The sequence below is a fragment of the Salmo trutta genome, chromosome 7 (genome assembly GCF_901001165.1).
Source record: "Salmo trutta chromosome 7, fSalTru1.1, whole genome shotgun sequence".
Taxonomy (NCBI): domain Eukaryota; kingdom Metazoa; phylum Chordata; class Actinopteri; order Salmoniformes; family Salmonidae; genus Salmo; species Salmo trutta.
The window spans coordinates 29,260,668-29,391,287 of NC_042963.1; the positions used below are offsets into that span (position 1 = coordinate 29,260,668).

General features: G+C 42.1%; 3 protein-coding genes and 1 non-coding gene across 6 annotated transcripts; 1 reads left to right on the forward strand and 3 right to left on the reverse strand.

The window, feature by feature from the left end:
- Window positions 1-34,510: 34,510 nt before the first annotated feature.
- ifitm5 (interferon induced transmembrane protein 5) lies at window positions 34,511-37,311 on the reverse strand. 2 transcript variants are annotated; one of them, XM_029758523.1, is made up of 3 exons: window positions 36,966-37,309; window positions 35,164-35,381; window positions 34,511-34,884 (listed from the first exon to the last, which is right to left on the reverse strand). In XM_029758523.1, exons 1-3 carry the CDS (start codon window positions 37,170-37,172, stop codon window positions 34,875-34,877), a joined length of 435 nt encoding a protein of 144 aa, XP_029614383.1. In that variant the 5' UTR covers window positions 37,173-37,309; the 3' UTR covers window positions 34,511-34,874. The 2 variants fall into 2 exon arrangements, with proteins under 2 accessions (XP_029614383.1, XP_029614384.1); XM_029758524.1 differs by lacking the exon at window positions 34,511-34,884 and having other exon boundaries at window positions 35,160-35,381; window positions 36,966-37,311.
- A 20,468-nt stretch (window positions 37,312-57,779) lies between these two features.
- Window positions 57,780-78,873, reverse strand: cat (catalase). 2 transcript variants are annotated; one of them, XM_029758525.1, is made up of 11 exons: window positions 78,697-78,873; window positions 70,357-70,528; window positions 65,908-66,018; window positions 64,960-65,090; window positions 63,497-63,601; window positions 63,066-63,191; window positions 62,686-62,877; window positions 61,499-61,921; window positions 60,329-60,436; window positions 60,042-60,119; window positions 57,780-59,627 (listed from the first exon to the last, which is right to left on the reverse strand). In XM_029758525.1, the coding sequence occupies exons 1-11, from the start codon at window positions 78,760-78,762 to the stop codon at window positions 59,565-59,567; spliced, it is 1,575 nt and encodes a 524-aa protein (XP_029614385.1). In that variant the 5' UTR covers window positions 78,763-78,873; the 3' UTR covers window positions 57,780-59,564. The 2 variants fall into 2 exon arrangements, with proteins under 2 accessions (XP_029614385.1, XP_029614386.1); XM_029758526.1 differs by lacking the exon at window positions 70,357-70,528 and having other exon boundaries at window positions 78,697-78,853.
- Window positions 78,874-79,140: 267 nt separating this feature from the next.
- Window positions 79,141-121,085, reverse strand: syt12 (synaptotagmin XII). The gene is made up of 8 exons (XM_029758528.1): window positions 120,784-121,085; window positions 109,805-109,865; window positions 109,117-109,310; window positions 91,014-91,424; window positions 83,329-83,544; window positions 81,802-81,922; window positions 81,262-81,395; window positions 79,141-80,937 (listed from the first exon to the last, which is right to left on the reverse strand). The coding sequence occupies exons 2-8, from the start codon at window positions 109,848-109,850 to the stop codon at window positions 80,764-80,766; spliced, it is 1,296 nt and encodes a 431-aa protein (XP_029614388.1). The 5' UTR covers window positions 109,851-109,865; window positions 120,784-121,085; the 3' UTR covers window positions 79,141-80,763.
- Window positions 82,924-82,996, forward strand: trnat-ugu (transfer RNA threonine (anticodon UGU)). The gene has a single exon. It is a non-coding gene; the product is annotated as a tRNA-Thr (tRNA).
- Window positions 121,086-130,620: the final 9,535 nt, after the last annotated feature.

Here is a 130,620-nt window from a genome sequence, read left to right on the forward strand (position 1 = left end):
AGGCCTCACAAGATTTGTCTGAATGTTCTCTGTTACCAGTTAAAAACATTTCTACAAGTACATATGGAGACTGTTTTAGTGCCTAAAATAAGGGTTTAAATACATGTAACAATAAATATTTTGTTTCCTGATCTTTCTTATATCTCTCAGATATAGGACAGACACTTCAGAACAAACTTCCTTTAGATTTTTTTTTGGGGGGGGACTATCTGTTGTTCCATGAGTGAATTTAATGTGTTTGTAGGGGCTAATAGCAGTAAAGTCAAATAAATGTTTCATCAAATAATTGTTTTATACACAGTACCAGTCAAAAGTTTGGACACACCTACTCATTCAAGGGTTTTTATTTATTTTTACTATTTTCTACAATTTAGAAAAGTATGAAATAACACATGGATTTATGTAGTAACCAAAAAAGTGTTAAACAAATCTAAATATATTTTAGATTTTTGATTCTTCAAAGTAGCCACCCTTTGCCTTGATGACAGCTTTGCACACTCTAGGCATTCTCTCAACCAGCTTCACCTGGACTGCTTTTCCAACAGTCTTGGAGTTCCCACATATTCTGATCACTTGTTGGCTGCTTTTCCTTCACTCTGCGGTCCAACTCATCCCAAACCATCTCAATTGGGTTGAGGTCAGTTGATTGTGGAGGCCAGGTTATCTGATGCAGCACTCCATCACTTTCCTTCTTGGTCAAATAGCCCTTACACAAATTATAGACCCACTAAGCGCAAACCAGATGGGATGGTGTATCGCTGCAGAATGCTGTGGTAGCCATGCTGGTTAAGTGTGCCTTGAATTCTAAATAAATCACTGTGTCACCAGGAAAGCACCCCCACATCATCACACCTCCTCTTCCATGCTTCACGGTGGGAACCACACATGCAGAGATCATCCGTTCACCTACTCTGTGTCTCATAAAGACATGGCGGTTGGAACCAAAAATCTCAAATTTGGACTCATCAGACCAAAGGACAGATTTCCACCGGTCTAATTTTATTTTATTTTATTTAACCTTTATTTAACCAGGAAGGGCTCATTGAGATTTAAAATGTCCTGGACAAGATAGGCAGCGCCAAGTCATTACAAAAATTACAGACAAACAACATGAAAAACTACAAGTAATCTAGTAAAAACCATAGAATTAACAAAGAATATAACAAAATCAAAAACAGCAAATTAAAAACATTGACATGTCAGGGAATCAGTCTCAAGATCATTCATCAGTGATTTAAAAATACCAATCGGGACAAGTTCTTCCAGTTTAAAAGTATTTTGTAAGGCATTCCAAGACGATGGCGCAGAGTACATAAAAGCCCTTTTACCAAATTCAGTTTGGACATTTGGAACAGTTAGCAAGATAAAGTTCCGCGAACGAAGAGAGTACCCACCACATTTCTGAACAATAAAATGTGGTGGGTACTCTCTTCGTTCGCGGGACTTTAATGTCAATTGCTCGTGTTTCTTGGCCCAAGCAAGTCTCTTTTTCTTATTGGTGTCTTTTAGTTGTTGTTTCTTTGCAGAAATTCGACCATGAAGGCCTGATTCACATACCATGGCAAACAGCAATGCAGCATGGCCTGTCTGACCTTGCTACGAAAGTCTACCCTTTCATGCCACCTTCCACTTTGGAAACAAATCACATGACAACTTCCAATGGCAAATAAGTGAAAAACAAGGAACTTATTCTGGCATCTGATGATCTTGTCATCACGCACGGCCTGTAGGTGTATTGGAAGAAGGTCAAAGGACACTCCAAATCACCATGCCCAGACAAAATTGCCAATGACCATGCTGGCAGGTGCCCTGCAGGTGCCCTGCAAGGCACGCCTTGGGTCTTCAACACCTACGGTGTGCATGGTTACTCGTAGCCGTGCAATACCACTGGCTGGTTCTTCCCATGGCCACGGTGCCCTGCTCACACACTCGTTCCAAAATACTGACTTAGTCGCCAAGCAACACTAGGTTCCTTCTCTTGCTGCCCGGATTCAGTTCTTGTCCAACCCAGTCAAATGCCCAGTGACAGAGCAGGCCTTGGCAAGCTCACACAATCTATGCTCGCCGTACGACAGCAAACAAAACCTCAAACTTGTGAATGATCTATTGGTTTATGTCCCGGACACCAACACCACTCACAGGTGTGTGATCCCCAAGACACAACGGGGGATGATGATAGCAGTGGCAGTCAGTGCCATTTCAGATGAGGGAGGACACATTATTTTTTCATGAGCATGGCCTTATCTCTATTACAGCATTTTGGATGACTGTCATTAATATTTCATTCACCCAGTTAAATGTAACAGCGATAGGTTTAGGCTACTACATGATACTCAAATTTTTCCTATACCCATCATGAGGTTGCTACAACCTAGCCTATGAATATAAGTTTACAGCGTAGGTGCACACAGGTCGAGAGACAAATTTGATGTGACACATGGACAGACATGGACATTCAATACCGCCTTGCACACTCTTGCCTGCATCTAGGTATTATTGGGTGTAATCATTAGTCCAACAGTTGCAAACAAGAGTTTCTATTGGACAAATTCAGGTATGTTTATCCCCGTTGTGTTCCATTTGCAGAACAAAATCGGCGGAATGAATACACCCCTGATCACGCTTAAACACAGTTTCATAGCAGCCATGTTGTATTCCTTCTTGGATCTACGTTATGCACGCTGATCCTTCCACCTCTTCCCTTCGCTTGTGGCCTTCAATGCACAACACATCACTTGTATGTGACCAGGCAAAAAAACCTTTCCAAGCCAAACCACTACATCGTTGTCTCTTGCCACTCTTGTCTGCATCTAGCTGATATAGGGTGTTATCATTAGTCCAAAAGTTGAAAACGAGAATTTCTATTGGACAAATTCAGGTGTGTTTATCCCCGTTTTGTTCCGCCACACACAGCCTACATCGTTATCCCCATATTAGCTAAAGTAACGTCATAGTCAGCATAGCTAATAGAACTAACGCGTTAGTAAACCCGCTAAATCATGCAGTAACGTTACAGTGTTCAGACAGTAAGCAGTTACATCAGCGGGCCCCCGTGGCAATAAACTTGTAAAACCAAAAGCTGACCTTGATTTGGAAGAGTTGCAGTGTTGTGTTGGATAGTCATAGCCAGCCAGCTAACATGGCATCCTGCTGTTTGAGCAGGGTGTTTCAGTGGGCTAAACTAGCTAGCTGCATTTGCTATCTAAATGAAACTGAAGGTGAAGAAAAACGACAATCTCTCTCCATTTCTCTCTTGCTTCTCCTTCATTTGGGAAGAAATGAATTTGTTCAAAACGTTCAACTATTTTCTTTCTCTCTCTGAGTCAACTACTCACCACAGTTTATGTACTGCAGTGCTAGTTAGCTGTAGTTTATGCTTTCAGTACTAGATTAATTATCTGATCCTTTGATTGGGTGGATAACATGTCAGTTCATGCTGCAAGAGCTCTGATAGGTTGGAGGACGTCCTCTGGAAGTTGACATAATTACTGTGTAGGTCTATGGAAGGGGTGGAGCAGGATGTGGCACAGTACATAAGGAGATGGTTAACCTGTTGCCAACTCCAACCTTCCAAACCACTTCACAGAGCACCTTTACAATGCAAGAGTGAATTTTATCCCTGGAGTTCAATCCAGATTAGGATGGGATTCCTCTGGCTGATCCTGGCACTCTGCGTCCTTTTTGACTCCAACCAACCAGATGCACTAAAGAGCGGAGCCCCCAGCGGGTATCGATCATCCTATGCGACGATCCAGGACTGCTAATCACCAACTGTAAGGTACACACAGAGAGAGTGTACAGTGGCAAGAAAAAGTATGTGGACCCTTTGGAATTACCTGGATTTCTGCATAAATTGGTCATAAAATGTGATCTGATCTTCATCTAAGTCACAACAATAGACAAACACAGTGTGCTTAAACTAATAACACACAAATTATTGTATTTTTCTTGTCTATATTGAAAAAAATATTTTAAACATACAACGTGTAGGTTGGAAAAGGTATGTGAACAAAAGAGATCTCAGAAGACCTAAGATTAAGAATTGTTGACTTGCATTAAGCTGGAAAGGGTTACAAAAGTATCTCTAAAAGCCTTGATGTTCATCAGTCCACGATAAGACAAATTGTCAATAGCACTGTTGCTACTCTCCCTAGGAGTGGCCGGAAGGCAAAGATGACTGCAGGAGCACAGTGCAGAATGCTCAATGAGGTTAAGAAGAATCCTAGAGTGTCAGCTAAAGACACAGAAATCTCTGGAACATGCTAACATCTCTGTTGACGAGTCTACAATATGTAAAACACTAAACAAGAATGGTGTTCATGGGAGAACACCACAGACGAATCCACTGCTGTCCAAAAAAACATTGCTGCATGTCTGAAGTTCGCGAAAGAGCACCTGGATGTTCCGTAGTGCTACTGGCAAAATATTCTGTGGACAGATGAAACTTAAAGTTGAGTTGTTTGCAAGGAACACAAAACACTATGTGTGAAGAAAAAAAGGCCCTGCACACCAACATCAAAACCTCATCCCAACAGTAAAGTATGATGGAGGGAGCATCATGGTTTGGAGCTGCTTTGCTGCCTCAGGGCCTGGACAGCTTTCTGTCATCGTCGGAAAAATGTATTCCCAAGTTTATCAAGACATTTTGCAGGAGAATGTAAGGCTATCTGTGTGCCAATTGAAGCTCAACAGAAGTTGGGGGATGCAACAGGACAATGACCCAAAACACAGAAGTAAATCAACAACAGAATGGCTTCAACAGAAGAAAATACACCTTCTGGAGTGGCCCAGTCAGAGTCCTGACCTAAACCCGATTGAGATGCAGTGGCATGACCTCAAGAGAGCGGTTCACACCAGACATCCCAAGAATATTGCTGAACTGAAACAGTTTTGTAAAGAGGAATGGCCCAAAATTCCTCCTGATCGTTGTGCAGGTCTGATCCGCAACTACAGAAAACGTTTGGTGTTTGTCTATTGTTGTGACTTAGATGAAGATCAGATCAAATTTTATGACCAATTTATGCAGAAATCCAGGTAATTCCAAAGGGTTCACATACTTTGTCTTGCCACTGTACATCTGCTTGGACGCTGAGAATGTGTACCACAAACACGTTCCCCCCAGCGCACACCTGAGTTGGGCCAGGTCTGATAGGACCAGCCAGGCAATCAGGTTGAGGTCAGGACTCTGACTGGGCCACTCCAGAAGGTGTATTTTCTTCTGTTGAAGCCATTCTGTTGTTGATTTACTTCTGTGTTTTGGGTCATTGTCCTGTTGCATCCCCCAACTTCTGTTGAGCTTCAATTGGCGGAGAGATAGCCTTACATTCTCCTGCAAAATGTCTTGATAAACTTGGAAATACATTTTTCCGATGATGACAGAAAACTGTCCAGGCCCTGAGGCAGCAAAGCAGCTTGCAACATGTGGGAAAGACTCTCAAAGATAATATTCCGGTGGTTAACACGCATGCTACTCTCATTAACAGAACCCTCCATTCAGTAGGAAAGTTGGTAGAGGGTATGAATCATGATTATGCCCATGTACAACTGGTAAGGATGTTAATGGAGGACTTCCTTTGTGAGGTCAGATCATACATCGATGATAACTTAGCCATGAACAGAGTTCCCTCGTCCCAAGTTCCCATTACGATGGTGCATAACATATTGACCGCAGCTAGAACAGCTACTGTAGAACCACTACAGGTACATTTAGCCTACGGCCTAGGAAGTGCAATTTCTTTCCATGTAGACACTCGGAACAACAAGGTGGGATTCTTGCTCACACTCACTCTCATTAATGTAGAGAATATCTACAGGTTACAAACCGTACCCAACGTCAGGTTCTGGCAGGACAACACCCATGTGAAAATAAACACAAATCATGATTTTGCGTAAGTAGCATGAGTCCATGGACCCAGTCAGCCTGGTGTGAACAGTACAGGCTGATGCAATCTTGTACTGCCATCCTATCTGCAGCAACTGCGTGATGCCAACGCGTCAGCATTGACCAACATCCCTATGGAACGATTCCGACTTGTAAATCCATGCCACAAAGAATTCAAGCTACTGTGGAGGCAAAGGGGGGTCCGACCTGGTAGTAAATGGGTGTACTTTATAAACTGGCCTGTGAGTGTATACTCAAATCTCTAGTGCCAGGTCTGGGTCGATACCAATCTTTGGAAAGCTGGCATGTGATACAGAGACTCCTATAAATGTTACAGCCACTGCTTCCCCAAAGGAATCCAGGTAGGTCCTCTCTAAACTGATGCTCTTAGGGCCTTATAACCTTATAAGTAATCTACAACTTACTGTATACTACTGCCTTAAGCAACACATAATTGAAATAGGATCGCTCTAGGTAAGACATTAGACTAGTGTCCGAACAGTCATTTAGCAAAATGTATGTACAGTATAAAAATGTGCGCTAGATTGTTAAGGTGTGGTAACCAGAATGAATGTGTTTATTTACCCATCTATATAATCTTTATTCTAAAGTGTTATGAATAGTCTTCCATACAACCACGAATTAAGTGCTATAGCGTCATGCACCCTTAGTTGTGGGTAGTGGAAAACCGATATTCACTAAGTACCACGTTCCAGGCCAAGATGTACAGTTATGGGACAGGAGACAGAAAACAGATACCTTCGGGAAATCAGCAGACCGTCTAATGATTTGCATGTGTTGCTTTCGAGCAGCCAGGGATGTGTATTCTAGAGAAGGAGAGTCAAACTTTTTTTACTATTTGGTGCCAATACAGCCCAATGAACAATGTATTAAAACTGGAGAGCTAATGACATGTTGGTATAACTTGAAGCATAATGTTTCAATTTTCTCCTGGTTGACCTATGCCATCAAAAGGGATTGAGGATTTACTGTAACATAGAATGTGCGTAAATCATCCAAGGCATATTTGCCACCCTGTTCAGCCTATCAGAGTCCATCGTCTGTGAGTTTTCTCATAAATTACAGGAATGGCAAACAGGCGTCGGATCAAGTTTTTTCAAGGTGTGGCCACACCATGTGAACGAAAGTTTGGTATGATTGAAAGGCCCGAAGCCACCCTTTCGGTTTTGTTGCCTGTTCTCGACTCACTGTTGCAAGCTCGCTTTTCAGGACATTACAACATAGAGAAAAAAGTTGGTTATCTGGATTACCTTATTGCCACACCGGAGCGCAGGAAGAAAGCCAGGCTGTGTCATGTCAACATGTTGAAACCATACTTCTCCCTCTGTGATCGGGCTGAGAAGTCGGTGGGAACCAGTAGTGATCCTCTACCTGTGGCCACTGTCGTAACCATTTTACATTTTACATTTACGTCATTTAGCAGACGCTCTTATCCAGAGCGATTTACAAATTGGTGCATTCACCTTAAGATATCCAGTGGAACAACCACTTTACAATAGTACATCTATATCCTTTTTTGGGGGGGGGGTTAGAAGGATTACTTTATCCTATCCCAGGTATTCCTTAAAGAGGTGGGGTTTCAGGTGTCTACGGAAGGTGGTGATTGACTCCGCTGTCCTGGCGTCGTGAGGGAGCTTGTTCCACCATTGGGGTGCCAGGGCAGCGAACAGTTTTGACTGGGCTGAGCGGGAACTGTGCTTCCGCAGAGGTAGGGGGGCCAGCAGGCCAGAGGTGGATGAACGCAGTGCCCTTCTTTGGGTGTAGGGCCTGATCAGAGCCTGAAGGTACGGAGGTGCCGTTCCCCTCACAGCTCCGTAGGCAAGCACCATGGTCTTGTAGCAGATGCGAGCTTCAACTGGAAGCCAGTGGAGTGTGCGGAAGAGCGGGGTGACGTGAGAGAACTTGGGAAGGTTGAACACCAGACGGGCTGCGGCGTTCTGGATGAGTTGTAGGGGTTTAATGGCACAGGCAGGGAGCCCCGCCAACAGGGAGTTGCAGTAATCCAGACGGGAGATGACAAGTGCCTGGATTAGGACCTGCGCCGCTTCCTGTGTAAGGCAGGGTCGTACTCTGCGAATGTTGTATAGCATGAACCGACAGGATCGGGTCACCGCCTTGATGTTTGCGGAGAACGACAGGGTGTTGTCCAGGGTCACGCCGAGGCTCTTAGCACTCTGGGAGGAGGACACAATGGAGTTGTCCACCGTGATGGCGAGATCATGGAAAGGGCAGTCCTTCCCCGGGAGGAAGAGCAGCTCCGTCTTGCCGAGGTTCAGCTTGAGGTGGTGATCCGTCATCCACACTGATATGTCTGCCAGGCATGCAGAGATGTGATTCGCCACCAGGTTATCAGAAGGGGGAAAGGAGAAGATTAATTGTGTCGTCTGCGTAGCAATGATAGGAGAGACCATGTGAGGATATGACAGAGCCAAGTGACTTGGTGTATAGCGAGAATAGGACTATAGTATAGGACTATAGGACTATAGAATATTGACTATAGTATTCCTCAAGAGTACGAGGAAAGCCCAGCACTTCTTCGAGAGCACGAGGAAAGCCTAATACACCCTCTGCCTGTGGGACGGTTGAATAACTGAGAGATTCTGGGGAACCTTTATGGCTTTTTGACACACTTGTCTCCGGTGGACCATGTTTATTCTCAGATGTGCCAACTCAGTCAAATGTACTAGAGCAGGGTTTCCCAAACTCGGTCCTGCCCTCCAGATGCATGTTTAGTTTTTAGCCCTAGCACTACACAGCTGATTCAAATAATCAAAGCTTGATGAGTTGGTTATTTGAGTCAGCTGTGTAGTGTAGGAAACATTGCAAAACTCTGCCCCAATCAAACAGCATGCCTATTGAGTTCATCCTGAAAATAGTGAGAAACACTGCAGTGAGGTGGAGTTTATGCTGGCGCATGACATTGCAATACATGGTAACAGTCCGTGGAGTTCGTCCTGAGTATTAGTATGGATGGGTCTCCGTGCTTTTGTTCCAATTTTCGCAAACTCAAATGCATTACTAAGTCAGACTTGTGTGACACAGGAGAAGATGTGGGGTATGAAACGGGGTATGATTCTCGCTTTGGGTGCGGGAGATCCCAGGTTAAGATCCCGGACGAGCCCCCATTTTGTTACATTCCCCAACAAGAAACCAAAAATGTTCACTCAAACAGAAGGGGGAACTAGCAAAGAGTCACTACCAACAACCAAAACAAAACAAGAAAGGTTTTTGAAGGGGTTCTCAAAGACACCTATGGGGGTGTTCAATGAAAGTTGCAAAGCAACAAGAAATATGGGTCCTAAAAGTCACCCACCAGAAGCACCCACTAAGTCTGCCCAAGAAAAGGCCATCTAAAATAAAAACCTTGGCCCCAGTGATGTACTGGGCCGTACGCACTACCCTCTGTAGTGCCTTGCGGTCAGAGGCCGAGCAGTTGTCATACCAGGCAGTGATGCAACCAGTCAGGATGCTCTCGATGGTGCAGCATAAGAACGTTTTGAGGATCTGAGGACCCATGCCAAATCTTTTCAGTCTCCTGAGGGGGATTACGCATTGTCGTGCCCTCTTCACAACTGTCTTGGTGTGTTTGGACCATGATACTTTGTTTGTGATGAGAATGGGGACGTGCTCGGTCCTCCTTTTCCTGTAGCCGACAATCATCTCCTTTGTCTTGATCACGTTGAGGGAGAGGTTGTTATCCTGGCACCACACTGCCAGGTCTTTCCTCCTCAAAGCTGCCATGTCCCTTAATGTTGATGATGTGGTTGTTACTGACAACAAGCATATGGCTGAGCTCTTTAATCACCACTTCATTAAGTCAGGATTCCTATTTGAGTCAGCCACGCCTCCTTGCCCGTCCAACACTTCCTCATCTCCCAGCCCTTCTAATGCCCAGCCCTGATGCTCCTCCCTATTTCCCCTCCACTACACAGCTTCTCCATGCAGGCAGTTACTGAGTTTGAGGTGCTAAAGGAGCTCCTTAAACTTGACCCCAAAAAAACATTTGAGTCAGATGGTTTAGACCCTTTCTTCTTTAAGGTTGCAGCCCCTATCATCGCCAAACCTATCTCTGACCATTTTAACCTGTCTCTCCTCTCTGGGGAGGTTCCCAGTGCTTGGAAGGCAGCCATGGTGTGACCATTATTTAAAAGTGGAGATCAAGCTTATCCTAACTGTTATAGGCCCTGTTTATCAAAGTGTTGGAAAACTTAATCAATTGACTGGCTTTCTTGATGTCTATAGTATTCTCTCTGGTACGCAATCTGGATGTTTAACTGCAACCTTTAAGGTCCTAAATGATGTCCCCATTGCCCTTGAATCTAAACAATGTTGTGCTGCTATTTTCATTGACTTGGCCAAAGCTTTTGATATGGTAGACCATTCCATTCTTGTGGATCGGCTACGTAGTATTGGTGTCTCAGAAGGGTCTTTGGCCTGCTTTGCTACAGTAACTACCTCTCTCAAAGAGTGCAGAGTATAAAGTCTGAACATCTGCAGTCCCAGCCACTGCCTGTCACCAAGGGAGTATCCCAAAGCTCAATCTTAGGCCCCACACTCTTCTCAATTTACATCAACAACATAGCTCAGGCAGTAGGAAGCTCTCTCATTATGCAGATGATACAGTCTCTTACTCAGCTGGCCTCTCCCCAGATTTTGTGATAAATGCTCTACAACAAAGCTTTCTTAGTGTCCAACAAGCTTTCGCTCACCTTAACCTTATTCTGAACACCTCCAAAACAAACTGCCCATCTCTGTATACCCGACGCAAGAGCCATTAGTTGATGCTTATTCATAAAACCCTGTTAGGCCTCACTCCCCCCTATCTGAGATACCTACTGCAACCCTCATCCTCCACATACAACACCCGTTCTGCCAGTAACATTCTGTTAAAGGTCCCTAAAGCACACACATCTCTTGGTCGCTCCTCTTTTCAGTTCGCTGCAGCTAGCAACTAGAACGTGTAATAAAAAAACACACAAACTGGACAGTTTTATCTCCATCTCTACATTTAAATACTCAATCATGGACACTTACTTGTGGCTGCTTCGTGTGATGTATTGTTGTCTCTACATTTATGCCCTTCTTGCTGTTGTCTGTGCTGGAGACAGCAGACCTAGTACAGCTGGAGACTGAGGGACTGGGTACCGACTAGGGCTGAGGACTGAATACCTAGCTCATGTGGCCAACAGGGCATGTGGTTCTAAGCACATGTGAGAAATAACATTTGATTTGATTTTATAGATGAAGCGGAGGAGACAGGTTAAAGAAAGATTTTTAAGCATTGAGACAATTGAGACGTGGATTGTGTATGTGTGCCATTCAGAGGGTGAATGGGCAAGACAAAACTTTTTGGGCGACCCGTCCAAATTCACATTGAAATGTGTGTTATAGATCTGTCCTTCTCATTGAAAGAAAGTCTAAGAAGTAGTAGATCTGTTCTATGGACACAATTTTATGCTTCCCGTTCTTAAAGGAAACCTCCACCGCAAAAATATATTTTGGTATTTGTTTCATTATTCCATTGTTGACATGTTTTGCTTGTCAGCACTTAAGTTTTCAAAATACAGAATTCCAAGTTTCGTTTTTGCGTATTTTACTTTCGGTTTTGTACAATGATTCTCTATACTATACTTGCTTGTTTTGTCACATACGTGAGGCTTATTTGATCGAATAGAAGTTCCATAATGGTAAGGTTGTTATGAATGCACTGACATAAGTAGACGCATGTGGCATTTTGGCAACTTTGAAAAAATAATGTTTTCATTATTATTTGTTTATTTGTATCCCCATTAGCTTTTTCAGAAGCAACTCTTCATGGGGTCCAAAAAAACACAAAACATGACAAGTAGCAAAACACTGATACATAAGGACAGTCACACAAATTTTAAATACAATGATATAGAAACAATACAACAACAAAAAGAATACAAACAAATATCGGAGTTGTGCCTGTTGTCATAGAGATAGATAGAGGACTCATCAAGGATATAACCCGTTTTAGCATGGACATTGCCATTGAGGGCTTTCACCATTTTAAAGTAGTCAACTGGGTGGGGATTGCTTTGAGTTGGAAGCAATCAACCAATAAAGAAGAAGAAAATGTACTGCTTTAAAATGGAGATGCGTTGGCTATCTGTCAGAATATAGTTCTGCAGGAGGGGTGAAGTCAGGCGCAGGAGACTCAGGTACGTGAAACACGTACTTATTTTAATGAAGGAAAAAAACTGTCAAAAAATAACAAGCCGAAAAGGCAGGGAAAAATATTCCAAAAAAGGAAGACTAACACAGTCTTCTGAAATATATCGGGACGCAGCCCAGCAACCCTAACGCCCAAACTATAAATGGACAGAAAATAAAAATCCCCCAACCTACAATAGCAGACACGAAACAATCCCGCACAACCCCAAACACAAAACAGACAGACTAAATACCCCACTAATTACTAAACACAAAACAGGTGCTACCCTAACCAGACATTACCAAACGAAAACAGAAATGGAAATCAGTGGCAGCTAGTAAGCTGGCGACGACGACCGCCGAGCGCCGCCCGAACGGGGAGAGGCGCCACCTGTGGACGTTGTGACACTATCAAAGACGCTATAATGGTACAGATACAAAGATGTGTCCTCTATTTATCTCTATGGCCTGTTGTTCAATCACGTATCTGCCCTCTCATTGGCTAGAATGGTCCCACCTGATCTCGCCTCCTTCCACCTGCCTTCCATCTTTGAGGATATGTATTTCCATTGTTAGAGCAGTCACTTAACTATCTTGTTAATATAATAGGCAATCTTTGCCATTATATCAATGGCTATCTCTGACTTCCATTCAGGCTAAACAGATTATCAGTGACACATGATGAATGTGAACGGCCAGTCAGTCTCGTCCAGTTTACCTTGCCCAGTGTCACTGCAGACATGGTCATGTCCAACACATAACTGTCCCCGTTGTTGGCTGGCGCTGCCACACGAATGTGATTGGTATCCAGCTTACACTGAAAACACAACAGTGGTGTCACGTCCTGACCAGTAAAGGGGTTATTTGTTATTATAGTTTGGTCAGGACGTGGCAGGGGGTATTTGTTTTATATGGTTTTGAGTGTGTGTTTATGTAGAGGGGCGTTTTATTTATGTTTACGGGGTTTTAGGTTTAGTTCTATGTTGTACAGTTCTATGTCTGTTTCTAGGGTGTTTATTTCTATGTTTAGTATTTGAGATTGGGGCCTTCAGTTGGAGGCAGCTGGTTATCGTTGCCTCTGATTGAAGGTCCTATAATTAGGAGTTTGTTTGTTTTGGGGATGGTGGGAGATTGTTCTTTGTATTGCTGTGTGAGCAGACAAGACTGTTTGTCGGCCGTTCATCGTTTTCTTTTTTCGTGTTAAATAAAATGAGCATTCACATACCCGCTGCGCCTTGGTCCATCCATTATGACGACCATGACAAGTGGATGTTAGGCACGGGCATGCAAATGACCTGAACACTGGTACACTGTACGTGGTACAGCAGTCAACCCTGAAACATGTTTGCAATGCCTCACCTCTTTAGCAAGTGTGGGGAAAACCAGTGGAGAGGTGTTGGTGTATGACATGCCCTACAAGGAAGAAGATTATTATTGGACTAGTTTGTATAATTTAATCAAATAATTACAATAATTCACTGTTAATTGAATGTGTATGATGCATGTCTAGCCTGTTCTCTTTCCCCCGATTATTTCATGGGAAGGGTTGTCAAGGGTTGGATGGAGGGAGATGTGGGGCTGATATTTTGTGACTGTGTCCGATTTGTGCCATCATTTGTACAATAAAAACATTGCCACAAAAACATGAATAATCATACTAATGCAATACATACAGCCACCACTTGGGGGAGACAAAACAAAGCTCAAGCAAGAAACAAGGGGACTTCCAGCGCCTCCAGCAGTTGGTTGGAGCCTGAACACAAAAACTAAACTGACATGTTATCAGTGTACACCTGTAGCAGGTGAGAAATGGATGCTTGTGTGTGCAGGTTTTGCAAGGTAGTGCAGAGACGTATAAGGCCTTAAAACATTTTACTGCAGTGGGCTAAATAAGGGTCACACAGAGTGTTTCTTGGTAGTCTCTTGTGGCTCAGTTGGTAGAGCATGACACTTTCAACGCCAGGGTTGTGGGTTTGTATTCCCATGGGGGACCAGTAAGGGGGAAGAAAGTATGAAAAATGCATGCACTCAATATTGTAAGTCATTCTGGATGAGAGCGTCTGCTAAATGACCAAAATGTAAATGTAGTCTTAAACAAATCTACTTTGAAACAAAAGCATACACCTCACACACATGGTTAATAAAGGGTTTATTAATTATGAAATTATAAAAATATGAATAAGGTTCCACTCATGAGGCTACTACAGGGCGATTTAGTCATTTGACTGCAGGAAAGGGATACGGCTATTCCTAGGTGTTTTAAGTGTTTTTCAATACATTTCTGGCAGGCGTAACCCTGGGAGTACAAATCTTCTCTCTAGCCCAGCACTAACGCGAATTATGAAGAGGGAGGGTTAGACTACTCTAGGTTGTAGAGTTCCCAGTAATTTAGGTTCTATGAGAAGGCATGGCTGTATGTCTCCATGTATGACTCTTCAAAGAAATATCCTCCAGAATGCATACTTACATCTGCTACTGTGAGTAATTCATATTTTTAATGATTTTTAAAGAAGAAGGCCTGTACAGAATACAAATATTCTAAAACATGCAAAAAATGTGGCAAATAAATGTACTTTATGTCCTCAATACAAAGCGTTCTGTTTGGTACAAATCAGGGGAGAGGGGTGGGCCTGGAAACAAAGGGCTGTGAGACAGAGGATTAATTCGAGATACATGGAAAGTGGGATGTATACGGAGGGTGCGGGGCATCAGAAGACGAACAGCAGAGGGGCTAAGAATTTTAGAGATGGGGAAAGGGCCGATTAAACGGGAGGAAAGTTTGTGGGACTCCACCCGGAGGGGTAGATCCCAAGTGGACAGCCATACCCTCTGCCTGAGACGATAACGGGGAGCCGGGATCCGGTGGCGGTCCGCCTGTTGTCGATACCCGGAGGTGGTCTTGAGAACAGCAGACCGGGCTCTCTTCCAGGTACGATGACAGCGGCGGATGAACATCTGGGCCGAGGGTATGCTGACCTCTTCCTCTTGCTCAGGGAAGAGCGGGGGCTGATAACCCATTAAACACTCGAAAGGCGAGAGACCATTGGCTATGCAGGGGAGGGTGTTGCGGGCATATTCCACCCACACAAGTTGCTGGCTCAAGGTTGTGGGGTTGGTGGAGACGAGGCAACGAAGAGTTGTCTCCAGGTCCTGATTGGCTCACTCCGACTGGCCGTTAGACTGGGGGTAAATCCTGGATGACCTACTGGCAGACGACCCAATGAGTGTGCAGAATGACTTCCAGAACCGGGACGAGAACTGAGGACCACAGTTGGAGACCATGTGCACCGGAAGTCCATGGATTGGAAGATGTGCTGTACCATGAGCTGGGCCGTCTCCTTGGCTGAGGGTAGCTTGGGGAGGGGAATGAAATGGGCGGCTTTGCAACCTGTCCACCACAATAAGGATAGTGGTGTTGCCATCAGACAGAGGGAGACCAGTGAGAAATTCCAGCAATATATTTGACCAGGGCCAGTGAGGTGTTGTAAGTGGTTGAAGGAGGCCAGCAAGAGCTTGCTGAGGAGTCTTATTCTGAGCACAGACAGTGCAGGCGGCGACGAACGCGGAGACGTCAGGGACCATGGTGGGCCACCAAAAGCATTGTCAAACAAAAGCCAGGGTCTGACGAGAGCCAGATGGATGTCCGGATGGATCAATATGGGAGCTGTGCTGAAGCGGTGCTTAAGGTCCAGGAACGCCCAGTCAGCAGCTAGGGATCACATGAGCGGGACCTTGGGAGAGTTGAGTGCTGAAAGGGGGGAAGCCAGGGTGCTGTAACCCCAGATAAATTGGCGATAGAAATTGGCAAATCCCAGGAAGCGTTGCAGCTGCACTTTGGACGTTCGTTGGGGCCAATCCACCACTGCTCTCACCTTTCCAGGATCCATCTGCACATTACCAGCAGCGATGATGTATCCAAGGAAAGAAATGGTGGAGAAATGGAATTCACATTTTTCTGCTTTCACAAAAAGCTGGTTCTCCAGGAGACGCTGGAGAACTTGTTGGACGTAGAGAACGTGTTCTTGAGCTGAGCGGGAAAAGACGAGAATGTCATCAAGATAGACGAACACGAACCTGCAAAACACCAGTCTCAACGTCAACGTCCGGGATGCTGGCCTTCTACATCCCAGAGTATTATCTTTTCCCAGATCTAATGTGTTATATTCTCCTACATTCATTTCACATTTCCACGATCTTCAAAGTGTTTCCTTTCAAATGGTATCAATAATATGCATATCCTTGCTTCAGATCCTGAGCTACAGGCAGTTAGATTTGGGTATGTCATTTTAGGCAAAAACTGACTTTCCTAGTTAAATAAAGGTCACGTTGTACAGCTCCAACGAAATCATCTCCAAAATAACGTTGTTGTTTTTTAAACAAGCCATAGAAAGTTGGTTGCAATTTCAGTTTAATCCACCAGAAAAGACAGACCAAATAATACAACAAATATTGTGGTTAAACCTAAATATACTAATTGATAAAACTTTATCAATTGGAAGCTTTAACATGTGAAAGGGGGGAAAAGTATTATTATTATTAACCCTGTTTTTCACAAGCGTAGCAGGCTGTGAATTCTGCAAACAACGTTTCTAGGATGGGCTATTAGCAGGACAATATATATCGTCATATTGGTCATGGCTCCCGAGTGGTGCAGTGGTCTAAGGCACTGCATCTCAGTGCAAAAGGCATTACTACAATCCCTGGTTCGAATCCAGGCTGTATCACATGCGACCGTGATTGGGAGTCGCATAGGACGGCACACAATTGGGCCAGTGTCGTCTGGGTTAGGGGAGGGTTTGGCCGGCCGAGATGTCCTTGTCCAAAAAATAGGCACGGAGGGCTTTTGGTTTCTCTCCCTCTAAAAACAGAAATAAATATTTTGGCCTTTAGAAATATTATTTTGGCCTTTATTCAGATTACAATTAGGTTATTTGAAAACAAAATCATCTCCAAAATATAGTTATTTTTTAAACAAAGTGATTATTATTATTAATTAATTTAGAATTATATAAAAGCCCCTTAGAAATGATCACAGATCAGATTTGCCCTAACGAAAAATGCCCCTTAGATATTAATTTAGAATCCTCCAATCCTTTAAATGTAATTATTGGCGGAGAGTCACGTCATTTCCTTTTTTTATATATATATCCTGTAGGCCTACTGTAGGCGACATGAGTATCACTAGTGTTGAGTAATGTGCTGTTAAAAGTGGTGCGCGATGTTATTCAATTATTGCACCCACACTGCTCACGCAAGCCAACAAGTGTCTGCGTTGCCAAGGGCTAAAATAGAAATCAGTTCTATTCCTGACGCAGATCGCGCTGCAAGTCCTGCCTCTCTCATCTCCTCATTGGTTTATAGAAGCAGGTACCCACGTGCCATCTCCTCATTGGTTATACCCACGTGGGTGACTGAAAGACGGACGAGGTCAGTGGCGGTAATGCACCTAATTTATGAAATTTGCCAATCGCAATAAAAGTCAATAGAAGAAAAAGCCTGGAAGGAAGAGAGATGACTAGAAACGATTCGGTTGACCGTTTTATGTGTGGATTAATTGGCGGAGTAGAGGACCTTGTGCATTTCAGGTAAAATAACAACTCAATGTTTATATCCCAGGACAAATTAACGAGCAACAGCAAGCTAGCTAAGTAGGACAAATTAGCTAGCAAGTGCAAGATAACTAGCCACAAATGTTTAATGCTTTTGGATCTGTCCCCAAATTAATATAATTGGTTTAGAGTTTTGATATTTTAACCTGCGTGTTGTGATCGTGTTTGGTGTGGGGGGACAAAATAAATATGCACGATGGCGCACGCACGCAGACGGTTTGGGTTCCGTGTGAGTGTTTAGTTTTTTGTTTTTCTTGGAATAGAAACACCATAATATTAAGCAAATTAATTAAGCAAAATTTCTTAAAATCAATCCCATATACTATGCTCATACAAAAAAAGTTTTAAATTCTCTAGTACAGCTAATATTGAAGACTATCAAATGCTTCTCAAATATGCCCTCTGGTGGTTAAACTAGCACTAACTAGCATTAATGGCAACAATAGCTGACAATTAAATAACGTGCCAAAGAATTCTGCGGCAGCCCACATGGTGTGCTGCAGTACAACGCAACTTTTACAGGAAGAACCACTGTATATTGTGTGTAGATGTCTGAGAAAAAAATCAATTCAATCAATTTTGTATTCAGGTTGTAACACAACAAATTGTGTAATATGTCAAGGGGTAGGAATACTTTCTGAAGCACACACTTTATTTCACACACACATTCGTAGGCATGCATGCACACACGCACGAGGATGCACATATACTGTATACCAATATACTTCCAGAAAATCACTAGAACGACAAGTATAACCAATCTTGTTTACCTCATGACTTACCTGGTTAAATAAAGGGTCCTGTCCAATCAGGAGCAAGGTAAAATCATGTGATTCACTGTGCACATGATCAGTTTAGTCCTCAACGTCATGTGAAGAATTCAGATATATGGTATTTGATGTAAGTTAGCGTCAAATGACGAACTGCGGCGAAGGGGAGTTTTTCCTAGGGAGTTTTTCCCAGCCACCGTGCTTCTTTCACATGCATACGAAGGGCTATATAAATAAATTTGATTTGATTTGATTTTGCATGGCTTGCTTCTGGTATCCTAACCTCCACCTCCATATCTCAGAAGAGGAAGGGAAGGACCATCCTCCTCAGTGAATTTCATAAAAATAAAAAGAATGAAACATTAAAAAAACTATAATTTTTAGATGAAACTATACTAAATATAGTCACGTCACCAAATAATTGATTAAAGCACACTGTCTTGCAAAGAAGGTCTACAATAGTCTGAACAGCTTTCTGTGGGGTAGCACCATGGTGTAGCCGGAGGTCAGCTAGCTTCTGTCCTCCTCTGGGTACACTGACTTCAATACAAAACCATTGGAGACTCGTGGTTCTCAACCCCTTCCATAGACTTACAGAGTAATTATGACAACTTCCGGAGGACGTCCTCCAATCTATGAGAGCTTTTGCAGCATGAACTGACATTTTGTCCACCCAATCAAAGGATCAGAGAATGAATCTACTACTGAAAGCATAAGCTACAGCTAGCTAACACTGCAGTGCATACAATTTGGTGAGTAGTTCACTCAAAGAGCGAGAAAGACAAAAGTTGAACAGTTTTGAACACATACATTTCTTTAAAAAATGAAGGAGCTAGTTAGCTAATTTAGCCTACTCAAACCCCCGGCTCAAACAGAAAGGGATGCTATGTTAGCTAGCTGGCTATGGCTATCCAACACTGGAACTCTTCCAAGTCAGTAAGCTTTTGGCTTTACTAATTTATTACCATCGGTGTAACTGCTGAAGTGCTTGCTGACTATACACTTTACTGCGTGATTTTAGCAGTTTTACTAATGCATTAGGTCTATTAGCTATGTTGACTATGATGTTAGATAATATGATGACAATGATGTAGGGTGTGTAGCTGTTAGCAGTTATGATATGAAGGTTTTCTTGTTAAGGTTTTTTCACCTGGTCACAGACAGCTGATGTGTTGTGCACTGAAGCACGTAGATGCGAGAAGGAATTACAATGAGCAAAGTGATCATGTTGTTTGTATGTGACTTCTATGAAGGTGAACTGTGATTCCACTATTGTTGATCACGCTAATAATGTTCCCAACACACACATCGCTGTAGCATACTCTACACGCCATCTGTATTTTCCAGAATAGCAAGGTCATGAGACCAGAGTATTAGGTCAACTTAGTTTTGTTGCACCAACATTTGACATACATAACTATAACATCGCTACCTTTGGTCATTAACGGTTTGTGCCTCATAGATCTAGGCTCTAGCTGGCCCACTCAAGGACATTCAGAGACTTGTCCTGAAGCCAGTCCTGCATTGTCTTGGCTGTGTAATTAGGGTTGTTGTTCTGTTGGAAGGTAAACCTTTGCCCCAGTCTGAGATCCTGAGCGCTGTGGAAAAGGTTTTCATCAAGGATCTCTCTGTACTTTGCTCCGTTCATCTTTCCCTCGATCCTGGCTAGTCTCCCAGTTCCTGCCGCTTAAAAACATCCCCACAGCATGATGCTGCCACCACCATGATTCCCTGTAGCGATGGTGCCAGGTTTCCTCCAGACATGACGCTTGGCATTCAGGCCAAATAGTTATTGGTTTCATCAGACCAGAGAATCTTGTTTCTCAGACCAGAGAATCTTGTTTCTCATGGTCTGAGAGTCCTTTAGGTGGCAAACTCCAAGCGAGCTGTCATGTGCCTTTTACTGAGGAGTGGCTTCCGTCTGACCACTCTACCATAAAGGCCTGATTGGTGGAGTGCTGCAGAGATGGTTGTCCTTCTGGAAGGCAGGGGGAGGCAGGGGGTGGTGGTGGTACAGGGAGGAGGTGGTACAGGGAGGTATACACCCTGTGTATATGATGGAGTGAGAGGACAGATGTGAGTTGGGATTACAACTGTTGTTAGTTGTTATATTTATTTTTATATTAATAGTGTTGATTTATACAGTAATTTACTAACGTTAAGTCATTCATACAAGTATTTATCTTGTGCTATTGGAAATTATAATATTATTTTATTTATTTTTATTTAACCTTTATTTAATATTAACCCTAATCTAATCAAAGTTTATTTGTCACGTGCGCCAAATACAACAGGTGTAGACCTTACAGTGAAATGCTTACTTACAGGCTCTAACCAATAGCGCAAAAAAGGTATTAGGTGAACAATAGGTAAGTAAAGAAATAAAACAACAGTAAAAAGACAGGTTATATACAGTAGCGAGGCTATAAAAGTAGTGAGGCTACATATAGACACCGGTTAGTCAGGCTGATTGAGGTAGTATGTACATGTAGATATGGTTAAAGTGACTATGCATATATGATGAACAGAGAGTAACAGTAGCGTAAAAGAGGGGTTGGCGGGTGGTGGGTGGCGGCACACAATGCAGATAGCCCGGTTAGCTAATGTGCGGGCGCACTGGTTGGTCGGCCCAATTGAGGTAGTATGTACAGGAATGTATAGTTAAAGTGACCATGCATATATGATTAACAGAGAGCAGCAGCAGCGTAGAAGAGGGGTTGGGGGGAACACAATGCAAATAGTCTGGGTAACCATTTGATTACCTGTTCAGGAGTCTTATGGCTTGGGGGTAAAAACTGTTGAGAAGCATTTTTGTACTAGACTTGGCACTCGAGAGTAGAGAGAACAGTCTATGACTGGGGTCTTTGACAATTTTTAGGGCCTTCCTCTGACACCGCCTGGTGTAGAGGTCCTGGATGGCAGGCAGCTTAGCCCCAGTGATGTACTGGGCTGTACGCAGTACCCTCTGTAGTGCCTTGCGGTCAGAGGCCGAGCAATTGCCGTACCAGGCAGTGATGCAAACAGTCAGGATGTTCTCGATGTTTGAGCTGTAGAACCTTTTGAGGATCTCAGGACCCATGCCAAATCTTTTTAGTTTCCTGAGGGGGAATAGGCTTTGTCGTGCCCTCTTCGCGACTGTCTTGGTGTGTTTGGACCATACTAGTTTGTTGTTGATGTGGACACCAAGGAACTTGAAGCTCTCAACCTGCTCCACTACAGCCCCGTCGATGAGAATGGGGGCGTGCTCGGTCCTCCTTGATCAGGCCTACCACTGTTGTGTCGTCTGCAAACTTAATGATGGTGTTGGAGTCGTGCCTGGCCATGCAGTCGTGGGTGAACAGGGAGTACAAGAGGCGACTGAGCACGCACCCTTGGGGAGCTCCAGTGTTGAGGATCAGCGTGGCAGATGTGTTGCTACCTACCCTCACCACTTGGGGCGGCCCATCAGGAAATCCAGGATCCAGTTGCGGAGGGAGGTGTTTAGTCCCAGGATCCTTAGCTTAGTGATGAGCTTTGAGGGTACTATAGTGTTGAACTCTGAGCTGTAGTCAATGAATAGCATTCTCACATAAGTGTTCCTTTTGTACAGGTGGGAAAGGGCAGTGTGGAGTGCAATAGAGGTTGCATCATCTGTGGATCTGTTTGCGCGGTATGCAAATTGGAATGGGTCTGGGGTTTCTGGGATAATGGTGTTGATGTGAGCCATTACCAACCTTTCAAAGCACTTCATGGCTACGGACGTGAGTGCTACGGGTCTGTAGTCATTTAGGCAGGTTGCCTTTGTGTTCTTGGGCACAGGGACTATGGTGGTCTGCTTGAAACATGTTGGTATTACAGACTCAATCAGGGACATGTTGAAAATGTCAGTGAAGACACCTGCCAGTTGGTCAGCACATGCCCGGAGCACACGCCCTGGTAATCCGTCTGGCCTCACAGCCTTGTGTATGTTGACCTGTTTAAAGGTCTTACTCACGTCGGCTACGGAGAGCGTGATCACACAGTCGTCCGGAACAGCTGATGCTCTCATGCATGCCTCAGTGTTGCTTGCCTCGAACCGAGCATAGAAGTGATTTAGCTCGTCTGGTAGGCTCGTTTTACTGGGCAGCTCGCGGCTGTGCTTCCCTTTGTAGTCTGTAATAATTTGCAAGCCCTGCCACATAAGACGAGCGTCGGAGCCGGTGTAGTATGATTCAATCTTAGCCCTGTATTGATGCTTTGCCTGTTTGATGGTCAGTCGCAGGGCATAGCAGGATTTCTTGTAAGCTTCCAGGTTAGAGTCCCGCACCTTGAAAGCGGCAGCTCTACCCTTTAGTTCAGTGCGAATGTTGCCTGTAATCCATGGCCCCTGGTTGGGGTACGTACGTACAGTCACTGTGGGGATGACGTCCTCGATGCACTTATTGATAAAGCCAGTGACTGATGTGGTGTACTCCTCAATGCCATCGGAAGAATCCCGGAACATGTTCCAGTTCCAGTCCTGTAGTTTAGTATCTGCTTCATCTGACCACTTTTTTATAGACCGAGTCACTGGTGCTTCCTGCTTTAATTTTCGCTTATAAGCAGAAATCAGGAGGATAGAGTTGTGGTCGGATTTACCAAATGGGGGCGAGGGAGAGCTTTGTACGTGTCTCCGCGTGTGGAGTACAGGTGGTTGCACATTTAACATGTTGATAGAAATTTGGTAGAACTGACTTAAGTTTCCCTGCATTAAAGTCTCATGCCACTAGGAGCGCCGCCTCTGGGTGAGTGGTTTCCTGTTTGCTTATTTTCTTATACAGCTGACTGAGTGCGGTCTTAGTGCCAGCATCTGTCTGTGGTGGTAAATAAACAGCCACGAAAAGTATAGCTGAGAACTCTCTAGGCAAGTAGTGTGGCCTGCAATTTATCACAATATACTCTATTTCAGGTTAGCAACATCTACAGACTTCCTTACATTTTGTGCACCAGCTGTTGTTTACAAATATGCACAGACCGCTCCCTCTCGTCTTACCAGAGTGTGCTGTTCCATCTTGCCGGTGCAGCGTATATCCCGCTAGCTGAATATCCATGTCGTCATTCAGCCACGATTCCGTGAAACATAGGATATTACAGTTTTTGATGTCCCGTTGGTAGGATATTCGTGATCGTACCTCGTCTAATTTTTTGTCCAGCTTTCTCACTCGCCTTCTCCGGGTCCTGACGAGGCATCCGGCTCTTTGTCCTCTGTACCTGCGTCGCTTCCTCTTGCAAATAACGGGGAATCGGGTGTTTGGTGAATGTCCTGTGCGTCCTCCTTGTTGTAGAAAAAATCTTTGTCTAATCCGAGGTGAGTGATCGCTGTCCTGATATCCAGAAGCTATTTTTTGCCATAAGATACGGTTGCAGAAACATTATGTACAAAATAAGTTACAAATAATGTGAAAAAAACACATAATAGCACAATTGGTTGGGCGCCCGTAAAACTGCTGCCATTTCTTCCGCCGCCATTTTAATCATTCTCATGCTTTGTTCATAAACACTATCTAAAGTAATATTATATTCCTTCATCTTGTCATGAATCCCGCTTCCTGAGTCTGTTTTCTGCCTGAGTTGCCTGTTTTCTGTCTTGGAGTCTGTTTCCTGAGGTTCCTGAACGCACCCTGTCTGGTTGCCGGGCGACGAAGCTAGGCGGGAGATCTCTCGATTACCCGCACCTGCATCTCATCTGTATACCTGGTCCTGATCATCACCTCTCCACTTCATAAGCCCTGACCTGACATCCATTCCCTGACGGATCGTTAGCAATGAACAGTATGTTGTGTCAACGTATCAGCCTCAAGTTTACTAGAGTTAGTTTTGTTTTTCTGTGCTTTTTGCTTGCCGTGTACTCACCTCCGTTTACTCTGTCTACAGTCATTCTCCCGGAACATTCACCCCACCCCTGCCTGGTCGTCGGTGGCTTCTGTGACATCATTGGATCTGCCTATTCACTCTCACCAACTCACCTCCGCTGCCCGCTCCGTCTCCTGGATTATTCTGCTTTCACATTTGAGTCTGTAAATAAATACTCACCTTCGTTCAACTCACCTTGTCCTGGTCTGCTTCTGGGTTCTGCTTTAGAGAATCGTGACACATCTCTCTCCTTGAATAGGATCACATCCATCCCCTCTTAAAATAAAGTTCCCTACTTTGTGTAACTTATATATTTAACTGTATTTATTCAAGACATTATCAATGGGGAGTCTAAAGTTAATTACACGTGAGTTCATTAATAGTTCATTCAATCAATAGTACATTTTTTGCATCATCACTGCGAGTCATCATGACCCTCAAAAGCCATGACAGCCGCAGTTTACCTGTGAAGATAACTTTAGCACCGCCCTAAAACCCCTATCCAAATTCGACACAAACCTTCAAGTAGGTATGTAATGAGACATTATATAAACTCTTTATAGTGTTTTACTTACATTTTAGAGGTGATAAGTTGGACAAATCGGTTGAAAAAAGCAGTTTCCCCACACAACACATCTTCATCTTTTTGCTGCTAAAATAAGCTCAAGTGTATGGAACACTGTGATGTACGGAACACCGCTAGCTAGCAGAATCCATCTGTAAAAGTGAAGTTTTACTTTGATGTCAAATCAACTCATATTGTTGCTACCTTCACTGTTGTGCTAGCTAACATGCTACTGAACGGTGACACTAGTATATTGACATGCATATTGGTATTAAAAGACAGCAACGTATTCACATAAAAATATAGGTGTTTAGGCAAATCAGTAGTTAGCTAGCTATCAGATGAATTGTGCAAAAATATGATAGCTAACGTTATCTAGCTAAGCACTAGCCAGTCAGTCAGTGGCGCTACAGATTGAAACTGGTATCAACAAAATGTGTTTCACTCTATCCTATAATACATGACATTGCTAACTAGGCATCATTTAGCTAATAAAATGTTTATTAGGAAGTTTAATTAATAAGTTAGACACTCACAGAACAACATTGGTAGGTAGCTAGCTAAATAGCTTAGTTTCCATTTAACCAACAGATGTTTCTAATCCCCCTGATTGGTCATCAACTGTTACTGGTCTTGGAAATTGTTGCCACAGGTTTGTTGAATCCTGAGAGAATAGTCTGCCAGAAAAAAACCTCTTGCTAACTGTTTGCCTCTAGTGTCAATAAATATTATTGTTGCCAAAGGTTTGCCGCAGATTCACCACTTGTGGCAAACGTTTGCAAACATTTGGCAACATTTTGTGGCACACTATTTTGTTTGCAGGAAGTTGCAGCATTCAAATTCATTTTTGGAAGGGATACTGTTCCTTTGAAATGTTGTATACTGTATTTTCAAATGAATGGGATGCTCTTAGAAATTCAGCTTCATTTTCAGTTTGTGTTGATTTCAAAGTTCCAAAGTGTTTACTATTTACCCAATTTCTACTTCAGACACTGTAAAAGGAACTGCTACAGATGTTACAGTTGTTGCCCTCAGACACAGCTTGCTGCTGTGCGCCTTGCCCAAGCGGTGGGATACACCCTACTCATGTGACTTGTGGTCTGTGTGTGTATGTTTTTTGCCTCTGCTCTCCAGGCACCAACTAAAGTACTGCTAGCCTACTCCTCTGACCAGAACACCAGCACACAGATCCCAGAAGGGAAGGGCCACTCCCTTACTGTTTTCAAATCGTGGAGCCCGGCCTAGCCTTTAATTCTCTGGGAGACTCACATCTGCAACTACTTTGACCCTGGGAAAAAATAGAAAGTTGGCAGCGTGGCCTGTGATTTGGATGCATATACATATCGAAGCCGGTACTGGAGAGGCCACTAATATGACAGAACTGCTAAAGGGTGGGAGGTCGGGAGGGGCTGCTGGAGGGATGGATGGAGGATCTAAAAGGAAAGAGCTAGGCTTGAGTGTTTACTGTACTTCGGTTTTACCTCTGTAACATGTTGGATGGACAGAGACATGTCTACAGACCTTCAACAGAGTGAGATTTGGAGAAAGAAAATCATGACATATTGGGAGTCGTGATCCTACATGTAATTCTATGGTCAAATCGGCACATGAATGAATGTGACAACAGAAATAGAATTAGAATTCTATGAATATGACCGACAAGGCTACTAAACTTACGTTTTGAACAGAAACAGCAACTGCATGTGGACTTTGCATTATAAACTCAAAGCATTGCCCTGGACTTGACTTTGAGATGCGGCTGTTCCATTGATCAAACTATTGTGTAAATTAGGTGGAGTTTTCAGTTAAGTTTAAAAATATAACTTAATTGAAGGAAAAAGTAAGTTCTTTTGACATGGACTTCTGAAGGTTCCTTTAGAAGCTCCTATCATTAATTCAATAGGCAGAGTGATCATTGAGGGGGCATGCTCGGTCCATGTAATGGTACTGTAGGCCTCTTGATAGCAGACTGCTCCTCCCTCTGTAGTGGTCTGCTTGGGCAGCCCTCTGTAGTCAAGGGTGTATTTACACAGCCAGCATGTTCCAAATGACATGATCCACATATAGACAGCAGCACTGAAGGAGGCTTAGAGGCGGGATAACTTCGGAAAAGTCTAATAAAATACACCAGTTTATTGTTTTAGCAGTACCTTCAATGACCCGCCTCAAAATCATCCTTAGCCTTTGAAGCCTAAATCAAATGGAGTTGATCCACTCTGGAATGGTTTGAGGGTCCATATTACATACAGTTCCTGGCCTTCTCAGATACAGTAGGTGACCACAAGGACCAGCCTTGGCCCAGTTTACCGATAGAATTTTGGCTTAAGAGTATTTTAACGATGCATCATTCCAACAATGGCCGAATGTAGCATGCGTTTCCCAAAACACCATGCAGAGAGAATGTTCGCTAAAGCCGGTGTACACTACATGATTTTGGCCCCGCTTTAGCTGTCCCAGACAAGTTTTTGGGACCGGAGACAAAATCCCCATGTTGTTGCCTATTTGAGGGACACACGGCCATCACGATGCTCGTTTAATGTGAGCAGGTCCGAGACGCAATCTGAGGGCTACCAACCCGTCTTTGACAGCACAAAATCTGCAATGCTCTTGTACTGTGAGATGTGTAACGACAAGTTTTGAGAATGGGGAAAAGCAATATCCAATGAGAGCTTGCCAGAGAAGAAGCCAAAGATTATGACGTATCGCATCACACAGAATGTGTAGATACAATCATTGGTGTAGACTCTTTAGCAGGAGCGATGACTACTACTAATATGCGTTTGTACTTGCCTTTAACCAAAGCCAAAGTAACAAATCGTTAGAGCTCTCAGATCGGATCAAATCAAATTATATTTGTCACATGCGCCAAATACAAAAGGTATAGACCTTACTGTGAAATGCGTACTTTTGAGCCCTTAACCAACAAAGCAATTTTTTTTTAAAGGAAAATTTGCTAACTAGACTAAAGAAAAAACTAGTAACACAATTAAATAACAATAACGAGTGTCACATCCTGACCAGTAAAGGGGTTATTTGTTATTGTAGTTTGGTCAGGACGTGGCAGGGGGTGTTTGTTTAGAGTGTTTCGGGGTTTGTTGGGCTATGTTATGTAAGAGGGGTGTTTGTTTTATGTGTTTCGGGGTTTGTGGTTAATGTTCTATGTTAGTATATTTCTATGTTCGTTCTAGTCTTTCGATTTCTATGTTTAGTTAATGGGGTTGACCTTCAATTGGAAGCAGCTGCTCCTCGTTGCGTCTAATTGAAGGTCCTATTTAAGAGGGGTGTTTTTCTATGGGATTTGTGGGTAGTTGTTCCTTGTTTAGTGGTTTTTGCACCTGACAGGACTGTTTCGGTTTGTTCTTTTTTTGGGGGGGTAACCGTATTTAGTTGTTTCTCCTTCTTCAAAATAAAAAGAAGATGAGTATACATATTCCCGCTGTGTTTTGGTCCAATCAATATGACAAACGTGACAACGAGGCTATGTACAAGGGGTACCGGTACTGAGTAAATGTGCAAGGTTATGGGTTAGTTGAGGTAATATGTACATGTAGGTAGGGGTAGAGTGACTATGCATACAGTGAGGGAAAAAAGTATTTGATCCCCTGCAGATTTTGTACGTTTGCCCACTGACAAAGAAATGATCAGTCTATAATTTTAATTGTAGGTTTATTTGAACAGTGAGAGACAGAATAACAACAACAAAAAATCCAGAAAAATGCATGTCAAAAATGTTAGAAAATGATTTGCATTTTAATGAGGGAAATAAGTATTTGACCCCTCTGCAAAACATGACTTAGTACTTGGTGGCAAAACCCTTGTTGGCAATCACAGAGGTCAGACGTTTCTTGTTGTTGGCCACCAGGTTTGCACACATCTCAGGAGGGATTTTGTCCCACTCCTCTTTGCAGATCGTCTCCAAGTCATTATGGTTTCGAGGCTGACGTTTGGCAACTCGAACCTTCAGCTCCCTCCACAGATTTTCTATGGGATTAAGGTCTGGAGACTGGCTAGGCCACTCCAGGACCTTAATGTGCTTCTTCTTGAGGCACTCCTTTGTTGCCTTGGCTGTGTGTTTTGGGTCATTGTCATGCTGGAATACCCATCCACGACCCATTTTCAATGCTCTGGCTGAGGGAATGAGGTTCCCACCCAAGATTTAACGATACATGGCCCCGTCCATCGTCCCTTTGATGCGGTGAAGTTGTCCTGTCCCCTTAGCAGAAAAACACCCCCAAAGCATAATGTTTCCACCTCCATGTTTGACGGTGGGGATGATGTTCTTGGGGTCATAGGCAGCATTCCTCCTCCTCCAAACACGGCGAGTTGAGTTGATGCCAAAGAGCTCCATTTTGGTCTCATCTGACCACAACACTTTCACCCCGTTGTCCTCTGATTCATTCAGATGTTCATTGGCAAACTTCAGACTTGCATGTACATGTGCTTTCTTGAGCAGGGGGACCTTGCGGGCGCTGCAGGACTTCAGTCCTTCACGGCGTAGTGTGTTACCAATTGTTTTCTTGGTGACTATGGTCCCAGCTGCCTTGAGATCATTGACAAGATCCTCCCGTGTAGTTCTGGGCTGATTCCTAACCGTTCTCATGATCATTGAAACTCCACGAGGTGAGATCTTGCATGGAGCCCCAGGCTGAGGGAGATTGACAGTTCTTTTGTGTTTCTTCCATTTGCGAATAATCGCACCGACTGTTGTCACCTTCTCACCAAGCTGCTTGGCGATGGTCTTGTAGCCCATTCCAGCCTTGTGTAGGTCTACAATCTTGTCCCTGACATCCTTGGAGAGCTCTTTGGTCTTGGCCATGGTGGAGAGTTTGGAACCTGATTGATTGATTGCTTCTGTGGATAGGTGTCTTTTATACAGGTAACAAGCTGAGATTAGGAGCACTCCCTTTAAGAGTGTGCTCCTAATCTCAGCTCGTTACCTGTATAAAAGACACCTGGGAGCCATAAATCTTTCTGATTGAGAGGGGGTCAAATACTTATTTCCCTCATTAAAATACAAATCAATTTATAACATTTTTGACATGCGTTTTTCTGGATTGTTTTGTTATTATTCTGTCTCTCATTGTTCAAATAAACCTACCATTTAAATTATAGACTGATCATTTCTTTGTCAGTGGGCAAACATACAAAATCAGCAGGGGGTCAAATACTTTTTTCTCTCACTGTAGATAATAAACAGAGTAGCAGCAGCATATGTGACGAGTGTGAAGTGAAGGAATGTGTGTGGCATCCATGTGCATGTGTGTGTTTTGTGTGTGTCAGTGTGTGTGTGTGTGTTGGAATGTCAGTGTAGAATGTGTGAATGTGTGGTTAGAGTCCAGTGAGTATACATCGATCCTGAGCAAGAGAGTCAGTGCCAAAAATAATAATAAATATAAACAAAATAAGGGGGTTAAGGAAAATAGCCTGGGTAGCCATTTGATTAACTGTTCAACAGTCTTCAGCATGGCTTGGGGATAGAAGCTGTTAAGGAGCCTTTTTGCCTTTTAGCTCTGAAGTTCACAAGCAATGTTATTCAATTCAAAATGTATTGGCTAGATATTTCAACTCTGTAGGCCTATGTCAAGCGTGAATGTCTGACTGAAAATGTTTATGAGGCTACTTTGAGCCACTGCTCGTTCTAGCTACGTTAACAATCTAATCACATCATCACATAATTGTTTTCACGAGACAGCGTGGTATAGAGAAACCTCACAACCAGCTGAAGAATCTTGTAGTGTGTGACCCCTGTCTGTGAAACATAATTTAGTGTGTGCACCACTACATTGGCTAAACAAAAAAACTACAGGAAAGATGGTAGTTTAAGGTGAGAGGCTCAGCGATGTTATGATTTTGAAAGTCGTTTAGTGTATCCACACGGCATACGTGCGTCGTCGAGGAACGTGGCGATACTGATAGGATCGAAAGAAAAGCAGCCCTACTCTCGAATCAACCTACTCCATTCAAATCTTTCCTTAACATTATAATTATTCAACAATACTGATAGGATCGAAAGAAAAGCAGCCCTACTCTCGAATCAACCTACTCCATTCAAATCTTTCCTTAACATTATAATTGTTCTGCAATACTGAGGACGGATCAGCTTCTAGAGAGATATTATCACATATGGCTGCAAATACTGAGGTGGTTTATTCTAATGCTTATGCATTAGGCCTACCCTATAATTACCTTGTAAAAATGCCCTAAATTAAGATTTGTCACATCATCTGATTCTAATGCTTATTCATTAGGCCTACCCTATAATTACCCTATAAAAATGCACAAAATTAAGATTTGTCACATCATTGCGCACACTTTGTTACATATCATGAAATATATTGAGGCAAAAATTACACACAGTAGCCTACAATTAGCAAAATTGAACTCGATATAGGCATGTAGCCAATACTGTATTTATCTTATAATGCAGTCATCTCAGTCTTCATTTGAAGCATATTTTGTATCCTCGGTTTGTAACAATTTCAAAAACAGTGGCAGCTTTGTATTTATAGTCAACTTCATTTAGAAATTTTGGAGGTCACAGAGAGACAGATAAACATCTTGATTCTGTGTTTAGCAGAGATCTCCCATGTATAAAGTGACGCGGAAGGGCAAAATAGCATCTAATGACGCACTTAGCTGTTTTACAAGTGGTCTGAGGCAGCCGGTAAATACAGACGTTTTCAAGTGCAACTTTAGCAAAGATGGTTTTGGGAAACAGCTCAGAGATTTAACGATGCTCCTACAAATATTCTAACGATGAACTTAGCTTTAAGATGCTTTTGGGAAACCGGCCCTGCTCTTTGCAGGAGAACTTCTGAAAAAGGAGCATACAGTGCCTTCGGAAATGATTCAGACCCCTTCAAGTTACAGCCTTATTTTAAAATGGATAAAACAATCTACAAACAATACCCCATAATGACAAAGCGAAAACATTTTTTTTTAAATGTTTGCACATTTATAATAAAAAAAACATCAGAAATACCTTATTTACATGAGTATTCAGACCCTTTGTTATGACACTCGAAATGGAAACAGTTGCATCCTGTTTCCATTGATCATCCTTGAGATATTTCTACAACTTGATTGGAGTCCACCTGTGGTAAATTCAATTGATTGGACATGATCTGGATAGGTAGACACCTGTCTATATAAGGTCCCACGGTTGTCAGAGCAAAAACCAAGCCATGAGGTCGAAGGAAGTGTCCATAGAGCTCCGAGACAGGATTGTGTCAAGGCACAGATCTGGGTAAAGGTACCAAAACATTTCTGCAGCATTGAAGGTCCCCAAGAACACAGTGGCCTCCATCATTCTTAAATGGAAGAAGTTTGGAACCACCAAGACTCTTCCTAGCGCTGGCTGCCCGGCCAAACTGAGCAATTGGGGGAGTAGGGCCTTGGTCAGGGAGGTGACCAAGAACCCAATGGTCACACTGACAGAGCTCTAGAGTTCCTTTGTGGAGATGGGAGAACCTACAACCATCTCTGCAGCACTCCACCAATCAGGCCTTTATGGTAGAGTGGCCAGACGGAAGCCACTCCTCAGTACAAGGCACATGACAGGAGTTTGGCAAAAGGCTAGTCAGGATCGAGGGAAAGATGAACGGCGCAAAGTACAGAGAGATCCTTGATGAAAACATGCTCCAGAGCGCTCAGGACCTCAGACTGGGGCGAAGGTTCACCTTCCAGCAGGACAACGACCCTAAGCACACAGCCAAGACAATGCAGGATTGGCTTCAGGACAAGTCTCTGAATGTCCTTGAGTGGGCCAGCTAGAGCCCGGACTTGAACCCAATCGAACATCTCTGGAGAGACCTGAAAATCAAATCAAATAAAATTGTATTGGTCACATACACATACTTAGCAGATGTTATTGTAGGTGTAGCGAATAGCTTGTGTGCTTAGCTCCAATAGGAACACAAGCATTTCACTACACCCGCAATAGCTGTGCAGCAACGCTCCCCATCCAACCTGACAGAGCTTGAGAAGATCTGCAGAGAAGAATAGGAGAAATTCCTCATATACAGGTGTGCCAAGCTTGTAGCGTCATACCCAAGAAGACTCACTGCTGTAATTGCTGCCAAGGTGCTTCAACAAAGTACTGAGAAAAGGGTCTGAATACTTATGTAAATGTGATATTTAAAAAAAATCTAAAAACCTGTTTTTGCTTTGTCATTATGGGATATGGTGTGTAGATTGATGAGGGAAAAAATGATTTAATCGATTTTAGAATAAGGTTGTAAAGTAACAAAATGTGGAAAAAGTCAAGGGGTCTGAATACTTTCCGAAGACACTGTATGTTCATCCACCAAAACAAGTATGATCCTTGGTCGAGAGTTGTCTGCCATATAGGGTCAAACCTGTGGAAAGATTGAAGAGTTTGACAAGAGAGGAAAATAATAATCGTTATACAACAGGTGTGTCTAATCCTGAATGCTGATTGGTTAAAACCACATTCCAGCTGTGTCTATTCCACAATTTACCACTGGCTAAATCTATGTTAAAATGCCTATTTACTCTGTTCCATCTGACTGCACAATCCACTGTCTCTTTAGCCCAGGCAGGGAAGTTATAAACCTGATCTCCACTAGAAAAAGCATCTAGACATTATCTCACATTTCTTTTAGACTAACATTTAGTTTTCAACAGTGGAGATTTGTATAAACCTGCTGTCTGCCTCTCCGACATGTGCAAGATTGTTTCAATATTCAAATTCGATCTCCAACTGTCCCATAGTAAGTTAATAAATGTGTAGGGGTTAGAGAGAGAGAGAGAGAGAGAGAGAGAGAGAGAGAGAGAGAGAGAGAGATCATTTTTATATATGAAGAAATGTTAATTGGAAAAATGTAAAACGAAATGAAGTGCAGGTAGTTTGCAGTCTTTCCAGCTTCAGTTTGAAGTTATTGTGTTAGCTGTGTTGTCGGCTATGTGCTCTCTCATTAGGACACTGTTGGTCAGAGGAGTCTGAACAACAGTGTCCTAATGAGAGAGCACATTTTCTATGCCAGGTGAAATCACGCCTCATTAGCTCATTGTTATGGATGTATCCAAATAAATGTTACTAGAAAACAGCTTAAACAAATGTTATTCTGTCTGCACTGTTTGATGTGACCGTAAGTTAGCTGTAGTTGGCTAGCTAGCAAGCAAGGGATAAGACCGTTGCCAGCCAGTATGGCTATGGAACATTTAGAAGGAATGACTGGGTCGCATCCATAGATACAGAACAAAAGACTGAACAACTGGGTCGCGTCTCTGGCAACCAAACCAATAAAACGAACGACCAGCCAGCTTTGGTAGCAACCCTAGATTTATTTTTCTGTACTAAAAGGATGAAATAGTATAAACACATTTAGCAAAATAACGTTTTTAATGAAAATATGTCAATCATTATTTGAATATTTTAGTAACCCGTTGTAACAAACACCGGCTTCTCGGGCATTATCACTTATATGTCCCACCCACACATTCAAGATTACTTCGAGGCCGGAATTCAACCATTTCATGTTGAACAATTTGCAACAATTTAATTTAGACACTGTTTTTCTTTTGTTACTGACCTCAAAATTCTGCCTTTAATGTTGCAAATAAACCCATTGATGGGAAAGAAAAATAATGCTGAAACAATTCAGTAGTACAAACCTTCTGTAGTTGTGACATTTTTTATTTTACTTTCTCACATTTGTTTTTCACAAAGGGGTCTAGAAATGGTCAAGATCCAATGCAGTGACAATGATACTAGCCTTTAGCGAACAATACATCTACCAATAAAAATAACAGCAATAATAATACAATAGTACATTAGAACAACAATTAGTTAATGTCTTGCTAATATTTATAAAGGAAAAAAAGTGACCCATGATGTAAAAGAGGTCATTAGTCCGTTGTCAGATGGCTGTTGGGTGGCTTTTAGGGAAGCATCCACCAGTCTCCATCCACCATCTTCTCCTTTAATTCTCTACATCTATCATTCTGTTCTTCCATATCTTCTGTCCACTAACCAGCCTTCAATGTACGCTAAATCGCCCCAAAAACATAAAATATTTAATTGACAGGTTTGCGCATAATCCCCGTTCCAAAAAAGGTTTACAATAGCCTACTACAGCTCACGATTGACTGTCATGCAACACATTTTAAAAGTGCGTTGTTTAAATCTGCATAAATAATCCTCAAGTTTTCAGATAAACCCTGCTCTAAGTTTTATGAGTAATAGAGCCTTTTTTGTGTATTTCAACACTGTTTAACAGGCAGAGTATATAACCCTCTATGTATGTTTCTCTACATCTGTCTCTCTACCTGCTGAAGAGTTTCATGAAGCTCTGGAAGCCGTCCTCTCCGAAGAAGTCGAAGGAGCCCTGTGAGGTGCCCAGGTGAACCAGCAACAGCACCAGCAGCACCACCACCAACAGGGGCACCAGCAGGTTCCAGCCTGCCGCCAGGATGTTGTACCACTTGGCCTTGTCCGAGCACTCCTGGGCCAGCTGCAAGTTCCCCTGAGTCTTCTGGTCCCTGGCCTGGACGGGAGAGAGAAGCAAATGTTAAAAGCAGTGTAAGCGCTTTAATGTAAGTGCTACCCTAAGCTTATTTAATTGAATTGAGAGAGAGCGTGAGATGGAGAGCGAGAAAGTTGATTTATTGATGGGGCTTAGGTTAGGAGAGGCCTCTGATGTAGGTTCTCTAATGTTATCATCATAAAAGGTCTTAGGGTTTTTTTTCAGTCTCTGGATATGGTTCAAATGAAAAGTATGTACTAATAACACAGGTAATATATTCATGTAAAATATGTCTTTTTTTCTTAATATTTAGATCTGTGTCCATATTGTCCATGTGTTTCTAGTGGATAGACTATATGGTTAAAAAAGTGGATAGACTATATGGTTCAAGAGAAAATAGCGTAAATTAATGAAAAAAGCATTAATTAACAATGTCATTTTTTTTTCTGCAACACTTCCAGCTATTGACTTTTTTCACAACTGCCACCAGTTTGCCGACAAAGCATATACAACAAAGACATATTGACATAGTAAAATAAATAAAAGTGTGTAAAAATATAAATAATATTTAATACTGAAACCCTCATATTAAACACCAACGGTATTCACTAAGTTTATGGGTTACATTTAGGATAATGTTTTACAACTTTGTCATTCTATTTTTATAATCCTATTTTACATTACATTTCATGAAATCCTTGAAAGTTTCCAAAATTCCAGTAGTTTACTGGTAAACTTTGAAAGTTACCAGTAATATACCCTTCCTTTTTAACCTACACAGGCCCACCATGTAGGTCTTATGACCAGGTTTATACACCTGTATTTCTTGACGAATACACTGGTTGAAGTCTGCCCTGCTTAAGTTAGTAATTGTACTGGTAAAACATTGGTCTAAGACATTTGGCATATTTCTGGCCACTAATAACATATCTGGTTTATTTGGATAAAAATTAAGTTGGCTTTAGACACTGATTTTAGGTCAGTTTTTCTCCCCCAAATAGTTAGGTTTAGAATTGGAATTGGATGGCAAACTGATCCTAGATCTGTCTACATTCACATTCTCTCTGGTATGGTACCCCTGCTTCCCCCATGCTAGTCTTTAATCTCCCATCAGCACTTGCCTATTAGTAAGATGCCAATTATGCCAGTTTTAAACTCTTCAGTCAGGCTGCCGGTATTCGGTGCCAATCTCTAATTTAGGCTCTGTTTCATTACAGGGGAAGTGATTTTGGGGCACTGTGCCATTCCCAGTCCACATCCCCCATTCCTGTGGTGCAGGACACACAGACTCCCTCATCTAGTTTGGCTTATGGAGAAGCCTTAGACAGCACATGTATCTTACAGGAGTCTCAATATTACTACAGTTACATAGTACTGTATGGCAGCTGTAATCATGGACTTTAAATGGATGCAATTTAACACTAATTATTTGTGTTCAACTTATGCTGGCTGTTCAACCTATCTCTGTGTTGCCTCTATTTTAGCTAACAATATAACAGCTACAACATAATCATTGGTGAGACGGGTTTAAATAGAGACTTGGGGAAAGAGAGAGAGAGAGACATGGGGAAAGTGAGAGAGATATAGACCTCGTAAAGAACTCACCTTAATTGAGTAGATAAGAGCCATGAATCCCAGACAGCAGAAGTTGACATACAGGGTGTTGCACAGGGACCAGACTAGGTAGTCACTGGGTGGCTTCTTGCCTGCGGTGCCCATATTCACCACAGTGGAACCCGCCGGCTTGCGGGTCGACTTGCAGCTGGTGAGAGGGGTGCAGTCGGACGGGTAGTTGTATGTGTGGTTGTCCATTCTTTTGGCTTCTTCAATTCTTGTTGTCTGGTCCTGAATGTCCTTGATTTGTTGAAAAGAAGCTGGCTAATTCTGTGACCTGCCTTGCTCTGCTTAGATGGCGTCTCCTAGTGTGTCATGGCTCCTGTGTGGGGCTTTTATGCCCCTGTGGAGGGTGGTGACAGGGAGAGGGCGCGTTGGGCAGGGACCTGTAGGCCTGTCATTATGTGGTTGGGCCTCTGGGACAGACCAAGGGATAAGAGAGAGCGAACAGAGAGAGAAGGAAAGACTGAGAGACTGGTTGGGCCTCTGAGACAGACAGACAGACAGACAGACAGACAGACAGACAGACAGACAGACAGACAGACAGACAGACAGACAGAGAACGAGAGAGAGAACGAGAGAGAGAACGAGAGAGAGAACGAGGGAGAAAGGGAGAAAGGGAGAAAGGGAGAAAGGGAGAGAGAGAGACCAGTTTGTTGAATTCAGATCAGGGGTCTCTAATTGGATAGATAGGTGTGCAGGTTTTTGTTCCAGCCCAGTACTAACACACCTGATTCAACTACTGTAATCATTGTCCAGATTGAAGACAGTGAATAGTTGATTATTTGACAGGTTTGTTAGGGCTGGGCTCGCTCGCTCAAACTGTCACAAAGAGCTGCCTGGGATTGAGTTGGCGATCCCGTGTTTAGAGAGCCTAGTTACTATAGAGTTGGATCCCTAGCTAGCTGAAGTCATTACAGTGAATAATACACACGTTCTGCTGTCCTCAGTGTGAGCATTGTTTAACCTTATTCAGGATGGAACTTGCAAATGCAACACTTAAATGATAATTTCAACTAGAGCTGGATTATGTAAAGCATTTGTAGCCAAACATGTATATACAGTGCATTTGGAAAGTATTCAGACTACCTGACTTTTTCCACATTTTGTTACATTACAGCCTTATTCTAAAATGGATTAAATAAAACATTTTCCTCATCAATCAACACACAATACCCCATAATAACAAAGTGAAAAAGTTTTTTAGAATTTTTAGCAAATGCATTAAAAATAAAAAACAGAAATACCTTACTTACATAAGTATTCAGACCTTTTGCTATGTGACTCAACATTCAGCTCAGGTGCATCCTGTTTCCATTGATCATCCTTGAGATGTTTCTACAACTTGATTGGAGTCCACCTGTGGTAAATTCAACTGATTAAACATAATTTGGAATGGCACACACCTGTCTATATAAGGTCCCACAGTTGGCAGTGCATGTCAGAACAAAAAACAAGCCATGAGGTCAAAAGTATTGTCCTTAGAACTCCGAGACAGGATTGTGTCGAGGGACAGATCTGGGGAAGAGTACCAATAAATGTCTGCAACATTGAAGGTCCACAAGAACACAGTGGCCTCCACCATCATTCTTAAATAGAAGAAGTTTGGAACCACCAACACCCACCTAGAGCTGGCCGCCCGGCCAAACTGAGTAATTGGGGGAGAAGGGCCTTGGTCAGGGAGGTGACCATGAACCCGATGGTCACTCTGACAGAGCTCTAGAGTTCCTCTGTGGAGATGGGGGAACCTTCCAGAAGGACAACCATCTCTGCAGCACTCCACGAATCAGCCTTTATGGTAGAGTGGCCAGACGGAAGCCACTCCTCAGTGAAAGGCACATGACAGCCCAATTGGAGTTTGCCAAATAAAATTCTCTGGTCTGATAAAATCAAGATTGAACTCTTTGGCCTGAATGCCAAAGGGTAACGTCTGGAGGAAACCTGGCAGCATCCCTACGGTGAAGCATGGTGGTGGCAGCATCATGCTGTTGGGATGTTTTTCAGCAGCAGGGACTGGGAGACAAGTCAGGATCGAGGGAAAGATGAATGGAGCAAAGTACAGAGAGATCCTTGATGAAAACCTTCTCCAGAGCACTCAGGACTTCAGTCTTGGGCGAAGGTTCAACAGGACAACAACCCTAAGCACACAGCCAAAACAACACAGGAGTGGCTTTGGGACAAGTTTCAGAATGTCCTTGAGTGGACCAACCAGAACCCGGACTTGAACCCAATCGAAACATCTCTGGAGAGACCAGAAAATAGCTGTGCAGCAACGCTCACCATCCAACCTATCATAGCTTGAGAGGATCTGCAGAGAAGAATGGGAGAAACTCCCCAAATACAGGTGTGCAAGCTTGTAGTGTCATACTCAAGAAGACTCGAGGCTGTAATCGCTGCCAAAGGTGCTTCAACAAAGTACTTAGTAAAGGGTCTGAATACATTTGTAAATGTTATATTTCCGTATTTTTTTTATTTGCTCAAAATTCGAAAAAACAATTTTTGCTTTGTCGTTATGGGGTATTGTGTGTAGATTGATGAGGGAAAAATCTATTTAATCCATTTTAGAATAAGGTTGTAACATAACAAAATGTGGAAAAAGTCAAGGGGTCTGAATACTTGCACTGTATATATCATTTTTGCACTTTTAAAATGTGGTTGTGTTGGTTCTATACTAGCTCTTGTAATTCAAGACAGACCAGAAATATACAAATACATTTTTTATAGAGAATGTTACTGCTCTCTACTGGTGAACCATGGTAGTGTCAAACTGAGGTTGAATATCAGTCATCTGAACTGTGAGACAAGATGTAACCTTCATTTAACTAGGCAAGTCAGTTAAGAACAAATTCTTATTTACAATGATTGCCTGCCCCCACCAAACCTGGACGACGCTGGGCCAATTACGCGCCGCCCTATGGGATTCCAATCACAGCCGGATGTGATACAGCCTGGATTTTAACCAGGGACTGTAGCGATGCCTCTTGCACTGAGATGCAGTGCCTTAGACTGCTGCGCCACTCGGGAGCCCTACTATGACCTATTGTCTACTCTACCCTATGAATATCAAATGAATATGAGTCTGCATATCCTGACCTACAGATTTTGTCATCTTAAAAAGGTAAGCCCTGGGTGACGGAGTGTTAAAGTGTAGTGAGCTGTCTAGACTACCTAACCTATTCCATAACAGATGGTCCTGGTCTCCACCTTGTATTGCTCCTCAAGCTGCCTGGCCACATCATCCAGCTTGTCCTGGGAGCGACTGATGAGCATCATGGCGAACCGTCGACAAGCGAGCTCTTCCACATAGGATTTCCCAATTTTATCCGTGGCTTCTGTCACAACTTCCCATTTTCAGAGAGAGCAACTTTCCATTTCCCAAGACCCAAATTTGAAAACCTTGGAGGTGTTGGTGTAGCACCCACAAAGAGGCAATGATGAATACCCCAACCCAGAAGAGCGGCGTCTCCACCCGACGAAGCACATACTCCGCTTTCAACAAATGCATGACAGCGGTTTTTCAGTGACTGTGTGGAGAGCAAAAATGTAGGCAATGTGCTCTATTTTCGGGCACAATGCAAGATTCCCTTTATTAGGAGGTTATAGCATCACACTTCCACAACACTAGTCTATCCTATGTAAGGACACACCCACTCTATAGTCTGCTGGCATTAGTGAATACCAAATGGCATTAGTTAATACCAAATTCACTGTTAAGTGTTCGGTTCACAGAATATTTGCTAATTGTTTTCATCAGAAGAGAAATGCGAAAAGGCCTCCCAAGTGGCGCAGCTGTCTAAGGCATTGCATCGCAGTGCTAGAGGCATCACTACAGATCCGGGTTCGATCCTGGGCTGTGTTGAAGCAGGCTGCAACTGGGAGGCCCATGAGACGGCGCACAATTGGCCCAACATCATCCGGGTTAGGGGAGTGTTTGGCCATCTGGGATGTCCTTGTCCCATCGTGCTCTAGCAACTCCTTGTGGCAGTCGGGTGCATGCACGCTGACTTCAGGTCGCCAGCTGTACGGTGTTTCCTCCGACACATTGGTGTGGCTGGCTTCCGGGTTAAGCGAGCAGTGTGTCAAGAAGCAGTGTGGCTTGGCAGGTCGTGTTTCGAAGGACGCATGACTCTCGACCTTCGCCTCTCCCAAATCCGTACGGGAGTTGGGACAAGACCGCAACTACCAATTTGGGAGAAAAAAGGGGTAAAAAGTACAACAATGTATATATATATATATATATAAGAAGAAGAAGAGAAATGCGTGCTCACAATTGTGTTCACTGTTTCCGGCATTCAGTAAATTCTACTGCACGAAAGGTTCAATCACCGCATCAGTGTCGTACCATGTACAACATAGGGAAAGATCTAGGCAACAGGGCTGTCTAATTTGTCAGATGTTTTTTACAACATGCAGAGAATGAAGTTGGGTTAGTTCTAAGTAACTTTGGGTCATCATAAATCATCATCACCAACATTATGACCCTCCATTATAGAGCTTTGCTTTGGTGTGGATTGAGGCCTGTACATTCCTATCAGTTGTGTTTCTCCATTGTATTCACCTTTCCTTATTTCTATTGTGTTTCTTTGCTCCGATGGAAAGTCTGCAAAACAATGAGCGAACCAGCCTAAGTACTGAATACATGGAATTGGATTGTGATGATACCGATGATTGAATACTGCACACAATGTGCTTATTTTGTTTTTTATCAGGAATAATATTTGATTTGATGTGTGTGAAATTGTTTGGTCAAATATGCATTAAAAGTAGAGTCATGGCCCATAATTCTGCATAATTGTAGTTCCAATTTTGATCATCATGATTTAGTTCCTACAAAGAAAATGTATTGATTACTGGGATTTCTAAAAGACAGACTAACTTTCTGTTTTGTCTGCTTGAACTCAAGAGATAAGTACGGTTGCATATATCTTTTTTCAGGCAGTCGTGTTTTTTTGATGATTGTATTTGCAATTTTGACTGTATAATATAGTTTTGATGAATGTATAATGTTTTGAGAAGGCAACTTCATTTTGAAAACATATTTACTGTTTTGCAATTGCAAATGGCCAAAAAGTTCTGTGTCTTGCGGAATCTGTTTTGAAAATCAACAACATTGTTCCAAAAAATGCTTATACACGATTGAGAAGAACTGTAACTTAGGGCTCTATTCAATCCGCATCGCTAAAGTTCAGCGTTACAACGGGATTGAAGTCGAAAGGGAATTTTCCCTTTAAGGAGCCTGCATATGTTGGCCCAATCGGAAATTACCTTTATATTTCTATCACGCAGCGTTATATTGTCACGTCCTGACCATAGTGAGTGGTTATTTTCTATGGTAGAGTGGTCAGGGCGTGACAGGGGGTGTTTGTCTGTTTTTGTATGTCTATGTTCAGTTTCTAGTTTTTCATTTCTATGTTGGTGTTGTTTGACATGACCTCTAATTAGAGACAGCAGGTAGTTGTTGTCTCTAATTGGAGGTCCTATTTAAGTTGATTTTTGTCCCACATGTGTTTGTGGGTGATTATTCGTTGTGAGTGTATTTGATCCTCCTGCTTCACAGTTTGTTGTTTTGTGTATATTTTGAAGTGTTTAATTGTTGCATTCGGTTTCACTGGTTAAATAAATATGTGGAACTACGAAAACGCTGCATCTTGGTCCGCTCCTTCTAACAGCTGTGAAATATATATTGAATAGAGCCCTAAATAAAGTTATTTTCTAACCTTTACTCTTCCATTCTGTTGGAATTGCTGCCGATAATTAATTAGAAGTATGATTTGTACATACACTGACTATACCAAGCATTAGGAAGACTCCCAAAATTGAGTTGCACCCCCCTGTTTGCCCTTAGTACAGCCTCAATTCATCTGGGCTTGGACTCTACAAGGTGTCGAAAGCATTCCACAGGGTTGCTGGCCCATGTTGACTCAAATGCTTCCCACAGTTGTGTCAAGTTGGCTGGACGTCCTTTGGGTGGTGGACCATTCTTGATACACATGAAAAACCCAGCAGGGTTGCAGTTCTTGACTCAAACCGGTGCGCCTGGCACCTACTACCATACCCCGTTCAAATCGTTAGCCTTGCCCATTCAACCTCTGAATGGCACACATACACAATAAAATCTATCAATAAAGTGCTTGATTTTGTGATGCATTTGTTAACAAACATTAAACTTAGTGCTGCTCCCTACCGGGGAACCTTGTCCAAATATGGACTAATTAGAGACGTATACAAATAAATAGTTTGTAGAGGTTGAAAAGGTTTGACATGGGCCCTCAAATCCTCAAAAAGTTATACAGCTGCATCATTGACAGCATCTTGACTGGCTGCATCCCTGCTTGGTATGGTAACAGCACCGCCCTTGATCGCATGGTGCTACAGAGAGTGGTGCTGTTACCATACCAAGCAGTCAATATGCTATAAATTGTTAAAGACTCCAGACACCCAAGCCATAAACTGTTCTCTCTACTTCTGCACGGCAAGCAGTACCAATGCATCAAGTCTGACACCAACAGCCTCCTGAACAGATTCTAGCCCAAAGCTATAAGACTACTAAATAGCGAACAAAATGGCTACATGGACTATCTGAGTTGACCCTTGTATTTTATTTTTGCACTGTTTCTATGCACACTCTCAGGACTTTACACACTCACGCACACTGACACTCCAACAAACACAAACATGCACTTAATTTACTCACACACACAACATCCACACACATTTATACTGACGCTGCACACACATAAAATCATCATATACTATCCTGATGGCTAGTCACCTTACTCCTATATATATTTACCTCTATCACTCCAGTATATCTGCACATTGTAAATATGGTATTGGAACTGACCCTGTATTTTTCTCATGTGTTTTTTTTCTACCTAATGTCATTTTTAGTACTACATTGATATTGATTACTGCATTGTTGGGTTTAGGGCTAGCAAGAAAGGCATTTCAATTGTTGTGTTCTGAGAACATGAAATATACTTATTCATGTCACTGAGGGAGTGCTGAGGTTTAGAGGGTCTACACCAGAAGTTAATGGTTATAGGAGGAATGTATATAGTGTGTGCAATTAAGCTTGGAATGTGCTGAGTGCAGGGAAGCGATTACATGTGGCAGGCATTGATAAGGGGAGAGAGCCATGGATTGGTGATGGAGGGGGGTTGAGGTCAGGTCAGGCATTGATAAGGGGAGAGAGCCATGGAGTAGTGATGGAGGGGGGTTGAGGTCAGGTCAGGCATTGATAAGGGGAGAGAGCCATGGAGTAGTGATGGAGGGGGGTTGAGGTCAGGTCAGGCATTGATAAGGGGAGAGAGCCATGGATTAGTGATGGAGAGGGGTTGATGTCAGGTCCAGGTCACCTTAAGGGAGAAATAGAAGTTTATGGCCCGTATTACTAGTGTCCTGCCTAGCAGTAAACAATGACGTTTGTACAGATGAATAGGAGAAGACTCAGCCTAGGAGGAACGGTTAAATATCAGTGCTTGTGTGATAATATTTTTGTCTAATGCAGCTGTATTGATCCTCTGGGAAGAATAAACTTGGTTAAGCTTTCATAGTGTCCGTTGAGTTTTTTTACTCTGAGAATTAGATCCTAACACAATGTACTTGTGCATGTGACATTAAAACTTGAAACAGTGCTGCTCCCTACTGGGGGACCATGGCAGTGTCAAACAGAGGTTGACTATCGGTCATCTGAACTGAGACAAGAGCGCCCTCCTATGGCCTATTGTCTGCTGTACCCGATGAATATCTAAAGAATATCAGTCTACAGTACATATCCTACAGCTTTTGTCATCTTAAAAATATACAACTTCTTGTTGAAATCTCCTGTTTAAAACAAAAAAATGTCAGGGCAACGCTTTGAGTTGTACTTTTTATGTACAGTATTTTTATTAACAAATAATATAAAAGAAAATATCAGAGTAATAGCAAGGTCAGATTATCTTGTAATTACAGGCACGTTGTTCAAGCGGCCAAGTTCATTTAAGACATGACATGGTACATCAATTTGGGCTCAGTGGTTCATACATAGGCTACATACAAACACACACACACACACACAAACATAGTGTTACACAGAACACAGAAATGTCTGTACTTTTTCGATACTAGAACATACTAGAACAGTCCATCATTACTTTAAGACATAAAGGTCAGTCAATCTGGAAAATTTCAAGAACTTTGAAAGTTTCTTAAAGTGCAGTCGCAAAAACTATCTAGCGCTATGATGAAACTGGCTCTCATGAGGACCGCCATAGGAATGGAAGACCCAGAGTTTCCTCTGCTGCAGAGGATAAGTTCAATAGAGTTACCAGCCTCATAAATTGCATTTATTGCATAAATGCTTCACAGAGTTCAAGTAACAGACACACCTCAACATCAACTGTTCAGAGGAGACTGTGTGAATCAGGCCTTCGTGGTCGAATTGCTGCAAAGAAACCACAAAGGACACCACTAAGAAGAAGAGACTTGCTTGGGCCAAGAAACACGAGCAAAGGACATTAGACTGGGGGAAATTTGTCCTTTGGTCTGGAGTCCAAATAAGAGATTTTTGGTTCCAACTGCCGTGTCTTTGTGAGATGCGGTGTGGGTGAATGGATGATCTCCGCATGTGTATTTCCCACTGTAAAGCATGGAGGAGGAGGTGTTAAGGTGTGGGGGTGCTTTGCTGGTGACACTGTCTGTGATTTATTTAGAATTCAAAGCACACTTAACCAACATGGCTACCACAACATTCTGCAGCGATACGCCATCCCATCTGGTTTGGGCTTAGTGTGACTATCATTTGTTTTTCAACAGGACAATGACCCAACACACCTTCAGGCTGTGCAAGGGCTATTTTACCAAGAAAGAGAGTGAAGGAGTGCTGCATCAGATTACCTGGCCTCCACAATCCCCTGACCACAACCAAATTGATGGTTTGGAAAAGCAGTCAACAAGTGCTCAGTGTAAGGAGTGCGTACTGGCGGCAGAGAAGTCAGACGCAGGAGAACAAAAACTGTGTTTCCAAACGGTGCAGTTTAATAACAAAACCCCACCGGAAAACAGAACAATCAAATAATGGGTACATAACCCGACGCACACCAGGACAGACGTGCACAAGCACTTACAATAAACAGTCACCAACAAGGACATGAGGGGGAACAGAGGGTTAAATACACAACATGTAATTGCTGGGATTGGAACCAGGTGTGATGGAAGACAAGACAAAACCAAAGGAAAATGAAAAGAGGATCAGCGATGGCTAGAAGGTCGGTGACTACGAACGCCGCCCGAACAAGAAGAGGGACCAACTTCGGCGGAAGTCGTGACACTCAGCATATGTGGGAACTCCTTCAAGACAGTTGGTAAAGCATTCCAGGTGAAGCTGGTTGAGTGAATGCAAAGCTGTCATCATGGTAAAGGGTGGCTATTTGAAAAAATCTCAAATATAAAATATATTTTGATTTGTTTAACACTTTTTTAGTTACTACATGATTCCATATGTGTTATTTTATCATTTTGATGTCTTCACTATTAATCTACAATGTAGAAAATTGTAAAAAGAAAAAAGAAACCTTGAATGAGTAGGTGTTCTAAAACTTTTGACCGGTAGTGTATATGCTCATATATGTGACATATGTAGTATTAAAATGTTTATTACATACATTATACAGTACGTCCCTTATATCTCATAATACAATACCAGTCATAAGTTTGGGCACACATTAGTCACTGGCTTTATCAATAACTGCATCGAGGACGTCATCCCCACAGTGAATGTACGAACATACCCCAACCAGAAGCCATGGATTACAGGCAACATTTGCACTGAGTTAAAGGGTGTGGGACTCTAACCCGGAAGCTTACAAGAAATCCTGCTATGCCCTGCGACAAACCATCAAACAGGCAAGCGTCAATACAGGGCTAAGATTGAATCATACTACACCGGCTCCGACGCTCATCTTATGTGGCAGGGCTTGCAAACTATTACAGACTACAAAGGGAAGCACAGCCGCGAGCTGCCCAGTGACATGAAACGAGCCTACCACACGAGCTAAATCACTTCTATGCTCGCTTTGAGGCAAGCAACACTGAGGCATGCATGGGAGCATCAGCTGTTCCGGACGACTGTGTGACCACGCTCTCCGTAGCCGACGTGAGTAAGACCTTTAAACAGGTCAACATACACAAGGCTGTGGGGCCAGACGGATTACCAGGACGTGTGCTCCGGGCATGTGCTGACCAACTGGCAGGTGTCTTCACTGACATTTTCAACATGTCCCTGATTGAGTCTGTAATACCAACATGTTTCAAGCAGACCACCATAGTCCCTGTGCCCAAGAACACAAAGGCAACCTGCCTAAATGACTACAGACCCGTAGCACTCACGTCCGTAGCCATGAAGTGCTTTGAAAGGTTGGTAATGGCTCACATCAACACCATTATCCCAGAAACCCTAGACCCACTCCAATTTGCATACCACCCAAACAGATCCACAGATGATGCAACCTCTATTGCACTCCACACTGCCCTTTCCCACCTGGACAAAAGGAACACTTATGTGAGAATGCTATTCATTGACAACAGCTCAGCGTTCAACACCATAGTACCCTCAAAGCTCATCACTAAGCTAAGGATCCTGGGACTAAACACCTCCCTCTGCAACTGGATCCTGGACTTCCTGACGGGCTGCCCCCAAGTGGTGAGGGTAGGTAGCAACACATCTGCCATGCTGATCCTCAACACTGGAGCTCCCCAAGGGTGCGTGCTCAGTCCCCTCCTGTACTCCCTGTTCACCCACGACTGCATGGCCAAGCAAGACTCCAACACCAACATTAAGTTTGCAGACGACACAACAGTGGTAGGCCTGATCAAGGAGGACCCAGCCACCCCAGTCATAGACTTTTCTCTCTACTACCGCATGGCAAGCGGTACCGGAGTGCCAAGTCTAGGACAAAAAGTTTTTACCCCCAAGCCATAAGACTCCTGAACAGGTAATCAAATGGCTACCCGGACATTTGCATTGTGTTCCCCCCAACCCCTCTTTTACTTTGCTGCTACTTTCTGTTTATCATATATGCATAGTCACTTTAACTATACATTCATGTACATACTACCTCAATTTGGCCGACCAACCAGTGCTCCCGCACATTAGCTAACCGGGCTATCTGCATTGTGTCCCGCCACCCACCACCCCACTTATACGCTACTGCTACTCTGTTCATCATTTATGCATTGTCACTTTAACCATATCTACATGTACATACTACCTCAATCAGCCCGACTAACCGGTGTCTGTATGTGGCCTCGCTACTTTTATAGCCTCGCTACTGTATGTAGCCTGTCTTCTTACTGTTGTTTTATTTCTTTACTTACCTATAGTTCACCTAATAACTTTTTTGCACTATTGGTTAGAGCCTGTAAGTAAGCATTTCACTGTAAGGTCTACACCTGCTGTATTAGGCGGATGTGACAAATAAACTTTGATTTGATTTTATATATGTAGAGAAAATGAATACATTTTAGTCAGTGTTTTTGTTTTTCCTCGGTCACTTATTCAATTATGTGTGGATGTATTTATTCATTTATCTAATTATGTGTGGATGTATTTATTAATTTATAATTATGGCAGGTTTGGTCCTCCATAGCTCACAACCAACTGGACCACTACAGCAAATGCTAACACGTGTTAACATTTATCCCGGATGAGCCCCCATATGTTACGAAACCAATAGCTAGCCTGCAAAAGTATAGGGTCTTAGGCCTAGTTCACTTGAGGTGCGTTCAACAAGGCTTCCGTTTCCAATCACTCGCAGCGAACTGTTTGTTTTCAACAGAGATTAGTGAACATTTTTAAGACAAACGTTCCATTTTTGTTAGTTCTTGGCAAAACTGGAATGGATGCGGCAAGAAGAGCAGCTGTGCTTCCTGCAGCTGGAGAAATAGTGGGTGATTTTTTGATTTGGGTCCCAATTCTATTGAAGCACTGCTTTCCCTACGAACAGTCGCTATTGATGGTATTTAATATCAGTCCGGGAGAATACTGAATTATGTGGAGGAGGTGACACACAGTGACCTCTCCTTTTGGGCTCACATTCGGATGGGTCGGGAGACCTACCAGGTAATTTGCGATACATTCGCATATTGTATTATGTGATTTCCTTAATAAAATCAATCATAATACAAACAAGCCTCAATGATCTAGCAATCTAGTCAACCACAGTTTTGCAGTCTCCATTCACATTGTGGTTGGTCAGTAGATTTGCCTCTTATGCAACGGAATTAAAAGCAAAAAAATTTATTATTGTATATATATCCAAATATAGGTATATACATGTTTCAGTATACAGACGTAAATAGTAATGCTTTACCAATAATTAATGAATTTAGTAACACCATCCTCATAAGTTATACTACACTGAACAAAAATATAAACGCAACATGTAATGTGTTGGTCCCATGTTTCATGAGCTGAAATAAAAGATCCCAGAAAGTTTCCATACGGACAAAAATATTATTTCTCTCAAATGGTGTGCATAAAATTGTTTACATCCCTGTTAGTGAGAATTTCTCCTTTGCCAAGATAATCCATCCACTTGACAGGTGTGGCAAATCAAGAAGCTTATTAAACATGATCATTAGACAGGTACACCTTGTGCTGGGGACAATAAAAAGGCCACTCCAAAATGTGCAGGTTTGTCACACAACACAATGCCACAGATGTCTCAAGTTTTGAAGGAACGTGCAATTGGAATGCAGACTACAGGAATGTCCATCAGAGCTGTTGCCAGAGAATTGAATGTTAATTACTCTACCATAAGCCGCCTCCAACATCATTTTCAAGAATTTGGCAGTACGTCCAATCGGCCTCACAACTGCAGACCGCGCGTGTATGGCATCGCGTGGGCGAGAAGTTTTTTGATGTCAGCGTTGAGAACAGAGTGCCCTATGGTGGCAGTGGGGTTATGGTATGGGTAGGCATAAGCTACGGACAACAGACACAATTGAATTTTATCAATGATAATTTGAATGCACAGGGATGAGGCCAATTGTGCATATCTGAATTCCCAGTAGTGAAATCCATAGATTAGGGCCTAATGAATTTCAATTGACTGTTTTCCTTATATGAACTGTAACTCAGTAAAATCTTTGAAATTGTTGCATGTTGTTAATATTTTTGTACATTATATTAAAGATTCTCTGCACTGTCAACAAATGTAAGCTGCCTATCAATAGGCTACTGCTGCCATCTACCGGTAGATTTTGCATTGCATTTGTGCAGTAATGTAACAACAACAACAATAAATTGCAGATTACTTAAGATTGTCGAGTTTTTAGCTGAAAGACAGAGCTAACAGATTTTATTTAGCTTTGTTCCAGATACTGCGTGAGGACCTGGCTCCTCTAGTGCCTCACAGAGGTGGATCCATTGAAAATAGGGTGTTGGCCTGCCTGGGGCTGATGGCCAACGAGGAAAGGTTCAGGGGAGTGGCAGACAGCTCATGTTTACAAACATCTTTACCAGGAATGCTGGTTCTGTGCACGATGCCAGAGTGTACAAGACCAGCAACCTCAAGGCCCACCTGGTGACCAACCCACTACCCCGAGCAATAACATCTGCTCTGGGATTCTGCGTACCTCCTGAGTGTGCACTTAATTGTCCCATTCAGAAACAATAGCCACCTTGAAGATGAACAAAAGCATTTCAACCAGGTCCACAGTTCGACACATGGAGACATTGAGGGATCACAGAGGAAATACCAGAAGAGGCCACCATTGACCCCGTCCCTGACCCTGCCTCAGACCTCCAAAGGGCAGCTATTTGACAGGCAGCAATGCTGAAGAGGGACAACCTGACTAGGCTTCTATAAGCTACAACACACATCTACACTCACACACATGTATACCCAACCACACACATGCACCACCCATCACTGACGTCCACCTAGCAAAATTAGTATAGTGCATAACCACATTTAATCAATAATTATTATTGGACTAGATTAGATTTTTTTGTTTTGTTTTGTTTAGCAAAGCCACAGTTCAATGAAAAAGTTATTTACATTTTAATAAAACATGTTCCAAAAAAATGTGTTAACGATTTCAGTTAAACATACAATCAAGGAAAATCTCTGGATAATTATTTATTAGTGTACAATTAAACAACCCAAATAACCATGACAATTAGTTATTACAGTATTCAGTTAAACATGCAATCAAGCAAAGTGTCAGGAGAAATATTTATTATTGTACAATTAAACAATGAATATCGGCCTAAATCGAATCTTCCATTCTTCTCAAAACAAAATTAAAAAGCTGTTGCGCAGCAACTCACTGCCTTCCTGAAGACAAACAATGTATACGAAACGCTTCAGTCTGGTTTTAGACCCCATCATAGCACTGAGACTGCACTTGTGAATGTGGTAAATTACCTTTTAATGATGTCAGACCGAGGCTCTGCATCTGTCTTCGTGCTCCTAGATCTTAGTGCTGCTTTTGATACCATCGATCACCACATTCTTTTGGAGAGATTGGAAACCCAAATTGTTCTACACTGACAAGTTCTGGCCTGGTTTAGATCTTATCTGTCGGAAAGATATCAGTTTGTCTCTGTGAATGGTCTGTCCTCTGACAAATCAACTGTAAATTTCGGTGTTCCTCAAGGTTCCGTTTTAGGACCACTATTGTTTTCACTATATATTTTACCTCTTGGGGATGTCATTCGAAAACATAATGTTAAATTTCACTGCTATGTGGATGACACACAGCTGTACATTTCAATGAAACATGGTGAAGCCCCAAAGTTGCCCTCGCTAGAAGCCTGTGTTTCAGACATAAGGAAGTGGATGGCTGCAAACGTTCTACATTTAAACTCAGACAAAACAGAGATGCTTGTTCTAGGTCCTAAGAAACAAAGAGATCTTCTGTTAAATCTGACAATTAATCTTGATGGTTGTACAGTCGTCTCAAATAAAACTGTGAAGGACCTCGGCGTTACTCTGGAACCTGATCTCTCTTTTGAAGAACATATCAAGACTGTTTCAAGGGCAGCTTTTTTCCATCTACGTAACATTGCAAAAATCAGAAACTTTCTGTCCAAAAATGATGCAGAAAAATTAATCCATGCCTTTGTTACTTCTAGGTTGGACTACTGCAATGCTCTACTTTCCGGCTACCCGGATAAAGCACTAAATAAACTTCAGTTAGTGCTAAATACGGCTGCTAGAATCCTGACTAGAACCAAAATAATTGATCATATCACTCCAGTGTTAGCCTCCCTACACTGGATTCCTGTTAAGGCAAGGGCTGATTTCAAGGTTTTACTGCTAACCTACAAAGCATTACATGGGCTTGCTCCAACCTATCTTTCCGATTTGGTCCTGCTGTACATCCCTACACGCACGCTACGGTCACAAGACGCAGGCCTCCTAATTGTCCCTAGAATTTCTAAGCAAACAGCTGGAGGCAGGGCTTTTTCCTATAGAGCTCAATTTTTATGGAATAGTCTGCCTACCCATGTGAGAGATGCAGACTCGATCTCAACCTTTAAGTCTTTACTGAAGACTCATCTCTTCAGTGGGTCCCATGCTTGAGTGTAGTCTGGCCCAGGAGTGTGAAGGTGAACGGAAAGGCTCTGGAGCAACGAACCGCCCTTGCTGTCTCTGCCTGGCCGGTTCCCCTCTCTCCACTGGGATTCTCTTCCTCTAACCCTATTACAGGGGCTGAGTCACTGGTTTACTGGTGTTCTTCCATGCCGTCCCTAGGTGGGGTGCGTCACTGACGTGGTCTTCCTGTCTAGGTTGGCGCCCCCCTTTGGGTTGTGCTGCGGCGGAGATCTTTGTGGGCTATACTCGGCCTTGTCTCAGGATGGTAAGTTGGTGGTTGAAGATATCCCTCTAGTGGTGTGGGGGCTGTGCTTTGGCAAAGTGGGTGGGGTTATATCCTTCCTGTTTGGCCCTGTCCGGGGGTATCGTCGGATGGGGCCACAGTGTCTCCTGACCCCTCCTGTCTCAGCCTCCAGTATTTATGTTGCAGTAGTTTATGTGTCAGGGGGCTAGGGTCAGTCTGTTATATCTGGAGTATTTCTCCCGTCTTATCCGGTGTCCTGGGTGAATTTAAGTATGCTCTCTCTAATTCTCTCTTTCTTTCTTTCTCTCTCTCGGAGGACCTGAGCCCTAGGACCATGCCTTAGGACTACCTGACATGATGACTCCTTGCTGTCCCCAGTCCACCTGGCCGTGCTGCTGCTCCAGTTTCAACTGTTCTGCCTGCGGCTATGGAACCCTGACCTGTTCACCGGACGTGCTACCTGTCCCAAACCTGCTGTTTTCAACTCTCTAGAGACAGCAGGAGCGGTAGAGATACTCTCAATGATCAGCTATGAAAAGCCAACTGACATTTACTCTTGAGGTTCTGACTTGTTGCACCCTCAACAACTGTGATTATTATTATTTGACCATGCTGGTCATTTATGAACATTTGAACATCTTGGCCATGTTCTGTTATAATCTCCACCCGGCACAGCCAGAAGAGGACTGGCCACCCCTCATAGCCTGGTTCCTCTCTAGTTTTCTTCCTAGGTTTTGGACTTTCTAGGGAGTTTTTCCTAGCCACCGTGCTTCTACACCTGCATTGCTTGCTGTTTGGGGTTTTAGGCTGGGTTTCTGTACAGCACTTTGAGGTATCAGCCGATGTAAGAAGGGCTATATAAATACATTTGATTTTGAATAAATAAATAGATTGACTGCTGTCCTTTGAAATTTGAGTGCAGCAGTAAACTGTTTAAGAATATTGTTCCTCTCAATCTGTGCTTGAAGTGTTTGTTTCTGAGGTGCCATGATATTGTCCAGTTTCGCCTTCTTTTGGGGTTGTGTGCAGGGAGGGGTGTTGGCATGAGGGTTATAAGGTATTGTAGTAGAGGGTGAGAGGCTGTCAGTGTTACTGTAGCGTGCTGTGTGGGGGGTGTCTGTGGAGGTGCACGTTGAGTGACAGTGTAATTAGTACTGTGTGCTGTGTGTTGTGTGAGCGTAGTGATGTTAGGGATAGTGTGAGTGAGTGTTGCGTTTGGCAAATTATTAGACTGTATAATGACTGTGGGGGTCACCGCAGGATCACCAGAGGACCTCTTCCATGATGGAGTAGAACCCCCATTTCCTTCTCCCCTGCCCCGTCTTCTGATGCCCGTCAAAGATGGCCTTGTACCAGTGTGACACAATTTGGCATCATGAGTGAACATTAACAACAGTTACAGTGCATGACAGCAGTAGTTGCTCTCTCTATCTTTCCACGTGTGTGTATGTGTGTGTAAGTAATTTAAATAGTGAGAACAAAATAGCAATAGGAAATAAAAGGAGAAAGGAAATAAAGAGGAGAAAGACAAAGACGTACTTACATAGACTTTGACAAAATTAGAAATGTGTAATATCTGAAAATGTAGCTAGCTAGACTCTCTTACCCGTATACATGGATGGACGCTTCTCCCTCTCTGTCACGGATGCCTCGGTGTCCCTTAGTTTGAAGATGTAATCCGGAGACAGGTGTTTTATATAACAGCCTTCGTGTGTGTTCTCTTTTCAACTCCGTCTGCATATTTGCAATCAAATGCCAGAATTTTCTCAATTTCCTGAGATATCATACTCTAATTCCATTGATATCAAAACTCAGTCCTCCAGAAAGTGGAGAGCAACACTTATGCAGTTCTACTAAGTGATATCTTTCAAAAAAGCCACCGTAGAAAGGATTACCTACACATACTGACCAGCTCATATTATAGACTGAAACGTGCTACATGGCAGACCAATCCGAGCTCATCTCTCAGCATGTCCAGCCCACTCATTATCTCAGGCAATCATGGCTAGCCTGAAGGTTGCTGCCTTTTTCCATGGCTAAACCAACTAGGCTCGTAAATTAACAATTTTATTTGTATTTACAGTTTGTTATTAAGGCACATGAAAGTTCACATGTTCCAGAAGGCATTTGCCAAAAGTTGCATTTAGATTTATTTTTTTTGTTTACGTACAAATGTCGCTCCTGTGAAGTAGTGACGAGCGACATACGCCTTGTTTCCTGAAATGAGTCACAAATTAGAACCTAAAAAAAATTAAGGGAGTAAAAAGAGTGAAGCGAGGAGAGTGTGGAAGAGTGAGGTGGAAAGGTAAAGAGAAGGAAAGGAAGAAAGAGCAGGAAGATGAGTGGAGAAAGATTGGAGGAGAAGAAAAAGTTAAGAGATTAAGAAGAGTGACACAAGGAGAGTGAAGAAGAGCAGACAGAGGAGGTACAATGGCTCTTTCCAAGAAACAGAAATGCCATTTTAATGACATGAGAGAATTTCCATTTATACGCTCAGGTCAAGACGGTAGAATGTTTAACTGCACCCTTTGTAATTCCTCTTTTTCAATTGGCAGCGGGGGATGAACGGCAGTGGTAGAACATCAACAGACAAAAAAGCATAAAGCCTCTCTGATTGCCCGTGTTGGTATGACCTCTGTCACCACATTCTTCAAGAAGGTAGAGCCTTCCCAAGAAGAATATGGTTTAGCTGTGCAGGAGGGTGTCTTCGCATACCACACTATGCGACACAATCACAGATCTATGGACTGCACAGCACAACCGACACGGAAGCTTTATGAGCCGCAGTTTACATGGGCTAGGACAAAATGTGAAGCCATAGTGAGTAACGTGGGCAACTACTTTGGGAACACAGGACCTAGACCAGGTTGAATTTGGGTCCCTGTCCATTGATGCGTCCAATCATGGACATGTAAAGCTGCTGCCAATAGTAGTCAGATATTGTAAGATATATGGTGGCAACACATCTGTGGAAACAAAACGGCTTGATTTTGTTGAATTGAAAGGAGAAACAGCAGAGGAGATTGCAGCTGAGGTCCTGGTGGTCATCCAAAAATGTAACCTGCAAAACAAAGTCGTGGCATTCTCTGCCGACAACACAAATATCAACTTTGGAGGACTGAATAGGCTAAGGAGGGTCAATGTCCATACCCAAGTTAAAAATGCTCTGCAGCGGGAGGTGATTGGCTTAGGTTGTCCTGCCCACATCATTCAAAACACGGCCAGAACAGCTTTGGATATGATTCCCCTTGATGTTGAGTACCTGCTTTTCATATTTTCACCGTCAGAGTAGAAAGACTGAAGAGCTTTTGTGAGTTTGTTGGCCAGGAGTACCATAACATTTTAGGACATAGCAATGTTCGCTGGCTGTCCATGCTCCCTGCTCTAGAAAGAGTGCTGAAAATTTATGTGCCACTGAAATCCTTTTTTCTTTCGGAAGACAAATGCCCTGTTGTCCTGCGAACAATGTTCGAAGATCCACTGACTGAACTTTGGCTGGCCTTTGTCCACGGAAACTTGACCGTATTCAGTGACACAATCGAGATGCTTGAAGGCCAGGACCGCTGTGCTGTGGAGTCAGCTGCAATTCTGAAAAACATTGAGGCAAAATTGACTGCAAGACGTGATGACAACTTCATTCCAGTTTTGGTCAGAGGACTTCAGAGAGCTAGAGGGAAATGGAGCAATGTCTAGAGCTTTGTCAAAACATCCCAATCATTCTTCACTATGGCTGTGAACTACTTGCAAGCATGGGGAAAGCACACAGATAATCTAAAAGATTTACATTGTCTCCTTTTAAAAAGGCAACCTCAGCGTGAAGCGATCCAGAAGGCAGCAGGCACACTGCAGGAAAAATGCCCCAACGTGACCATCAATGAGGATTGATTGTTTGACGAGGTTACTGGCCTGCAAGAGTTCCTAAAGGGGGGAATCGCTTGAAGAATGGAAAACATCTGAGACACCGCTTAGTCAGAGATGGAGCACGGTGGTTACCCACTTCAAAGAGAACGACATCCCACAGACGAAGTAATGCACCAGTCGAGAGAGTTCTCCCAAATGAATGATATATGGACAGCATCAAGAAATAGGTTCACTGTTCCTACCATCAAGACCATGCTTATTGTGAAGACAAACTTCAACCTCCCCTGCCAGGAGTTCATGGAGAAGCTGGCCAAAGACAGAACAATCCTGAAGAAGATACATTCTTCTGAGAAATATACAGATTAGGTTGGTATAAGTGGTAACTATATAATATAATCTTATCATCGTCTTATTTCTATGTTAAGTATTTCACATAGACTATTGTGTTTTTTAAATTTTGCCCATGTTCTCTTCTGCTCTTATTCTACCCAGACTACCAGGACCACTGAATGGCTGTTCAGATTGGACAGTTGTCTTGTCTGTAGTGTTTCTGTAATATAGTCGCTTTCTCTATCACAGTGTGCCTGTTAGACTAAATACATGAAAACGGAATTGTCCCCTTTTTATTTCTTAGATAATAAACATTGGATATTTTAATGATATATTGACCGCCGAACTGGAAATGTCCCCGGTTTTAATTTCAGAAATCTGGTCACCTTAGTCTAATGGCAATTGAGCACTGATATGTTTTATCTATAATGTCTCTTCATATGACAAGGTTTGAAAAGGATTTGCCAGTAGATTGTCAAAGTGATTCACGAGGATGACTGCTAGCTAAGATTTTGAAAGTCTGTTGAGACATAGTTTTGGTCATGTAGTGCATGTCACATCAATAAATGGCAGAATTACATGCAAAATATCTCCTACATGCGACAGGGGCCTGTGAAATAAATATTACAATGAAACAAGTTAGGAGAGTAAGCTTGTCCTTGGTGACAAACCCTCAACCTTCAGAGCCCTGTACTACTTACCTGGTTCATTCAGGATAAATGTTCTTAGCCCCCGAGTCAGCCTGCCCCTGAACAAGTTAGTTCTGAAGGATTCATTGCCATATAAATTTACCAACATATCTTTATTAAGCCAGGGCAGGCAAGCTCAAGGCACAAAGTATTAGAATTTTTTTTCCCTAATATTTAAAAAACCCAGTTCTGATACCATGGCTTGCATGAATTGAGAGATGTTTTGTTTTTGATTAACTGGCAAAGTATAGGAAATATAAAACAAAGCTTACACATTCACCCACTACTTATATAAAATATGTTCAACTGGTTAGCGTGAAGAAAATGCTAGCTACCTATTCATTATTCAGACAATGTAGGCCTACAGTTGAATTTTAATTGATGGTAACTAAGTATGAACCTGCTTAGAATGTTTTGTACAGATGAAATAGGTCATATAGGTTGTCTGTGTTTACCCATAGCTCAGTCTGTTGAGTGTCTTAGCAAACCACTGCTTACTCTATAGTCATTGTCTTAAATTAACTACTGTCCTGTCAGTTTGTATTTGTAAATAATCTATTGGACCTAGATGGGGAGGTAGGACTGAATGTCTTGAAATGCTGAGACCTAAGGACAAACCACCATTATCGAATCGAACCACAGATGACAACCTCGTGAAAATCCTAAATGTATTTACAAAGGACTAGGGTTATTCAACACTGTTCCTTTTGTTCCAGCCCGGTAGCAACACTCCTCTACCAACAAATCATGGGCTTGATGAATAGAATCAGCTGGAGTCCTGCGTTAGAACTAAAGTGTGCATACCCTGGAGTTAAGATAGGACTACTTTAAACCAGACCCACTAAAACCACACATATAGCATTGCCGTTGGATATTTCAGCATAAATTGAAAGATCAAACATTCAATAATGCATCTTATTTTGTGGTTCAAAGACCACAATTGCATATCACTTCTCTTCAGACAGGCGATATGATGGGGAATGCTACCTCGCACAGAAACACTAACAGTCCTGGGCTCAGCTGGAACATAGAAAACGAGTAGGGAGATTTGTGAGAAGGGATAAGATTTTTCCACAGTAAACAGTAGTGGTTCTTGTTTCCCCAGCCCTAATTCAACTCTTCAGTGATTCAGAGTATGTACACAAATATACAGAAGACATTTGGTACATGAGATTATCCATAAAAGTCATTGCAAACCCTTTATAATGCCATGGTGACTATGGATAAGTTCCTAACCACAAAGGCACTGCTGTGTTGGTTTGGCTGCGAGGACGATGACTTAAACAATCTTTTATGACTCAAATCACAGTCACTCTCGCCGATCGACGGCCGGCAACTATTTCTAATATATAAAACAAGGAATATGGTGTAGGCCTTAACACAGGAACACTTTTGAAGAGATCTTAAGTTTAAACTGCAAAATAATTATGAATCTTATTCGAAAACATTGGTCTTTTGTTTAACTAGGATCAACGTCATTTTTTTGCATATAGGCTAACACATACCTCTATTAAGCGAACTATCAGGGCTTCGATGAAGCATGGACACACAAACGATACACAACTGGGAAGAGATGGATCACTATACTGAAAATAGCATGGACATTTCAGATAGCCGATCTGTATATACAAATGTAGTTTGGGGACAGATCTTCTCCCATAGGGCTGCAGTCTGACTACATACATTTCTGTGTGAACTTTGGCAAAATGGGCAGGGAACACGTTAGAACAATGTTGTAAGTAGCCTGAGGAATATTAAATCATGATAGTTTCCCCATTTCATTAGCTATCGCATTCACGGACGGTTAGAAGTAGGATCTTGGGCAGCAGGCTGGTAAGCACAACAGGTGGAACTGCCCCCCCAGGTGGAAGTTAAGGCATCACATCTTGGAGGAGGCAGTGATGGCAGCTGCACCTCCACGGGTATACACTCTCACAGCGTCCTGTGAGAGGGGGAGGAGACAACGGGAGACAAGGAGATTTGAGGCTATTAAAAACACAATCTTGTTTACGAGGGTCCTGACAGAAAAAGTCACATACTAAATAGAAAGGAATATAGAAAAAAAGTACAAACTAAAAGTTCTACCTAAATACAATGTGTATGAAACTATTTAGTTAATGCAACTTTTGATTTTCATGAAGGATCTACAATATACTTAAAACTGCTCATGTAAATAATGCGACTACACTTTGATCTTTATTTTCTCCAAATATTCATGATTTATTCCTATTCACCTGCACCAAGCCATCTCAGATGTGCGAGAGCTTTTCCTACTTTGACTATACTGCATCATTCATGGGGGACAACATGTTTACTGTTGCTTTTAGTGTCTGTTGACAGCAACAAATGGACTTACCTTCTTGGGCTCAGCATTGTTGAGTAGGGCCTGGACCCCGTTTCCATAGTCTGCATGCACAGCCATCAGGTTCTGAACCTGGAAAAACAGGGAGTGAGAGCAGAGAGAGGATCAGAACAGTGTTAGTGATGGTACTATACATTATTAAACACTACATTGTAAAGATGGCCTTTGTGGTAGTGAGGAAGATGATACCAACTTAACAGCCATAATTGCTGGTACTAATGATGATGAAAGTGATGACTTAGACAATCTTAATCATGGTGATGACGAGGATGAGAACTCACCCAGCGTTTCTGGATGAAGACTTGGGCTCCCTTCAGGGCACCAGCCATATTCTGACAAAGCCTCTGGCGCTCCTCCTCGTTCAGCACCTCAGTGAAGAAGGTACGCACCTGTAATACATATACACAAAGGGTCAGGGCACTGGTCACATACACCAATCAGCATTAAGAAACTATTAATAAAATATGTATTTTATTATTTGTAATCATAAAGCATTTAATATGTATAACAAAGATTTCTTTATAGGGTGTATCATTATTGGCCCTGCCAGTGCAGTGCACACAGCTCTCTGTGTGTAGTAAATTAACCCCATGTCACATTAGCACAACCCCCCTTTACCGGACAGGGAAGACATGAAAATGATGGGGTTAGTGGAAAAGTATGTTGTAGTTTTCCCTTGAAGCCAAGCTAACGATTCCGGATCACTGGCTTTAATCAGACTGATCCCACTAAGATCTGTCCTCTACGGCAGAAGCTAGCATTCCTCGTTCTGACTTGCACCACCTGGCGTCAGTGCAAATCGCTGAGTCTCTAGTCTCCCCCTTTGAGAGTAACTAATGCATTGCTACATTGGCACTAAGTGTAATGTGTAACTCTTTAGGTTGACATTCAGTAACTGCATGTTAGAACTGAACCCCAACTTGCATTTTAAAATTGCTCACTGCACAACTCAGTCAATACTTTTTAGCAGTATGCGCCCGCATGGCCTCTTAAGTACAAGTTTGATTGTGTAAAGGAAGCTCTATCCACAATTATATAATTCTCTAGCAATTTGATAAACAAATGATTGAATTCATCATTCTCCTGTATCGATTACATATCATCATCATTTACCCTGTAACCATTAATTCATGTATTGATTTTTATTATTACATTTGTAGTTTACTTGTTATTTGGGGGGTTTTCTGATCCAAAACAAGCTCTAGAAAACTGTACGGTTTCACAAATCGGATACTAGGCTCATCAGATATACTGTACCTTCAGATAAATCAATGATTACTATTATTCTTTGTTCTGTCTTAGTGTGTTATTGCTAAGATAACTCATGAGTCAGATATTCTTAAAATGCAATGTTTGTCCAATAATCAACTGGTGCCCCCCATTCATAAAATATATTAATTCATAAAGTTTAGTAATAACTTAACAATATTCCCAACATACGGGTTCTCTACCTGTGTGACGTTATCGTCGTCAGTACTGTTGTAGCGGCCCACATCTGGGGACACCTTAAACCTGGTCTCCACGTGCTGGGGCTGGGTCTCTGGAGCACTGAAGCTGTTGGGGAAGTAGTTGGGAGCGCCAGCCTGGTTGTCGAACATGCACATGGGCCCGTCTCGCTGGTAGTTGGCCACACGGGTCCTGAAGGGGCAGTTGACGGGCAGCTGCAGGTAGTTGGCGCCCAGCCGGTGTCGGTGTGTGTCTGGGTAGGAGAACAGACGGCCCTGCAGCATCTTGTCAGGGCTGGGCTCGATGCCTGGGGGCATGTTGCTGGGGTCAAAGGCTAGCTGCTCGATCTCAGCAAAGTAGTTGGCAGGGTTTCTGTTGAGCACCAACCTCCCCACAGGAATGAGGGGGTACTCCTTGTGAGACCACACCTAAGGAGTAAGAGAGAAGTGTAGCTACCTCGCATGCCAACCAAGGTGCATGGATGTGCAAAAGAATTCCATGAACATGTAGGCTTGCACGACCCCCTTATTTTCACCTAATAATTATCCTGACTAAATAACAGCTATGAGAATCAGTTGCCAATCATACTAATGCTCACAGATGCCATGACACCATAACAGATATTAGACCACTGTCAGATCTTTAAGTGTTTGTGTTGAGGAAGTCCCCCCTCTTGTGGAAAAGCCAGAGTACTGCCAATGTCTGGATATTCTGGGAATGTGTTGTTGACTCCAGGTTTAAATGGCTAAGAAAGTACAAAGACGTCAGGTATTGCCGTCACATTCTTTGAAAACCAAAGGAACATATTGATAAATGCACCACCTATAAAGAGAGTGGTTCCCACATTACTGAATATTATGAGTAATAAAGCTGCAATATGTCACTTTTTGGGCGACCTGACCAAATTCACATAGAAATTGAGTTCTAAATCGTTCTTTCTCATTGAAAGTAAGTCTAAGAAGTGGTAGATCTGTCCTATATGCGCTACTTCTATGCTGCCCGTTCTTGCGCATTTCCTTTTGGTTTAGTACACCAGCTTCAAACACCTGAAAATACAATATCTTTGGTTATGGAAAATATCACAGCGGTTTAGATGGTACAATGATTCTCTACACAATGACTACTTGCTTTGTCACAAACTTAAATTAGGCAAATGGCGGAGCGATTACTGCTTATTGCATCTCTATGGTACCTTGGTCAGGTCAAAGGGGTTCCACTGGAACTTCTCTGCCTGCTCAAAGGTCATGACCTGGATATAAAAGGACCAGGAGGGGAAGTTGCCGTTGGCGATGGAGGTGTAAAGGTCTCGGATGGCGTAGTCCGGGTCGGTGGAAGCCAGGTACTCGGCATCCTCAGGTTTCATGTTCTTGATGCCCTGGTCGGTCTGAGATGGGAAGGTTGCTATGGGTTACTATGGACCCTGTCCCAATTTCCCCAACTACGTTTCCTTCTTTCCCACCATTACCCTCTCGTATCCTTCAGTTAATTAGGTATAGCTGACTCCTCTATCCATTTAAGTGTAGTGCATTTCACTAGTCCTGTACACTACATTATTTTTAATTGTGCTTTGACCTTGTAATGGAACTTGCAGTAGACAGGCTGACCCTTGGCGTTGACCAGCTTGAAGGTGTGAGAGCCGTAGCCGTTCATGTGGCGGAAGCCGTCAGGCAGACCACGGTCACTGAACAGGAAGGACACCTTCACAGAGACGAGAACAAATAGAAGACCATGAACAAAGACACATATTCGGTCATTAGCAGTTGAGCTATTGTAAGTAAATAAGATCTAGAAAAACGTAAGTATATAAGGATGATGTAATAATCAGGAAAGGGATGCATACGCAGCAACCACCATTCCTAGACATAATGGCATAGCTATGAAGTTGTTAATGGCATGTCACTAAAATTTGGCTTAGTGTGGGGAGAAATCAGAAAGCCATCCATCGATCTACCGTGTGTGCGCATGTAAAGGTTTGGTTAGGTAGAGAGGAGCAACTACAGCACCTGATGCATACACTCAGGCCGCAGGCTCCAGAAGTCCCACACCATGTCTGGGTCCTTTAGGTGAGTCTGGGGGTTGCGCTTCTGAGAGTGGATAAAGGATGGGAACTGCACAGACAAAGAGATATCAGAGAGATGCGGTAATGGTACATATCATACGGGGAGATTAACTAATGTATAGCACCATAACACATAATATCCACCCATACACACAAAACATCTTGGTCTCACACACACACACACACACACACACACACACACACACGCACTACACCCTGAACCTTGGCCACGGTAACACACACACACACACACACACACACACACACACAACACCCTGAATCTTGGCAACGGCCACACACACACACACACACACACTACACCCTGAACCTTGGCCACAGTAACACACACACTGAACCTTGGCCACGGTAACACACACACACACCCTGAACCTTGGCCACGGTAACACACACACAAACACCCTGAACCTTGGACACAGCCACACACACACACACACACACACACACACTACACCCTGAACCTTGGACACGGCCACATACACCCTGAACCTTGGACACGGCCACACACACACACACACCCTGAACCTTGGCCACGGTAACACACACACACACACACACCCTGAACCTTGGCCACGGTAACACACACACACACACACCCTGAACCTTGGCCACGGTAACACACACACACAAACACCCTGAACCCTGGACACAGCCACACACACAAACACCCTGAACCTTGGACACACACACACACAACACCCTGAACCTTGGCCACGGTAACACACACACACACACCCTGAACCTTGGCCACAGTAACACACACACACACCCTGAACCTTGGCCACGGTAACACACACACACACCCTGAACCTTGGCCACGGTAACACACACACACACAAACACCCTGAACACAGCCACACACACACACACAAACACCCTGAACCTTGGACACAGCCACACACACACACACACACACTACACCCTGAACCTTGGCCACGGTAACACACACACACACACACACACACACCCTGAACCTTGGCCACGGTAACACACACACACCCCCTGAACCTTGGCCATGGTAACACACACACAAACACCCTGAACCTTGGCCACGGTAACACACACACACACAAACACCTTGAACCTTGGCCACACACACACTACACCCTGAACCTTGGACACAGCCACACACACACTACACACTACACCCTGAACCTTGGACACAGCCACACACACACACACTACACCCTGAACCTTGGACACAGCCACACACACACACACACACACACTACACCCTGAACCTTGGACACGGCCACACACCTCACCCTGAACCTTGGCCACGGTAACACACACACACACACACACACACACACACACACACACACACTACACCTTGAACCTTGGCTGGGCACACAGGCTCAATCTTGACTCATACGTGTCTGGACTCACCAGCATGGCGTCCCTGATAAAGAATATGGGGGTGTTGTTGCCAGTAAGGTCCCAGTTTCCCTCGTCAGTGTAGAACTTGACTGCAAAGCCACGTGGGTCTCTCACTGTGTCGGCTGAGCCAGATTCCCCAGCTACATGATTTAGATACAATATATATATATATATGACAATTAGAAACTCACAGTTTAAACAAGACATTATTAACAGATGAAAAAAAATATATGACTGTCTATTTTCTGGTAATTATGTTTCTAGGACATGTAGGCTAACTGTGTCAAATAATTAATCCAGATTGTTTACGGAGTGTGTCTTTTCTTTGGATTCCCAGCTAATTTCATTCCAGTAACAGCAGATTTCCCACTGAGGCTTTGGGTCAGGGTTAGTGATGGACACTTGCGCATCAAGGTTACTACACTACGGACTGCTCGTCACTTGACAGCATCAATCATGTAGACAACACCATTTTCTCATGGGGCTCTTGCACAAGCTGTTTGTATAGCTATGGCAGGAGACTACTGTCCAGGCATCCGCTATGGGCGTTACTAGAGCTGTTATAAGAGTGTTAGTTGGTCAAATTAGGAATTTTCTATTCGTCAGAAGTTAACATGAACTCGGTCAAGGATTCTTCTGATATCGACAAACATTGCTTTTGCAGACAATCATAAATCAGAGGCAATGACTAAAAGTATCGTAAACAAGCTAATGTTGGTAGCAAATACATATTACATGATACAGTGCTTCTTTACACATGTTCTTGAGGAAACAAGTAAATGTGTTTGTAGCAGTTTTATGGAAAAGCCGGAGGGAGCAACCTCAATAGAATTTTATTAATGTAAGTTTTGATTAAATACCAGGAAAGTATGGGATAATAAAATAAATAAAAAAATGTAATGTTGGCTAATGTAACTCAGTAAGAAAGTGGAGATGCTACGCGGTGGTGCGTCTTACCCACGGTGGAGAAGCGGATGGCGATAGGTGTGGTCTTTCCCACATGCTCAAACACCTTGGCCTTGCAGTAGCGAGAGATGTCATGTGTCACCTCAAAGTACCCGAACGCTCCTGTTGAGGAAGAGGCAGTGCATGGTCAGTTACCGTTGTATTTTATGTTAGCTAGTTAGAGATATACATTTTTTGTTCCCCTTATCGAAGTTGCCAAAAAAGAGTCCGTCCGTCACTGAAACCAGACGCCAGTCTCTGCTGTTGCCTAGGGTCGGTTTCCGAGACTAGAGATGGCACAGCTAGTTAGTTAATTGCTCCTAATTTAAAACCAATGTATCTTTACTGTCATTGTAGGCCGTGCAAAACAAAGTTACTTGTGTAACCCCGGTTCTCTGATAATATGAGTATGATGTATCACTATGGAGGTTCGCCAGGATCACCAACTATAGGAAGGTCCTACTGTATCAAAAGCATCTGTTGGAGACAGGTAGAGTGGCAAATGAGGTGAGCCCCTCACTTCCTTATAAGAAGGCACTCTCTCATTCTCTGGTCCTTCTCAAGCATGCTTCTCTTCCTCGCGCCCTTGCCAGCAAGGAAATGCAGTGATACATCTCACCTCATTATCAGAGAACCGGGGTTACGCAAGTAACCTTAAGTTCTATCAAATACTTGTTTCGATGTATCATTATGGGGATATGGCCAACTCCTGTATCGCAAAACATTCTCTGAAGCCACGATAGTCTAAACATTAACAAATCTTCAAGAGGCTCCGAAACTGAGGGAGTACGAACCAAGAAAGTGCAGAAACAACCAGTTGGGAAAAACCTTATAACAAAGTGAGGGGAAGCCCAAGCCGTGTCCCAAAAACAGTGTCCAAGATATAAACTCCTCTGTAGAAGAGGGCCCTTTCAGGCCCCTCCAAAGGCTGTCAATCTCACCATTATAAAACAATATAATGTTGCCCAATGAGGGAAGAACATAACACCCTTGCCTGAGCTCTTGTTCAGTCCAAGTAGATGTGCAACGAGCCATACGCCCTACTGAGGAAGGCGACAGGTGAAAAGCCATAGGCCCCAAGGTGCAACAATAAGAAAATGTCGACCTAGGCCAAAGGATGGGATTAGGTACATTAATCTGAAAAACCCATGGGCACACTGAGGGCGCAAACAGTGGCTGGTAAAGCACAGTCCACACACTCGCTTATGGGTGCCAAGGGCTGTAGCAAAGCGAAAGACGAAGAAATATTACAGCTCCACGCTGCTATGAAAATATCTTAAGCACAATAGACATGTCCCAGGACTAGCTAATGGCTTAGCGACTGGGCGTAAGCGACGTGCCCCTCCCCCCCGAAAAACGACATAATAGGGATGGATAAACGGCAATACTGCCAGGGCCTTGGCAGGCCAAGAAAGCGGCTAGTATTAACAAAGAAAACCTTTTATCTCTGTCCAAGAAGTCCTGCAAGGAGCATAGGACCATGGAAAACCGAGTAGGAAGGAACAGTTGGTTTAGTCATTCCACTTGTCCAAGAAAAACAACCCAGAGCGTGCAGAAGGAGGCTGGCACTCTCTTCCAAGATTCAAGGGCCTGTCTTCTATTTATTTTTACTCAGCACCGTATTCCTAATGCTGGGAAGTAAAAACAGCTATGTAACTGGTATGTCTTGGCCCTGTTCCATGGAGGGTTGTCAAGAGCAAAGACATCCCCAGCCTCTTGCTCCCAACTGATGGGGATGTCCGGTTATCTGAACCAATTGCAGTAAAAAAAAATAAAAAAAGATAAGACAGAACGTACCACATCATTATCTGAGGCTCTGACGTCTGGCGAGCGCGCCGTCCTCGCTCAGCCCCAGGCTCATGGTACGACCACAGCCTTAAATGGCACTATGGGAGGCACAGAGGTTTAAGTCTAATCACACAGATCTCCCCCAGGCATCTGGATCTAAGGTGTCTGAGTCCAGTTGTTTTCCCACCACCTCCATTAGATCAGCATGATAAGCCAACAATTTAAAAAAAAAGGTCACATTGATGGCCAATTTGTTGGGCCAAGTACGTTTACTGAAAAGAATTGAGGCAGTAAAGCGGACCATCTTTCTAGCGAGTGAGGTGACAGTGTTGTTAGTAACACGGCGCGACGGACTAAGGTGCTAAGTCAGAGACGGCGCCACTGTGGGAGCGTAGCCAAACCTAAATTCCTCCATATTGTGCATGTTCAGGCTTGGGGTGCCCCTAGCAAGAATCTTGCTAGTGAGGGGTTTGTCCTGCTCTTAGCTTCCCTGAGGCATGCGGGTACCACCGGGAGTTGCTTTACCGCAGCTGAATGAGACAGGTCTCTTCTCGTTGTATAGGTCCCTTAACGGGCTCGGAGGAGCCCAAACTCCAATGGAGACAGTGAGGGGAAGGAGTCGAGGCCATCCATGACCTCGCTAGGTTGCGGGGAGCTGAGCTTCAGCTTTCGCTGTTGGCTTGGAGGCGAAAGGGGCTATTCAGATAGATGCTAATTTAAACCTCAGACCTGCTCCAGTCAGCCGTGCTCACAGGACTCAGGGTCGTAAAGTGCCTCTTGGGCATGTTCCTTTCCCAGGCAATTGATGCATAGAAGGTGGGTATCCAAGCGCTGGGCTAGGCTTGTCCTGGGATACCAGAGGCCATAGTGAGGAACAAGGCTTGCTTGGAGGAAAAAGCAACACAGTTGTAAGAACAACGAGTAGACTGCGTAGATTAGCTAGTTAGAAGCCTTGCAGCTGGTGGCTAGTAACGGTAGCTTGTGTAAACAGTGTTATGAGCTAGCTAGTTAGAAGCCTTGCGACTAATAACTAACAATAATGAGCACAGTAGAATGCTATAATCACGAGGCTAGTGGAGCATTAGCTAGCAGCAGAGTTAGCCCGCAGGTAATGTGCTCCCATAATAGAAGGAACCTTAAGGCTGAGAAGGATGAACGTAGCTAGACGAGAGAAGGGAGCTACCAATGCTACCGTGTTGCAGGTAAGGTATGCTAGTGAGATTCGCTTGCATCTCAGTGAGCTAATTGAGTTAGCCTTGCAGCTAACCGAATCTCAATAGCTTGCCGTGAAGCTAGCTACCAAAGGAGACTGAAAAGTGGAAAACCTTTCGGTCTGTACAAAACCTTTCGTAATGCTCTGAAGACCTACGGTTGGCAGCGATATCCTTCATGGTTCGCTTGTAAGCAGTTGAGCAGGAAAACAGGGATCAATCGTGCAGAGGAGAGCTAGAGTAATGCTTTTCACAAGAATGAATGACCACATGGTGGGCGAGTGGCTCGTTATAAGGAAGTGAGGGATCTCACCTCCTTCGCCACTACCTACTTGTCTGCAACAGACGCTTCTGACAGGTCCTTCCAAGAGTTGGTGATCCTGGCGAATCCCCATAGTGATACATCAAAACGAGTATTCAAAAGAGAACCACTGAACTTGTCATTAGACAAAATGAGGTGAGGTTATATTCAACTTCACAAACAAATGTGCTGCCTTCACCATGTTGTGTACACATTCCTTGGAAGATTAGTGAGTAAACACCTGCAAATAAAGCCATACATGTGGTGCACTTTACCCCTCGTGTAGTGGGCCAACAGATCGTCACATGATCATGGTCTTTATAATATTAGACTGGAGAACCGCTTACAGTTGGCTTTTTGGCGTAGACCCAAAAGTAGGCCCACAATTGATAACTAGATGTCTAGGACAGGGTAGTGTTTCTCCAACCAATACGTGAAGCTCCACTATTAAGTAAAACATCTAGTGGTGTCTGACTGTCTTTCCAGCTCTGTCATTTCTGCTTGTCTAAACAGCTTGACACATATACTGAACAAAAATATAAACGCAATATCTAATGTCTTGGTCTCATGTTTAATGAGCGCAGAAAGAAAATAGACTAACATTTTCCCACACGCACAAAATGCTTATTTTTTTGCACACAATTGTTTACATCCCTGTTAGTGAGCATTTCTCCTTTGCCAAGATAATCCATCCACTTGACAGGTTTGGCATATCAAGAAGCTGATTAAACAGCATGATCATTACACAGGTGCACCTTGTGCTAGGGACAATAAAAGGCCACTAACGTGCAGTTTTGTCACACAACGCCACGTCTCAAGTTTTGAGGAAGCGTGCAATTGGCATGCTGACAAGACGAACGCCCAGCACAGCTGTTGCCAGAGAATTGACGTAATTTCTCTACCAACGTCATTTTAGAGAATTTGGCAGTACATCCAACCGGCCTCACAACCGCAGACCATGTGTGTGGCATATCTGTATTCCCTGTCATGTGAAATCCATAGATTAGGGCCTAATGAATATTTTTCAATTTACTTATATGAACTATAACTAAGTAAAATCTTTGAAATTGCTGCATGTGCGTTTCTATTTTTGTTCAGTATATTTTGCATTAATGCCAATCAGTGCCAGTCTTAAATTCATTGGTAGTGCTGGACACCCACCGCCTCCCTTGGCGTGCACCACCCTCTCTGGGATGCGCTCACGGTCGAAGTGTGACATCTCATCTATGAACGGGGTGTCCTGCACCAGGAGGGGCCCCTGGGGACCTGTGGTCATTATATTCAGCTTGTCCCCTACCGGGTGACCAGCCCCTGTGGTCAGGGTGTCTGGCCTCTGAAGGGAAAGCAATGGAATAGACATTATACATAGCGAAGACATTGAATGATCAAATACTTTTTATTTTTACCTTTATTTAATTAGGCAAGTCAGTTAACAACACATTCTTATTTACAATCACGGCCTCATTGCTTCATTCATGCTATTGTTACAATTCAATATTGGCCAATTCAGACTTAACTCTTACATCTAGACGTTCCGCTAGCGGAACACCACTCCAATATCCAATGATTGGGCGTGGCGCGAAATACAAACTCCTCGAAAATCCGAAAACTTCAATTTTTCAAACATATGACTATTTTACACCATTTTAAAGACAAGACTCTCCTTTATCTAACCACACTGTCCGATTTCAAAAAGGCTTTACAACGAAAGCAAAACATTAGATTATGTCAGCAGAGTACCCAGCCAGAAATAATCAGACACCCATTTTTCAAGCTAGCATATAATGTCACAAAAACCAAAACCACAGCTAAATGCAGCACTAACCTTTGATGATCTTCATCAGATGACACTCCTAGGACATTATGTTATACAATACATGCATGTTTTGTTCAATCAAGTACATATTTATATCAAAAACCAGCTTTTTACATTAGCATGTGACGTTCAGAACTAGCATTCCCACCGAACACTTCCGGTGAATTTACTAAATTACTCACGATAAACGTTCACAAAAAACATAATTATTTTAAGAATTATAGATACAGAACTCCTTTATGCAATCGCGTGTCCGATTTAAAAAAAGCTTTTCGGTGAAAGCACATTTTGCAATATTCTGAGTAGATAGCTCGCCATCACGGCCTAGCTAATTTGACACCTACCAAGTTTGGTACTCACCAAACTCAGATTTACTTTAAGAAAAATTGGATTACCTTTGCTGTTCTTCGTCAGAATGCACTCCCAGGACTTCTACTTCAACAACAAATGTTGTTTTGGTTCCAAATAATCCATAGTTATATCCATATAGCGGCGTTTTGTTTGTGCGTTCAAGACACTATCCGAAGGGTGACGCGCGGACGCGTATCGTGACAAATTCAAAATATTCTATTACCGTACTTCGAAGCATGTCAAACGCTGTTTAAAAATCAGTTTTTATGCGATTTTTCTCGTAAAATAGCGATAAAATTCCGACCGGGAGTCGTTGTTTTCGTTCAAAGACTGAAAAAGGCAAAATAAACTCTTCACGTGCTGCCGTCTCACTGTTCTCAGATCGACCACTTACCAAATGCGCTACTGTTTTTCAGCCAAAGACTGCAAAGTCATCGTTCAACGTTCTGGCGCCTTCTGAGAGCCTATGGGAGCCTTAGAAAATGTCACGTTACAGCAGAGATCCTTTGTTTTGGATAGAGATGACAAAGAAGGCCAAGAAATGGTCAGACAGGGTACTTCCTGTACAGAATCTTCTCAGGTTTTAGCCTGCCATTTGAGTTCTGTTATACTCAGACACCATTCAAACAGTTTTAGAAACTTTGGAGTGTTTTCTATCCAAAGCTACTAATTATATGCATATTCTAGTTTCTGGGCAGGAGTAATAACCAGATTAAATCGGATACGTTTTTATCCGGCCGTGAAAATACTGCCCCCTATCCAAAACAAGTTAAGAAATGTATGCCTTTCCTAAGCACTTCTCAATAATTGGTATTCAGATTTACATTATGCAGGTGCGTAACGGGCTTTGCAGGCATGGTTCCCTCCCACGCTCGGAATACATTTATACCCCTTTTTCTCCCCAATTTCATGATTACGAACTTGTCTCATCGCTGCAACTCCCCAACGGGCTAGTGAGAGACGAAGGTCGAGTCATGCGTCCTCCAAAACATGACCTGCATAACCACGCTTCTAGGGTCCATAGGGTCTATTTTTCTCCATTTCCACCTGACTGACATGCCCAAAGTAAACTGCCTGTTGCTCAGGCCCTGAACCCAGGAAATGCATATAATTGGTACCATTGGAAAGAAAACACTCTGAAGTTTGTAGAAATGTTAAAATAATACAAAAGAGACTATAACACAATAGATATGGTAGGAGAAAAATGAAAATCTCTTTTTTTTCTTTTTAACTTCTTTGGGATAGGTGGCAGTATTTTCACGGCCGGATAAAAAAACATACCGGATTTAATCTGGTTACTACTCAATTTCTAAAATTGTTTGAATGGTGTCTGTGAGTATAACAGAACTCATATGGCAGGCCAAAACCTGAGAAGATTCCATACAGGAAGTGCCCTGTCTGACAATTTGTTGTCCTTCTGTTGCATCTCTATCAAAAATACAGCATCTGTGCTGTAACGTGACATTTTCTAAGGCTTCAATTGGCTCTCTAAAGCCGCAAGAAAGTGGAATGGGGTGTCTGCTGTCTCTGGGCAAAGAACAGCAGCAGAATTTGTAAGTGGTCAGCCTGGGGACAGTGACACTGGAGATGCGCGGTCACGAGACTACTCTATTATTTAATCTGGTTATTACTACTGCCCAGAAACTAGAATATGCATATAATTATTGGATTTGGATAGAAAACACCCTAAAGTTTCTAAAACTGTTTGAATGGTGTCTGTGAGTATAACAGAACTCATATGGCAGGCAAAAACCTGAGAAGATTCCAAACAGGAAGTACCCTCTCTGACCATTCCTTGAGCTTCTTGGCTCCGTTTAAAGAATATTTAGGATCTTTGCTGTAACGTGACACTTCCTACGGCTCCCATATGCTCTCAGAACCCGGGAAAAAGCTGAATGATGTAATTCCAGCCGCTGGCTGAAAAACTTTAGCGCCTTGGTTAAGTGGTCGATCAGAGGGCCATCAGACTGAGGCTCGTGCATGAGGGGATCCCATGCTTTTACTTTCTCTCTCTTTGAACGTAAACACGCTTTCCCGGTCGTAATATTATCGCTTTTTTCACGAGAAAAATTGCATAAAAATTGTTTTTAAACAGCGGTTGACATGCTTCGAAGTACGGTAATGGAATATTTAGAATTTTTTTGTCACGAAACACGTCGGGCGCGTAACCCTTATTTACCCTTTCGGATAGTGTCTTGAACGCACGAACAAAACGCCGCTATTTGGATATAACTATGGATTATTTGGGACAAAACCAACATTTGTTATTGAAGTAGAAGTCCTGGGAGTGCATTCTGACGAAGAACAGCAAAGGTAATAACATTTTTCTTATAGTAAATCTGACTTTGGTGAGTGCTAAACTTGCTGGGTGTCTAAATAGCTAGCCCTGTGATGCCGGGCTATCTACTTAGAATATTGCAAAATGTGCTTTCACCGAAAAGCTATTTTAAAATCGGACATGGCGAGTGCATAGAGGAGTTCTGTATCTATAATTCTTAAAATAATCGTTATGTTTTTTGTGAACGTTTATCGTGAGTAATTTAGTAAATTCACCGGAAGTTTGCGTGGGGTATGCTAGTTCTGAACGTCACATGCTAATGTAAAAAGCTGGTTTTTGATATAAATATGAACTTGATTGAACAAAACATGCATGTATTGTATAACATAATGTCCTAGGGGTGTAATCTGATGAAGATCATCAAAGGTTAGTGCTGCATTTAGCTGTGGTTTGGATTTATGTGACATTATATGCTAGCTTGAAAAATGGGTGTCTGATTATTTCTGGCTGGGTACTCTGCTGACAATCTAATGTTTTGCTTTTGTTGTGAAGCCTTTTTGAAATCGGACAGTGTGGTTAGATTAACGAGAGTATTGTCTTTAAAATGGTGTAAAATAGTCATATGTTTGAGAAATTGAAGTAATAGCATTTCTAAGGTATTTGAATAACGCGCCACAGGATTCCACTGGCTGTTACGTAGTTGGGACGATTTCGTCCCACCTACCCTAGAGAGGTTAATTTAGTAAATTCACCGGAAGTTTTCTGTGGGTATGCTAGTTCTGAACATCACATGCTAATGTAAAAAGCTGTTTTTTGATATAAATATGAACTTGATTGAACAAAACATGCATGTATTGTATAACAATGTCCTAGGAGTGTCATCTGATGAAGATCATCAAAGGTTAGTGCTGCATTTAGCTGTGGTTTGGGTTTATGTGACATAAATGCTTGCTTGGAAAATGGCTGTGTGATTATTTGTGTCTATGTACTCTCCTAACATAATCTAATGTTTTGCTTTCTCTGTAAAGCCTTTTTGAAATCGGACAATGTGGTTAGATTAACAAGAGTTTTATCTTTAAAATGGTGTAAAATAGTTGATTGTTTGAGAAAATTGAATTGTGGTATTTTAGTTGGTTTTGTATTTCGCGCAGTGCGATGCCATTGGCTAGGGGTTCCGCAGGCGGAACGGGGTTCCGCTAGCGGACGTCTGTCCTCAACAGGTTAAGAGCCCATGCTCTTCCATTAGAACGTATAGGGAAAAAATGTAATCTAGCTCCCCGTATGCAATTCCTATGGCTTCCACTGGATGTCAGTAGTCTTTGTTCAAGGTTTCAAGCTTGTTTCTTCCCAAACAAGGAAGAATTAAGAGTTTTAGTACTGGGATACAGACTTGAAAATCAGTCTATGCGCGCGCGACGAAGAGAATGCACACCTGCTAATATCCTTTTCCTATTGAACATACTTCTTTATGTATGAAATATTATAGTTTAATTACATTTTAGGGTATCTGAGGATTAAATAAAAACGTATTTTGACTTGTTGTAACTAAGTTCAGTGGTAGCTTTTTGGATTCCTTTCTCTGCATGTTGAACGAGTGGATTAGTCAAATCGATGGCGGGACCTCTATCCCAGCGAGGTTTTAACCTGTTTGGGCTAGGGGGCAGTATTGAGAATTTTGGAAAAAATATGTGCCCATTTTTAACTGCCTCCTACACCAACTCAGAAGCTAGAATATGCATATTATTGTTCAGGTTTGGATAGAAAACACCCTAAAGTTTCTAAAACTGTTTGAATGGTGTCTGTGAGTATAACAGAACTCCTATGGCAGGCAAAAACCTGACAAGGTTTCATGCAGGAAGTACCCTGTCTGACAAGGAGTCGTGCGTCTTGCATCTGTTTATTGAAAAGTAAGGATCTTAGCTGTAACGTGACAATTCCCAGGGCTCCGATAGGCTCTCAGAACCCGGGAAATACCTGAAGGTTGACGAGGCGGCCTCAGGCTGAAACACATTATCGCCTTTGGTAAGTGGCGGATCAGAGGACCTTTGAATGAGGCGCGTGCACGATTCGCCCCTGTGGAGAAATTTAATTCGGCTGTTTAGGCTCATTGCATATTCCCGGTCGGAATATTATCGCTTTTCTACGAGATAAATGGCATAAAAATTGGTTTTAAACAGCGGTTGACATGCTTCGAAGTACGGTAATGGAATATTTAGAAATTTTTTGTCAAGCCATGCGCAAGACCGTGATTTAGTATTCTGATAGTGTCTAGAACTCACGAACAAAACGTCGCTGTTTGGATATAACGATGGATTATTTGGGACCAAACCTACATTTGTTATTGAAGTAGAAGTCGTGGGAGTGCATTCTGACGAAGAACAAGAAAGGTAAGAACATTTTTCTTATAGGAAATATGATTTTGATGAAGGCTAATCTTGCCGGGTGTCTAAATAGCTAGCCCGTGATGCCGGGCTATGTACTTAGAGTATTGCAAAATGTGCTTCATCCGAAAAGCTATTTTAAAATCGGACATATCGAGTGCATAGAGGAGTAATGTATCTATAATTCTTAAAATAATTGTTATGCTTTTTGTGAACGTTTATCGTGAGTAATTTAGCAAACTGTTAGTAAATTCCCCGGAAGTTTGCGGGGGTTATGCTTTTTCTGAACGTCACATGCTAATGTAAAAAGCTGTTTTTTGATATAAATATGAACTTGATTGAACAGACATGCATGTATTGTATAACACAATGTCCTAGGTGTGTCATCTGATGAAGATCATAAAAGGTTAGTGCTGCATTTAGCTGTGGTTTGGGTTTATGTGACATTATATGCTAGCTTGAAAAATGGGTGTCTGATTATTTCTGGCTGGGCACTCTGCTGACATAATCTAATGTTTTGCTTTCGTTGTAAAGCCTTTTTGAAATCGGACAGTGTGGTTAGATTAACGAGATTCTTGTCTTTAAATAGTTGTAAAATAGTCATATGTTTGAGAAATTGAAGTAATAGTATTTCAAACGATTCAAAAATCGTGCCACTGGATTGAAGTGGCTGTTACGTAGGTGGGACGAGTTCGTCCCACATGCGCCAGAGAGGTTAACACCCCCTCGCTTAACCCGGAAGCCAGCTGCACCAACGTGTTGGAGGAAACACCGTTCAACTGACCACGACGTCAGCCTGCAGGCACCCATCCCGCCACAAGGAGTCGCTAGAGTGCGATGAGCCAATTAAAGTCCCCAGGCCAAACCCTCCCCTAACCCGGACAACGCTGGGCCAATTGTGCACCGCCCTATGGGACTCCCGGTCACAGCAGGTAATGACATGAACCCCAGGCTGTAGTGGCGCCATAACACTGCTATGCATTGCCTTAGGCCTCTACGCCACTCCGGAGGCCAGAATAATTTTAATTCAAACACTGAAAACCCTCCCACTTGCTGGCCAACAGATTTTCTTGTGGAGTTTTCATACATTTGGCCTTTCAGTACATTTATATAAAGCCATTAGAATTTTAGTGACAGACTGAGTAAATACCCAGCCAGCACAGTGCACCTGGGCCAATTCTGGCTGAGAGTCGGGGCACTCGGCTGAGATTCAAACTCGGCCGACATCATGTGACCCGAGTCTGGGCTGCCTTCGGCAGTATTACTTATGGCTAGGATGCAGGGATTGAGCTTGGGCCAATTCTGATGCGAGTTATCTGGCCCAAATGTATTACTTGGGACTCGGGCCGATTTACATAGTTAACATTTCAGTATTTATTTTTCCATATTTTCTCATTGTTTCTGTGATCCAAAAATATAATTAACATTCTTTAAGAGTCCTGTGTAGTATTTTGATACTTTGTGGAGGGAACTTCCCGAGTTCGCAAGTTTTGAGGAAGCATCGGGTCGCTTCTGGTAAGATGCGCCCCCCCCCAAACAAAAGTCGGGTGAATACTGGTCGTCTGAAACGGGCCAATTCTGGGCAGTCATTCATTTTGATTCCGGACCGATTCAATCAGTTCCGGCCTCCCGGAAGAGTGCTGCTGCTGGGCCAATTCCTCATTGCTAGCTGGGTATATGGCGAATGAAAGAAAGCCAGGCGTTTACTTGGTCTCATCACATACAACTTTATCATTTTAGCTTACTTGCAACTACTTATTTATTTGTATCTACTTGTCATCCGAAATGGGTAATTGACATCCACAAATTAATACATACCATAGGGGAAGGCAAATTCCTCTAAACAGCTTCTACCACCAAACCACTCTAGTCAAATGGCTACCCAGACTATTTGCACTGCCCTCCCCCCTTTACACCACTGCTACTCTCTGTTGTCATCTATGCATAGTCACTTTAATAATTCTACCTACATGTACATACTACCTCAACTAACCGGTGCCCCCGCACATTGACTGTATCGGTACCAGCCTGTGTATATATATATATATATTATATACACACACACACACACACACACACACACACTGGTATATATATATATATATAGTCTCGCTATTGTTATTTTACTGCACTTCACTGTAAGGTCTACTACACCTGTTGTATTCGGCGCATGTGACTAATAACATTTGATTTGATAATAAACGAGTTGCTGTCGCCGGCTCCGCGCTTTCCTGATCGTGGTATAGCCGCGTTCCGAATAGAGAGAACGTAATGAACGTCTAATCAGATGATTGCGTCTAGAAGTATTCTATTCTAAAAAAAAACAAATGCAAGAGCTCAACCTGCAAGTGCTAAACGAACGTTAGCTAACAGCAGCAATCCGCTAGCAGCCATCTAACAATTCCTGACCCCCCCCCCTCCCCTCGCACTACCAGAAATGAATACAATTCGAACACAAATGTGCGTTGACTTTGTACGAAATGTTGTGGAATTGTATAGTGCCAGGGTTCTGAAATGATAGGAAATGTGTTAACCGATACAGCTAACTGTCGAGCCAGGAGATACGAATAGGACCCTGGGCGACCTCTCACCCGTTTCACAACAAACTCCCCTTGCTTCGACTCCGCAACATTATCGTCGCGTCTATATAAATGGAATCATCGAAGTGGACAAACCTGAGCGCTTCGGCCCTCTTTCCATAGCTTCATTTGATCGGTTGCTTTCCCTCTATCATCAGCCATCGTGAAAGCAAAACTTTAAACCAAAAAATGCGTGAAAAATGGATACGCTTGCAAGCTAAATAGCAGAGTTTATGTACTTTGTACGGCTTGGCTCCTCCTCCTTGGCTAATGTGTATTCATTCCGCCGATTCAAGTTGCGAAACGGGCGGGACTTCTCAAAATAATTCCAATAGGAACTCTCGTTTTAGTTTGGACTAATAACCTAGCTAGTTCGATTGACTGGATGACCTAGCTAGTTCGATTGACTGGATGACCTAGCTAGCTAGCTACTTTCGGACCAAAGGGCAAGAAAGGGAGCGACAAAGGGAGAGATAAAAGGGAAAGAAGCAGGGAGATAACAAAATCATAGATAGCATAGCACAAACATGTTAAACCAGGCCATTTGTTGCATTTCTTATATTTGAAACAATGTTTACACAATACACATATTTGGTGGCACAACCATAACTAGTGCTAAACAAGTGCATGCATGGCATTGATCACAAAATGCAAATGCTCACTGTAGGCTAAATGAAAATATTGCTTCAATAATGAATTTGGCACAGTAGGAAATATTGCATCACATTGTTGATTGTGGAATGCAAAGGAGTGGTAAGGAATGGTTGCCCAGATGCAGCATTTAACAAGCTTCTTGTTAGAATTTTTGTTGAGGTTATTGAGTGACAATACTGTATTTTGTGCCTTTAAATGCATGGTTAGTTTTGCACTGAATTAATAAAAATCACATTTGCCAGGTAATAAGGGCGATCTGACCTGTTTATACAACGCAAGGGGAGGTCACTTGTTAATTCACATTCTGTTGTACAAACATTATTGCCAAATTGTTACAGATAGCAAATAAAGGTCTTCATTGCATCCCCTCACAATGCAACCAAGTGAAGTAATCAGTTACATCCAAGTCAACAGTAATGGTTGTAGAGGTCAACATCGATAAAGCTCATTTTAGTATTTTATGCATTCACCTAGATAATATGGTGCTCTTACTCCAAAAGTGAGTCCAGAAGGTTATGTTTAGCAGTTTAAAGCAGATAGAGGATAAAATGGGTAAAACTGACCACTAAATGCATACACAAACAATTATTACATGTTTATAAGGGCTACATAAGCATGAGATATGGCTTCATTGTGGAATGCATTGGATGACATACCTTTTAAGACATAGTTAATAGATCTACTGAATTAATATTCACCTGATAATGTGTTTGTGTAACTGTAGTATTGGCTTTTTGATGATTATGAATATGCAATGAAAGTGCACACTAATTATCAACATAATAACATAATAATAGTAACATAATAATACATATTCATATTTGAATGAATAAAACTAAAACAAAGCAATTGTACATTATTTACATTCCTAACACTGTTTTATCAGAATGACATTGCAACTTGTATTGCATTTATTATGATACAAATCGTACAATGCAACAAGTTATAGTACCTATATACCTGTTAGGTCAGATTTGGGCACCCTGTTACAATTGCTACAAATTACAATTGATATCACCTGGATTTGAGAACCTGGATTTTAAAAAGCACAAGAAGATATGATACATACCAAAAACCATACTAGGAAAAGTTTGTCACTCTCACATTTTACAAATGATCACAAGCAAATCTGATAAAGCTTACCACGCCACCTGCAAATTAGTCTCCCATACCACTAGGTGCAGAGTAAGACTGGTTTCAAAAGACAAATGAGTAGTTTCCTGAAAAAAGAAGCTATTTTACCCCTTCCTTTTTTATTCTCCCTATCTGGAGGACAGTAAAATAGTACTACAGTAGGCACCATGCAAAGAGGAGTGACCGGCAGGGTCGGGATCAACTCCAATCCAATTCATTCAATTTAGGAAGTGGAAAATCCTCCTTGAAAATAAATGGCACTTTTACAATTCTCAAACTGAAATTTCAATGTATCCCCTGAATGGAGTGAATTGAAATGGAATTGAGCCCAACCCTAGTGACCGGAGGTACGGTACAGAGGGAGATGGAGGGGTACTAGGTCCTCCGCAGAGGGTGCCACATGGACACAGGTTTCCTCAGTGTTGCCAACATCTGGTTCCAGTGGGTGATGCCCATGCCACTCGCCTCGGGTCCGATAATCACGTGACCCACGTTCTCGCCCCTGCCGTCGTCGGTGCCCTCTGCCACTGTGATCCTCAGGGAGAGTTCCTGAAGAGGGAGCACAGTGTCAGCACCAGTCCCAACATAGTACAGGGCAATCCTTTTATAGTAATCAAATCAGTACAGGACAATTTGATCACTATAAACGGTTGGTAACTGTATTCACTATAAGATTATTGCACTTTAGTACTCCAGAGAGGGTCAACAGTGAAGCCTATGTGGTTCACAGTGGTAATGCAGTCTAACAACAATGGCTCAACCAAAATACCACCATAAAGTCAAATTTCATTTGATTAGAGCAAATTTCATTTGACTAAACAATCCTTTCAGCTGTCTATTCCCTACCATGGTACCATCCCTTCCCAGTGTCACCTGTAAGACGACAGCAGGCACAGAGAAGATCATGGCTTCGTTGAAGATGGGGTTGGTGTCGTCTCTTTTCACGGAGGTCTTCTTCTTACTGATCTTCTTACCATCTTGCAGAAGGTACACTTTGACAAAGGGATCTATTAACAGAGAGATTGTGACAGCTTTGTTCACAAACAATTTAAATACCAAAAGTGTCATCAGAAATATTAGTATTAGTGTGTGTAGACTGCGATAAAAGTAAAACAAAAAAGAGATGTTTTAACCCATATGATCATTGTTCTTCATATTTAACTTTGCATGTTAGCATAATGTGATGGTAAAGTGATGGTAAATATTTCATTTTACGAAACTCTACCCACCTTTTGAGACATTCAGTTGTAGTGATAATTCTAGTGATAATTGGGCAAATCACTTTGCAAATAGCAAAATGGAAAGATAAATTGTTGAATGACTGGGTAATATATAGTATTAATGTGAATAGGTGCTCACAGAGGATGCAATATAGAGACAAACATAAGAGCTAAAGCTGTTAAGTAGTGTCACCTGCTGTGGTTTTGTCATTGGTCCACAGAAGGTTCTTTGCTTTGGCCACCACCACTGTAAGGCGCTCAGCGGTGGGCAAGTAGCTGAGAGACAGCAGAATCTCCCCAACTGCATCCACGGCCTAAAGACAACACAAGCCAAAGGAGGCCATTGTTGCACACTGCACAGATATGACAGTCACTGACGATTCTATAAAAATGAAACTGTTTACATGATTTGTCCTCAGAAAGCCACCTATCTCCATGTCTCATGTTCCGCTTCACACCTTTAAAACTTATATTTTATATGCTTTATTACCCTTACAAAAATCACATGGAAAAAAACACGTGGTTTTCGGACATGTGTGATCAACTCATGTGAACATTTTCAAATGAGAAAATAATTATTCACATTAGAAATGTTCACGAGTCAGACGTGGTTTTCAAAGTCCTGTGAAGTTTCACATGTACATTTGTCATGTGTTTTTCCTTCGTGAAAAATAATTTCCCCATGTGACATTTGGTTTTCATGTTAACTTTTCACCACTTCCTGCTACATCTGGTCTCACATCCAGGGACTGAGTAGGATCAACCCTGCTTAGCTTCAGAGGCAAACCAGCAGTGGGATGCAGGGTGCTATGTTGCTGGAATGAAGTTGCCAACATTTTCAGCGAAATCAAAGGCCAGGGTAACACAACCAAAGATAGAGAATTGTAGTGAAGAGGGGAGGTGTTTAATTTAATTGCATTATAATTTATTTATTTTTGTATCCAGTTACAATTAATTTGCTCTCGCATTTCAAAATTATTTCCTTGCAATATTTTGTTTTGCTATCAATACTTTTGGGTTTATGTTTTTCTTTCAATATCATCATTTTTGTTTGCAATACTAATAATTTTGTTCTTGACTTCAGAAATTTTGCTTGATATTAATGGCACATAAGTAACTCACTAGAGGACTGCAACATATAATAATACTATTACTCTATTAAAAGGTGTTTAAAGCGGCAATCCTTAACTGAAACATTAGCAAAGTGTACTCCCCGCCCCAGTTTCAGTAAACAGCTGAGGGATGGGGCTGGAGAAATGCAACCACTCAAATCCATACACTAAGGATGCAAGGCCTGACCACCCATGATATCATCTTCCCTGTAGCTCAGTTGGTAGAGCATGGTGTTTGTAACGCCAGGGTTGTGGGTTCGATTCCCACAGGGGACCATGTTTTAGGCTATACAGTGAGACCATGTTTTCACCTCACAGGTGAAAAGGTGGTGTTAACATGATAACTCTAAATGTAATACATGTATAAATATGGTTTCACATGTGAAATTTCAGCTCAACATGTGAAACTGCAAAATGGACACGTGTTTTGTTGTTGTAAGGGTAGACAGATGAGAGATAATGGGAGAGACAGGAGGAGAAGGTCAAATGGGCAGTGGGCCAGATTCCAACCCACGCCGACACTGAGACATGTGTGCTGTAGGCGGCAGGCCACAGGCCATCAGCACCGTAAGGCAATACTACAATCAACCCAATGGTGCTGGTTTTACCTTGTTAACATCTTGCAGGTAGAGCCAGGCATTGAAGGGTCTGATAGAAAGGTCCAGGTCAGACAGCTTGAGCTCTGCTAGGCCGGCGCTGATGTTCCTCTCCTCCGCGTCGATGCCGAATGCAGCGAAACGCAGGCTGTTCTCCTCCAGACAAGATGGATCCAGGGCTACGGAGAAACGCTCGTCGAACACGACTGTGAAAGCATTCCTCTGGACCTGCATCACAATCCAAACATTTTAGTGAGCTAGTTATAGACCTGGATGATTTCAAACAACACAACAAACACAGGACTAAACAGGTCTGCCGGTTAGTTTATAAACATTATTACAAACAGTAAAATACTTACAGGCCCTTCCCACCAACGCAGAGACAAAAATATTAACAGGAATAAATTCAAAACGAATAACGATAACTTGCCTAGATATACGGGGTACCAGTACCGAGTCAATGTGCTGGGGTACGAGGTAATTGAGATAGATACATTATGTACATATAGTTAGGGGTAAAGTGACTAGGCAAAAGGATAGATAATAGACAGCAGCGTATGTGATGAGTCAAAAGAGTTAGCGCAAAAAGGGTCTATGCAGATAGTCTGGGTAACTATTTGGTTAACTATTTTGTAGTCTTATGGTTTGGGGGTAGAAGCTGTTAAGGGTCGTGTTGGTTCCAGACTTGGTGCATCTTTAAGGTCCTGGATGGCAGGGAACTTGGCCCCCGGTGATGTGGACACCGAGTAACTTGAAACATCTGACCTGCTCCACTCAAGCCTCGATGTGGATAGGGGCATGCTCGGCCCTCCGTTTCCTGTAGTCCACGATCAGCTCCTTTGTCTTGCTGACGTTTAGGGCGAGGTTGTGTTCCTGGCACCACACTGCCAGGTCACTGACCTCCTCACTATAGGCGGTCTTATCGGTGATCAGGCCTACCACTGTTACGACGTCAGCAAACTTAATGATGGTGTTGGAGTCGTGCACAGCCACGCATTTGTGGGTGAACAGAGAATGTAGAAGGGGACTAAGCACGCACACCTGAGGGGCCCCCGTGCTGAGGGTCAGCGTGGCAGATGTGTTGTTACCTACCCTCACCACCCGTCAGGAAGTCCAGGATCCAGTTGCAGAGGGAGGTGTTTAGTCCCAGTGTCCTGACCTTAGTGATGAGCTTGGAAGGCATTATGGTGTTTAATGCAGAGCTGTAGTCAATGAACAGAATTCTCACATAATTGTTCCTCTTGTCCAGGCAATCCAATAGAGATTGTGTAATGTGTGGATCTGTTGGGGCGGTACGCGCATTGGAGTGGGTCCAGGGTTTCTGGAATGATGGTGTTAATGTGTGCCATGACCAGCCTTTCAAAGTATTTCATGGCTACAGATGTGAGTGCTACGGGCGATAGTCATTTAGACAGGTTACCTTAACCTGTTTAAAGGTCTTACTCACATCGGCTACGGCGAGCGAGATCACACAGTCGTCCAGAACTGCTGTTGCTCTCATGCATGGTTCAGTGTTGCTTGCCTTGAAGCAAGCGTAGAAGGCATTTAGCTCGTTTGATAGGCTCGCTTCACTGGGCAGCTCATGGCTGGGTTTTCCTTTGTAATCAGTGAGTTTATAAACCCTGCCACATCCGACGAGAATCAGAGCCATCAAAAGAGCCTGTTTGATGGCTCACCTGAGAACGTAGCGGGATTAAATTTAGTAAATGCATGTGGTCCGTTGTTCATGATTTAAATGACTGGCGATGATAGATACATGAACAAAATATAAAGATTTTACTAATAGTTACAATGGTTCACATAAGTTTAACTTGAAATCAACTGCTCCTAACAAAGTAATATTCAAGTGCATCGCACAAAAGACCAAAGGGAACTTGGTATTCAATATATACATTATATCATACCTAGTTAAAGGTAGACTCAGAAACATGACATCTTTGTACACAGCAGGGCAAATTCCTGCTTACAGAAATCAACAACAAAATGCAAATTAGCCAGGGCTGCTATCATAACACAACATAACCTGCAACTTAACACAATAGTCTTCCTGGTAAATTGTCATAAACTGTGTTGAATTTCTTCATGAAAGCCCATAGTGGATTTATAAAACCTGCATAATATTCCGTAATAGTAATCTTGGAGTCTGCCCTATATCAAACACCAGAATGACATTACAACCCTACTTCTAATACCTGCATAATCTGAAACACCACTTAACTGTAAATAAGCATGGCTGGATGTAAATTACATCGAAAACAATGAACACATTCTCCTTGGCCTGTAATGTGTTAATATAATGTTTCCTACATGGAGCATTCCCCGCATCTCTAATATGTGACAGTCTGAACATTTATAATTATGGCGATTACCACCACTAAACAGTGTGACTGAGGGGAAAAAGGAACAGTCGGAGAGCTAGAGAGAGAAGCCAGGCTTAACAGCTTGCTCCCCTGTGGATTGTGCCGAGTGGAGCAGTGGATCCAGCTGATGTCAGCATTTCCCCCGGTCTCCAACATTCCTCAATGCAGCCGCACTAGTGGCTATCATTGTGGCCAGTGTCAATGCATTAACACAGTGATTTGCTCTGATCCTGAGTATCTTGCAGTACAGAGGGTGACAAGCCTGGAGACTTTGGTGGACACTGTACATTGTGGTGCAGTGTGGTTGCAATTATCATGTTTGTGGATGTAGCCTACTGTGTGACAGAAACTAACCCTTTATTCCATCTCAAACCTACTGTAAGAAGCCCCAGGAGACTTGGTGCTGAAAATCAAATGCACTTTCCCATCAGACAAGAATAGGATTAGCCCATCGAGCTGAAGGCTCAAAACTCTAACCCAAGGGACTCATTGCTCTCTCACTGACTCCAAACTTGGGTGATGTTATCAACACTTCTCAGCTAACAAGAAAAGCTACCAAAACCAGGGGAGAACGACTGCCGCCTCTCATTGAAGCCACGAAAGTTGAAGGCCAACTGCTGTACTGCAGGCATTGTTAGTGGAAAACAGGATCCCCCATATCTTCAAAGACAATTTGTGTCAATAAAAAAATATTGAGGACAATCATTGTACCAACAATTGCTTCTAATGCACCTGATGTATGTCCTTGAACCGATTATTTTAAAATCCCACACTGAAGAAGTTAAGGATAATTTAGTTTCTAATGGAAGCCTGCAATACCACGGTTGGCCTTCAACTTGAGTTACTCAATGATAGGGGCAGCACTGAGCTAGCCTGCAACATCACTTCCTGGAGTAGCTCGAACTGCACATGTTATGTCTCCATGAGACGCCATCATAACCGACTTCATTTGGCTTCAATGTGCTATTGACACTTCACATAGAAATGAATGGTATCAAAAATATGCACAAGGGCATCACTCAACAGACATCATCATAGCCAGCAACAGAACAGTGTAATGTCTATACTCGGTTTGTTGTTTTTATTAAATAGTTTTCATTAAATCATAGCTAAAGTTTGTATTGCTACGGATTCCGCGATGCTGTCAGCTTTGACGGCTGGGACCACAAGTTTGTGTCCCGGATTCCTGTTAAGTATTAGTTAGCCGCTAGCTATCATTAAAACGGAGCAGGCTAACACTAGCAGTGCTAGCCCACAGATGTTTTTATCCACAGCTGGGCACAAATGCTTTAGGTGTGAGATGATTTCCACACAATCACAAGATGAAGATAAGGTGCAACTGGGAAATAAACATGAATTTGTCTGCCCTAAATGCACCGCCATCAAGCACTTAGGGAAGAGATCCTCTGGCTGTCAGCTCGGCTGCGAGAAAAGGATAACCTGCTTTCTAAGTACACCGACCTTGCTGTAACCCACTCAAACCCAATCTCAGTTTTAAATGCCTCCTATAGCAAAGCTGTTGATGAGTCAAGCGGCGTTGATCTGTCCCAATCCAACAGACAGATGCTAAGCTCAACTCCGCGGCCCCATGGGAGACTGGACACTCACAAGGCGTTGACCTGTCCCAATCCAATGGACAGATGTTCAGCTCAACTCCGCGGCCCATGGGAGACTGGACACTCACAAGGCGTATGAGATCGGGAAGGCAGTCTGGCCACCCTTCATCTATCCGAGAAGATCTGATCCAGCTATCAAACAGCTTTGAGATGGACCTAACAGCCCCGGGAGTCAGCACGGATCCTGGGTGTATACCAACAGCCAGCGGCCAGTGTCTCTTTTTGTGACAACTTTGATTTGCCGTGGGAGCAACCAGCACTTTTTAAAAGAGGCAGTATTCATCCTAACCGAAGGGGTTCCAGGATTATTATTTTAGAGTGACGGACAGGGTCTGGTAGTGCTCCAGTTCTCACTGTCAGAATAAGCAACAGAGGACTTGTAAAGCATATGAACTCCTGTAGAAATGGCACTATGGTTATTGTGAGTAACCTCATTTATTTTCCTTTAACTCCACCTTCTAGTGAGTTTACAGTATACAAACTGTCATCTCCTACCATTCTGATAGATTGGAGACTGTCAGAAAACGTGGTTGTAACGTTAATAATTTGGTTGTTATTTCATTGGTTACCTCGAGGCACATGTGCCATATTCAACGACTGTGGGCTTTTAAATGTTAGAGCAATCACAAGTAAAAACCTTTCCAGTGAATGACCTCAGTACTGAGCTCAAAGTTGATTGCACGTTTCTCACTGAAAAATGGCTGTCATCAGACTAATGCTGCTCTTATTGAAGCCTCCCCGTACTACAGCTTTCCATACTCTATCAGAAAAGGGAAAATGGGTGGGGGGACAGCCTCTATTTTCACTAATGCTCTCAACTGTAAGGACATTTGGTGACTTTGGGTCTTTTGAGCATCATGCTATACTGTTTAAATATCAGCCACCAGTGCTGGCCATAACCCTGTATAGGCCACCAAAGCGCTGCCCCATTTCTTTACTGATTTATCTGAACTGTTAACTATTGTCCTTGAGAACTATGATTAAAATCATTGTGTTGGGAGATTTGAATATTCATGTTGACAAAGAGACTGACTCCAAGGCCATTGAATTTATGAATCTGGACTTTATTCTACATGTTACTGGGCCCACCCATAACCTTGGCCATTCTCTGGACCTGGTTATTACAAAGGGGCTTTCTATTGACATATCCTCTATTGTTGACGTTGCTTTATCTGATCACCACTGTGGATTTTTTACAACCTTGTTGCCCACAGCACAGGGTAATACTGAACGCATTATTAAGAAATGCTATCTTACCTTTGACATTGCTACATCATTTATTGAGTGTATGAACAACACTCCACCACCTATACTCGTCTTGTGATGATTTAGTTGATAACTTTAATAGTAAATTAAGGGTAACCATTGATGCCATAGCTCCATTAAAGTTGAAAAAGGCCACATCCAAACAGAGAGCCCCTTGGATGAGTGAGGAAACTAATCATTTAAAGAGAAATTACAGAAAGGCAGAGCAGAAGTGGAGACAGTCAAAGTTGAAGGTCCATTATGATATCTGAGAGAGCAACTTGGCTTATAAAACAAAGCAATTAAAAATGCCAGACGTGTTCAGTTTTCTAACTTGATCACTATTAATCAGAATAATTTGAGTGCTCTTCTCGATCATTAATGGTCTAATAAATCCTACCCCGCAAACCTATGTGAACTTTCCTCCACGTCTAAATGTGATGAGTTTGCATCATATTTCAGAGATAAGATAATCAACATTAGGCTGGTTATCAGTCAAGCAAGACCTGATGATAAATTTGATGATATGTGCCCTAGCCTGTCATGCAAAGCCACTGTGGATTTATTTTCTCTGGTTGACACAGACATACTCAGGAAAGTGATATCACAACTTAAGTCTTCTAACCTGCCTCCTCGATCCTATTCCCACCACCTTCAACAAAACAGTTTTTAATTGCATATCTGAAGTGCAAGCTATTGTTAAAAACTGCTATGGTGAAACCCCTTCTGAAGAAAAGTCTATTAGATTATTCAACTCTTAGCAATTTTTGGCCAACATCCAACCTTCTTTCTTAAGCTACATTTTGGAGAAATTGGTTTCAAACAGATAAATTACTTTTTAAGTGCCAACTGTAATTAAAAAAAAAATCCAATCTGTTTTCTGTACCCACCACAGCACAAAGACAGTGTTAGTTAAAGTGGTAAATGATTTTAGAGACAACACAGATGCCAAACAGCTCTCTGTCCTTAGATTGAAGTGCTGCATTCGACACGGTTGAACATGATGTCCTTCTGGAGAGACTGGAGAGGTGGGTTGGACTCTCCGGTCCAGTTCTGGCCTCCCCAGTTCCAGTTCTGGTTCGATTTTTGGTCTGGTACTGTTCAGTTTCTATATGTTACCCCTTGGCAGCGTTATCAAAAAGCACAGCATTGATTTTCACTACTACGCAGACAATACACAACTTTACATTTCTGTGCAGCAGGTAGCCTATTGGATAAGCCTAGTGGTTATGAGCTTTGGGCCAGTAACCAAAAGGTCACTGGTTCAAATCCCTGATCTGACTAGGTGGGGGGGGGGGGAAATCTGTTGATGTGCCCTTGAGCAAGGCACTTAACCCTAATTGCACCTGTAAATCGCTCTGGATAATAGCGTCTGCTAAATTCCTCAAATGTCAAATGTAAATGTATTAGTGATTTAAATACTGTGATGGCTCACAACTTCCTTCAGCTAAATCAAGACAAGACCGAGGTACTTATTGTTGGAGCCAAAGCAGAGAGAATCTATCCGCACATTTTAATTCACGGGCAATAAAGATAAAACACCAGGTAAAAAAAAAAAACCTAGGTGTCATTTTAGATTCTGAACTAAATTTAGAATCACACAATAGGAATGTGACCAAAATAGCTTTTTACCACCTGAGGAACATTGCCAAGGTGCAGACCGTTTCTCTCTAAGTCTGACACAGAGAGACTCATCCATGCTTGACTACTGTAATGTTCTCCTGTCTGGTCTACCCAAGAAATCCATTGGTCAACTGCAAAACATACAAAATACTGCAGCACGGGTACTGACCAAGACCAGATGGAGAGCACACATTACACTGGTTTTAAGGTCTCTGCACTGGCTGCCTGTGAGTTTTAGAATACATTTTAAGATGCTTCTATTGGTTTATAAATCAAACCACGATTGTGCACTCCAATACATGTCAGACATGCTATTTATTTATGTACCCAGTAGAATCCTCAGGTCCTCTGGCACTGGCCTTTTAACTATCCCAAAGTCTAGGACCAAGAGGTATGGAGAGGCAGCCTTTAGTTATTATGCCCCCAGCCTCTGGAATAGCCTGCCAGAGAACCTGAGGGGGGCCGAAACTGTGGACATATTTAAAAGAGATCTTGCTTTGCTTAGGGTGCTTTTTATCTGATGTTTGTTGTGTAGTAAATATTTCATCTTTTATTTTCATTGTTTTTTATAATTTTTTTCCTTTAAAGCACATTGCATTCCATGCATGAAATGTGCTGTATAAATAAAGCTTAACTAGATATGATGTGATCGATGGCTTTGTCCATTCAAAACAGAGAGAACTTTCTGTCGGGTTTCTGAGAACATTTTCGACAAGAATGATCCCAGAACATCATTAGTGTTGCATCTTCAGTGAAATATGATATCACAGAACCATTCTGCAAAGCCAAAATAAAATACGATAATATCAATCTAAAAGACTATTACCACACACACACACACACACACACTCACCCTGGTGACGCCCACGTTGAGTTCTTCAGGAACCAAGGTGACCCGGATAAAGCAGCCGGGGAAGTCCCCTTCCTCCTTCTCCAGCAGGTCCTTGCCCTGGTGCAGGGCGATGTGGAGCACCCCCGGCCCAGGCCCTGGTCGGGCCTCGTACTCCAGGGTCACCTCCAGCTGCCCCACTGTGTAGTCGTGCCCAAAATTGTTGCCGATGGAGGAGATAGAGCTGAGAGAGTCGGTGGACATGGAGCGGTTGAAGGGCACCACCCCACCGGCAGGGTCCATCAGGTCCCGGCTCATCAGCTCCAGGTGGCCCAGGTCCCGCAGCCCATCAGGGGTATCCACCAGCTGCAGGCTGGGCTTACGACTCAGGTTGGTGGAGGCGGAGGCCCGTCTGTGGTTGTTGGCGACCACTCTCTGAGGATACAAACAATGCAAAATTACACATCAACTCTTGCGTCAAGGTCTAAGAAATTCAGTAATATTTTATTAGGTAACACTTTATATGAAGGGGGCATACATAAAGTTATGAAACCAGTATTATTGCAGTATTATTCATAACAACCTTAGTAACACATTTATCCACAGGAATTTCAAAATTAAAGGCCTTTGTAAAATGGACATTTTTATTTTTTACTTCTTCTATGGTATATTGTCGATCAAACAATTTAATGTGCATCCTGCCACCTACTCTGCGGGACGGAAATAGGATTCCCCCAAAAACTCAACTTTTCTGTTAAATAAATAAAACAGATCTGATCCCTACACAGGCTCAAGGCAACCTGAGAGGGTGGGTCTTCCAGTGCTTGCAAGTCTTCAGATGTAAAATCCTTGAGTCCCCAAAAAATCCATATTTTTAACACACAGGGTATCTTTTGTCTGGCAGCAAACATTTACTACAGGCTGTGGTGTATCCACCACCATATATTCACTAGTATCACTTGCTTTGTCAATTATTTTAATCGCCTCAGCATAGGACATTTGATTTACCACTAACTTTTGCCACCTCAATTTCCTTCACCCTTACAGAGTACTCCAGGAACTCGGGATCATGAGCCCCACCACAATTGCAACACTGTCGTCTTTCTACCCACAGTTCTTCAATATACTCTGTCCGTCTGCACACACTTGAAACATGGACAAATCCATTACAATTCTTACACTGCAGTGGTTTGGGGACGAAAGCTCTTACAGCATATCTTACATAACCAAGTTTCACATGCGTTGGTATTTGCTCTTTATCAAAAAACAGGACCGACAGACTTTCTTATTTTTCTCCATTCACCCAGAGGGTCAGACGTCAGGCACCACTACACCGGGAATTCTCTTCAGCTATTCAACCTGAACATCCGTCGTCACCCCTGAGATGACTCTGATGGGAGCTCTACTCTGAAGTTCAAAACACAAAACTTATGTTGTCCGGATTCTTTTGAGGCCCACTGCAATCTTCCTCTGTTCTTCAGAAATACAATTAATCAAAATAAGGCCACCACTGGTCACTCTGACAGACTCCACTTTTCCCAGTGCATACTGGGTGCATACCATTTGACACCTCAAACGGTTTTCACACATATGCATCCTTACTCAACAAACGTATCCCAACAAGAAGCGATTCATTATCATTTACACACATACTCCAATTATAGAACATTTTCGTTCCAGCTTTCAATACTACTGTTGTCCATTCAGAACATTCGTCTTCACCAAATTTGCATTGACCTCCGCCATGGCTATTGGCTCCTTGATTTGTCGCTAGATGACGTTCTGCCATTACTGTGCCATTGTCGCAGTAGGGACCTGTGACATTTTCCATGCTGTGGTAGTCTGGGTACCCATATTTTTTAAAAATTGTTTTATTTTTATTTCCCACACCAGATGCAAACATATACACGCGTACAACACTTTACAGACGCACACAAACAACAACTACATCTCATCTGCCGAGGCCGCATGCTCACACCCCCATCCCTAGTGCCTGCATTATTGTTTGCCACACGGCTTTAAATTGCACACATTTGTTTTTCTCGGTCGCCCGTTTCCATTTCAATAATAAATCATTTGATTTTTCCATTGTGTTAATGATGGCGGATTGAGTGATTTACAGGGTTTTTAGTCTACGCTTTTTTTCAAGATGATAGATGAGAAGAGAATCGTCCAGCCCATTGGGTGTCCCACTACACCCCCATATACCATGTCTTGAAATATACAGACAGATGGATTAAAAGTACATTTACATTGTAATACTTCTGACAGCTAACTTTCTAGCTCCGCCAATAATATTTGTACTTTATAGCATTCCCGGAAAGCATGGATTATTGAGTGATTGCTAGTTTTACACTTAAAGGGGATTTCACCATGGCTTTGCCACGGCAGAGAGTCATTACTATATTAACAATATTACGTTATCATAAACATCATAATTCTTCAAACCACAAACTAGAACATTTAAATTTCACTGGAAGAATCGGGAAGTTTCGACTCACTGTGTATTGGTCTGCTCATAGTGAACCACAACGTCTAGCATTCATAGCATATGCTGATACCGCCCGCTAGGTAGAGGGGGCGTGCCCACAAACTTGAATATCGGCATTGTTTACTTCGAACGACCAACAAACAGTAATCTCAGAACTTCTCTAGGCAACATTTTTTTACTGTTTGTCATCATGCCCATGTGGTGTTCTGTTGCTGGCTAAGCCAATTACAAATATGTGCGAAGATGAGTTATCTTTCACAAATCTACCGAACAGAGATTCACCCCGATTCTGCCTGTGGCCTGCGGCTATTAAGAATGATGAGGTGAGCAAAGATTGTCAGAGGGATTTTCAGGCTGAACTGATGGGGAATACATTTCGATTACAGCTGAGAAGTGACGCGATACTAGCAATTTTTTTCCCTTCAGTCCAGTTTCAGTTTCATATGTGTTTGGACCTGTCCACAAAATAATATAGTTGGTTAAAGTGTTCGTTTTGATATTTCAACCTGCGTGTCCTGATCGCGTCTGGTGTGGATGGACAAAATCTGCATGTTACACCAGTTAACGTGCTTTACCCAAAGATTTTTGCCGAAATCTTGTCTATTTCAAGTCTTCTCTCATTGATGGAGACAGGTGGGTGTCCACCCCAAAGTGCTGCATGTCATGATGACAGAGACCTGTCTCGATCAATGAGTGAGAAGACTTGAAATAGACACGATGGCGGCGCACATATTGTCGGATGACTTTATGACGCTAAAAAACTATTTATTTTAATTACGTAGCATTTTCGAAATTCAAACTGCCCCCTTGCAACTGGAAACATACATTTTATGAGACTCCTGTTTCCCCGAATAGAGGACGAAGACGACATCGCTAAGGTTGGTTGAAAGTTCTCTGTGCTACACCAAACAGTACATATCCTGTAACTCCCAGTATTGGACACCAAAAATGTTGAGTTAAATAACATTATCTGGTGTAATAAACTGTAGCTAAGAGAACTTGTGATCACAGCAGATGACGGGAAAGGTGGTCATGATAAAATTACCATCCCAAAGAAACATACAGTAAGTTCAGAGAATACTTGTAAAGCTGTGGGAGGAGTGTTGTCATGATCAAACTGCCATTCAGGTCCTCATGAGTCATCTGCTTGAAATCCAGATTTATGTCTAATCCTTTGAAAGGGATACAGATCACAGGATGCAGTTCTGCTACAATGACACACGCAGGCAAAGGAATTATGTTTCTGTATCTAGATTCTACTCCATGAAGAAGCCCAGGCACTACACAGTATTGTCTGTAAGACAAAAAACAAAAACATGTATACTGTTATTGTACAGTTGGAACGACAGTTGAACTGTGCCAGCATGACATCAACATAAGGGTAGACTAGTTGAACATGCATACATGTGCACAGGCACAGAGATGACATTTACAACAATATCTAGCCTAATAGAAAGAAATATGGCATAATCCTCAACCTTTGCACAGTGACCAGACCGTACAAACGAGCCTAGACAGACAGACAGACAGACAGACAGACAGACAGACAGACAGACAGACAGACAGACAGACAGACAGACAGACAGACAGACAGACAGAGCTGTAGGTAAATGCTATCAGGCATGTTTAGGCAAATGTTTTTTATAGTAAAACCAGCTTCAGTTTTAAAGATTTACAACACTAAATTGTACTATTATTGTTTCCCCTCACTGTTTGTCAGTAAACTTAGCTAACTTCCTGGATATGCAATAGTTGTTATTTGCATCTGTTTGGAATCCTATCTTGCCTAATATTTGGTGAGATTGAAATGCATCCAAGATCATAATCCTAACCAATGTCAACCCTCATCAATTATGTTATATAGCTAGATAGTCAAATGATTTACAGTTGCTGATGTTACACAAGTTAGCAGGTGCCAGGCTTACTAGCTAGCCAACTCCAGTCACGTACTAACAATTGCCAGTAAACCTAACTATAGGTGGCTGATTGTAACATTGTAGCTACCTAGCTAGCTGAATTAGGAAACAGATATATATATATATTGTAATCCCCCCACTGTAACACACTAGCAAGTTAGCCAGCAACACACAATATGGGTTTCGGTAGATAAACTAAAGTTAGTTAGCTAGCTATCTACAGTGCATTCGAAAAGTATTCAGACCACTTGACTTTTTCCAAATTTTGTTCCATTACAGCTTTATCCTATAATTGATGAAATTCATTTTTTCCTCATCGATCTAAACACAATACCCCATAACGACCAAGCGAAAACACATTTTAGCACATTTATTTACATCTGCAAACATTTCTAAAAACCTGTTTTTACCTTGTCATTATGGGGTATTCTGTGTAGATTGACGAGGGGGAAAAAAATATTTAATCTATTTTAGAATAAGGCTTTAACGTAACAAAATGTGTAAAAAGTCAAGGGGTCTGAATACTTTCCGAATGCACTATAGGTAGCTTGCAGGAAAACTATCTAGGCACCGTATTTGTCACCTGCCCTCTTGGTGCTGGCATCGACTGTTGCTGAGCTTCTAACGTTAGCTAAATCGAACTCTTAGTTTCGTATCCTCTTCGCTATATTCTGGTTTAAACATGTACAGTTGAAGTCGTAAGTTTACATACACTTAGATTGAAAAACGAGTTTTAATAACTAAAAAGTGTGCGTATGTATGTATGTACGTATGTATGTACATACATATACATACATACGCAAAGTGTGCATACATATTTATGTATGTATGTATGTACGTATGTATGTACATGCATACATACATACATACATACATACATACATACATACATACATACGCACACTTTTTAGAATATACCTTTATTATTCCCTGCAAACCCTACCACCCCTCCCCCAATTGGAGTAAACTAATAAACAGTAACACTTAGGCTTCTATCTTCAGTTTATACATATTATACACATACTATACACCTTTTACAGACACAATCTATTTTACAATAGTTATATTTTGTTTGTTTATAGTCCTGGCCTTCCTCCATTTATGATGTCCATCCAGTTTGATTTATATTTGAAAACTGTGCTATTTCACAACATTTCTGAACCTATAAACATTTGACAGGCCCTGTATGTTTTACATTTGTTATTTTGTTGTTATTAGTCCCACCCTTCAGCTCCATTCAACCCCTCCCATCTATCTCTTAACACCATCCATTTTGGATTTCTATTTGCCATATTTTTCAACTGTGCTGTGATGCTTCACAAAAGTACTGAACATTTCTATACTCATAGCTTCTACTATGAGATAAATTAAATTAAAGAAACATTTTTGCTAAAATAATTATTATATTATTGATTGATTGACTATAGCTTTTCAAATCACCCAGTATTGCTATCTGCAGCTATGTTCTAGGTAAATGTTGCAATTCTTCAGTCATTCCTGGACCTGTGACCAAAAACGAGCTACATATGGACAGTGCTAAAATAAATGATCTAATGACTCTGCCTCCTCACAGCAGAATCTGCAGAGTTGGGAAGATTGTATCCCCATATATATTACATTCTATTGGTTGCATGAATTTTGCATAATCATTTAAATAGAAAAATGTGATGTTTTTAATCTGGCGTCGTTTTGCTTGTCAATTCATAAACCATGTGCCATGGAATCGGTACATCAAAAATCTCTTCCCAACTATTTTGCCATTTATATGGCACAGCTGTCAATTTTTTGGTCCTTAAATGAAACTGGTATATATTTTTATTTATCACAATTTTCTTTAACCATGTTTGGTCTTTAATGCAGGACCGACAGACAAGTTCCTTACTTCCCCCCTTCCACTTGCCTCTTCAATATTTGTGGTAATGCTGAAATTGATTGTCATTTTTGGTAGAGCAGACATTTCCATATGTCTGTTTTAGCTGCATGTGTGACAACTCCACCAGTCCTATTTATGATATAATTTACAAAGATTATACCTTTAAACATTTTATTTTTTATTTGTTTAAACTTTTTTAATCAATTAGTATATTTGAGTTTAACCACAGTATTTGTTGTATTATTTGTTCTGTCTTTTCAGGTGGATTAAACTGATATTGCAACCAACTTTAAGGCTTGTTTAAAAAAATAACTATATTTTGGAGATTATTTCGTTTTCAAATAACCGAAAGTGAGCAGTTGTAATCTGAATAAATGGAAAAGGCCATTCTTGAACATGGGGTGAGACATTTTTACTAATTTACTAGAGAACCATTTCAGATTTAAGTATAACTTTTGTATGACTGATGCCTTTAGTGAGAGGTCTAATGCTTTAATATTTAATCATTTCTGCCCTCCGAATTCATATTTGTTAAATAAATAGACCCTTTTAATTTTGTCTGGCTTGCCATTCCAAATAGAATTGAATATTTTTTGTTCATATAATTTAAAAAGCAGGTGTAGGGAAAACCATAAGCAAATAGGTAAACTGTGATATGACTAAAGAGTTAATCAGGGTGATTTTTCCACAAATAGACATGTATTTTCTTTTCCATGGTAGCAAGATCTTATCTATTTTTGCTAACTTTCTATTAAAATGTGTTGGAGTGAGATCATTTCTTTCTTTCTGGATATGTATACCGAGTATGTCCACATCCCCATCAGATCATTTTATTCGTAAACTACACGGTAATGTAAAAGTTGAATTTTGTTGTAATGCAATACATTATCATTTGGTTTTAATCCAGAGAGGTTAGAAAAAGTATCTAGATCCTCTATGATGCTTTGGAGGGATTCTAATTGTGGTACAATGACATCTGCCAATCTTATCAAATGTATGATTTAGTTCACCTGCTAAATAGTTCCTGTCTGGATTTGATCTTTCTGTAGCTTGAATTCCATCCAAAAACACCAGATTTGCCCCTGGTGGGATATACAATGAAATCAATGTGTATTTTTCACCATGTAAGGTACAATTCAACATTAGAAAATGACCGTTTTATTCCATTTGCTGGGATATAAGGGAAAATGGTGTATTCTTATTTATCACGATGCCTACACCTCTGCTATTACTACAGTAGGTGGAAGCATAGGCCTCTCAAACCCAGCTCCTCTTTAAATGTTGTTGGTCTCTACTTGTATAGAATGAAAGTTAATCTCATCTGTTCCATCAGTGAAGAACCAAATAAAACATTTTAGCAGACATAACATATGAGGGGGGTGGGCATTCCATAGAATAGGAGGATCATAGCATAAATTCATAGTTATTGTATACATTACATATATAGAGCATGTGGGCATGTTGGCTGCGCAGACATTTAACAAAAAAACAAAGCAATGTACGTGAGGCGCCATGCCTTTGTAGGGCTTTTAAGCTCCAACTCCTAATGTTTGGATTATGTCATTATACATACACTGAACAAAAATATAAACACTACATGCAACAATTTCTAAGATTTTACTGAGTTACAGTTCATATAAGGAAATCAGTTAATTTAAATCAATTAATTAGGCCCTAATCTATGGATTTCACATGTCTGGGAATACAAATATGCATCTGTTGGTCATGGATACTTATTAAAAAGGTAGGGGCGTGGATCAGAAAACCAGTCAGTATCTGGACTGACCACCATTTGCCTCATGCAGCGCGACATCTCCTTCGCATAGAGTTGATCAGGCTGTTGATTGACTGTGGAATGTTGTCTCACTACTCTTCAATGGCTGTGTAAAGTTGCTGGATATTGGCAGGAACTGGAACACGCTATTGTACACATCGATCCAGAGCATGACAAATATGCTCCATGGGTGACATTGTCTGGTGACTATGCAGGCCATGGAAGAAGTGGGACATTATCAGCTTCCAGGAATTGTGTACAGATCCTTGCGACATGGAGCCATGCATGATCATGCTGAAACATGAGGTGATGCTGGCGGATGAATGGCACGACAATGGGCGTCATGGTATCTCTGTGCATTCAAATTGCCATCGATAAAATGCAATTGTGTTCCTTGTCCATAGCTCATACCTGCCCATACCATAACCCCACCGCCAGCATAGGGCACTCTGTTCACAATGTTGACATCATCAAACCGCTCGCCCACACAACACCATACACTAGGGTTGCCAACTGTTCCGTATTAGCCGGGATGTCCCTTATATTGGGCTAAATTGGTTTGTCCCATACAGGACCTCCCTTGTCCCGTATATTCATCCAATCACAGTATAGCGTAAACACGCCAATTCCTGCTAAGTAATTTCTGTTGTTGTTCGGTCGGTTTGGCATATCAAGGAAATATGGATAAACCTGCAAAAACATTAAAGACTGTGCAGCTACAACAAACAATGGGAAGTAAAAAAGACGTGGGTTAAGGCTGTCAGTGGTGACTCGACGAAAGCTTTCTGTACTTTATTCCGTCAGGAATTTTCAATTGGCCACGGAGGGGAGAGTGACCAAACTCAGCATGCATCCACAGAAATGCACAAGAAGGCCACGCTAGCAATATCGGTGCATTCTTCGTGAAAATAACAAAATCGCGGCAAGTGAAGCCTCGTATGTGTACCATACGGTTAAACACAGACTGAGCTACAACAGCACTGACTGTCTTGTTAAGCTCAACGGTGCTTTGTTTCATGACTCAAATATTGTGAAGAACTTGCACTTGGGAAGAACGAAAGCGGAGATGATTACAATGAATGTTTTAGGACCAAATACTGTCTGGAAAAGCATGAACTGGATATTACACACATCACAGCCTATGCAGCAGATAATGCCAATGTCAGCTTTGGAAAACACCTCTCCTTTTACCAGTTATTGAGCAGTGCCAACAATCGCATTCTGAAAGCTAATTGCCCAGCACACATAGCTCATAATGCCTGCAAGCACGCCTGCGATCAGCTGTCAGTGGATATTGAGACAATTGTTTTAAAGATCTACAGCCACTTCAGTATCTGCTTCCCGAAGAGAGGAACTGCGTGTATTTTTTTTGTTGCCTTTGTTGACATTGAATGGAGTGAAATTCTGCGACATGTTTGCACACGATGGTTCTCTTCATCCAGCTGTCGATCGTCTCCTGCAAAGCTGACCAGCTCTTACTTCGTACTTAAGGTCCCTTGGGGAGACTATTTTTGAGTATGAAGAAAAAAACGAAGCTGCTGAGATTCATCTGTGCTTTTTCTACAACGTGGGGTGTGTTTTTGACCAACTCGTAAAAAAGCTGGAGGAAACAACGCTCTGCATCAGATGTTTACAAGGAAGTCCAAAATTTCAAAATGAAGATGCTTCAGCGGAAACAGAACAGCTTTTTGGATACCAGACCAAGCAGCTGATGGACAAACAATTGTCGGCACAAAGGTCCAAGCAGCAACAGGACTTTGAAGTTCTATGACACTGTCATTACATACATTGGCAAGTGGTTTGATTTCTCACCAGAAAATGTAATGTTGAAACTGAAACCGATCAGCCCCTATGAGGAGCTCTCCTTCACTGACCTGGACCAGGTGGTGGTTGCCCTCAAAATGACAGAGACAGTCAATATAGACCAACTCTATGAAGAGTTTTGTGCTAGCCGGGAGGAAATACAGAAAGCCAGACAGGATACCACAAAATCCACCAGTGAGAAGTGGGTGGCAGTTTTCCAAAACCAAGGGAAAGCCTACTTGATCAACATGTTCAGGATTGTCTCATTTATCCTCAGTGTGCCAGGCTCAAATGCATTTGTGGAGAGGATTTTCTCTCTGATGACCATTAAATGGTCAGACTCAAGAAACAGATGCAGCACAGAGGCTCTGTGACAGAGCTGATCAAAAATGAACTTCAAATATCTGTGAACTGTGACTTGTCATGTAAGGACTTCTCTCTGGCTATGCAAAAGGACTGCTTGAATCAGTCAAGAGCAGCAAAAAATATCTATGGAAAAAGTAGACTGGGTGAGTGACTTGCCCCTCTTTTCCATTTTAAATGTACTTTTTTTTTTTGCTGTGAAAAGGTCCAAATTGTGATTTCTTTGATCATTTATTTTGAGGTTTATTCACATAAGTTTACATAATGATACAGTTTTAGTAAAGCTATAGACTGAATGGAATATAAAAATGTTTTACCTTTCCAATTGATTAAGAATACGATATACACTGTATATTCATTCACACAACACCATACCCACACCGCCGTGGCACCGTGCACTGGCACGCCACCTTTTGTCCCTTATTTGGTAGTGAGAAAGTTGGCAACCCTAGCATACACGTGGTCTGCCATCTGCCCTTTACAATTGAAACCGGAATTAATCTGTGAAGAGCACACTTCTCCAGCGTGCCAATGGCCATCGAAGTTGAGCATTTTCCCACTGAAGTTGGTTACGAGGCCGAACTACAGTCAGGTCAAGACCCTGATGAGGACGACGAACATGCAGATGAGCTTCCCTGAGACGGTTTCTGACATGACAGTGTGCAGAAATTCTTCAGTTGTCCAAGCCTACAGCTTCATCAGCTGTCCGTGTGGCTGGTCTAAGATGATCCCGCAGGTGAAGAAGCTGGATGTGGAGGTCTTGGGCTGGCGTGGTTACACGTGGTCTGTGGTTGTGAGGGCGAGTTTGGAGATGGCTTATGGTAGAGAAATTAACAGTCAATTGTCTGGCAACAGCTCTGGTGGACAATCCTGAAGTCAGCATGCCAATTGCACGTGAATGTGGTTGATCACCATGGAGACAGAGGGACACACGTTACACTGCGGCCGGCTCTGGGCGGGGGTCTGGTGGAGCCAGATGCATACTGGGATATTGCATGTGCTACCTGCTTGGATGAAAAATTATTTTCATGGATCACTTCAATAAGAGGGAGAGAGCATGTTTAGACATGCAGCTAGATAGCTAAACAATGAACCTAATGTGCTTACAAGACAACTGGGAACTTTGAAAAATACGAGGTCAAATCATGACGTCAGTGATCTTCAGGTCAGAAAGTCGAGGCTCCGGGGCCTCCCGAGTGGCGCAGCGGTCTAAGGCACTGCATCGCAGTGTTCAATACCATGCTGTGTAACAACCGGCAGTGACCAGGAGTCCCATAGGGCAGCGCACAATTGGCCCAGCGTCATCCGGGTTAGGGGATGGTTTGGCCAAGGGGGCTTTACTTGGCTCATCGTGCTCTAGTGACTCCTTGTCGTGGGCCGGGTGCTTGCAGGTTGACTTCGGTCATCAGTTGAACGGTGTTTCCTCCGACACATGGGTGCAGCTGGCTTCCGGGTTAAGCGGGCGGGTGTTAAGGAACGCTGTTTGACGGGTTATGTTTCGGAAGACGCATGACTCGACCTTCGTCTCTCCCGAGCCCGTTAGGGAGTTGCAGCGATGAGACGAGATCGTACTTGAAATTGGGAGAAAAAGGGGGTACATTTTTTTTAATAAAGTCAAGGCTCTAGAAAGAGACCCGAGTTCCCGAGTTGGAATTCCGAGTTGGATGACCGTTCAAAACTATTTTTCCCAGTCAGAGTTTCCAGTTGCCTTGACTGCACTGAAGTCCCACTTCCAAGTTCCCATTTGTTTTTAAAGCGGCAATAATCCCAACCCATACTACTAGCAAAACAAACTGATTGTCATAGCTAACCACCATGCATGAATCTGCAGGTAGATAAAGCTAACCAACTAGGGTCCATGTTAGCTAGCTAGCTAACATTAGGCTATAACTAGCAATAAATATGGCTTTCTGACATACAAATAATATTATTACACAGATCATAAACATAACATTAGCTAGTGAGTCCCCTCTGACAGTACGCTTTAACTTGCAATGGAAACGACTTTCTGACAAAATTATAAACTCATAATATCTGAAAATGTAGCTAGCTAGACTCTTACCTGCATACATCGATGAACACTTCTCCCTCTCTTTCACAGATGCTATGGTTGCCCTTAGTTTGAAGATGTAATCTGGTGACAGATGTTTTATACAACAGACTTCAGTGTTCTCTTTTCAACTCCCTCTGCATATTTGCAATCAAACGCCATAATTTTCTCCATCTCCTTAGCTATCATATTTTGCTTCCATCGGGCATTCCATTGTAACTGTTGTCGTCGGATTTAGACCAAAATGCAGCGGGGAAATGTGCACTCATCTTCTTTATTATAAACGGACAAGAAGGAGAACCAAAACAAACACGTACACAAAGAAACCACAATGACTAATCACAGGCTGGTAAGGCACAAAGCTATACACAGCATAATCTCCCACAAAGTACTCAAACACATACCTATATATAGGACTCTCAATCAGAGGCAACTAGAAAACACCTGCCTCCAATTGAGAGTCCAACCCCAATTAACAAAACATAGAAATACAAAAGACTAGACAGAACATAGAAATACACTAACATAGAACAGTGCCCAAAACCCCCGGGAATACATAAATCAAATACCCTACTAAACAAACCACCACCCCGAACCACATAAAACAAATACCCTCTGCCACGTCCTGACCAAACTACAATAACAAATAACCCCTATTACTGGTCAGGACGTGACATCCATAGATTTCAAAAGTCAATTTCTTCAGTGACAACACTGTTGGTCGCAGTTTCTTCCCCATCACTGTCATCAAAAGACTCTACAATGTCTGGTTAATGGAAACTTTTTTTTTTACCATTTTTACCTAAATCAGGAATTTCTGATTCATTTTCAGAGTCAGAGAGTCAGCATGGCACGATTTTCCTCCAGTAGGTGAAGAGCAGTAGTAACAGTTCTTTTGCAGTTCTTCATGATATCTTTCTAAAAAGTCCACAGTAGAAAGGTTTGTCTACACATACTGAGCCGCTCATGTTATAGACAGAAGCATGCTACATGGCAAACCAATCTGAACATATCTCTCGCCAAGTCCAGCCCATCCATTATCTCAGCCAATCATGGATAGCGGGAAGGTTCCTCATAATTTAACAATTTTATTCGTATTTACAGATGGCATACACGTTTGTAATTAAGGCACATGAAAGTTTACATGTTCCAGAAGGCATTTCTGCACCCCCTAAAAGTGTTATACGTTCAAATGCCTCTCCTGTGAAGTAGTGACATGCAACATATGTTTCCTGAAACAAGTCACATGTGGATTGTAATACATCCAAAAGTGGAAGAAAATTATCAAAAATTCAGTAAACACAGCATGAATGTCCACAAGCAGTTTTGGAATATGTATGAAACATTTTTACAAATTATGGTTTAATTTGTGAAATATTTTTACAGATTTACAGTATATATTCACAGACCATAGTTTCATTTGTGAGTTATGTTGAATATACGCATGGATGGAGGTAGACACACTTACAAAATACAGAAAAAGTGTCACTCCATAGAAATGTCACTAAATGCTATCAAAAGCATAGAAACTCCTGGTGACAAAACTCTCCAAAGGCAGCCTGAAAAGTAGCTGAATTTGGTGCTAGATTCTCTCTCAAAAATAAATGTTCCTTGAGGGGTCTGAAAACTTGCGTGAGGGATTGAAGAAGGACGCTGTCATTGGAACCTATTCAAAAAAGCTGATTTAACAAAGTGGATATTCGTCAAATCCGTCATCGTTTATATGTTCTAACAGGCCTACAAGGAGTTTACTAAAATCCGCTGTTTTTGATGAAAAATATTTAGAGGTTTTCCTTTTCGGGTTTCAAAAAAATCTCAGCTATACGCTTACTCCCGTTCATATAAACTAAACTCAGCAAAAAAAGAAACGTCCTCTCACTGTCAACTGCCTTCATTTTCAGCAAACTTAATGTGTAAATATTTTGTATGAACATAACAAGATTCAACAACTGAGACATAAACAGAACAAGTTCCACAGACATGTGACTAGCAGAAATTGAATAATGTGTCCCTGAAGAAAGGGCGGGTCAAAATCAAAAGTAACAGTCAGTATCTGGTGTGGCCCACCAGCTGCATTAAGTACTGCAGTGCATCTCCTCCTCATGGACTGCACCAGATTTGCCAGTTCTTGCAGTGAGATGTTACCCCAAGTTCCCGGACATTTCTGGGGGGAAATGGGATTGAGATCCGGGCTCTTAGCAGGCCATGGCAGAACACTGACATTTCTGTCTTGCAGGAAATCACGCACAGAACGAGGAGTATGGCTGGTGGTATTGTCATGCTGGAGTGTCCTGTCAGGATGAGCCTGCAGGAAGGAGGGAGGAGGATGTCTTCCCTGTAACGCACAGCAATGAGATTGCCTGCAATGACAACAAGCTCAGTCCGATGATGCTGTGACACACCGCCCCAGACCATGTGGCCATAATTGCCTACCGTCTGTAAGCTGTTAGTGTCTTAACGACCGTTCCACAGGTGCATGTTCATTAATTGTTTATGGTTCATTGAACAAGCATGGGAAACAGTGTTTAAACCCTTTACAATGAAGATCTGTGAAGTTATTTGGGTTTTTACGAATGATCTTTGAAAGACCGGGTCCTGAAAATGGGATGTTTCTTTTTTTGCTGAGTTTAGTAGCATAGCTAACATATAGAAATAGGTGGTGGTAGTTGAAGATGTTTTTAAGTGTAATGCAGTTGATTGGTGACAATGACATGAATATGTATTAGGGTTGACATCTATACAAACATTATACTCCGATTTTTACCCCAACATAGTGTGACTACACATATAAACAATAGCCTAAATGTAGGCACATTTTGATGGGCAGCAATGAAGGGATTCTGGATCTATTTCCTACGAGGGGACGCATTGGTGGTGTTTACATGGCATTTCATTGTTTTGGTCGCTATCCATTGACCTCTTCACTGCATGTCCCAGAGTGCTTTGCACAGCAGGCAAAAGTGAGATTTGTTGTGCAAATTAAAGGGAATTTAATAATATGATATAAACATTGTGCAGCAGCCAAACTGTCATTGTATTACCATGATGAAGATAACAATGGCACATCGGCTGCATATTCTGTATGGGGCATTCTATAGAAGTGTCCAAAAAAAAGTTTCAGCACATGTCTTCCAACATGTCAGGCAAACAGTGATCAGTGGCACTCAGGCAGCACTACACCCCTGCAATCTGCTGCACCGAACGCGCAATTGAAGCGCACCTAGCCTACTCTTTTGGTCATGCAGAAATTAGACCACATGTGTGGATATTTAATAAAAAATTGGGAAGATTTGGCCAAGGAAAAAGTTCTGGTTGGTGTCAGGAATTGTAAAACAGTTAGGAAGGGAGGTTAAGTGAAGTAACAGCAAACATGTTGAATGAGCAACTAATGAGCATGGCCGGAGAGACGCACAAGTTTGACGAAATGACCTTATCTTTCAGTTTAATATGGCTATTTACTTTCTTTTGTAGCTCTTGATCAGAAGCAAGCTTTTTGAAAGTAGTTAGGCCAAACTGTCCTCTTCAAGTTTTGCTGGAATTTAACTCAAAAGTATTAGAAAAATGTGATTGGTTGACGATAGGCCTATGACATTGGCTTACATCTCGTCTGACACTGCGCAGAATATCAGATCTCAACAATGATTGGAGAATGTTTAAGATCACCAGTAGAATACCACATCCATATGATATACACTCAGGGGTCAGTTTATTAGGTACACCCATTTGGTACCAGGTCGGACCCCCCTGTAGCCATGAAGCGATGCACCTGGTCAGCAACAATGTGCAGATACGCTGTGGCGTTCAAACGTTATTCAATTGGTATCAAGGAAACCATTCTCCATTACACCACCAGCCTGTACCATTGACACCAAACAGTAAGGGCCAATGGACTCAAATTCAGACTCTGCCATCAGCATGACCCAACAGGAACTGGGATTTGTCAGACCAGGCAATGTTTTTCCATTCCTCAACTGTCCAGCGTTGGTGATGGCGTGCCCACTGGAGCCGCTTCTTGTTGTTTATAGCTGATAGGAACCCGGTGTGGTCGTCTGCTGCAATAGCCCATCCGTGACAAGGACAGATGAGTTGTGCGTTCTGAGATGCCGTTTTGCACACCACTGTTTTACTGCAACGTTATTTTTCTGTTTGTGGCATGCCTATTAGCTTGCACGATTCTTGCCATTCTCCTTAGACCTCTTTCATCAACGAGCTGCCGCCGACTGGATGTTTTTTGTTTGTCGCACCATTCTCTGTAAACTACGTAAGTCCAGAGAGGACATATGAATTACAAATGTATTCCCTCGATATGTTGTGATCACAAATGATTTATCTCTTGATCACGACATAACAAAAAGTTGTTTTGTCGGGATCGCAAGAACATTTTCTCATGGTCACGACATAACAAAAGTTGTTTTGTCGAGATCATGAGATAAACTCTATAAATAAGAGTGGACATATTGATGATAGATTGACAGTATGGCTGAGGCAGCAGAACATATGTTTTTATTGATTGCTACACTAAATGATGGGACATTTCATGCTAACATAATGCTTTCATTTGTGTTTGGTGCTCATTATCAGTTTATAAGTTAGAATATTAGCAAGCGAAATTACCTTTACCTTGATTTAAGAGCTCTTGTGGCATCTAAGCCCATGAAAGAAATGCACCATCCCTTAGTGTAGCAATCAATAAAAACATATACGCTGTCGCCTCAGTTGTCTTTCTTGGCACTGGAAACAAATTGTCTAGAGACCTGCCGCGAATGTAAAGTAACTGTCCATACATAGTTTTTTTGGTATTTGTTGTTATCGAGCAAAATAGTTACATGTATTGTATTTATGAGTTTTGCTCCATATTGCCAAGCTCTAGCACTTACCCCCAAAATTATTTATCTCCAATGTATTTTTATTGCAAAAGATGGGTCAATGTATCACTAAGGATTATTTTCATTTTGTGATACTGGTCCGCTACCCACATGGTGGTCCTCTGTAGCTCAATTGGTAGAGCATGGCACATGCAACTTAAAAATGGAGATAGCCTCAACGGCGCTGCCCGGGCTGTCACAGACGCCATAATGGCACAGATACAAAGAGGGCACCTCTATATTACCTCTATGTTAATTGTTTCAGTTGTAACCGTCCATTTTGGTTTGGATAACTTGTACTTATTTTTTACTTTATAGAATCCCCAGCTAACAAATGTACATTCCAGCAAACATATATTTTAGTCCCAAACATATATTAGATGTTTGGTAGTGACACTTGTTAAAAACACATGAAGACAATGCAGGCAGACAGACAGACTACTCACCATATGACCATGCTTGAGAGGGGTACAATCCCATCACCTGGTGATATTGGTAGGGGTGTAGCTTAAGGCACATCCATTCTACAGTCTTTTAATGTGTATGTTTCGGTAGTAACATCAAAAGGTAGGACAGCATTTTTTTTTTAAAGATGTTTAAAAATTAACAAAACTACCAATTCGATCAGTATCTTTCAATGTAACAACTCAAGACGTTCTATTGAAATAATAGTGTTTACGCCCTTAAAGACTAAAATATAATATTACGACATTTTCCTCGACTCCCATGGACCAATAAGAGCTCAAATATAGGAAGTAGCCTGTTTACAACATACCCCAAATGTATAAAGTTAGTGGCTTGTGTATTGTAGTGTAGTGGTGGTTTCCATACATCTAAGATTTTTTGATTGATTATTTATGAATATGCTGCTTACTAATGTGCTATGAAGTCCTTATGTAGGTATCCTTTGAATTAAGTTTAAACCGAGAATTCTTGGTATTTTCAACATTATCTCCCAATGTTGTATCAATGGACTTTAAATAAACTCTGACCTTTTGCCGCGCTTCTGAGAAGGAGTTGCCATATTTTTCTTGTAGATAGCGGTAGTCAAAGTTTGGGAAGGGTGAGGGTGCAGGAAAGGTGCCAGACTTCCATAACTTCCAGAGGTTGACTCCTGCCACCGCCAACAACAGGAGGAACCCAGCCACGAACACCCCTACCTCCCATTCGGGGGGAGCTCGGACCACTGAGGGGAAATAACATTTGTTTGTTAAGCAAATTATGTCCACTATTTACTGTAATGTATCATCAAACGAAGAAGTGATTGATAAAACCTTTATAACACTATACATTCATAACACAATGAGTGCCATTTGATGACTCGTTACCAACAAAAACATCATTCTCATTTGCACCTAAAAACACATTTCACACATTCGACTTGAAAGAACCATTATCAACTGTTACTGCCGTCTCTCTCTTAAGAAAAATGACTTACTATGAATGCCCAAAGCGGACAGTTTCACATTGCCTTTTCAAAGCAGCAAACAGGCAAATTATGGAATACCTTGGTCTTTTTAATGTGTATATGTCAAAGCCTTGTTTAAGTGTTCTTATGAAGGGTTGGCTTAAGGACACACACAAACAGACTGAATCGGTGGCTCTGCTGTGTGTGCCCAAGCAGCATGAAACATCAGAATGGATGGGGCATCGTGGGGCCACGCACACACACAGACTCACCGCTGATATGGTAGTCCGATATATCCTTGCCCTGTGCTGAGGACATTGTACAGCCACCAGCCTAAAAACAAAAGAACACTAGTTTGTTCTTTGTTGAATGCACCAGTGTATATGCATTATGAATGCATTATAATGGCTTCTGTTACATACATATTGCACTATACGCATAAGCATAAACATTACAAGAGTAATCCTAGGTACAGTATAAGCAATCATAAGTGCTCCTTATATCATCCTTTATAAGTGCATATAAAGGCTAGAAGTGCATTCGTAACGGATTACATACAGACGCTTCATCACTCATAGTGCATTATAAGACATGCTATGAACATTCATAACAGTTCACAGCTCCCTTATAATGTCATCCTTTATAAATGCACAAATACCATAATTACATTCATAAGTCATTATTGGTGGTTTGTCATATATAATACAAGAGTGTATTAATACTTAAAAACATTCATAAATATTTGTGTCTCCTTGTGCCAGCATATAAATAAAAAAAAGACTTATGTATGCCTTCATAATACAGTAAAACATAGATTCATAGTAGAAGTAACAGCTAAAGAGTGCTCTATTTACTACAGTTTATTGAACTGGTTATTGTCCAGAAGCCTGTATTACAATATTGAGCATGACATCAGCTTAATCTTGCCATAAGCACTCATAACAACCAATTTACTGATCATGACACATGCAGATGCTGTGTTCGGTTAGCATGCATATAATGACACTAGATCCTTTAAGACAGATTAGAGAAGTTTTAATATTGGATATAGACAGAGCATGTCTTTCAAGGTAAAGTACAACACAATCTTTTTGTATCGCAATATCAACACAAGCAAATTTGCGGGTGTTAAAATCTCGGTGTTGATTCTAGTAGGCTTAACACCAGTGGGATTGAAATTGACACCACATGAGGTGAATACATTTAGTTTTATTTGAATCACAGTGGAATCATCAACGTGTTGAGTTCATTTCCATTTACTCTCTCAGAATGAAAAAGACATCACATTTCCCAGCAGGCTTCGTTGCAGGTTGCTTTTTAGAATAGTTTGTTTTAATATCTATGTTTCTGCATGCAGATTGATTCATTAATGTATCTTATACTACACAAAGAAAAATAACAGATTTAACTAATCTAATCTGTAATTGGTTGGATTTATTTCATTTATCAATCTTCCCTTTCCTGGCAGTCTTTTTAACTGCAGTTGCGGGTGATTAACAGTTCCAATTGTTGAATCCATAGGATTCCATAGGAATTATATAACACTTTGCAAGCCAGCATAATGTGACTTGCCGATGTGGCCTGTAAACCAGGAGTTTCAGACCACTGTGTTAGAGTAAAACTAGGCTGTCGAAGTATGGTATTGGGAATTTTTTTAGATATATTGTCATAAATAATGTAATTTGGCACTCACTTGGTGAAGGATACGGGACTGCAAAAATCATGTCTGTCACTAGCAAACACAGTCATGGGTGGTACTGGTACCTCTAAAATTCACACAAAAGACACCCTCTAAAATAATATGCAAATAAGGCTTTACACCCTATAGTGTTAAAACAACACCCCAAAACAAGTTATTGTAACACCACGTTTTAATTCCCAAACACTGAGAAAGTGTAACAGCATCAGCTCTAATAAAGTGTTAATTTAAGTCGTAATTTGCACCCATGGTGTTATGGACCCAACACTCTTGGGGTTTTAGTTTATCAACACTTTGAAAACTGTTAGTTTAACACAGGTTTCTCCAACCCTGGTCCTGGAGAGCTACCCTCCTGTATGTTTTTATGCCAACCCCAGTTGTAACTAACCTGATTCAGCTTATCAGCTAGCTAATTATTAGAGTCAGGTGTGCTAGATTAGGGTTGGAGCGAAAACCTACAGGACGGTAGCTCTCCAGGAACAGGGTTGGAGAGCCCTGGTTTAACACTATTTAAGATGGGCACATCATTTCTAAGAAAGTGTTCAATTTAACACTGTGGGTGTTAAAATTCCGATCGCAAATTTGCTGTGCAGTAAACAGCAAAAATGGCAGCCTCAGTATGAGTCATTCACCCACCATCCCTCCCCCCTCTTTGGAAGCGCCCTGCAACTCCGTCTAGACTGAGGCTTAAGCTTACGGTATGTTTCCCAGTCGAAACTGTTCACACATATATTATGACGGAATCTTTAGAAGTTTTTGTTAGTTTTGACTTCGGCAGGTTTTTTTTGGGCTGTTTGTGCACAATATTTTTTTTCTTGTAGCAAGTCGAAGTTCGGTAGCTGAAATCTACACCCCCCTTCAGCGGTGGTTGGTCAACAGTACTACTCCTAGTAGGAGTAGGAACTTTAAGTGTTTGTTGTCATTCAACGAAAGATGACTAGTTTTCATGCACATTTTTTCACTTGAGAAATACTGTACCAAACATCTGCACCAAAAATGTCAAAATGTATTACAGATTTATTGATTAATCTCTATTATTTTGAGGAAGTATACTGGCTATGTTGTTGCTATGGCGTCTCAAGAGGGACAAACAGTAATATTTCTTGTTTTTCAAGCGAAGGTCTTTTAATAAGGGAGTATGTGAGCACAGATGTTCGCTTCCCCTAGCCGAGTTCTGCTAGAAGCAAACCCAACCTGTGTATGCGGATGCCTTTAGAGTAAACAGGAACATTACACTAATGACATAGAAGGGGGGATGAGGAGGTAGGGGAGAAATCACTCAATTCTGCTGAGCGATTTGTAAATGCAGGGCAGCCCAAGTAAATAATTAAATTGGCTGGCGCAGTGCAGGCGAATGACAGCTGCTGAAATGCCATTAGTAGGGTCCTACTGTAGCACACAGAGAGAGAGCGAGGGGTGGGCTCTGCTAAACTTGCCTCTGGCAGCTGTGAAGACTACAGCCTGTCTCTCTCATCTATAGTCTGACTTTTCACAAACTGATCTGGACTAGGCTTAATCAGGTTAGTTCAGGCTAGTGGAAGCTTCCTTTCACAAGGGAGAGGGAGGAGAGAGGGGGAAGGGAGGGAAATAATGATACAGATAGAGGGACTGAGAAAGTGAGCATCAGAAAGAAAGAGACAAAAAGCTGTGTGGGCTAAAACCTATATTCTCCTTAGTGAACCCTTCTGAGTGAGACAGAGAGACAAGGAAGAAAAGGTCTCCACACAATGTCATTTGGTGCTGTGTATTGGCAGGCATATATTGAATTTCAATTGCCAGGGTCAAGCCCAATGAAAAATGGATTGGAATAATAACTATTGATTGCAGTGATTGACACCCAACATGATGATTAAGTACTGCATCCTGTGTTTTTCTCCAAACCAAGAGGTATCAGGGCTTTGTTGAAGAGGGCATTTTGCTAAACTAATTACCAAAGAGAATTGAAATAAAGAGGCATAGAAAACTGCTTCCCCAATAGAAATCCCCGGCCATGCATGTCATAGCAATGTTAGCTAGTATAGTTAAAGGGCAGAAACACATAATTGGGTCTAACTGTCGTGTCGTGCCGAACTCTGCATGTGCAGGCCGTCAAATCAAAGGCACTCCTTCGATATTAAGTTGTTTTTGGCAAAAATGAAAACGAGTTAGTTTGTCACTTTCACAAGGCAGTAGTAATGACATTTTCAGCAACTAAATACATTGGCTTGAATCTAGGTTTTGCCTTTAGATTTAGAAAACAATGTCACTTCTCCCATTGACTTGCCAAACCCCAAACTCTAGTCGGGTCTGTCGAGTCTGCTTTGCGATGCCTTCCCGGAAGTATCGCGATGTTTGGCCTCTAGGTTTGAAAACTCTGTGGCATTACAGTCCTTGTTCTGGAAATAATTAGCATAATAACATTTCAGTTGTAGTGTCAAATTTGCATACTAAAGTACTTGGCCCATCTATTCTGAATTTGCTCAATCCTCTACATCTCATGGGTACTTTACAACTAATATTCACTAATAGTGTAGTTGCAAAAACCATCAAGTGCTATGATGAAACTGGCTCTCATGAGGACCACCACAGGAAGACCCAGAGTTACCTCTGCTGCAGAGGATAATATCATTAGAGTTACCAGCCTCATAAATATCCCAAATAAATACTTCAGAGTTCAAGTAACAGACACATCTCAACATCAACTGTTGAGAGGAGACTGCGTGAATCAGGCCTTCATGGTTGAATTGCTGCAAAGAAACCATTTCTAAAAGATACCAATAATGAGAAGAGGTTTGCTTGTGCCAAGAAACCTGAGCAAAGGACCTTAGACCGGTGGAAATCTGTCCTTTGGTCTGATGAGTCCATATTTGAGATTTTTGGTTCCAACCGCTGTGTCTTTCTGAGACGCAGAAAAGGTGAACGGATGATCTCTGCATGTGTGGTTCCCACCGTGAAGCATGGAGGAGGAGGTGTGATGGTGCGGGGGTGCTTTGCTGGTGACACTGTCAGTGATCTTTTATAAATTCAAGGCATACTTAACGTGCATGGCTACCACAGCATTCTGCAGCGATACACCATCCCATCTGGTTTGCGCTTAGTGGGACTATCATTTGTTTTACAACAGGACAATGACCTCCAGGCTGTGTAAGGGCTATTTGACCAAGAAGGAGAGTGATGGAGTGCTGCATCAGATGACTTGGCCTCCACAATCACCCGACCTCAACCCAATTGAGATGGTTTGGGATGAGTTGGACCGCAGAGGGAAGGAAGAGCAGCCAACAAGTGCTCAGCATATATGGGAACTCCTTCAAGACTGTTGGAAAAGCATTTCAGGTGAAGCTGGTTGAGAGAATGCCAAGAGTGTGCAAAGCTGTCATCAGGACAAAAGGTGGCTACTTTAAAGAATATTAAATATATTTTGATTTGTTTAACACTCTTTTGGTTACTACATGATTCCATATGTGTTATTTCATAGTGTAGATGTTTTCACTATTATTCTACAATGTAGAATAATAGTAAAAATAAAGAAAAACCCTTGAATGAGTAGGTGTCCAAACTTTTGACTGGTACTCTTCATATCGTGGGCATAATAATGACATAAGAGGTCATAAACATTCATGACAAACTATGGCTAACCTAACACAGTAGTTGGTTAGTGCCTAGCTGCTCTGTTCAATTCCACTGACATCCGCTGTCATGACTTTTTATAACATCTATTATCAGGATTACAGCATATGGCTGCCTCAGACGAGAGGCCATGTCAGTGGCAGATCGACCCGATCCAGTCACAAACTAAACAATCCCCCTACTCGGACTGACAGATATTACAACAGACCTATGCCTTACTTTATGAGACTGCTTAAAGCTGTCATCCTTAATGGTGAAACTGCCATTTCTGTTACTGACGTTGTTTCACTCTGACATCATTGCACGTGCCACAGAACACCAGAATATGTACTGCATATTTTTCACCTCTGCTTCGTCAACACAACAAAAACAACGGCCATGGGACGGACAGTGGCGTTGTTTACGCTAATGTGGATTCCATTGTTAACACTGCTTGACTGTAATATTGTATACCACATCTCAAATACCATTAACTTCAATCTTTTTTGTTTTACTTACTTACATAGGCCTATGTATGCTGCAATTCAGTTTGCTGTAAAGGTGTACAATTCAAATACACCTTCAATGTATAACTATAAATGTATAACTTGATGTTTCAAGTAGGTAATATTATCTTACGTTAGCTTATCAATCCAATGCAACACAGCTGATACAATATCAAGCTGGTGAAAAAGAACTATATGATAGCTCCTAATATTCCTCGAAGCAAATATCAGTGAATAATACTAAATTAAGCAGATGGCGCAAAGCAGAAATATGGCGAAAACTCTGGACCGGTTATTCTGAATGATTCAATGACTCTACTTCTTTTGCTTCTGTCGATGAAAAGGATAACCTTTCGACTCAGAGACAGAAAAGCAAGCTTGTTGTGGGAACAACCTCCCTGTGGAGCTGTGTCACACCGCACCCTACACAGTGTCTACAGAGAACAAGAGAGCACAGCCGGTGTGTGTGTGTGAGAGAGATTCTCTGCGTGTGTGTGTGTGTGTGAGAGAGATTCTCTGCGTGTGTGTGTGAGAGAGAGATTCTCTGCGTGTGTGTGTGTGTGTGTGTGAGAGATTCTCTGCGTGTGTGTGTGTGTGTGTGAGAGAGATTCTCTGCGTGTGTGTGTGTGTGTGTGAGAGAGAGATTCTCTGCGTGTGTGTGTGTGAGAGAGATTCTCTGCGTGTGTGTGTGTGTGAGAGAGAGATTCTCTGCGTGTGTGTGTGAGAGACTGTGTGTGTGTGTGTGTGTGTGTGTGTGTGTGTGTGTGTGTGTGTGTGTGTGTGTGTGTGTGTGTGTGTGTGTGTGTGTGTGAGAGAGAGACAGATAGACTGTGTGTGTGTGTGAGAGAGACTGTGTGTGTGTGTGTGTGTGAGAGAGAGATCGAGAGATAGACTGTGTGTGTATCCTGTTAGCACTTCTGCTGTGTTGGCTCTCATAAAGAGCATCATGATTGGCTCCTCTGTGTCTTTGCAGGGGAGACCACACAGCGCATGGGCAAACACACGCAGTACACACTAGTCAGTCAGCCCTTCTGTTAACTGGAGAGCCCTGGCACTATCAAAGACAATCTTCTGTCAACAACAAAAACTGCAGAGTGTGTGTGTACTAAATGTGTGCTTATCTGTACAAATGTAAAAGAACAGGACCTGGTGTGTTACCCCTACTGAAGAAAATGTGTACTACTTCCCTTTATTGGTCCTCTACGCTAAAACACCATTGATCAAATATAATGGATGCAGTGCTGCGAGCGAGAGAGAGAGAGACAGAGAGAGACAGAGAGAGAGAGAGACAGAGACAGAGAGAGAGAGAAGGGTGGGGATCAAAAAAGAGATAATGATCACAGCAAGTGTGCTTTTGTCAGCTTCTCTCTCTCTTCTTTCTTGCCAGAGGGGGAGAAGGGGAGAGGGAGATCAAGAAAGAGAGAACAATCACAGCAAGTGTGCTTTCGTCATCTTCTCTCGCTCTTCTTTCTCGCCGGCTTCGGTACAACTAATAAATCAACTTTGCTTTTAATCTCGCGCAATGAGTCATAATAAAAATGAACTGCATCGCTGCCACAGTGCCTGGGAAAAGAATAGCCTATCCTAGCGTGGCGGTTATTCCGGCTTGCCTCTGCCACGCCGCATTCGCTTCGGTTGCCAGATATAGGCTGGGTTTCTGTACAGCACTTTGAGATATCAGGTGATGTAAGAAGGGCTTTATAAATAAATTTGATTTTGATATAGTTTCCTTCGCCGGCACATTTGACAGCTTTTTCCCCTGTGCTTTTAACTAAAAGCAACAACGCGCCGCGGAGCCACCGAGAGCTAGCTGGCGCAGGGCTTTTGAAACGTCAGAGGATAGGAGAATCTTGAAACTGTGGCCTCCCCCTCACAGTGAATCACCAGCTCAAATCAATCAAGGTGAAAACACAACTCCCCTTCTTCCGCTGACACTTGCATCCCTTGAGACCTAGCAGGGAACACTATGGAAATGCAATCTATTATTATCGTTGGGGAACACTTTAGTTATTGCTTAAGCCCCAAACTGAAGCCAATAAGGACTGCCTATAGACCACATAGGTGCTATAGCTGCATAAACATCTATAACTACAGTGCCTTCAGAAAGTATTCATACCCCTTGACTTATTCCACATTTTGTTGTGTTACTGCCTGAATAAAACATTTATTCATCTACACACAATACCCCATAATGACAAAGTGAAAACATGTTTTTAGAAATGTTTACAAATGTATTGAAAATGAAATGCCGAAATATCTAATTTACATACACTACCATTCAAAAGTTTGGGGTCACTTAGAAATGTCCTTGTTTTTGAAAGAGAAGCACATTTTTGGTCCATTAAAATGACATCAAATTGATCAAAAATACAGTGTAGACATTGTTAATGTTGTAAATGACTATTGTAGCTGGAATGGCTGATTTTTAATGGAATATCTACATAGGCATACGGAGGCCCATTATAAGCAACCATCACTCCTGTGTTCCAATGGCACGTTGTGTTAGCTAATCCAAGTTGATCATTTTAAAAGGCTAATTGATCATTAGAAAACCTTTTTGCAATTATGTTAGCACAGCTGAAAACTGTTGTTATGATTAAAGAAGCAATAAAACTGGCCTTCTTTAGACTAGTTGAGTATCTGGAGCATCAGCATTTGTGGGTTTGATTACAGGCTCAAAATGTCGAGAAACAAAGAACTTTGTTCTGAAACTTGTCAGTCTATTCTTGTTCTGAGAAATGAAGGCTATTCCATGCGAGAAATTGCCAAGAAACTGAAGATCTCGTACAACGCTGTGTACTACTCCCTTCACAGAACAGCGCAAACTGGCTCTAACCAGAATAGAAAGAGGAGTGGGAGTCCCCGGTGCACAACTGAGCAAGAGGACAAATACATTAGTGTCTAGTTTGAGAAACAAACGCCTCAAGTCCTCAACTGGCAGCTTCATTAAATAGTACCCGCAAAACACCAGTCTCAATGTCAACAGTGAAGAGGCGACTCCGGGATGCTGGCCTTCTAGGCAGAGTTGCAAAGAAAAATATATATCTCAGACTGGCCAATAAAAAGAAAAGATGGGCAAAAGAACAAAGACACTGGACAGGGGCAGCTGTTGGTCTTTCGGGGTAAGTCTCTAAGAGCTTTGCACACCTGGGTTGTACAATTTTTGCACATTATTCTTTTTAAAATCCTTCAAACTCTGTCAAGTTGGTTGTTGATCATTGCTAGACAACCATTTTAAAGTCTTGCCATCAATTTTCAAGCCGATTTAAGTCAAAACTGTAACTAGGCCACTCAGGAACATTCAATGTCGTCTTGGTAAATAGCGCCAGTATATATTTGGCCTTGCGTTTTAGGTTATTGTCCCGCTGAAAGGTGAATTTGTCTCCCAGTATCTGTTTGAAAGCAGACTGAACCAGATTTTCTTCTAGGATTTTGCCCGTGCTTAGCTCTATTCCAAACATACCCATAACATGATGCAGCCACCACCATGCTTGAAAATATGAAGAGTGGTACTCAGTGATGTGTTGTGTTTGCCCCAAACATAACGCTTTGTATTCAGGACATGAAGTTCATTTAATTGCCACAGTGTTTGCAGTTTTACTTTAGTGTCTTAATGCAAACAGGATGCATGTTTTGGAATATTTTTATTCTGCACAGGCTTCCTTCTTTTTTACTAGCTACTCTGTCCAGCTTCAGCCCAGGAACAGAGAGCTTGGAACACATCATCATGGGAGTGTGTGGGTGTTAAATCAATGGTCGAGCAGACAGGAGTAGCAGGCCTATTCCCTGAGGCCCCAACAACCAATTCTGTAAAGGTCTCATACCAGAGCAAAGGCAAGGACAGGTTGTGACAATGTAAAAGTATATATTTTTTCCCAAGTGATTTTGATAAGCAGCTCCGAAGCCATTATTTCAGCAGTTTGAACAAAATTTAATAAACTCCAATCTTGTGCTGAAGAGCCCACGCACAGTCAATTTCTATAGGTTGTTAGGGAGTGGGTTGTTGGGTACAATAGATGATTCAAGTCTATTTTCTATCAACAAACAATCACAACTTTTCGGAATGGTAGCGTGGGATCATGCTCCGACCTAGACTGTGGTTCTGAACGAACGGCTTCCGTTGTGTCACTCGATTACTTCTCACAAACAGCCCCAAGGTTTGCCAAAGTATATCGTCTGGTCTTTGGCATCCCAACGCATATAGCGTAACTGGCAATATACGCCTAACCACCCGTGACCAGTGAGTACATGAAACATCCTCCATTCTTCCTTAACTAGCTTTAATGGTGTGCCTCCAGAATAAGTAAAAAAACGGGGAAAATATGCGTAGTCTTAATAAAACAATTTCCTCCACCAGAAATTGCCCTGCGGAGCATGTACCTCGAGAGCCCCTGAATTGTTAGATACTACTGCACTGTCGGAGCTAGGAACACAAGCATTTCGTCACAACTGCAATAACATCTGCTAAATATGTGTATGTGACCAATAACATCTGTTTTGATTTGATTTGCTAGTGTGGCTAATACATTGTGTCCAGCATTCAACCAATCAGGTTGCACCAGTCTGTTGTTTACCCCTGCTGCTGTAGACAACGCATTAGCCACCCTATCATGGTGTTGAGAAAATTAGTTTAAGACAGTATGACTATTTTTCAAAAAGGAATTTGGGCGGCCCCCCATTTAATCGCGTTAAGGAGGAAAACGATGCCTTTGCAGCCTGACAGGGGGATGTTTTACGTACAAACTGGTCAGGTAGAGGAAATAAACAATGTCAGGAAGAAGTACGCCCTCTAGGGGTTTTGGCACTACACAAACATAAGCTTTAATGTGAATGTTCGTTTGTGGCCTCAACACATAATATATATTTTCCATTACGAAAAAATATTGCAATCCGAGTGCAGTATAACTACAACTGAAGTTAGAGTGCAGTACACTACAAGTTATTCTGCAATTACCGAGACCAAATTACCACAGTCGACAGCAGTTACTGGACTTTTAATGCAGTTTCAAAACGGCAATCTTCTTTTGTTAGGATCAGTAGCCTATGTGGGCTATAGCATTTACAATATGTTGCTAGTGACCAGTCCAATTATGCTGTTACCCCCTCTACGCCATTATAATACTTATTCATAATGGTACTATATTTACATTGCATGGGCCAGCTTTATGGAGAAGCTGTCACTGTCTGCGATGCAAATCAATGTTTCGTCGATTGTTGCTTAGAGAATGGAATTACATTTGATCTACTCATAAAGGCATAATGCTATACAATTAATATAATTGTTCTTCTTATTGACAATAACAACTCAATCCATGCAGAACCAGAGGTTAGACATAATAAGGCAAAAAGTGTCTCCATACACTCGGCATATGGCGCTTCATAGAACAAGGGTTTGCATATTCGACCACAAAAACATTAAATAAAGTGGATTCATTTGATGAAAGACTAGCGTTGGTCTTACCTGGGAGTTTTATTTTGGTGCAAGGGGGAAGGGGGGTAAACTCCACCGCTCTCCCTTCAGTTTACTCGCCGCTCTCCATCGAAACGCACAGGTGCCTGTCTTTCCGCGGGAAACGTGATGGAGATTCACCCCTGTTCAGCGCATCCGCTCGATTGTATTGAATTGAAATCATTCAACGAGGGGCCTTCCCACTCGAGATGCATGCGATGCGAGGTCCTGATGAGACAGTCGCTACAGAAGCATTTCTATGGGAACGTTCCCCCCGACTGCAGAAGTAGCCTAGTCACACCCCTGCAATGCAACTTCCAGCACTTGACCAGAATACACCGGAGCGCTCAATACAAAGGATATAGATACCGCGTTATTTTCTTATGCAACGGACATAATTTCAGAAGCTCACGATACCATACACATGTATACACTGAGTATACAAAACATTAAGAACACCTGCTCTTTCCATGACAGACTGACCAGGTGAATCCAGGTTAAAGCTATGATCCCTTATTGATGTCACTTGTTAAATCACCTTCAATCATTGTGAATGAAGAGTAGGAGACAGTTTCAATAATTATTTTTAAGCCTTGAGACAATTGAGACATGGATTGTGTATGTGTGCCATTCAGAGGGTGAATGGGCATGACAAAATATTTAAGTGCCTTTGAATGGGTAGGTGCCAGGCACGGGTTTGTGTCAAAAACTGCAACAATGCTAGGTTTTTCACACTCAAAAGTTTCTGTGTGTATCAAGAATGGTCCACCACCCAAACGGCTTCCAGCCAACTTGACACAACTGTGGGAAGCATTGGAGTCAACGTGGGCCAGCATCCCCATTGAACGCTTTCGACATCTTGTAGAGTCCATGCCCGACGAATTGAGGCTGTTCTGAGGGCAAAAGGGGTGGGTGCAACTGAGTCCCATAGGATGGCGCACAATTGGCCCAACGTCGTCCGGGTTAGGCCATCATCGTAAATAAGAATTTGTTCTCAACTGACTTACCTAGTTAAATAAAGGTTAAATAAAAATGAAAAAACTCAATATCAGAAGGTGCTCCTAATGTTTGGTATACTCAGTCAGTGTATATCTCATCCTCTACTGCAGTATTTCCCAACTCCAGTCCTCGAGTACCCGACAGTACATATTTTTGTTGTGGCCCTGGACAAGCACACCTGATTCTACTTGTCAACTAATCATCAAGCCATTGGCAAGTTGAATCAGATGTTTTTGTACAACAACAATGTATGCTGTTGGGGGTACTCACGGACCAGAGTTGGAAACACTTCTCTATTGTAATAGCCTATTCCAACACACTATTGGGCGATTTTATTAATGTATGCGTGGGTGGGTGGGTGGTAGAGAGAGAGACTGGCAATTTAATTAACCCAATCATTTGATTTAATGAAATGCATTGTGCTATACTTCATTAGAAACAATGTATGTAATTTGACTACTTAGGCTACTTTCATCTAAGACTCTCATACTGCTTTGCCAAAAGGCACCTGTGTAGGCTACTTCATGCCAATAAACCACATACAACTAATAAGGAAAGAGAGATGGAAGTGTCAAAGGGCTGAAAATCACAGCAGAGGATGCCCACATAATCTTCAAATGATGATATTGATTGCACAGTAGCAATTGTGTTAATAATGATATGAGAGATTGCCCTGCAGGGCATGTACCTCTGGATCCCCTGGGCCACAGGATGAGCAGCGTTATTATCCCTTTCACCTGTCATTCAATCATGAAGAAGATCATGTATAGCCCGTGATCTCTACATTGACCATTGTAGCCTATACTCATATCCCCAACAACCATCAAATGGTGTTCAGTTTAGTTATTCTACAGCATAGGATAGCTGTAGGATATTAGATATGCCCACTAGAATTTGCCATTCAAGGCTACAGCAGTAACATGATCTTATCTAGTATGTGAGAAAACATGCAACTTATAAAAAGTCCATGTAGCATATTAAATAGCCAAGTTGGCTAGACTTGAAATTGGGAAATTGTTGAGATGACATGGCATATTCCACCAACCCAATTACTTTTGCTTGGTGTGAGTTGAATTTGAAAAACAATGTTGAGTGAACTTAAACATTGAAGTTGGCCTTTGCAACACAAATAGCTGAGTACATCACACAAGAGAGTTTGATTTGCTGAGACCCGCAATGTGAAATACTGTCAAGGCTTAAATACATGTCTCATTAACATATTACCCAGTGTGCCTTTCAGCAAGTTGTCAATTTGAGTCAATTTACATGCCAGGGACCAGTTAACAACTGAAACGTATTTCAGAGGCCAAAATAAGATGCATTAAACCAGGTATAGCAAAAAGGTTTGTGGATTTGTTGTAACCATTGAGATTGTTTATCTGGTCTATGGCTGGTCAGAGCAGATTTTAAATATACTACTGTCTGGTACATTAATTGGATCATGACTGAACCTGGAAAGGAGTCAAAGGGTACAAGATTAACATACTTGTCTTAACACACACACATACATACATAGTATCTCACAAAAGTGAGTACACCCCTCACATTTTTGTAAATATTTGAGTATGTCTTTTCATGTGACAACACTGAAGAAATGACACTTTGCTACAATGTAAAGTAGTGAGTGTACAGCTTGTATAACAGTGTAAATTTGCTGTCCCCTCAAAATAACACAACACTCAGCCATTAATGTCTAAACCGCTGGCAACAAAAGTGAGTACATCCCTAAGTGAAAATATCAAAATTGGGCCCAAAGTGTCAATATTTTGTGTGGCCAACATCATTTTCCAGCACTGCCTTAACCCTCTTGGGCATGGAGTTCACCAGAGCTTCACAGGTTGCCACTGGAGTCCTCTTCCACTCCTCCCATGACGACATCACGGAGCTGGTGGATGTTAGAGACCTTGCACTCCTCCACCTTCCGTTTGAGGATGCCCCACAGATGCTCAATAGGGTTTAGGTCTGGAGACATGCTTGGCCAGTCCATCACCTTTACCCTCAGCTTCTTTAGCAAGGCAGTGGTCGTCTTGGAGGTGTGTTTGGGGTCGTTATCATGTTGGAATACTGCCCTGCGGCCCAGTCTCCGAAGGGAGGGGATCATGCTCTGCTTCAGTATGTCACAGTACATGTTGGCATTCATGGTTCCCTCAATGAACTGTAGCTCCCCAGTGCCGGCAGCACTCATGCAGCCCCAGACCATGACACTCCCACCACCATGCTTGACTGTAGGCAAGACACACTTGTCTTTGTACTCCTCACCTGGTTGCCGCCACACACGCTTGACACCATCCGAACCAAATAAGTTTATCTTGGTCTCATCAGACCACAGGACATGGTTCCAGTAATCCATGTCCTTAGTCTGCTTGTCTTCAGCAAACTGTTTGCGGGCTATCTTGTGCAGCATCTTTAGAAGAGGCTTCCTTCTGGGACGACATCCATGCAGACCAATTTGATGCAGTGTGCGGCGTATGGTCTGAGCACTGACAGGCTGACCCCCCACCCCTTCAACCTCTGCAGCAATGCTGGCAGCACTCATACGTCTATTTCCCAAAGACAACCTCTGGAAATGATGCTGAGCACGTGCACTCAACTTCTTTGGTCGACCATGGCGAGGCCTGTTCTGAGTGGAACCTGTCCTGTTAAACCGCTGTATGGTCTTGGCCACCGTGCTGCAGCTCAGTTTCAGGGTCTTGGCAATCTTCTTATAGCCCAGGTCATCTTTATGTAGAGCAACAATTCTTTTTTTCAGATCCGCAGAGAGTTCTTTGCCATGAGGTGCCATGTTGAACTTCCAGTGACCAGTCAGTATGAGGGAGTGTGAGAGCGATGACACCAAATTTAACACACCTGCTCCCCATTCAAACCTGAGAAATTGTAACACTAATGAGTCACATGACACCGGGGAGGGAAAATGGCTAATTGGGCCCAATTTGGACATTTTCACTTAGGGGTGTACTCACTTTTGTTGCCAGCGGTTTAGACATTAATGGCTGTGTGTTGTGTTATTTTGAGGGGACAGCAAATTTACACTGTTATACAAGCTGTACACTCACTACTGTACATTGTAGCAAAGTGCTATTTCTTCAGTGTTGTCACATGAAAAGATATACTCAAATATTTACAAAAATGTGAGGGGTGTACTCACTTTTGTGAGATACTGTATATATATACACACATATATACACACACACACACACACACACACACATATATATATACACACACACACACACATATACACACACATATATACACACACACACAAACACACACACACACACATATATATACACACACACACACATATATATCTATATATACACATATATACACACACACACACACACACACACACACATATATACACACACACACATATATACACACGCACATATATCTATATATATACACATATATATACACACACACACACACACACACACACACGCATACAGTGAGGGATAAAAGTATTTGATCCCCTGCTGATTTTGTAAGTTTGCCCACTGACAAAGAAATTATCAGTCTATAATTTTAATGGTAGGTTTATTTGAACAGTGAGAGACAGAATAACGACAAAAAAATCCAGAAAAACATGTCAAAAATATTATAAATTGATTTGCATTTTAATGAGGGAAATAATATATATACACACACACACACAGTTGAAGTCGGAAGTTTACATACACCTTAGCGAAATACATTTCAACTCAGTTTTTCACAATTCCTGACATTTAATCCTAGTAAAAATTCCTTGTTTTAGGTCAGTTAAAATCACCAGTTTATTTTAAGAATGTGAAATGTCAGAATAATAGTTGAGAGTGATTTATTTCAGCTTTTATTTCTTTCATCACATTCCCAGTGGGTCAGAAGTTTACACACTCAATCTGTATTTGGTAGCATTGCCTTTAAATTGTTTAACTTCGGTCAAACGTTTCAGGTAGCCTTCCACAATAAGTTGGGTGAATTTTGTCCCATTCCTCCTGACAGAGCTGGTGTAGTGAGTCAGGTTTGTAGGCCTCCTTACTCGCACATGCTTTTTCATTTCTGCCCACAAATTTTCTATAGGATTGAGGTCAGGGCTTTGTGATGGCCACTCCAATACCTTGACTTTGTTGTCCTTAAGCCATTTAGCCACAACTTCGGAAGTATGCTTGGGGTCATTGTCCATTTGGAAGACCCATTTGCGACCAAGCTTTAACTTCCTGACTGATGTCTTGAGATGTTGCTTCAATATATCCACATAATTTTCTTTCCTCATGATGCCATCTATTTTGGGAAGTGCACCAGTCCCTCCTGCAGCAAAGCACCCCCACAATATGATGATGCCACCTCCGTGCTTCACGGTTGGGATGGTGTTCTTCAGCTTGTAAGCTTCCCCCTTTTTCCTCCAAACATAACAATGGTCATTATGGCCAAACAGTTCTGTTTTATCAGACCACAGGACATTTCTCCAAAAAGTACGATCTTTGTCCCCATGTGCAGTTGCAAACCGTAATCTGGCTTTTTTAATGGCGATTTTGGAGCAGTGGCTTCTTCCTTGCTGAGCAGCCTTTCAGGTTATGTCGATATAGGACTCGTTTTACTGTGGATATATTTACTCTTGTACCTGTTTCCTCCAGCATCTTCACAAGGTCCTTTGCTGTTGTTCTGAGATTGATTTGCACTTTTCGCACCAAGTATGTTCATCTCTAGGAGACAGAACGCGTCTCCTTCCTGAGTGGTATGATGGCTGCGTGGTCCCATGGTGTTTATACTTGCGTACTATTGTTTGTACAGATGAACGTGGTACCTTCCGGCGTTTGGAAATTGCTCCCAAGGATGAACCAGACTTGTGGAGGTCTACAATTGTTTTTCTGAGGTCTTAGCTGATTTCTTTTGATTTTCCCATGATGTCAAGCAAAGAGGCACTGGGTTTGAAGGTAGGCCTTGAAATACATCTACAGGTACACCTCCAATTGACTCAAATGATGTCAATTAGCCTATCAGAAGCTTCTAAAGCCATGACATGATTTTCTGGAATTTTCCAAGCTGTTTAAAGGCACAGTCAACTTAGTGTATGTAAACTTCTGGAATTGTGATACAGTGAAATAATCTGTTCGTAGACAATTGTTGGATTAATTACTTGTGTCATGCACAAAGTAAATGTCCTAACCGACTTGCCAAAACTATAGTTTGTTAACAAGAAATTTGTGGAGTGGTTGAAAAACGAAAAACAAGTTTTAATGACTCCAACCTAAGTGTATGTAAACTTCTGACTTCAACTGTATGTGTGTGTATACACACACACACACACACACACACACACACACACACACACACACACACACACACACACACACACACACACACACACACACACACACACACACACACACAGTACCTGTCAAAAGTTGACACATTCAAAAGGTTTTTCTTTAGTTTTAATATTTTCTACAATGTAGAATAATAGTGAAGACATAACTATGAATTAACACATGAAATCATGTAGTCACCAAAAAAGTGTTAAACAAATCAAAATATATTTAATATCTGAGATTCTTCAAAGTAGCCACCCTTTGCCTTGATGACAGCTTTGCACACACTTGGCATTCTCTCAACCAGCTTCATGAGGTAGTCACCTGGAATGCATTTCAATTAACAGCTGTGCCTTGTTATAAGTTAATTTGTGGAATTTATTTTCTTCTTAATGTGTTTGAGCCAATAATTTGTGTTGTGACAAGGTAGGTGTCACGGTTGTCGTAAGAACGGGACCAAGGCGCAACGTGTGTACAGTTCCACATCTTTATTCCAAAGTGAAATTTCAAGCAAAAACAAATAAATCAAATGAACAAACAACTAAATGTGACTACGTGGTGCACAGGCACAAACACAAAACAATATCCCACAAACACAGGTGGGAAAAATAGCTACTTTAATATGATCCCCAATTAGAGACAACGATTACCAGCTGCCTCTAATTGGGAGTCATACAAAACACCAACCTAGAAAATATAAACTAGAACACAACATAGAAATACTAAACTAGACTACCCCCTAGTCACGCCCTGACCTATTACACCATAGAGAAACAAGGGCTCTCTTTGGTCAGGGCGTGGCAGTAGGGGTGGTATACAGAAGATAGCCTTAATTGGTAAAATACCAAGTCCACATTATGGCAAGAACAGCTTAAATAAGCAAAGAGAAAAGTCAATACAGAACATTTGAATAACTTTGAAAGTTTCTTCAAGTGCAGTCGCAAAAACCATCAAGCGTTATGATGAAACTGGCTCTCACGAGGACCACCACAGGAAGACCCAGAGTTACCTCTGCTGCAGAGGACAAGATCATTAGAGTTACCAGCCTCAGAAATTGCAGCCCAAATAAATACTTCAGAGTTCAAGTAACAGACACATCTAAACATCAACTGTTCAGAGGAAACTGTGTGAATCTGGTCTTCATGGTTGAATTGCTGCAAAGAAACCACTACTAAAGGACACCCATAAGAAGAAGAGACTTGCTTGGGCCAAGAAACCTGAGCAGTGGACACTAGACCAGTGGAAATCTGTTATTTTGTCTGATGAGTCCAAATTTGAGATTTTTGGTTCCAACCGCTGTGTTTGTGAGACGCAGAGTATGTGAACGGATGATCTCCACATGTGTGGTTCCTACCGTGAAGCATGGAGGTGTGATGGTGTGGGGGGGCTTGGCTGGTGACACTGTCTGTGATTTATTTAGAATTCAAAGCACACTTAACGAGCATGACTACCACAGCATTCTGCAGCGATATGCCATCCCATCTGGTTTGGGCTTAGTGGGACTATCATTTGTTTTTCAACAGGACAATGACCCAACACACCTCCAGGCTGTGTAAGGGCTATTTGACCAAGAAGGAGAGTGATGGAGTGCTGCATCAGATGACCTGGCCTCCACAATCACCGGACCTCAACCCAATTGAGATAGTTTGGGATGAGTTGGACTGAGTTGGACCGCAGAGGGAAGGAAAAGCAGCCAACAAGTGCTCAGCATATCTGGGAACTTCTTCAAGATTGTTGGAAAAGCATTCCAGGTAAAGCTGGTTGAGAGAATGCCAAGAGTGTGCAAAGTTGTCATCAAGGCAAAGGGTGGCTACTTTGAAGAATATATAATATATTTTGATTTGTTTAACACTTTTTTGGTTACTTCATGATTCCATAGTTTTGATGTTTTGACTATTATTCTACAACGTAGAAAATAGTAAAACTAAAGAAAAACCCTTGAATGAGTAGGTGTGTCCAAACTTTTGACTGGTACTGTAAAGTCAAACGTTTGAACACAACTACTCATTCAAGGTTTTTTTTTTATTTTGACTATTTTCTACATTGTAGAAGTAAGCCTTTTCCGAGCCAGAATGGCCCATAAAGGGAGGAGCCTATCTCCTGTTTCTGTAGCGTGTGGCAGCGGCCAAGGGGGTGTACTAGTACACCCCCTGGACAGGACGAGAGCTCAACTGTGTGCAAGGCTACAGTGTGGTGTAACTTAATTTTGGCTCTTATTCTGTGAGCGAGTCTTCCTTTTATCCGCTGATGGTAAAGCTGACTGAATATAGTTACTGTACACAGTTCAACACTCCTTCTCCATACAAAGATTTGCCCTATGTTCTATGGTATGCTTACTTTCTTAGCCTGAAAAGACTCCTCAGATGAAAGGCTTATGTTGAAGGATCCGTTTCAGAGGAGGGTTTTCCAGTTACTACTGCCTAATCATCTGCAAACAGCAGACTTACTAATTATTAGTTATTACAGTACTAAATTATTTCTTAAAAAATAACAGTCAAATACCAGGGGCTGTATCAAGTGTGTTTGAGTAGGAGTGCTGATTTAGGAACAGTTTGGCCTTTTAGATCACAATGAATAAGATTACTTAGACAGTGTGGGACCTGATCTTAGATCAGCACTCCTACTCTGAGATGCTTGATAGGGCCCCTGAGGTCTGAACAGAACTGTATAACAAAGTGTTCTGAATAAAAGCCATGAGAATATTGAAATACTGGGCTTCGACATCATGAATGGAAAGCTTATCCCCAACTAAAACATGATGAAGTCAGGTCAAATTCACTTGTCGCTCAACAATTTTCTTTGTTGCATTTTCAACCCCTATGTAACCCTGCTGAGAATTTATTCACCTCACAATTATTATTTTTTACAAATAAATAATATCACCGCTTTTGTGAATTCATAGTTCTTAGCCTACAAACTTCTATTTGGAGGATAGACTCTGGGGGAGAGGTGCAGCTCACACGGTTCACTTCCCTCTCATATTTGATTGATTCTCTGCCTTGCTATTACACAACGGACGGTTATGCAACTGAGCAATAACCTCCATGACAACACTGAGCTGGCATTATGAAATCCAGGTATGAAACCACACACACAACTAACTGGATTATATATGCAACACTTCATTGTCCTCGATTAGATTTTGTCTAGAGCAGATCAAGAGTCTATAATCATAAATTTCATTATCTGAGGGACTTGTGTGAGATCAAGATGCAGAAAGACTGACAGATAAACAGACGGATAAACAGAGAAACGTAGACAAACAGGCAGGCAGGCAGGCAGGCACACAAACAAGCGTTATTATGACACGACAGTCAACAGTGTGCTAGAGACTGTATGGACTTGTTGCATCATAATAATGTTTGTCCATCAACCAGCTTCCAGCACTGACAACGCATCAATCTCCAACAGTCATTTTTTACAATGGCAGTGGATTTGAGGCTACAGGAACATGCCGTTGTCATATTTCAGGAACGTTTTGAAATGTCTCCATCTTGTGGTCAATGCCGAGTAAATATTGATATCTAGTAATGTACTGTACAGTATGTTGTACTTT

Excerpts from the sequence above, each read along its gene's own strand:
- cat (XM_029758525.1), bottom strand. The coding sequence starts at position 78,762 with ATGGCTGATGATAGAGGGAAAGCAACCGATCAAATGAAGCTATGGAAA. Across the intron at positions 63,192-63,496 it reads GGCCTGAGTGTATGCATCAG|GTGTCCTTCCTGTTCAGTGA; the intron begins GTGCTGTAGTTG and ends GTCTCTGTGAAG. Across the intron at positions 60,120-60,328 it reads TCTTCATCCAGAAACGCTGG|GTTCAGAACCTGATGGCTGT; the intron begins GTGAGTTCTCAT and ends CTGTTTTTCCAG.
- ifitm5 (XM_029758523.1), bottom strand. The coding sequence starts at position 37,172 with ATGGACAACCACACATACAACTACCCGTCCGACTGCACCCCTCTCACC. Across the intron at positions 35,382-36,965 it reads CTCTTATCTACTCAATTAAG|GCCAGGGACCAGAAGACTCA; the intron begins GTGAGTTCTTTA and ends TCTCCCGTCCAG.
- syt12 (XM_029758528.1), bottom strand. The coding sequence starts at position 109,850 with ATGTCCTCAGCACAGGGCAAGGATATATCGGACTACCATATCAGCG. Across the intron at positions 81,396-81,801 it reads CAATGACAAAACCACAGCAG|ATCCCTTTGTCAAAGTGTAC; the intron begins GTGACACTACTT and ends CTCTGTTAATAG. Across the intron at positions 80,938-81,261 it reads TGCCTGCTGTCGTCTTACAG|GAACTCTCCCTGAGGATCAC; the intron begins GTGACACTGGGA and ends CTCCCTCTTCAG.